Consider the following 144,179-nt stretch of genomic DNA (forward strand, 5'->3'; position numbering starts at 1 on the left):
TGTCCTGCAAGAGTTCAAAAGTAAGCATGTTTTGTTGGGTTGTTCCAGTGCCTTGAAAATTGGTAGTGTGGGATGTACTGACTTTGATCAGCCGAGTAAAGGGGACCCCTTCAGAACTTCATGAATTCACACTAACTCAACCACATGCATACCTGGCAAAAGAGAAGAATCAGAGGTTGGATAAGAAGAGGAAGACTAATACACTCACTGGCCTGTGTATAGCTTCCATCTTCATCCTTTCTCATTAATCACATATCACACTGAACAGTATTGTTTACCCAAAAGGATTATCATGCTTTTATGACAGTTTAAAGGATTTTTTTCAGGGGCAATTTTGACTGTGCCTAACTTTTGTCCTACAGATTGACTTTCAAACTTAACTTTCACTTGCTTAGGTTGCAACTCCATTATATTTCATTAATTAAACACACTAATGCTCAGTTCCTTGGGGAATGAATAATTAATTTTGTCAGTATAAAATGAAGCATTTATAATGATGCTGGATAAGTGGAGGTCCTATTTTGTAGTTTGTATCTACATGTGAGAATCTTATGTAAGTTGCTCTGTGCTGTATTTTGGAAGAAATTTTCTATTAGGTAATAATGAGTTGACATTTGCGTGTCTGTCATTGCAGGTACGAAGAAATGGTAAAGGCCAAGAGCCTTCCCATATCCAAGCTCTCCTATTCTGCCAGTCAGTTATACTTGGAGGCTGCAGCAAAGTACCTGAGTGCAAATAAGATCAAGGAGATGATGGTCGTCCTCTCGAAGCTGGACATAGAAGACCAGCTGGTCTTCCTGAAGTCTCGGAAACGGCTAGCAGAAGCTGCAGATCTGCTGAAGAGGGAAGGTCGCAGAGAAGAGGCTGCCTTGCTGATGAAGCAACATGGCTACCTCTTGGAGGCTGCCAGGCTCACTGCCGACAAGGACTTCCAGGCCTCGTGTCTGCTGGAGGCTGCCCGCCTCAATGTGGCCAGTGGTTCAGACATAGAAAATACCAAGGCCATTCTGAGAGAAGCCGTTGATCTCTACCATCAAACCAGTCAGTTGTCTGGGATTGCTGAGGCCTTTTTCCTGCAGGGGGTAATCCTGAAAGACTTTCAGAAGCTCAAGGACGCCTTCTTCAAGTTTCACAAACTCAACCACTCGGCTGGAGTAGTAGAAGCACTCTATGAAGCCACCTATCTGTGTGAGGCCGAGCCTGAGAAGGTCCTGGCCCTGGCTCCAGGGGGCTTGGAAGTCCTCCTCGATCTGGTCAGGGCCCTTAAAAAAGTGACCAACAATGCGGAAAAGGAAATGGTCAAGTCTTGTTTTGAGTTTTTTGGGATTTCTCAGGTGGATGCCGAGTATTGTCAGATGGCTCAGAATGACCCTGGACCCATATTAAAAATAATTTTTGACCTGGATTCAAACTTGAAAGAGAAGAAAACAAAAGACCATTTCTTGATAATGACTGAGCAAGTGAAATTAGCCCTAAAGAAACACCTTCTGAGCAGGCTGTGTCAGGTCACACGGAGCCTGCTTGGGAGGACCTACCCCGGGGTCTGCATGAAGTTTATTGTAGGCTTAAAATGCGAGAATGAAAACTGTGAAGATTTCCACAGGCCTTTGCGGCGTTGTGAGGCCAAGTATTTGGTTCAGTCAAAAATGCAGCTGGTGGCAATCAATGGACTGCTTTTGGAAGCCAAAAAGGTATTCCCTAAAATTTTAGCTCAAGAACTTGAAGAAATCGATTATATTTTATCTACAGATACGTATGGCCTTTGCAAATCCTTTCTGAATGTCCTCTTCCCTAAGCATTTCCATCAGAGAGTGTTGTCAGAAAACATCATGGCATGCAAAGAAATCCTCAAACCAAATTACAAATTCTTCCGATCCTACAAGTTTGCTCTAAAAGAGTACATCCATTTTCTGTTTCAAAACGCAAGTGTACGAAGCCGCCGGGAGTCTACAGACCTGTGGCTGAGCGCCATGCAGGCTTTCCTTCTCTCTTCAAACTACCCGGAGGACTTTGAAAAGCTGCTCCACCAAGAGGAGGACAACTACAACAGGGAGCTCAAAGCTCTAGAGTCTGAAAAAGAGGAAAGGGGCAGGGGACGAGGCAGCAGGATGAAAGGAATAGAAGGGAAATTCGGCATGCTGGCGCCCAACAAGGACGATGAAAGTGCCGAGAAGACCCACCTGTGCTTCATCCGGCTGCTGGAGAATTGCATCGACCAGCTCTATGTGTACAGGAACCCAGAAGACTGCAAGAGGCTCTTTTTCCGTTTCATGAACGTCCTTGTTAAGAGGTGCAAGGAGCCACTCATCCCCAGCATCGGAAACACAGTGGCCCTGTTGGAGTTCCAGTTCATTCACTGCGGGGCGGTCCTGGCCTGCCTCTGGAAGAATACCATCCTCTGCCTCCCCAAGAGCTACATTGCACTCTTACACTACTGGGAGTTCCTGTTCAGCAAGGACAAAGAGCTCGGGGACGTGTTCTCCATCATCCAGGGATACAAACCTAAGGACGTGATAAGAGCCATTCAGAATTTCCGGTACCACCTCTCCTACCTCGTCAAGGTGCTATGCGGTGATGAGAATGAGAACTTCAATGTTCTGCTCGATGCCTTTAGTGACATAGACTATGTAGTCTCTGGTGAGGCAGAGCGGACCCTGGTGCTGTGCTTGGTGATGCTGGTCAATGCCAAGGAGGTTCTGCAGCCAAACTGCAAGACTCTTCTGTACCACCACTTCCAGGAGATCGAGAGGAAGCTGAAGCTGATGAGTGTGGACTGCCCACACCAGGTGCCTGAGAGGCTCCTGAAAGTGGTGAAGCGGGTGTTGATGGCGGTCGATGATAAGTCTGTGGCTGAGGCGCTGCAGGACCTGCTCCTTGAGCGGGATGAAGAGTACTTGATGGACTGCTACTGGCGGTGGGACAGCATGCATACCAAAGGGGTTGTGATCCGTGGCCTCTATCATGAGGAGGTCAAATTAAACCGCCTGCTCTATGTGGACCCCGTGCACTACTTTGCTGAACCACAGTCTGAGTTTGGTCAGAATGAGACGAACGAGCTTGTATCAGAAGACCAAGATCACCTCCTCACTGCCATCCTTTCCAAGAAGCAGTGGAAGGCTTCCATCCAGCGGAAGTTGAGAAGAGTGTGCCTGGTGGTGTCCCTGTGCATCAGCTGGAGAAGGGCGAGTGCCCAGAAGAAGCACTTCAGGGAGGAGACTGGGGAGCCCAGGGCCGGCAACTTCAAAAAGGCCGACGTTGACAGGACCCAGTGTGACCTGTGCGGAGTGAAGTTCACCTGCTGTCCTGAGAACTATTTCGCTCCCGATAAAGCATTTGAGGGAGCACCTTCAGAGGCTGTGGCCCTTTCCAGGGCTGAGCTGGAAGACAAGGAGTATTGGGAGAGGAACAGTGAGTCTTATGAGCAGCATATCCACCTAGAAGGCCATCAGAGGCAGCAAGTGGCTTACCAGAAATACTCTGAATTTTTCCGGGAGAAGGTGGAGCCAGCCATTGAGGAAGGCAAGCTAGTGGTGCAGGACATTGAGCGGAGCGTGTGGATCTCCAGTCACCTGGGCTCCAAAGAGCACAGCCACATGCTGCAGAGGAAGGTCCAGGAGAGCATCGAAAAGGTTTTGGATATGGTGGAGGACCTCTACAGACGCAAGGCCTGGGCTGGAGGTAAGGGGCCCTCAGAAATGGGTTCCAGGGGATGTTAGAACCTGGACTTTGAGAACGCATGTCAGAGTCAAGTCCTTTGAGGGGTTGTCTGACCTGGGTTGATAGAACTTGGCCTTAACAGAAATACAAGTGAGGACTGTGTGTTCTCAAGTTACAGCAAAACGGCATTGTTTGGACCAACCCTCCCCCGATGAAAACTCTGATTGTCTTGGGCCAGGATGGTTTCCCCTGGCACTGCTGACAGAAAAGGGCCTGCTAACTAACTCTGTGGAGAGGCTATAGGGAAAATGTTTAAAATCTTGAGGAAACTCTTTAAGCTTCTGATTCATTCATTCAGTGATCATTTCTTGAGCACCTACTGTGTGCTGAACCCGTGACTAAGATCTAGAGACGCGTAGCTGTTCTCTTCCTTTTAGGAGCGTCCCTCAACCGTACCCACTGTGAGCCTTTAATAATACGAATTCTGTGGTCTTTGAATCACATTTCCTCTAACTTCTTTATTAGCTACTTCTTAGCAACACTGAGTGGAAGTGTGCTGTGTATAAAATTAGTAAAATTACATATTTTAAAATCATTCTACAATTCAGACACTCAAGTTTAAGGTTGAATGACATTTTGAACAAAAGCTTCCGTGAGAGATTTGCTGTTGGCAGTCTCTAGAGACACACAGCAACGGCATCAGGCTGGCGTTTTATTGTAGTTTATGTTTGTGGCAGAAGGTGGCTGTGGGTCCTTACCATGTCGTTCTCCTCAGGAGAGGCACAGACACAGGTTCTTGGGAGGTGGTGGCTTTGGCTCTAGGACTGGGTGTCTGAGTCCCTGCAGGGGCCCCTTCACTCAGAGCCCTTGTTCTTTCGTTCCCATAGCGGAGGAAGTCATGACTCAGCAGGTCGACGTTCTGACCCCGTCAGTCAGAAAGGCGCAGGAGTGGCTGAGGAAAACAGAGCTCCACTTGAAGCAGGAAGGTAAGGAGTCCTTCCTCCCAGGGTATTGTTCTGGGTCTCTAGTTGCTGGTTCTGCTGACTCCCGGGTCAATTTGAAGTGGGGCTGCCTGTGATGTCAATAGTGGCCGCTCACTGTCTTGGAGCATCGCTCCCAGTGAGTCAAATTATTAGCAACGTAGTATCTGAGTCTCCCCATCTGACTGTTAGAGCCGTTAATCTGGGCTCACGTTAGTTGCTTTTTCAAAAACCACTTTGCCACTCATGAGCTATTATCGATGACGTTCAGTCACTATTCATACTCAATACAGTGACTCCTAAGGATAGACAAAGGATTGCAAAACCATCTCTTGATAAATATGTTTGCCTGGATCAACCATTCATGTAAGTCAATGAATATTTATTGAGTGTCTAGTATGAATCAACACTGTTCTGGGCTTGGGGATATGAACTAAACAAATTTGTGGACAAAACAAAATCATTGGGGAAACCTACACGCGTCTGCCTACAGAGGGTTAAAGGCCTGTGCAGAGTGAATCAGGTTTCTCTTCTGAGCTCAGAATTACCTTGCCATGTTCTATATGCTCTGGAAAGTCTTTCCTCTTGCCCATTCTAACTGCTGCCCCCTCTTGACTGGACCTCATTTCTTCTTGCTCCAACTATATCACCTGCCCCAGATTGCCCTCTGGGAGTCCTCCTAATCCAGATGCTACTGGAAAATCCAGACCCCACCGCTGGGGAAAACTTGAAGGGACTTGGCATAAATGTCTATGCCAATAGAAAAAATCTTTAGAATATAGTCCCTGCTGGGACTCTGACTTTTGTGATTGTTTCAAAAGGAAGATAACTGGTATTCCAACTCAAGTCTGTGTTTGAGTTGAGCTTGTGTTTGGTTTCTTTGCCGTTTAAAGGGTCTCTAACATAAGGCCGGAGGAACCAGCCTGTAAAAGAACTTAGTTCCGGAGAAGAGTGTTTGCATTGGCTGTTTCTCAGCCTGGAAAATAATGTCAGGACTCAAAGAAGCATCCTCTCTCTCTGGCACCTGGTGGAAGGCTTTTTTTATATTCTTTAATTGAAAGCAATGATTTCAGAGACATTAGGTTTTACTAGAATGTTGTATTTCTCAATGGAGTGAAAAAGTCATCTTTCTGCACTTTGTTTCTGTCGTTTGCTTTTTCAACAGGTGTTGTCCAGGAAGATGATTATGAAAATGAAGTTGAAGACTTTGGCGAGCTCCGTCCCAGAAGCCGTCAGCGGAAGTGTGGAAAGCGGAGAAAATACTAACGTTCACACAGCTGCTGCCTTCTAAACCTTCAGAACATTCCATCTTGACTTAGAATTATGTGTGCTGAGGCGGAAGAGAAAAAGAATGTTAATTAGCATAAAATAGGAAGGGAGTCCCACAAACCTTTGCTTTTTGTTCCTATTTCTCTTTCAGTGGTGGTTTAGGGTCTTATTGCTCCCTTACCTGCAGGGATCTCTTCAGTGCTTTCCAAGTTCAAGTCTAGCAGTATCAGTTCCCCCTAAATCTTGTTCAGATGGGAGAAGTCATAGATGAAGGGAACCTTGGGACTCCCCACCCCAAGGCCCCGGGTTCTCTGGCTCGTCACCATCGTGACATGAGTCAGTAGAAGGGAAACCCCCCGCCTCAGAGCTGCTGCTAGCCTGGGTCGGGAAAGCCCTCTGTTGAGTCCCTCATCTCCTTTCATGTGGCTGTGACCTCAAGTAGTACAAGAGCTGTGTGTGCCCAGGACCCATGTGGGCCCTACTGCTGGCCACCCCTGACCCAGGCCACACTCTGGTCATCTCTGAGCCTACTTGTAGTATGGTTCCTTCCATTGTATATTTTAGCCTTTTCTCTCTGTGGCAACTTTTCTGCCCTTCTTGCCACCAATTTTCTTGTGACCATTCTCAGCTATCTGTGCAAGTCATAGTTAGATTACCTCAGAATGTAGTCAAGAATTTCCCCAGTGTCTAGCCTCAGGACCTTCCACCAAGAAGGAGAGGCTGGGGAATGTTGCTGGAGGTTCTCAGCCTGCCTCTCCAGGGTGGTCCTAACTCCACCTTGGGTACGGTGCCGACATTCCAAAAGGTGTTTTGTGTGTAGCCCCGTATGTCTAGTTTTCTTGCTTCTCCCTGGCAAGTTTGCCGTCCTAGCTTAGGTTGACATTCTGATGAGCTTCCTCCTGCTGAGCTCACCACGGTGGGACAGTGACCTGCAGAGTTGCAGGTTAGGGACAAGTGGACAGAGGAGGAAGCCAGCCTTACATCGCCAATCCATAGGGATTCGGCTGTGAATCACTGCCCTGTGGCTGGTAGACCCTGAAAGTGGAGGGACTTGGGCCTGTTTGCAGGAGCCCATTGCTCCCCCACCTCCCGGGGCCAGTGGCCATCAGTATGGTCCCATTAGGGAAACTTTCATGCCTCGTGGTTACTCCCCACCCTTTCCCCACCCCTCAGCTCAGCCTGGTGCGGAAGGTCAGGTTCATGTTGGTCCTTCATTGTTGTGTCATCACAACAGAATCAGCTTTCTCCCCATGTTGCCACTGCTTTTGCCGCTCATTGTTTTCTCTTTGTTGTCTTTCTAAATGATTCTATTTCCTTGAAACGTTTATGCTTCTAATTTTTATTAGGTTATGTTTCTAATTTTTATTCCAAGTGTTTTTTACAAACTTGCCAGAAAAAGAAAAAAAAAAACCCCAATCAAATCTTGCTGTATTATCACATTTTTTATAAAGTTGTCATTTCTCTTGCCTAGAGCTGTCCATTTGTTTATTTCCAATCTCCACTCTGAGAGTAAAGGGGTCAGTCTTGGAGCTGGTTCTTTCTGGTCATCTGGGTGATGCTGACCACGGTAGAAGTTTGCTGTGCCTTCTGAGATCAAGACATCCAGGGACAGAGAAATATAGCTCAGCCCGGGGACTCGCAGCTGTTTGCAGTGTCTCTTGAGGTCCTGCCTGTGCAAGTTCTTTCCCATTTGGGTGTTCCTGAGCGTGCAGGGTGCGGACTGTAAGGAGATTTGTCAGTGTCGTCTATTGGAACTACTCCCTAACAAGAACGTTGCCCTGGGAGGCAGGAGACCTCGAGTCGAATCCTTGTCCTTCTCCTAATGAGCTGTGTAACCTGGGGTGAGTTAGATCTGTTCAATACTCCCTGAGTGCCTAAATGTTGCACCCCTCTTGGGGAACTCATGATCTGGTGTGGGGGAGAGATGAGAATGTAGAAAAGCAGCAATGATAGAAATATGTATTGCATGGGGTGGTAGCAGCATTTACATAACCCAGCTGGGCCTCAGTTTCTCCCTTTGCGAAATTGACTGGTCTAAGATTTTTTCCTGCCCTTACGCAGAGTGATTCTGTAGGCTGTTGCCGTGGGTTTGAACCTGCTCAGGTCTTCAGTAATCTCAGTGTTTGCTTGTGTTGAGTGAGCAGGACAGCTGAGTCTTAGAAAGCAAAGGATCCTCCAGTCCTGCGTTTTAAGGTCTAGGAGGCTCAGAACTGGGTTAGAGGATTGATCCTGCTACCTTCTATATCAGCAGTGCCTAATAGCATTACCTTGAGAGAACTCCCAAGAATCCATCTCAACTTGTGAGAGTCCTCAGAGTGTGGATGTGGAGGTTGTGGGGAGAAGAATGGAATTTGGCAGCAGAATCCATAATTCCCGTTGATGACCCGAGTCCTGAGGCCCAGGCCAGAAGCAGGGGCTTTGGTGTCCCAGGCCTGGCCTGGAAATCCAAGATGGGCGGATGTGTCAGGGGTCCCCAGGAGCACTCCCAGGTTCAGCAATTCACTAGGAGGGCTCACAGGACTCAGCATACAGCTGTCTTCGTGGCTCTCATTTATCACAGCAAAAGTACACCAAGCACCATCTGCAAAGGGAAAAGACACCTGGGTGAAGTTTGGGGGACACCAGGTGCCGGCTTCCAAGGGTCCTTCCCCAGTGGAGTCACACAGGACACACTTAATTCCCCCAGCAATGAACTGTGACAACATGTGTGAAATGTTGCCAATCAGAGTAGCTCATTAGAGATTCACTGCCCCCTGTTCTTATTGGGGGCTGGTCATGTAGGCATCTGTCAAATACCCAAAGTCTCAGGAGGAAAACAGGAGTTCACCATATACCGTATTGTTTATACAAACAGTTTTGGCACTGTGAGCCACTCTTATAATTTCTGGAAACAGTGGAAACCTTCCTGAAAACCAAGTTCCTAGACAGCAGCCAGGGCCAACCTTGTAAGCAGGCTTTTCAAAAGATAGCAGTCAGGCCTGCTTTGTCAACTCTTTCCTGCATGGGGGCTTCCCCCAAGTTCTGGCTCTGTCCTGATCCTCCTGCTAGCTTGCCTTCTGGGCCCCGCTGTGTATCCAGCTGCTGGATAAGCACATGCATGCGAACTGTCTATCTCCCCAGTCAAGGGAATGAATTTTCAGGGACAGTTCATCTTCTAAAAACCTGTCGTGAAGAATCAGCTATTTTTCTAATTGCCTCAGATATTGATTCCACTTCTTTGCAGCCGGTGTTCACCGTTCAGAATGCTGTTTGGGTCCCTTGAGGCCTGCTGGGGAAAGGAAAGGGGCTGGATGCCTCTGGTGGCTGTTCCCCTCCTCCTCCCTCTAGCACACACGTGCTTTGGCTTGACCATTCTTAGGTTCTTAGCCAAGAGCCCTTATTCTCCTCAAGTTCTCTCTGGGAGCAAGATTCCAGTCTTCCAGTGACTGCAGGAAGGAAGGACACTGATGTGGGAGCCCACACCATCTCCACCTCTGTGCTGGCACCTCAGAACCTTATCAAGTCACTGATGGGGAAACTGAGGTCCTGATGCTGTTTCTTATTCTGGGCTGCAGGGCCAGTCTGGGGCAGGGCTGAGCCCTGGATCTGGGTTTTCTGATGCCAGCCAGCACTCTTTCCACTGAGGACGCAGATGCTGAAGTCAACGGCAAATGCCAGCGATTCTTCTTGGAGCCCGTCACCCCTGCTCATTAACAGTGCGTAGAGTGCACTGACCGGCACTTGGGCATTTATAGAGCTCACCGCCTTCAACTTCTCACTGCTTTTGGCAATAGTGTTCTCCTATAGGAAAGTGGAATGCCTGGCAAGGAAACTAATGTGTGTTCCACTGTCACTCACCCGGGGCAGCCTGGCCTCTGACCCCCAAGGACAGGACAAGGTAGCTGCCCCAAGTCATTGCCTGTGGATAGCACAGCACAGCACAGCAGCTCCCGAAACTGCTGGCTTTACTCTCTCCTTAATGCCCTCACCCTTGACCCTGAATACTGTCGTTCACACACAGGAATCCCATTCTCCACTCCCCTACCTCCGAATCTAGGGCTGGAGATGCTACATTTACCTTTCCCTAGCCAGCCTTCCTCAGTTTCCCCAGAGTGGTCACTTGCAGCTCAAAATGAGCCCCAGGTGTGCTGGGCATCCTGGGCAGCACTGATCACCGCAAGAGCACCTGCACGTGGAGCTCTGTGTAACTTACAGCGTGTGTTACACCTGTTCTCGGCATGGAAAGAGGGATTATTAGCACTTGTAGCTCCTGGCTGTCACCAAGGTCTCCTGCTGGCTAGAGCGCGTCAGCTTTTAACTTCTCTGGTGCCGTGGAGTGGGCTCCTCCACAGGGGCTGATCCTTGCTGCCGGGTAGGCACAGGGCTCATGAGGATGTGAGAGGTATGAGGTCAGCAAATGGACAGGGCTTGTACTCTACCCTCCGGAGCTCACAGAAGGGGCTTTCCAGGCCCGAGTTGGGGATCACTCCTGTGGTCCAGGACAGTGACCAAGGTTATAAACACTCAGTGTTAAAATCCAAACAAAGCGATTTCCAGGTTTTACCCAATACACACTTGAGGTCTTTCATTTTTGTTTTTAAATGTTAATAGAATTGAACGTGAGCGTCCTAGCTTTCCTTCTGGTTTCAGTATGGCTTTGATAATCCTGGGGTTGAATGGTTTAACAGTAGTGCAAAACACACGAATCTCAGTTGTACAAGAAATGTCACATTTTATTTAAATTAATTCAAATCCTATTCTGAGCCCTCTTAGGTGGGAAATTCAACCCAAGTCATTATTGGGGGAGCCTCTGCTTCCTTGGGGTCTCTTAAGTCTTAAGAGGCTTATGTGGTGTGGGTAAAATGAGGGAGTCCCTCTCTCCTTCAGTTCATTGTGGCCATCACTGACACATTTTCTGTCTGAGCTGCCAGCGTGTTGGAGGAGATGAGCAATTTTTCTCCTTTTGAACTGATCTTGGCGATGCTGGGAGCCCTGGGGCATCTGGTCCAGCCTCTGTAGATAAACCATTGAGCCATCACCCCTGAAATTTTCCCACCTCCCCATTGCATTGCCATGAGGGTGAGTTCAGGTCCCTCTTGGTGATGACATCCCCTGACCCCTGCCTCACCCATGGACTGAGGGAGACTAAAGTCCTAGCTACTTCCTTGGGAAAGGGGGTGGAAAAGATGAAAAGAAAATCACAAATTCATAGCTGAATAAAGAGCTGAGAGCTATGGTAGGTAGATCTCAAAGATGGCCACTATCTATTCCTTCCCATCCCTCTATGTGTGTGTTACTCCATCTGTCAAGAGGTGGAGTCTCTTTCCCCACCCTTTATCACTTGGTTTGGCCAACAGAATGCAGCAAAAGTGACACTGTGCTGATTTTGACTCTGGGTCTGGCTTTTTAAAAGCAGCTTCTGCTTTTCTTCAGGGTAACCCAGCTGCCATGTAAAAATTCGACTATCCTGAGACCACCATGCTGGGAAGAAGTCCAAGGTAGCTAGGTGGAGAGGCCTCATGTGGAAGCCACATGAAGGGGCACCCAGGCACCATTCATGTGAGTGAAGCCTTCTTGGACGTTTCAGCCCAGGTGCCCACTGAATGAGGCCAAGCCAGTGACCCTAGCTGATGCCATATGACGCAGAACCACCACCAGCTGATACCTGCCCAAATTCCTGACCCCCAGAATCATGAGAATTAATAAAACACATTGTTTTGAGCTGCTAAGTTTTGGGGTGGTTTGTTATGCAGCAACAGATACCTGAAACAAGGGCCTACTATGTGTCAGGTACTATTAGGTGTGTTCCATCTGTGATCTCTAAGTCTCACAACAACTCTCCAAAGAGAGAGTGACAATTACTAAGTAATACACTATGTGTAAAGTGAGGTGTTTGTTGAGGTCAGTGAGCAGAACCCCCTAAGGGAGCCCATTTTATTACACAATCTGCCTTTGGAAGGAAAGGGCTTCATCCACCTGTTTCCCCAGCCTAGTGGAGATCCTAGTACCCTAATACATAGTACCCCAGTACTTTGAGGGATCCTGGAACCCATCCCTGGAACCAAGCATTTGGCATCTTAGCCACCTCCCCTCCAGACCCTGACATCCAGCTGGCCATACAGGGCTTCACCAGCAGCTGAGACATGGTTGCCAGGGCAACCTGCAGGAGGAGTTACTCTGACCAGGTCACAGGGTTCTCTCCACTCAGCTCCTGGGTGCTGGCTCCCAGCACTCCTGGCTGTCACATAAGGGCAGGCCTTCCCCTAACATTTTTGGGGCCTGGGGTTAGAATACAAAGAGAGACTTCCCCCCCAATCCCTTTGATTCACCCTGCTTCATCCTGCACCATGAAGGGCCTCCCTTGCATGTATATGAACAAGTACATGAACATTCCAGCTACACATTCAAGCTCACCCTTCCTCCCCAAATAGTTACCATTGGCCACCCCCTGGACCCAGCACATCCGTGGGGAACTGGAGCAGGGGGCTCCTGACTACTGGAGTGTGATCTTGAGGGGCCTGTGGCTATGAACTCTTTTGCAGGTTTGGGGCACAATATTTAGCTAAGAACAGCACTGTGCCACCTTCTTGGTCATTTCCCCTCATGCACTTCCTTAGGGGCCTTGCAGGACAGGAAGCCAGCATTCAGAGCTTCTCTGTGATACCATCTTAACCTCCATGTCTAGCATCTCAATCCCTCTCTCTCTCTCATGCACACAGACACGCAGAGAGACACACACACACACCTTTCCTTGGCCTTCTCTAGCAGGCTGATCTGGCATATGGGATGCCTTAAATATGTCCCTAGATTGATACCATGAGTTACCAGAAATCTGTGTCCCTGGGGTCATCTTTAAGTTCACGATACAGAGGATGGGTAAACCAGTGCAGCAGGTAACTGCTCTCCCTTCTGCCATAAATATCTTTCCTAAGCAGTTGAGCCTGGCTTTACCTGATCTTGTTATTCTGAACATGATTTGGAGGTTTTGACTGTAGGACATAAGGCCAAGTGGGCGCCCTGAGGAACCGTCTCCCCACCCAGTGACCACCCCTAACAACACAGAGGTTAAGAGTTCACAGGAAGCCTGCTGTTTAACCTGATAGACCTGCGTTCCTTACCCCAGTGAAGAAACTAGGTCTGCCACCAACAGTAGGCAGCTGATCCTCACTCCCACCCACTGCCCGCTCGCTAAGGGGGAGGGAAAAGCCATCAGCAAGGTACCAGGCGTTCTTTAGGTGGGTTGTTGTTTAGAAACCTGTCTCTGGTGCTGTAGAATTCTAACCCTATTCAGAATTCAATGTTCTCTGCCAAAGACACATCATCTGATCCTCCTCAGTGGTGATGTGACCTGAAGATCTGACGGGAACTTTTGGGGGATGAGTTGCATTGGGGAAACAGTATCCTCACTACAGTGTCTTTGAAGTGAGCTGTAAGACTGAAATTTGGCTTCTTATACTGGCTGTGGGAATTCAGACACATTATTTGAAATCTCTGAGCCCAACTGGGCATTTGTAAAATGGGAATAATGATACGAGCTTGTAGCGTGGCTGTTGCATTATCCTCCCTCTTTTGCTGCCTCCCTTCCATAGACGGATCAAGAATGTGAAAAGATTTCAGGCAGGGTTCTGTTTCCAGGGCAGGGAGGGGTGGTCACGAGCAATGATGAACTCTGGGGACATAGCTGGATCAGCTTTTGGGTGCCCTTTATGGAAGTGGGGACATTTCTAAGAAGGCTTTGTTCCCTGGGACCCAACCGTCTTTTAGAGACTGAGACTATTTTTAACTCAAGTTTTAGTGATGCTGCAGGACAGCTGTTTCACGGAGATACGTAGGCCAGTCTGTGATATTTGGAGTCATCATTTTAAGGTCAGGGAGTGGGATGGGGGAAGAGAACTAGAATAACTTGAGTTTCTGGAGGCATCCATAGAGATCCACATCTACCCTGCAGAACGCCGCAATCCAAATTTACCTTGTGGCCACTCTTGAGTGTCTGCAGGGGCTGAGCGGATGAAGATTCTTTTGTTACACTCCAAGTGGAGTGTCAGTTTCTGCCCTGTTTCTGTCCCCATCGGCCATTACCAAATCGCGATGGAGAAAAGATTGACAAAGACTGTGTTGGTGAGGCTGAGGGAGAAGGGCGCTCTCACATGGTGCAGGGGGGACAAAACCCGAGTGGCCTCTCTGGAGGTCACTTTGAGGTTATCTATTAAAATTAAAAACGGACTCACCTTTGGATCCAGCATTCCCACTTTTTATTATTATTATTATTTTTAATAGTGGTAAAATACACGTAACATACAATTTACCATCGTAACTGTTTTTACTCAGACGGTTCAGTAGTGTAAAGTACTTCACGTTGTTGTGCAACCAATCTCCAGAACTTTTTGATCTACAAAACTGAAACTCTGTACTCATTCGACAGCTCCTCATTTCCCTCCCCCAGCCTGTGGCCAACATCGTTCTGTTTCTGTCTCTACGATTTTGACTACTCTAGGTACCTCACATAAGTGGACTTACACAGTATTTGTCTTTTTGTGACTGGCTAATTTCCCTTAGCATATTGTCTTCAAGGTCCGTCCATGTTGTAGAATGTGTGAGAATGTCATTCCTTTGTAAGGCTGAATAACATTCCATTGCATGTATATTCCGTTGTTTATCAGCTATCCTTTAGTGAATGAGTCCTCCAGGACAGCTCATACAGGCACTGGCCTACTGAACACTCACAACCACCCCGTGAGAGAGAGGTCGTGATTACGTGCATTATACAGCCGGAGAACAAGGCCCTGAGAGCTCTATCTAGCCCTGTCCCTCGGAACTACTCCCTCCAGCCTAGATGGGGATCCTGGTAAGTTTATTTGAACTGTAGAGAGAGAGGGGAAGCTTTCTTGAGAATAAAAATACCATTTTTCCACCTTCTACTCCACCAATTTCCTCCTCCCTTCAGTTTTCCTTCAAGCAGATGTCAGCATGTTTCCAGTTTTCTGGAGTCCTCTGGCTATTTTGACTGCTGACTTCGCAGGTGCTTATTTGGCAGTGGGAAGGAGGTGGGAGCGAGTGTTTCGTGTCGCTGTTCACAAAGCCTGTTTTCCTAAGTGAGAGCTTCAATGACGAACTCAGCATCAGGGTTTCTTTCCCACCATGTCGCTGGGCTTGTCAGCCTAGGAGTGGGACCCCTGGGACAACACAGGGCTCGGCCACATCCAAAGAAGGAAAAGAGTCTCTGACATGGAATGTTCCTGACTTCACAAGGGAGGAAACAGGACAGACCAGATTGGTGACTTTTCAACTTTGCTCGGAGCTTCTGGGTCAGAGCTTGGGGGAAATACTTCATCCCTCCTGGGGCTGTGAGATATGGGAACCGCTGGACGAAAGGCGGAAGATGCAGTCAGTCGTCCTGGACTTTGTATGCCTGTTACCAAACATCTGAGTCCTCAGAACCGACTGCAGGGTTGCTGACCTTGATCATCAATTCTCTTGGCTCATCAGAACTCAGCTCTTGGGGCCGGCCCTGGGGCCAAGTGGTTAAGTTCGCACACTCCGCTTCAGCGGCCCGAGGTTTGCCATTTCAGATCCTGGGCGTGGATCTACACACTGCTCATCAGGCCATGCTGAGGCAGCATCCCACATAGAAGAACTAGAAGGACCTGCAGATAGGATGTACAACTGTGTACTGGGGCTTTGGGGAGGAAAAAAAAAAAAGAGGAAGATTGGCAACAAATGTTAGCTCAGGGCCAATCTTCTTCACCAAAAAAAAAAAAAAAAAAAAACCAAAGAACTCAGCTCTTAAGAACCCAAGTCAGGTTAGAGTTTTTGGGGAGACCTGGGTTTGCAACTGAGGCACATTCTTGGAAAAATTCTAATCTTCCTCCTATCAAGAGCTTTCAAATAAAAATTTTAAAGAAACAGACATCTCATTAGAATAAAAGTAGACTCTGGAGATGCTGGGCTGTCAGGTTGTCTGTGCTGGAGGAGGGGGAATGTGGCCTGAACCCCAAGGGTACAGTTTGTGAGTAGGCAGGGCGCGTGTCCAGAGAACGGTATGGTATCTCTGCATGTATGCATGCATGTGTGAGTGTGTGTGTTGGGGGGCGAACTTGGGCATGGAGGAAGAGGGTGCAAGTGGCTGAATTTCTCATCCCTTCTGTTCCTTCTTTGCATTTAATTCAAAGGAAAAAAAATGCGCAGGCTGCCCAGGGGTGTCCAGCTGGAATTAAGCCACTGCAGTTTAGCGAACTGTAATCCGCAAATATATCTGAGAAGGAGTCTTTGGCAAGGGACAAACACTGTCTACCCTTTTTACAAGAAATTTTAAAAAATAAAGTGAGAGCCTGCAATCCAGAAGGGTCTACAAATCCTTTTCCCCTCCAGTGCTGATGGCAGTAGGTGTGTGGGGGTGGGATTGTGCAGGGAGGGGCAGGGGGAGCTCTGAGCAGAGGGGAGGGGGCTGCCTATTTGGCTTAAGGAGAGGAGAACTAGAAGCCTCTTGACTAGGCCCTCACCCACTAACCATAACCAGGTCTATTAGCTGGCCAGGGCTGCCAATAACAAAGTACTGCAGACTGGGGGGCTTCAACAACTGAAGTGCGTTTCCTCACAATTCTGGAGGCTGGAGGTCCAAGATCAAGGTATCAGCACTTTGGTTTCTCCTGAGGCCTCTCTCCTTGGCTTGCTGATGGCCCTGTTCTCCCCGTGTCTTCACATGGTCTACCCTCCGTGTGTGCCTGTGCCCAAATTTCCTCGTCTTATAAGGACATCAGTCATATTGGATTAGGGCCCACCCTAACAACCTCATTTCAACTTAATTACCTCTTTAAAGGACCTACCTCCAAATACAGGGGGTATCTGCTGTTAGGGAAGTTAGAACTTCAACCTACGAATTTTTGGAGGACTCACACAGCCCATAACACCAGGCAAAGGCCTCAGATTTCTGAGCAAACTTGAGGAAGAGCGAATTTGGTTGAATCAATTAGGATAAGTTGTCAAACCGCAGAGAACAAGCCTGTGGTGGTGAAGTTTCAGCTGAGCAAAGGGGACGAAAGGATTTACGTTATGTGGTTGACTGGCACACTGCAGGTGCCCGCGGGGCTTGGACAACTGGCTGGCTGGGGTGGAGGGCGTAAAGGCTGCTCTCTGAGCTCTATCATCTGCCTCCCTGTTGTCTTTTCTTATCCTACTCTCTGGACGGCTCCATCACTCCTGCAGCCTCAGTTTCCCTAGTGTGTTCGTGACTCCACAATCAAGTCTTCCTGGCCCAATGTGTCTTCCCAGGGCCTGCTGGGCTTCTCTACCCTGATGTCTCGCTGGCACACTAAACACAGCATGCCCCAAACAAAAATGCTCTGCTCCTTGGGCCAGCTTTCCTTCCTGATGTTTCGATTTTCATGAAGGGCCATCATCCCTCAGTCATGAGCCTCAGAAGAAGCTGGTTGCATGACCTCAACGAGATGATGAACTCCCTGAGGGCAGGACTCGGGCTGGTTTACTGCTGCGTCCCCCGTGCGTAGGTGTGCAGCTCTTAGCAGACAGCCAGTAGCTGTCTGGAGACAGAGGGAATGAATCTCTAACCTGTTTTATCCCCATGGCTTATTTCTTATCAAATCACCAAGCGAGAGAGACTGCTCAATTTCATCCAACCTTCTGGCAAACATTTACTGGGCACCTACTATGTGCTTTGACCCCCTTTTATCAACTGAACTTAGCCGGGTTCTAGGGGTACAAGACAGAGTAGGAGATGCTAGAGTGGCCTTGAAGGACACGCTCATACTCACCTTCCCTCCAACGCTTTCCTCTGTCCTGACTCAGGTCTCCGTTTCCTCTCATTTGGACCATGGCACCCACCTCCCAGGGCTGCTCAGCTTTCCCTTCATTTGCGTCTTAGCCATTGCTGTCTGCTTCTTAAAGCCTCACTGATTACATGGTTCTGTTGCTCAGAGGCACCGGGCACCCTAGGCGCCTAGCCTGCGGATCAGGCTCTCCCTAGCCCGCTTGTCCAGCCTGATTTCCCACTTCCCCTCCTTTGCCCCCAAGAAACTGATATCCCAGCCTCCCTTTTCCCAAACTGTCCCCTGAATGTACACTGTACTTTTCAGCTTCTGCACCTTTGCCCAGGGCTAGTTTCTGCCTGGAAGTCCCTTTCCTAACCCAGTTCACCTGTTGAAATCCTTTCCCTCCTTTATTCCTCTGCTCCCAGACCACCACCTCCAGGAAGCCTTCCCTAATCCCCATGTGGAAATGGACTCTGTTTTTGAGGTGGAGACCGATACTCTGCTCCCCAGCATATGATCTACATGCTCATATTGCAGTCCTTTAGAGCAGAAGGTGGAACAGAGCTTTCATGCACGTGCCTGCCTCCTTCTAGTCTGCATGGGCCAATATAGCAGTCCTGGCCACATGTAGTGATTTAAATCAAAATTAGTTAAAATTAAACAGAATTGAAAATTCAGTTTCCCAGTCACACTAGCCACATTTTCCACATTTGGCTAGGGGCTCTGTGTTGGACAGCACAGGTATAGGACATTTCTATTGCCACAGAAAGTTCTGTTGGACAGTGCTGCTCTCTGATCAAGAGCCTCTGGATGCCTGTCCTCGCAGTAAGCACCGGGCTTGGCCCATAGTAGATGCTCAATAAATGTTTGTTGAATTGAATTGGACATATGTTTCAGAGGGAGTAAGAGAACCAGAGGACCACTAAAAAAAAAAGAATCTTTGGTGCCCTTGAACCAGCTTCGCAGTCATCCAGAGTGAACTGACAGCTGCCCCTGAAGGGCAGAAGGACGAGGAGAAAGGAAGGGAAGGCCCAGGAGCTAAGCACCCACTACTTGCCAGACCTCATGTACAGCTCCCAAAATTTGGTGGGGCTGGCGGGATGCGTTTGTGGTGCAGACAATTGCTATTCTAGACACATTTTCCCATCTAGATGAGACACATTTTTGGCTTACAGCTTAACACGGAATCAGGGCCAAGAGTGTGCACTTGAGTGGGTGCTGCTGAGACTGTCAGATGTGTGCACGCTGCTTCCTTTGTTCCTTGTTCCTCTGTGCTACCCTGCCCTCCCCTTGCCAGCCAGACAGGTGGGCTCACCAAGGGGCCAGGCTGCCCTGAGCAGAGCTTCTGAGAGGGGACACGAGGAGATTAGAGGAAATGAGGAGAGGCCCATGCAGAGAGGGAAGAGCCAGGCTCCTGGCCTTTTTCCAGTGTGAATCTGGGGCTGTGTGTCAGTCTTAGCTTCAAAGAGAGGCCCCTCCCATGTGGCAACAGCGAGCTGGTTTCTCTGGGAGACCCAGGCTGCAGGTCCTCCGGCTGTGAGTAGGAGGCTCGGAGCTCTGTCAGGCTCAAATCAAGAAGCGGATCATGTTCCCTGTTAAACTCGGTTGCCTTCCCCATAAATGCACCCAGGAATTAATATCACAAGATGATTTTGACACCTGGGGCTCAATCTATTCCTGGGCAAAGAAGAGTTCCTTCTCCTTCAAGAATGTTCTTGAGTTAGGCAAGCATAGCAGTCATGGGCTCTGTGTGGGGCACTTACTAACTGGCGTTTGAAACCAACTATCTCATGAATATCATTGCACTTAGTCTTCCTGGTAACTTGAAAAGCAGGCAGTGCCCACTTTACAGATGTAGAAACTGAGGTACAAAGAGGTTAAGCGGCGTGCCTGTGCCTGTCCCCCATCGCCTCTCAGTGCCCTGCTCCACACCTCGCTAGCACAGTATAAACATGCCCCCACCATGTCCATGAGAGATTTGCCCCCCTGCCAGCCAAACTGAGCCAGGGCATCCCTCTGGGACCTGACACAACATCAGGTACCACTGACTCCCACAACTCCAGTTAAACCCTTAACCTGTCCTGTCACACCCCAGCATCATCAGCCCTAAGCATCACCCAGCACAGACTCCTCTAAAGAGAGATGACAACCATCAGGCAGGACCTGGAAGCTCCTTGCTGCCTATCCCCATCTCCCAGCTGGGTCTCCACCACAGGCGGGGTGTCGACTGCTTGTTTCTTCTCTCAGGCTCTTTGCAGCCAAGATGAATCATGCCTCTACTCACTGTCTCCCCTAAGAGACACCTCCTACCTCATCTCTCCTGTGCTCCTATTGTCTTCAACTTTTTTTCCCTCATCCCCTGTGGCAGATTGTGTTTTCTAAAAACTGGCACAGTGATGCTTCTAATGCCATGTGCTCTGCCAGCTCTGTGACCCTCCTCATCAAGAGAGAGACTCTATTTTCCCTCCTCCTGAACTGCGGGGTTGGGGGGTGGGGGCACTTTTTTAGGACCTTAAGGAACAGAATATAGCAGAAAGAAAACTGCATTATTTCCAAGGCTAGGTCATAAAAAGTGATATGGCTTCTGCCTGGCTCTCTCTTGGAGAACCCGGCCGCCATGTTATCAGGCAGCCCAAGCAGCCATGAGGGGAGCCCACGTGTTAGGTGTTCCGGCCAACAGCCTCAGCTGAGGTCTCAGCCAACATCAACCACTAGACACATGAGCGCGTAAGCCTTCAGATGATTCTAGCTCCTAGTCCTTGAGCTGCCTCACATAATGCCAAATGGAGTGGAGACAGGCTATGCTCAGTGAGCCCTGTCCAAACTCCAGATCTGTAAGCAAAACAAATGTTGTTTTAAGCCACTATCTTTTGGGGTAGTTCGTTATGCAGCCACAGGAACTGGCACACCCCCAATGGACTTTCAATCACAATAATTAATGATCGTGAATGCATCCCTTTTCTGATTTTTCCCCCCAGGACTCCTGTCTCTGGTTGCTGCTTAGTACATACCATGTAGGATAAAGTCCATAAGACCCAGGGACTGTGACTTTGTATATTATGGTTTATTTAAAAATACTGTCTTGATCTAGTTTTGAGGTCCTGGCTAGAGGCTGGAAAATTCTCCTTCTTGAGCAGTCAATTAAGTTCTCACACCCCTTCTGCCTCTATCAGGCTTTCACATTCAGGGCCACTAAACACCTGCCCTAATGTCCAGGGCCAGGTACCAGACAACCAAGGACAGTTCCTGTGCCACAGAAATTATTCAAACTAGTCAATCCTAGACCTGCTCACCCTGCTTCGTCCATTCCTTCCCTTGGGAACCACAGTCAAGGCTCTTGCCCACAGCTCTTCTTTCTCCTTCTGCCTTGTGCTTCCCTGAGTGGCCATGCATGGTGTGCTGTGTTCTCCCAGGGAACTGTGAGTAACAAAACTGTAATTCTTTCCAGTTTGTCTCTGTTAATCTGTTTCTGATCTCACTATACCTCACCCGAGCATATGTGGTTAAAACACCTTCATTATTAGAGTTCATAGGTCATGAGTCTGGGCTTGGCTATCTTAACTAGGCTTGTGCATGTGTCTGTGGTTCACGTGGGGGTTCTGTTCCAGGCTGGGCTTGGCTAAACAACTTTAGCTAGAATAGATATGCTCCACATGGTTCTCATCCACTTCCTGGGATCAGTGGACTAGCCTAGGCATGTCCTTCTCATGGAGAGAGCAGCAGCACAAGAAGCAAGACAAAATTCAGAGACTCTCTTAAAGCCTAGGCTTGGAACTGACACCCTATGACTTCTGCCTCCTTGTATTGGTCAAAGCAAGTCGCATGGATGTCCGGGGCGGGGGGAATTATGTCCCACCCCACAGTGAGAGACCACTGAAAAAGTTACCTGAGAAAGGCAAAGGGCACAGATACAGGGAGGAGTGAAGAAGTGGGGTCATTAATGCAAATCTGCCATTTGTTTCCAGCAGTGCTGCATCTGGAGAGTTTGTTTTGCTTCTGGTTTGGATTGGTCCTCAAATAACCACCTTTTATCATTTGTCGTTGAACTTAAAACAGTTAATTTGGATAACGTATTTTGAAATTAATTATTTTTGACTGGATTTTTACCTATAAGCACACAAATTATGCACCTAAGGTAAAACATTAAAGCAACACAAAAGTATACTATGACTATTAAGCCTTTCTTCCCCTGACTACTGACTTCCTAGTTTTCCTTCCAACACTATTGTCCTTTCTTTTTTTCACTTAATAACATACATTATGTATATCATACCTAATTATCTATCTCATTTATTTTATAACTACAACTTATATATATGCTACAACTTAACAAGTCTCATGTTGAAGGATATTTAGATTGTTTCCAGTCTTTTCCCATCATGATGATGTAGTTAATATCCTTGTCCATTGATCTCTGCATATATACGAGAACATGACTATACAATAAATTCTTAGAAATGGAACTGGTGGGTTAAAGTGTATGTGCACTGGAGATTTTGCCAAATTGCCATCCATTGATGGTTAATTTATGCTTTCTTTTACAATGTAAGAGAAATGTGTTTTCCTACACTCTTGCCAAAGTGTTATTACACTTTTTGACCTTTGTCAATGGAATAGTTATACCCAGTAATCTGAGTTTTAATATTCACTTCTCATATTAGCGAGTATTCTGACAAGCTTTTTAGACATTCAAAGGCCTTTTCTATTTACTTTTCAGTGAAGCGTCTATTCATATTCTTTGACTTTTTCTGCTGGATTGCTGATGTTTTTCTTATTTATTTGTGGGCACTCTTTATGCAAAGGAGAACTGGCTTCTCACTTATCACGTCTAGCAAATATTTCTTCATAGTTTGCAGTTTAACTTTGTTTAGTTTTAATTTTGCCTTGCAGAGTTTTCTCTATTTTTTCTCAACTCTTAGTTCTATCTTCCATATTCCTTACTATCTTTTTTGCTCCTTCCAAGTTGGCTTATATTTCTGCTTGGTTTATTTTTTCTTTCCAGAGTTTTTATATCTTTTCTCATCTTCTTATATTAACCCCATGTGTCGGCTTTGAGCTCTTGTTTTAAAGGGATGATTGTTTCATTAACTTCTTAGGTCATGGTCAAATGTTTGGTCAAGATTTTCATTTGCTCCATGGCAGCATGCTTCTGATGTAAGTTTTTAATCCTCCAGTTGTTTTCCTCCTCTCTTGTTCCTCATTTTTCTTGCACTTTCTGGTTGCTACTGTCAGAAGAATCAAATGAGGGTGGAGTCAGGGTTGTGTTCCCAGTTAGTAGGTTCAGAATGAGCTGGCTTATGATACAGCGGGGTGTGTGTGTGTGGGTATGTGTGTGTGTCCATGCACATGTGCACGTGTGGCATGTATGCTGAATTTGTTATGGTGATAGAAACCGGTAGCTGCATAGATGCTCATAATTCAGTCTCTCCCGTATCCAACCTTGTATATAGAGTTCTTCCTGAAAGACTAAGTGTCTCTGTGTGTCTTGTCTTCATATTCAGCCTATTTCCCATGCTACCCTGTGGTGCCACATGGGACCCAGGTTATCTCCTATAGCTGTTTCACAGCTGATCCCACTATCCAGACCCAGAGTGTTGATTCTGAGAGCTGTGCCACCTACCTTAGAGCTCCGTGTTTTGCAGAATTTGTCTGGGAGAGCAGTAGCAGGTGTTCCTGCTCAGTGTCTTGCCAGGGCTAAGAAAAATATAACTTCCTTTATTCCCTTATTGTAACTTAATTATCAGTACAAGCCCCTATCCCCCCAGCCTAGTATGAAAAGTCAACTTTAGCTTTTTTCTTTTTTACATTTTCCTGAGGCTGTGTGAAGGTTTGGACTTCTGCCTATATGGATCCACAAGCAACACTGAGTCCTAGAACTTATTTGAACAGAATAGTCCTGAGAATAGGTTGGGGCTTAAGAGCAAGTGAAAATCATGTATGAAACAATGCATTTTTCTGAGGTCTTCTGAATCTGTATTTTTGTATCCTGGAGCCTGTAAGTTGTTTCTCAGTATCCATTTCCCCTTCTTTTACAGAAATAGAATCCCTGATGTTTAGCTCGTTACATGGATACCAGGAATAAAGTGTTATATTTTATGCCCCCCTTTTGGCTAAGGGTAGCCTAAGTGGTTAAGTTCTGGTCAGAACTGGCTGGAAACAGGATTAGTGAGTTTAACTTGGATGTACTTTAGAGAGAGTATAACATTTTCCTTCTTTTCCTCCTTCCTACTGCCTGGAATATGGACATGATAACTAGAGACAGGGGGCCATCTTGGATCACAAAATGGCATTGGAAGTGTGGGACACGTACAGCAGAGTTGTAGATACCAGGAAACTGGATACCTGCTGAGGAATGTCATGCCAGTTCTGGATCACCCACTTCTGAAATTTCATGTAAGAGAGAAATAAATTTCTGTCTAGCTTATTTAAATGTCCTTTTGGGTTATATGACATTCACAGCTGAAGTTACTCTTATTTATTATACTGGATTCAAACTTTCGGCCTTTGTCAGTCTCTTTCACAGACCTTTCTGTGAAGGGTAAAGTGTTATGTACCAGGGAATGGAATGCGGAAATTTGATGTCTTTATTTCTTCTAAGCTTATCAAAAATGCAAGCAAGGCCTTGTTCTCTTGGAGATATAGGGTTTTCTTTGGATTGGAAAAGGTTTTATTTTCAAATGGCAAACCGGGCCCTAAATTCAAATGCCTATAGGAGCTGTATCGGTAAAGTCAATGAGGCTGGCTCGGTGGGGATTGTGGTGAATGGAAGAGCATGTGACCCTTCTAAGGACAACAACCACCACCAACCTTCAGCAGACTGTTGCCAAGTACTAACCAGAGTGGCCAGCTTGGTTGATCAAAAGAAACCACAACTCCAGATTTGTAAGTGAAATCTCCAAATTATAAAATCTTGGCACTACTTGAAATACATTCAATGTACAATACAAAGAAAAGCTGTGAGAGGGCTGAATCTGGCCCAATGTCCTAGGTTCATGGGGGAAACAGAGGGAAAAGCAAGAAGGGGGAGAGGAAGGGAACTGACTGGCTTAAGTGGGGAGGGATGATAACAGGATCTTCTAGTGATGGGATGTATTCCCTTCTCACAGAGCCATCTGGGAGGTGGCTGGACCTCTGTTGTCTTAGTTGGAAGGTAGAGAATGGATGCTATGGACTCATTTATTTATTGTCAACACATATTTATTAGAATTGGAAATCACTATGTGCCAGGCATGTGCAAGATAATAAATGTGACTATAATGGACAAAGGAATAGTTTATATTCTGATGAGTAGGATAAATGATAACTAAGTGAATAGAAAATGAGCAAAACAATTTTAGTGTGGTATGTACTGTGAAGAAAAATGAAGCAAGGTGATATGATAAAGATTATTTAGAGTGGGACTTCTGCTTCTGATCAAGATGGAGTAACAGGGACCAGATTTACCTTCTTGCTTTAAAAACAACAAAAATAACAGCATACACACACACACACACATATACACAAAATGACACTATAGTATTCAAGACTCTGAACATCAGGAGAGTTATCCTTAAGAGATAGAAAATAATGGAGTGAGCCCTATGATTGCCACAGTTTACTGCCTGGAGGAAGTGCTCAGCCCATGATGCAGGGAGGGGGAGCCTAGGCAGAGGTGGGTAGTCTCCCTGAGTTGAGATGGAGCTGGGAGTCTGGGAAGCCAAAGTGGCTAGAAGATTCTCAGGACACAGTACCAGAGAGGGGTGAGTTGCAGACAGAGAACTCCAGAGGGTACCCTTCAAGGGTTCAGCTGAGTGCGGTGTGTGAGGAAACTACCAGAGGCTGGAGAAAGAACCATTCAAAAAGATTAGAGAGAACAATCTTTCTCTCTAAAGAGAAAGGCTTGGAATAGTGCCTGTTCTCAAAAACCAGAGAGAAATACCTCATAATTCATAAGGTGTCCTAAGATTACTAAGAAAGGCCTGCCTCACTAACAAGAAAAACTAACCTTAGACTAGATGAATCTTCAGTATCACCTAACAAAGCTTAAAAGCAAGACATGAAAGGACAAACTTTTTCCCAGTGACTTAACTGTGTCCCAGAACAACGTTCAAGAATATTTGTAAGAATAGAAAATATCCAACAAGTTAAATTCATAATGTTTAGCATCCAATAAAAAACTATCAAGAAGGCAGAGAAGAAGGAAAATACAATCCATAATGAGGAGGAAAATCAATTAATGGAAACTGACCTAGGAATGACACAGATGACAGAGGTAAGCAGACAAGAACATTAAAACGGTGACTATGACTGTAATTCATATGTTCAAGAAATTGGAGGAAAGATGGAATATATTAAGTAGAAACATAGAAGATATAAAAAAAGATCTGAATCGAACTTTTAGAAATGAAAACTACATGTGCAAGATGAAAAATACACCAGATAGGATTAATAGCAGATTAGACATTGTAGAAGAAAAAATTAGTGAACTTGAAGGTGTAACTATAGAAACCATCCAAAATCAAATGCATAGAGGAAAACAAGAATACCAAAAAGCAAAGAATGGAGTACCAGTGAGATGTGGGACAACTTCAAGTAGTCAAATGTAACTATGTTTGGAGTCTTTGAAGGGAGGAAGGAAGCAAAAAAAAAAAAAAAAAAAATTGAAGAAAAACTGAAAAATTTCCAAAGTAGATGAAAATGATAAACCCACAAATCCAAGAAGCTGAACAAACCCCAAGCACACACACACACCAAAAAATCCCCCAAACCAAACCAAAAATGAACTACACAAAATACACACAAAGAAAACTACACCAAGTCACATTATAATGAAATTTCTTAATATCAGCAATAAAGAGAAAATCTTAAATGTAGCCAGAGGAAAAAAGACACATTGTGAACGGAGGAACAAAGATAAGAATAACAGCATATTTCTTGTTGGAAATAATGCAAGCTAGAAGACAAGTGTAACAACATCTCAAAAGTCCTGAAAGAAAAAATATCAACCTAGAATTCTACATGCAGCCAAAATATCTCTCAAAACTGTGGTGAGGATGTCAGCAAAAATGGTGGAGTAGAGAACTTCAAATTCTATCCCTCCATAAAAACAACAAAAATGGGTGAAATCTGTGAGAATCAACTTTTTTGAAACTCTGGGATTAACCAAAGGCTTGCAGTAACTCAGAGACTGCTTATTCAAGAAAAAATGGCTGATTCTCAGTAGCAATAGTGAACTTTGTGGTGGGTTTTACTCACCCTAGTGCTATTCCTCACTTCCCCTTTCAGTAGTACCCATGAAAATAGTAGTCCACATTCTTGGTACCAGAGAGAGCAAATGGACCTCAATCAGAAAGAATTGTAATTAAGTGTTTGTTCTGACTTGTATGGTGGTTCCCTGGAAGACTGGCTCAAAAAACTTGTTTTTATTTTGCCTAATTGGGACCTGGCCCAGTGATAAAGCTGCTTCCTGAGAAGCATTTGTTGAAAGCCTTTACAGGCTAAGAGACTAATGTCTTAGTTGCTGCTGCCTAAGGTAATAGATAACAGTTGTAGCAAACACCAGACTAGCCTTAGAGCTTGAGAGGAAAGGCTGGGGAATGAGATATCTGTAAGGATTGTGAAAAGTTGTGACATATTTCTGGAAAGATAGAAGTCCACATGCATGCCCAGGGCTGTGCGCCTCATCTTGGGAAAGACTCGAGGGAGCCCTAAGCAGTCACCTTCTCCTGATCTTGAGGCTCTGAAGATGCAGGAAGTGAAGGCTAAGGTAGAGTTGTGAAGTGTATGGCTGAGTGTTGGACACATACCTTGACAACACACACACAGAGCTCCTCAGTGAAGACTGGAAAATTTTTTGGTTCTAGACATTCAAGGAAATCTCTGTCCAATCAGTAGATGACAACTAAACTATTAGAACAGAGAATTCAGGCCACACAAATAATGCAGACGATAGAATTAATTCAGAAAAGTCACTAAACAAACAACAACTGCAATATGCAGCAGCAGCAAAAATACTGGGGAGGGGAGAGAATCAGATTTTCAGAGTTGCCAGATTATAATATTAAAAATATACAGTTTTATTATAAGACATGAAAAGAAACAAAGTTTAGTTCATTCATAGGAAAAAAGAAATTAATAGAACTTTTCCCTAAGGAAACCTAGACATTGGAATTACCAGGACAAAGAATTTAAATCAACTGTCTTAAATATGCTCAAAGAGCTGAAGGAAACCAAGGACAAAAATTTGAAGAAGACCAGGAGAACAATGTCTCATGACACAGAGAACATTGATAAAAAGATAGAAATTATAAAAAGGAAATGAATAGAAATTTTAGAGTTGAAAGGTTCAACTGAAAATGAAAAATCACACATAGACACATTGTAATCAAACTGTCAAAAGCCAAAAGCCAAAGAGAGTATCTTGAAAGCAGCAAGAGAGAAGCAGCTCATCACATACAAGGGATCCTCAATAAGATTAAGAGCTGAATTCTCATTGGAAACTGTGGATTGATTATCAGTAGGAAAACAGTCTCTGCATATTACTGCTTGCGCATTCCTCTACTGAGGCTGAAGAAATGTACCTGAGATGCTAGTGGTTGGGGTGTGTCAGAATTGAAAAAGGGGTGAGATGGGCATCCCTCCTGCTCAGTACAGGTCTCCACACCTCAGAGTAATGGGGCCATCCAGGGAGAGCCCCTGCTGCTAGGCGCCTCTTAGACTGTTGCCAGATGTATGGTGGATCCAGGGAGCCCAGGGAAGACTCAAGAGCCAATCAGCTTAAAGGAAGGGTGTAAACAAGAAAGACACAGAATGATGTCTCTAGCCAAGATTTCTTAGTCTAGTGCTAAGCATTGTTGCTATTGACAGTGTTACCATTGAACAGACGTTTCAGTCTTGTTTTCTTCTGTGGACCAAGAGTTAGGACTGCTGACTCTGCCCCCTCACAAATGATTCCTTTCCCCTCTCCTCTTCAAGGACCTATTGAGAGACACCATCTAGGCATCAAGATGCTCTGGCTGAGAGCTTAAGAAAGCTCAGCTTTGCTTACCTGGGTTCCAAGCATTCTTCCAGGTTTGCCTGTGGCATGGCTAGGTTGCTTGGCAACAGGGCTCAAAAGACAACAATCTGCTGAAATGACAGAGGGATCCACCCCCACTCCAAAGTACTTATCTTCTTCCCCTGGAGGATGAGGACTGCCGTCTTCAGTTAACACGAACATGCTGGGTCAGAACTGCTGGGCAATTGAGAGGCTCCTCCTTCCTAGCCCCTCAGCCACTTTCTGTCACAGTTTTCTGCTTTATTCGCCTTATTGTATTTACCACAATTAGATGTTATCTTGTTTATTTGTTTTTTATTTATTGTCTGTCTTCTCCCTTCAGAACTTAAAATCCTCGAGAGTCAGTATTTTGTCTATTTTATTCACTTCTACATCTTCAGCACCTAGTGCAGTGCCTGTCCATAGAGCCCCAATCAATATTTCTTGAATGAATGAGGGAATAAATGACACAAGGATAAGGCGCCTGTGCTCTATATTGGAGGTGCAGAGTGGGGTGATGGGCCTCCTGGAGGCTGCCTAGATGCCCCTCTGTCCTTCCCCAAGTGTGGGGAGAGGCTGAGTTGGCAAGGCTTCAAAGTGAGAACCCCTATAAACGAAAAGGAGAAGGAGGTAGAGGATGGGGAGTGCACGTCAGGTCATTCAGGGGGTCCGGATTGGCCAGAGTGTGATGACCAGTAGGCACTAGGATCACAACTGTGGCAGTTGACATTCACAGCAAATAGTATCGTGTTGCTCTTCATCAAGCTTATGTTTCTAAAATTCCTGGTCATACTTGGTCCCCTCATGCTTCAACTAGTTACCTTCCACTGGAATAGATTGTGCACAGACCCTGGGAACATACACACGTCTCTACATTCTTCCTGAGTGAGGTTCCATAGAGAATTTAGGGCCTATGTTTGGCTTGCTGACCGTCCAAGCCCACTGGAGTAGAACCCTCTAGATAAGTCTGAAGGTGTTTAAGGCAGCAGCTTTCTATCAGACCTGGGCGTGGTCCTAAATTTTAACATAAGGTTTCTCTTAACCTCAACTAAGTGCTACGTAGTGTTGCAGTTGTACCACAGTTAATGTGTCTGCAAGACTGTTCTTCAACATGGCCTTGCAGGCAGGCGGCCACTCACATTCCTCACACTTGGGAGAAAAAGGAGGATCATCTTTCCTCCAATCCACAGGGACTCAGTTTCTTTTACAGGCTCTGCTTCTCTGAGGGGCTGTGGTAAATACTGCTTGACCATTCCTACCAGGGTAAATTGCTTCTAGGCTGGCCCCAGGTGGTCCAGCCCAATGTTGCTCCTAACAGGCAAACTTGGAAGGCATTGTTGCTGTAGAAAAAATGATTCAGTCTTATCTTCTTCCATGGACCAAGAGTTAGGACTCTGCCCCTTCATGCAAAATGAGGCCAAGGTCTCGTAACTTGGTCCGTAAGACTGCACTAGGCATGCTCCAAACAGAGTGAGGCAATTTCAAAAGTAGGCAGGACATCTCAAAATCTTGAGTTTACGCTGATTCATGCACAATTACTTCCCGGATTCATTAAGCTCTAACCTGCTACTTTAACACAAAAGTTTATCACTTTATATTACTGGTCTCTTTCTCAAATGTCTTTTTAGCTCTTTCACATTCCATGTACCAGGTGTTCATAACCACTATCTCATCATAGAACCCCCCCAAATGTCCCACCTCTGTGGGAGCAACATTTAGGGGAATCCATGATCACAGAACAAGTGGGTCTGTAAAAACCCGCTGAGATGCACACGTTTGGGAACTGCCTTGTTAGTTGTCACAGCAACTGTTTATGAGACGATGCAGATAAATCCCCAGAGCTTCTTGTATGCATTGCTTTGACACTTTTGGAAGATAGTTTTTGGCATCCCAGCCATGCCCCGCTCCATGGGACAGGGAAAGAAGAGTGAATTAGCTTTACTGAGAGTTCATGCCTGGAGAGACATCTCTCGTTGCTCTGCTTAAATCCTTGCTAATTCAGTGACGATTCCAGGAGGCGCTTAGATTTTAGCACTATCCCTTGGGTCAGATAAAATATAAAATGTTTTAATACATAGTTGTGAACACTTCAAACCACCTTCTTTTCTGGCCTTTTGCTCAGTTTCTGCTTGGATCTTCCTTCCTTTGGGAAGACTACACCATACCCAAAGTCTAGGTTTGAGCACTTATTGTATGCACCCACCAAATAAGCTGTTGTTGCCTTTTTACCTGTCTGTATCCCTCTAGCCTGATGACCTTTGTAGATCAGGGATCAGGCCTACTTTGGTCACTTTTGTAACCCCAGTGCATAACATCGACACAGAATATATTCAAACAGTGTGAATATTTATTTTTGAATGAATTAATAGAATCCATCCAGACATCCGTTTTAGCCTAATCACTGAACACAGAGGTGACTTCTGAGATCAGGTCTTGTTTCTCTTTCATCCACTTTGTAAATCAGCATGCTGAATTTTTTTTTTTCCTGAGGAAAATTTGCCCTGAGCTAACATGCATTGCCAATCTTCCTCTTTTTTTGCTTGAGCAAGATCAGCCCTGAGCTAATATCTGTGCCCATCCTCCTCTATTATATATGTGGATTGCTACCACAGCGTGGCTTGGCGAGTGGTATATGTCTGCACCTCGGATCTGAACCTGTGAACCCAGGTTGCCAAAGCAGAGCACGTGGAACTTTAACCACTCAGTCATGGGCTGGCCCCCTGAGATTCTTTTCCTAGCCTCCCTCACTGTGGTTTTAACACCTTTTATTTTGAACAACCTCAAGCTTATAGAAAAGTTGCAACAGCCACAAAGAGCTTCTTTTCCTGAACCATTTGAGAGTGAGTTGCTGACATACTGCCCCATCACCTTTCAAATACTTCAGTATTTACCGCAAATGAAGACATTTTCCTACATGACCACAACACAGCCATCAAAATCAGAAAATTAAATTGATACGCTACTGCTATCTAATCCTCAGATCTCATTTAAATCACCAAATGTCACAATATTGTCCCAAAGAATTCAGTTCATAATCATGGCTTTTATTTATCAGGCCTTTTAGTCTGCTTCAATCTGGAAAGATCCTTAGTCTTTTCTTGACCTTCTGAAGTTGATACTTTTGAAGATTATAAGCCAGAGACTTTGTAGAATATCCTTCAATTTGGGTTTATCTGAGTCACCTCGAGATTAGACTCAGGTTAAGCATCTCTGACAGGAACATCATAGAAGTGATGTTCTCACCTTCCTATTGCATCCTCTGAAGTGGCACACGATTTTGATTTGTGCCATTACTGGTGATATAAAGTTGGACCATTTGATTAAAGTATTGTCTGCCAAGTTTTCTCCACTGTAAAGTTACTCTTTTTCCCTTTGTAATTAATAAATATTTTATACGGATATACTTTGAAGTTATGTAAAATTCTATTCCTCATCAAAATTTCAATTAAATTAGCTCATTAATTAATATTGGTACGGATTCATGGGTTTCTACTTTATTTAATGGATTATAATCCATTAATATTATTATTTATTTTGGTGTTCTAATTGTCCCAGATGTGGCCAGTAGAAGTCCCTTCAAACTGCCTTCTGTGTTCTTTAGACAAGCTCCCATGATTTGAGTATTTCGTTACTCTCTGATATAACAACATCGTCCTGGCTCATCTTGTATTTTCCCTACACCAGCCAAGGAATCAATCATTTCTTCAAGAAGCTATAGTTCCCTTAGTGGAGAATGGTATGTAGAAACCAAGATGTAGGTGCTATGCGTGCTCATTGCTATTATTGGGTCATTGCTTCTCCCAGGCTCTTTCAGTGAACAGAACTAGAGAATATGCATATGTCTGTGTGTTTGGGGGTGTTGGGGAGAGAGTATACATAGGTTACATCTATATTTCTATAAGTTAAAACCTTAAGTTAACACTGATATCTCCAATTACACTCTATCATCACAGGTTTCATTTGAGTTTTTTCTCCTTCTCCAACAGTAAGAAATCTGATGCTTATTCTCCTCAGTATGCTTATTTATTTGGTCAATCTCCCTGTATGTAATGAACCTCCTGCTGCCACGGACCCCTTTGGATTGCCCAGCTGCACCCTGAAATCCTGCATTGAACTATCCCCAATGCGATTGGTCTCTTCTCCCAGCTCTGACTGCCTGAACTGGGTTACCCCTTCCTGCACCCCTGATCCTCCTTCCCCATGCAGACACGCCCTTCATTCTGCTCAGGCTCCAGTGCCCCCATGCCAGGTTGCCCTCCACATCCACGTGGACTTCCTCTTCACCTGGCTAGGGCTCCATTACCTCTTTCTGGGTCAGTGTGCCTCCCCCACATGTAACCCTTATCTTGCTTGGCTTCACCTAATGGCTTCTGGATTTAATCATCCAGGGAGGGAAGTGAAGGGATTAGAAATGAAATAAAAGATGAAGAAGAAACTCTCATTTAACTTTAAAACTGTTTAAACATTAAAATTATTTTTAATTTTTGAAAAAGTAATACATGCACAGGATAAAAACTTTAAAATATTGCTTTCTCACTGCCTCTTTCATGATCACTCTGTGGTAATTATTTTCTATTTTTTATATTTCATGATGCTTTGACATCTTGGGGGCCTTGCTGACCCAGGAAGAAACTGCCCCTTCCAGGCAGAACTAGCTAATTCCTAGAGACAGCAAACAACTTGCCTGGAGCACACCCTTCATATGCAAACCAACCAATCCAAAGCCCATATCCCCAGCACCTCTGTTATCGAACTCTCACACACCAAGCTCAGGCCAGGTATCAGATAACTAAAGACTTCCCCTATAGCTCAGAGCCCACTGAATCACTCAAACTGTCCAATCCTCAGCTTGCTGAAACGTGCCTACCCGCCCTTACTCTCTCCTTCTGAGAAACGACCACAAAGGCTCTGGGCCATGCTTTCTCCTCTGTTCCTTCTGCCTCCTGACCGACCCTGGTGCTTCCCCATGTGGCTCTGCATATTGTGGTGTGCCTCCTTCTCTCGGGAGCTGTAACAAAATTTCCTTCAGCGACATTGATCCCTCTGTGTTGTTATCCAGTCATGTCTATAAATCAAATCCTGAGTACAATCCAAACGCACCTTTCTTCAACTTTCTATAAAACATGGCTTACTTCTCATTCATTCTGTGTTTTGTTTTGCTGTATTGCCCTAAAGTGTAAAAATAGGGCATCAAACAAAGGGAAATTCACCATCTCACCCTGAATTTCATTAAGTGATGCATTCACGACAAAAGTTTAACTTTTTGGTTTAATAATTGCTTATCAAAGTTAATAAAACCATTGATGTAGTTTTAAACAACTCTTTCTTCATAATAATAATGTAATTATCTAATATAATAAAATCTAAAATATATTAATAAATTTTATATTATATTAATAGTACAATATATAGTTAAATTAAAAAGGCTAATTTCATACAGTATATATTTTTATTACAGAGAATTATGATGCAATGATCAATTAAGTCTTTCTAGGATAAAAAGAATAAAATTCTGTGGGAACATGCAATAGAAATATAAGTTCAATAGTTCAAGGAGAAAAAGAAATGATATAATTTCCAATTGTTAACAAACAGCTTGTTCATACGTTTAAAAAATGCTGATGATGGGTCTCAAATTGCCTTGATATTTATATCTTTTTTTGTATTTCAAAAGAGGAATATGACAATTTTCTTGTAAAAGTTAACATTTCTAATGCACTAGAAATTACTTTTGTTAAAATAAACTCATATTGAAAAGTTTTAGATGACATAAAAATGTGTGAGGATGTATATAGTTTTTTGAAATTATTTTAAGGGTATATGTGCAGAAAAGTTTGAAGGAAAGATGGAAACTGGTGCTTTTCCACTCAAAAATCAAATAAGCAGGAGAGAGAATCTGATTGGTCAAGCATGAGTCGTTTGCCCTCTTCTATGGTCATAGAGGCAAGGCCTGATGATTGGCAGTTCATAAGAAGTGTAGGGGAGGAGGACATTTCCTCTCCCCAAATGTGGGTTCGTTTGGCTGGAGAACGAATTAAATTCACATGAGACAGAATAGCCAGAGAAAATTAAACAAAGCTTTATGAGGAACCATGGCCCGGGGCCTTTCTTCCCCAGGGAAGAAAGGGCACCGAAGAAGTGGGGTGCACAGAGTGGTTATATACCCCCAAACAGGGTGTTTCACATGTGATTGAAATGTCCCTCCCACAATAGTCACAAGATTGCCCTGTCGGCACAGTGCTTGATGGACACAGCAGGTAGTGGTCTGCTGTCTCAGAGGGCATAGCTGGAGGCAAGTCAATTGTCTGGAGCTGGGTGGTCACAGGTGAGCTCAGCAATCAGTTCCTAGCCTAAAGAAAGATGCTTAATCCTTAAGGAAATGGCAATGTTGGGAGGGGGAGGGAAGTCAGTTACAGGAGGTTACCAGAGAAGCACAATAAAATGCAGATTTAAGTCCTTGCCTTTGGTACTGATTAAGAGTTTCTAGAGAGAATGTCATCTCCTTTCTTCTTCCTGGTACAGAGAGGGAGGCACATTTTACAGATAGAGATTTACCTTACAAATGTAAATGTGTCCTAACAAAGGGCAAGTTCCATTCCTCCTTCCCTGTCCCAGTTTATCAAAAGCAATCAGCCTCAAATAATCCTGATGCCAAAGAGACATATCTTGGGGTGGCCAATTTCAGGTCCCCACAGAAGCAACAAGAGTGGAGAAAGGTGGGCTTCCCCAAAGGGACCCACAGCTGAAATAGCTGCTGAGGACTATGGAAATGTTGACACAAATAATCCATAACCAACCTATAAATCAGAATGGGGTCAGTTTATTATGAGCCAGAGTGAGGATTATAACCTGGGAAGGCCTTAGAAGGTATTCCAGAGAAGCATGGGTTTCAGTACAGTCTTAAACACATCCAGGATACATTTTCATCAAAATTTCAAAGAGGTATTCAGTTGCAAATCAGCGGGTCAACATGACCCTGATGTCAGGAAAATAGAGCTGTTACCAATAGGGCGTGCGTAGGAGGGGAAGTATGCATTCTTATCTAAAGAGAGTGCATTCTTTACTTCAATAGTTAAGCAGATGTACAATGTATGTTTGATAGGCTATAAGTCACGTTTTTTAGTTCAAGCTGAATCGGTTTTGAACTGGAGTAGTTACCCCATATACCTCAGATAGTAGCATTGTCTTTGCCATTTTTTCATTCAAGTACTCCCAAGGGTTGACTGCAACCACTACCACCACACAGCAGATCCCTCAAAACAAGATCTCAGCTCTTAGCAATGAACAGCTACTGCCCACTGGACTCTCTACCTAGGTGGCTTACAGCCACTTCAGACTTAACACCTACAAATTCCTTAATTCCTGCCCCCAAATGGCCTTCTTTCCTCCTCCAGACTCAGATGTGGTTGCTGGAATCACCATCCACCCAGGCTGAAAGCTCGGATCTTACTGCACTTCTTCCTTCTGAGAACTGTGACGACCAGCATCCACACAGCTTAGCTATCAGGACTGAGAGCTGAGACCACTTGTTCATTCTTACCTAGAAGTTACAGCTGTGAACTGGTAAATAACTTCATTGTTTGCTTCAGGGAATTCCTATAACCTAATTTGTTCAGTTTGCTCATTTAAGCAAGTAGCTCCCTTCTCAGGAAAATATATTGCTCACCTGGCAAACACTCACTTATCGCGCAACTGTTTACTTATCAAGATTTACTTTAAGATCCTCATCATGCTGTGTCCACTGAGGGGTAGCAGAATATGCCAGCCCAGAGTATGCCACATTGGCATAAGGATTATTTTGAACTTAAGGCAACTGAGTGACAGCAAACACAAGAAAAGCTCTCCACCTTCCTCCTATTTGCCTAAAATCAGGACCTAAATTTGTAAAGGTGTGCCCCATGCCCTGTTTACCAGAAAGGACAGAAGTTAGTCACTGGAGACAACTCTAGACCCTTAACAGCCCAGAGAGGCCACCAAAGGAATCTACATAACAAACCTTACTGACTAGCCCTTATATACCATTACTTTCCCTATATATTTGCCTTCCCACAATTTGCTGCCCTGAAAGCTCAAAATCTTTCTCCTATGTCCTGCCACTTCTCTAAAACTTTATTATTCTTTTTTAAAGATGCTATATAAACCCAAGTTCTAACCACACCTTTGAGCTACTCATCGCTGAGTGCTCCCGTGTGTGATGCACATGTTAATAAACCTCTGTTTATTTTTCTTTCGTTAATTTGTCTTTTGTCAGTCTAATTTACAGGACCCAGGAGAGAAGCTGCAATGGGTTGAGGAGAAGGATTTTTTCTTTTCTTTCCTATACCACCAATCCTAAACTATAAAGGGTTGGGGAAATAGATTAAAAACAAAATCTTCTGACCCAAAAATCCTCTCTGCAAAGGTAATAGAGAAAGAAAACACTTTTATTATTGGACAGACAGAATGTGATTGAATAAACCAGAGTAGGACACACATCGCAGGCAATCTGCTAAAAATTGCAAAGAGAAAGAAACTCACCCCTTTTTACAGTTAAGCAGATACAACTCATTACATACATGTTTTCAAGGTAAACGATAACTAGTCCTCAAGGAAGGAGACTTGACAGCACCTTTGGTTACACATGGTTATCCTAACTAGCATGGTAATTGGGAGATTCCTTGTGATGGATTTTTTGCAGGAGAACCAAACTTCTCAAATCTTTATGACAGGAGATTGTTTTGCAAATTGGAGCAAGGTCCCATGGAATTTAGGCTCTTACTCTCCCACAGGAATAGGGAGCTAGGGGGCTATCTCCCTTATGTTTGCGTTTCAGAAAGATGGCTCTCAGGCCCTTGAGAAAACATTCCTGATTTGTGAGTTTGGCAAGAGGCTTATTCAGCCATTATAAAAATATACAGACGTTTGAAAAGGACAGAGAAAGACATTCTGAAAGAAAAAAAGGTGGTGGGGAGCGGTCTATTCCTTTATTTTCAACAAGGAGAATTAAGCCTCCTTTAAAAAATTTGTATTTGCCCTGGCAAATGTTACATACTTTTCTCAATCTTAATTAGCTCCCCACCTTGAAGACCTGTCTTAAACTACTTGATCCCAGACCCAAACCCCTGACAAATAAATGGCAAATAACGGGACATATTGGAGTATATGAGGAAGCCATTTGGTATAAACCTAATGAGGCCTGACTTTGTTTTCCCAAAAGGGCCTGACATGGCCATTGGGCATGCATTATATATCTGCTTTAAGCATTTGCTATGTCCCAAAGACAAGAACGAATGGTCTTAAGATAAAGGTGCAACTGCCCCCACATTGGCATTTCCTTAAGAATAGGCATCTTTCCCTAGGCTAGGGACTGATTGCTGTGCTTACCTGTGACCACCCAGCTCAACACAACAGACCTGCCACCCTGCTGTGTCCACTGGGACCACAGACCTACTACCTGCTGTGTCCATCAATTGCTGTGCCGAGAGAGCAGTCTCATGACTATTGTAAAAGGGACATTTCAATCATGTGAAACATGCTCTTTGAAGGTATATAACCACTCTGTTCAGCCCACTTCTTTGGTGACCTTCCTTCTGTGGGGAAGGAAGGCCCTGGGCCATGGTCCTCACATTTTGGCTCAAAATAAACTCATCCAAATTTTCACTTAGGGATTGGTTAGGGATTATTTTCATCAAAATTTCTTGGTGTAGTTGCAGCAGGATTTCAGAGAAACCCACTGGAGGCCATCTGGAATCTACACTGAATGGGCATTTGATACCAATAGAGGCCCATTGAGCCCCCGCAGATCACTACATTCTTCAGGTAACCCTGGTGAGTTCTCCTGAAACCTGGACCTCCTTATTTTAAGTTGACAGTCCAAGAGTTTATATGAACTGGTTAAGGTCTTAAGACTAGGTGTCTTAAGGGGGTACTGGTACACACCCTAGGTAAGAGGAATCTAGGGGGAGTTCCTAGGAAAGGGACATCGAGGGAGGATTTCCCAGGCCAGGTGAGCCTAGAGGGAACTTTGGAGTGAATGGGGCAGGCTGACCTTTTAATTTGGCTTTAAATTGGAAAGAATTGTGTTTACAAAGTCTGAACAAACTGCTTGATAGAGAAATGAGGGACTGAACATGTTCAGCCCCAAAGAAAAGGGACACTTCTCCCTCTGGCCTTTTCCAGCCAAAAGGCATCCTTAGGTGACTGAGGACCTCAGCAGGAGTGTCAGAGGATCAATCCTCACAACATGTAGTGGTCCCATGGGGAACTCCACTCTCACTCATGGTAATTAATCACCAGCGCAATGGGCTGGTCACCTGGGCACTCTGAGCCTCCATAGCAGTTTTAGACTGCCAGAGGGAGAAACTGAGGCACATAAAAGAGCATTTACGACCTTTCTCTAGGGAGTAACGCTCACTAGGAGAACATTTTCTGACCCATTACACTGTCCTTAGAAGTTGTTCAGACTTTATAGCAAAACAAAAACTAAAAGAAAAGCAGGAAATTGAGCTTCTACAAAAACCTGATCAGTTCCCAAATGGGCAGGCTCTCCTCTGAACTCTGGTTGGCTTCATGCTGTGACTGCAATTGCTTAACAGAGGTGGATATTCCCAAGCCAGATTCCTAAGGCTGAAAGAAAGAAAGAAAAAACTGGGAAAACAAGTTTTTGCCCACGTGGTCTGCTCCCTGTCTCTGTCTTCTTTTTGTCCTTTGTCATAAGACATAGGCATCTCTATAAGCCTGATGTCTGGGAATATGCGCATAGGTGGAAGCTGTTGCTAGGGGCATCTTGGAAACCAAAAAGGCCACAAATTTGGTGGGTGCGAGTCGAGTAGTTAAAAGCCATTAGTGATGCGGGGTCGGTGAGCCGAGGAGTCGAAAGAAAGATTTCTTAGACTCTCAAGATCTGGCAGTAGTGCTCTTTTATTTAGACAATAGTGTGGAATAGCATGGGGACAGGACCCATGGGCAGTCAGAGCTTCTGCTGCCGCCCCCGCTGGCATGGGGACAGGGCCCATGGGCAGGCAGAGCAGCTGCTGCTGCCCCCGCTGGCATGGGGACAGGACCCATGGGCAGGCAGAGCTGGTGCGTGGGGACAGGACCCACGGGCGGTCAGAGCTCCTGCTGCTGCCCTGAGTTGAGGGTTAGGGCTAATTTTATAAGGCATGGGTACGTGACTTATTTATACTGGAGAAAAGAAAAGATGATGTAAAAAGTCATTAAATGATTTCAGTGCAGATGGGGTCTGGTTATTGTGCGGTCATATAACTTTAGATACGAATCTGGCCATATAGATCGGCATGTAGGTGAGGATGCCCTGGGCTTCTCTCCCTGGGGCGGTCCTAATTCATACCATAAAAAAAGTCCACTGGGTCGTATAGTTTGGCATGTAGGCCAGGTCACCTTGGGCTTCTCTAGCTGGGGCAGCCTTAATCCACATCAATTAGGACACTCCCCACCTCAAGAAGTCTCCTGTGGAAGGATGAGTTGGTCACAGAATGGGGTAGATGACACAGGTCCCCCCCCAATTTGAAGAAAATGTCTGTGCAATGATGAGGTACTCTGTAAAACACACACAATCCCCAACCCCACAGCTCCTCCCTCTTGTATATTATTCTGGCTTGAAGAGACCTAAGGCTTTGCTAAAGCTGTTAATGTGCATATTAGACGAGGTTTTTCTTTTTGTCTTGTTTGTAGATTGAGAGCTTGGCTTTGTGACCTTTCTGGTCTCTGCCATTGAAGGATTCATGTACCAGCATGCATCTTGGCAGCCAGTTGCGTAGACTGGGGGAACATTCTCTTTGGCTGTGTCAGGTCTCAGGGGAGTTAGTCATAAAGGGTCTTAATTGTTCTGTTGTTCATGTGTATGTCCATATATGTATGTTACAAATGTGTGATATTTTTACCTCCCAATGGTATGTTTTCTAAAGAGCTCTACTCAATTGCCTTAAAGTTGAGTGCTTACAAAAATTTTTCTAAATGCAACTAACCCAAACGTCTTTCAAGTTAACGTGAGATGAAGAAATTTTTGGTAAATGAGAGCTTGTTTAAGTTTGTTGGTTTGATTAAAACAGGCATGCCTTCAAAGCTATCAGCATTGGATATGATGCAGACATGCAGTCTTTATTCTACGTTTATTGATCAGATAAGTTGATGTTATCTCTTACAAAATGGCTTAACAAAAATAATAACTTAAAATGATGGCTAATTTTGTCTAATGTCTCATGAAGTCTTATAGGCAATCTAAATGATTATTGGGAACAAGTAACTAAATAGAAGTGAAAAAGCTGACTGTTGGGTGAACTTTTAACAGTAAGTATGTGTTATGGTGTATGTACTTAAAATGGCTTCCAAAATCTCTTTGGTAACTTAACTTTGAAGTTTTGCTAGGTTAATTTAAATGATAAAGATTCATTAAATATCTAGATCATCTCTAAATAAGACAGAGTGTTGGATGTTAATTGCTAAATATAAGTTTATCTGTTTTTGGCTTTTTCTTACAAAAAAACTAAAAGGTGTTTAGGTCTGTTCGTAAACATGTCTTATGTTTTATGAAAAGATTGTACTATAAAGTAATGTGTTTCTAGAAATTATAAAAGGTGTTTATAAATTTGCCAAGCTACAAAATGCTGAAGAAAGTTTATAATTGCTTCTTAATTTTCACTAAAAATTAAGAGTTCTAAAGGTTAAAAATTCTAATATGTGATTAAAGCTACTAGAAACTAATAAGGAAACACATTTGTATTCAAGGAAAGTAAGATGTAAGTTTTCAGTGAAGAAGGTATAAAGAATGGAAATATTTTGTTTGGTTGGTTAAGAAAGATAAACTTGTCCTAAAGCACTAGGAGGAAAAAGAAGAAAGGCATGGGGCAAATTCTGAATGTAAAAGGAAGCTATAGAAGGTTTGTAAAAGAGAAATTCTGAAAAGAGTTTTGTACCTGGTCAAGCTGGCTAAGATCAAAATGAATCTAATGAAGTAAAGGGGTTTTAACATGAAAAAGTAAGCTGGTGCAAAATGAAAATTTGGCTTTCTCTCTTACAAGGATAATTTTCTCAAACTCTTAGCCTGCTCTTGATGAAGAAGTTATAAAAGGTTTTTCTTTTGAGTACGTTTACCTAAAAAACAGAAGATCTGTGTTTTGTTAAGATAATTTCTTATGTTCAAAAAGACTGGGGTCTTTCTATTAAGGATTTTGACTGCCTCTGTTGTCACTTTGGTTAAATATTATTATGAGGCATTGTTTTAGTGACCTTTGCTTCACGATGACAAGATCAGCAACCTCTTGATCTTATTGAAATGTCTTAAAATCTTTTGATAATTTTGGCAAGCTCCCAGTAATTCATATCCTAAGTGAAGTCTTTATTTAGACATTCTTTGAGAATTTTCAGAGGCCCCTGGAACTTCTCAAAGAAATTTGTTCTCTCTTCCTTTAAAGGAGGGATACTAAGTAGGCTTGTTTGGTATGCTAAATTGCATGGGAAGCATTGTCAAGTAAATGATGATAAACCTTCTTGGGTTGTATTTTGTAGGTAAATATTATTCACTATTTTAACCCTGCTACCTTGCTTCCACCATCACAAGGGGAGAAGACCACAACTGTGTTCTATTATTTAATTTGGTTTACAGATGGATCTTACTTTAAACCATAAGCAAAGATGCTATCAAGCAAGATATGCTGTCCAGCCTCAAGAATGCCTGCTACTTTCTATTAACTCTGCTAACCCAGTAAAAGATTTCCTTCTCAATACTTTTGAAAACTTTCTCCCACAGTGACTGATATAGCCTCTACTCATGCTGTATTCCCAAAGTATAAGCTAGAGAAACTGTTTCATGAGTCACAAGGCCACTTTCCCCTTCCTAAGGGACCCTTTGATGTAGGACAATTGGACTTTGTCCAAATGCCACCATCTCAAAGATAAATATATCTTGTAGTGATCTGTATGTTCTCACATTGTGTTGAGGCTTTTCCTTGCACAAGAGCGATGGCTTTAGGTAAATTATTATTGGAAAGGATAGCTTCTGTTTGAGGCATTCCTACTGAGTTACACAGTGACTGGGGGAACTCATTAAATCTATTTGTAATATTTGGTCAATAATGTAGCATTTCCACTGCGCCTACCATCCCTGATCCCCAGGACTGATGGAAAGAACTAATGGAACAACCAAAACTTAATTGGCAAGCTTACAGAAGCATTTACTCTGTCATGGCCAAAAGCTCTTCTCCTAGCATTCCTTAATCTTAGATCTACACTTTTTGTAAACATAGGCTGTCTCCTTTTGAAATAATAATAGAACAGCCTATGCAATTAGATAAAAAAATATGTGAACCAACTTTTCTTAAGGGATACATTACATTGTTTTCAGGGTCTTATTGAGATGGTTAAAAGAAATGAAAGTTTGGTAGCTGATTCTTTCACAGAGAACTCCCAGACCTTAAGAATCATGGACTATAACCTGAAGAATTTGTTTATCAGAAGAGGCAACAAATAAAATACTCTTTTCAGGCTGTTGGAAATGACCACACTAGAATGAGAAGAAGATGACATCTGTCGTAGACAGCTGTCCCAAGACTCCGGACCAGACCTGTATTCTCAACCTCACATCCCCTCAATTAAACCTTTGTTATGCTTAAACTGTATGCCTATTTTATAATGGTGCCATTTAAGCTTTTGGAATACTATCATACTTAAAGAAAGTGATTAATTTGGAACAGACTGGTCGTGAAGGCCAGGCATTTATCGAGTGGCTCCTAATGGAATTCAATGGTTATGTGCAACAAATCTCTGGCCTTGGCTACTGCATGGATGACTAAAATGCTGCACCTTGAGTTTACTTTAAAAGGAGGGAAGGAATCATGCTGAGTTAAAACCTCTTGCCAATCTCCCTCTCTTTAAGGCCAGATGGGCTCATTCAGTGTTCCACTGGTATGGCCACCAAGCAGCTATATTTGTCCCTTCTTTGGAGCTAGAGGATGTCATATCACATGCTCAAGAACCCCTTAACAATAGTCAAGGAGGAATAGCCTTATTAAATATGGAAATGTCTTTAATGAGAAAGGTAAAAACAGAATGGCCTTAGATATTCTTACTACATCCCAAAGGTGTACACATGCAATCATTCAGACTGAATGCTGTGCTTTTATATGTGATGAATTTTCCAATGTGTCATCTCTGCTAAAGCTCATGAAAAAATAGATGAATGCCTTAAGTGATCCTATATCCAGTTTGATTTGTTTGGTTGGCTCCCTTCCAGTGTTGGTTCCCTTTTTCGATCTGGATTGCAATTCCTATTTCTATTACTTCTTGGAATTCTTCTACTAGTCATAATATTCAAACTAATTGTTGTTTTCTGTACTAAGTGTTGTAAGACTGTCATACAAACTAGAGTAATGGTTGCTTGGTGACTCGAGATGGTCGGTTGATCTTATAACCCTGGACAAATTTCCTTTCCTGATAAGGCTATGCCTAAGAACTCATTTCAGACTAATGTTGTCAAACACGTTAAATTCTTATCATTGTTATCATACTTGTTCTATAATTGTGAACAATGTAAATGTGGAGTGTCATAGAAAAGCACATATACAATGTTTATGTAACAATCTAAAGTTAATTGAAAATCATATAACCTATGAAATGCTTCCTCTGTTAACATATATACCTCTATGCTTGTCCACTATCTCCCCCCAACATGGACAAATGGGAATAAGTGAGATAAAAGCCTGGTACTGGGCAACATGATGGACCCAGTGCAGGCAGCAACCACCCTGGCACCAAGGGACAATATTTTGGTCATCAATGCTTTCTATCGAAAGATTATAGATCAAAAGGGCAAAATGACAAATAAATGGCAAGCAATAGGATATATTGGAGTATATGAGGAAGCCATTTGGTATAAACCTAATTCGGCCTGACTTTGTTGTTCCAAAAGGGCCTGACATGGCTGTTGAGCATGCATTGTATATCTGCTTTAAGAATCGCTGTGTCTCAAAGAAAGAACAAATGGCCTTAAGATAAAGGTGCCACTGCCCCTACATTGGCATTTCCTTAAGGATAGGCATCTTTCCCTAGGCTAGGGACTGATTGCTGTGCTTACCTGTGACCACCCAGCTCAACACAACAGACCTGCCACCCTGCTGTGTCCACCAAGACAGCAGACCTACTACCTACTGTGTCCATCAATCGCAGTGCCAACAGAGCAGTCTTCTGACTATTGTAAAAGGGACATTTCAATCATGTGAAACATGCTCTTTGAGGGTATATAACCACACTGTGCAGCCCACTTCTTTGGTGCCCTTCCTTCCATGGGGAAGGAAGGCCCTGGGCTATGGTCCTCACATTTTTGCTCAAAATAAACTCACCCAAATTTTCATTTATAAATTGGTTATGGATTATTTGTGTAAACATCCCATAAAGTTTTGCCCCACATCTCCTGCTGAGACACTACTCAGAATATGTCAAGCTGGCAGTCTCCCTTATTGTAGTAAGTTTAGTTACTGTGGTTTTATTATCTTGTCAGGTTATTCTTGTGGTCTTTTTGGAAAGTCAGCATTGACACTTGCATTCTATAGTCAGTCATCAATTCTTTTGGGTCTCTCTTCAAAGTGTCTCCAATGTGTCTCTTCCTAGTTCCAAGTGATGCCAGCCCTGATATCAGTTCCCCTACATTAAACCCACCATATATGTTGTTAAAACCAAAGCTCTCTTTCTCTGCTTATGCCCTGGCTCACTGGCTCCAGGATCCACTATCCATCAGGGAGACAAACAGCCAAGGTTGCCCACCTGCAAATTCCCTTATCATCCTCCTCTCTGTAAGCACCCTCCCAAGGCTGAACACGGGCTGATGCGAAAGTGCCCAAGACCACAGGCTCCCTCCAACGCCTACAAACAGAAACATTCCTTGCAACTTTTAAAACCCCTCACCTCCCACCTTTGGGGAGACGAGACAAAATAAGACGAATTTGATGGCTCGCTCTTGTCTCCCAGCTGATATCACCTCGAATAAAAACCATTTCCTTGCCATAAGCCTGGTGTTCCAGTTTTTATTTGGCCCCTCTTGTGTGGTGGATTGGGAACCTATGTTTGTAGGTGATAACACACCACTTGGGTCTGACCCCTTGGCCCTCACCTGGCACATGCTGTCTCTATTCTTTCTAATCTAACCTCTCCTTTATATGACTATGAAGGGAATTTTTCTGAAATAAGTCTTAGGTCTGTCTATCAGCCCTCTGGATTCTCAGCACAGACCAAAATACTTGTAACAGGCTTATTTTTTTGTCATCTCTCACCTTCTTGCTCACCCTTCCATCCACACCACGTCCTCCCATTTCTCTGTATGTGGTTGTCCTTCAGTCTTAAAGGCCATCACCTCTGCAACTGTTGAAATATTATCCTAAAGATTATTGCTAAAGAAAAAATTATTTTGACACTTGTTAAAATGGTAAGGAAGACTTTATTCAAGACAATTCAATAGGGGTACTGCAAGAGGGGAGAGAGCTCAGGCTCAACTAGGAATATAATGTTGGGGAAGTGGGAGAATGCCCCCCTCCTTTTCCTTAAGGTTCTTATGGCTTGTCAAATAATTAAAAAGGCAAGTTAGCAGGAGACAATCGAACAAAGTTTAATAACACATATACATGGAAGAAACCCAGGAAAACCTGAGTAACTCAGCCATCTGACGGAGGCTGTCTGTTTAAATATCTTCAGCTACAGACAAGGAGGATGTTGGTGGTAGTGATTTGGGACTTCAGAGGGGAAGAAGACAATTTATTTGGAGATGGAACGCAAATGTTTGTTAAACAGGTTTTGCTGGGAAAAAAATGGATTTGTTGGTGTCTTTTTATCACACCTATTTTACATTAAACTATAGCTATCATATGGTATGAGCTCCTTCCTGGAAAGGTCCTTCTATGTTAAATTCTTTTAGTCAGTTTTGGGGAGGAAGGTCAAATGTTCTTCCTGAGTCTTCTGAGCCTTTATTGTCTTCAGCTCAAAATAATCTGCATACCAGAGTGGTGCATCTTGGGTCGGCCTACCCTGACCCCCATGAATAACAAGGACAAGTGGGGATTTATAGCCAATGAGTGGAATGAGGGGTGAGTGGATGGAAAATTACTAAGAGGAGACATGAAGAGTAGGGGAATTCTTGCTAAACTGACTTAATGGGATTTATGCTGAAGGCAAGTCAAGGACTCATACAACGTCAAATGTAGGGGTGAGGAACTTTATCAGATATCAAGGGTGGTCTGACATCGAGGTAGGAGGATTCTTACTGACCTGACTTTGCAGGATTCTTGTTATGACTGGGCTAGGCAGGCCGAGTATAGGATGAGGCTCATTGTCAAGGCCTAGTCAGAAAGAGGGCTCAGAGGAGCCTGACTAAAGTTTGGTTAAGAAAAGAGTCTTTGTCATTATATAACACAAACAAGGTGAAAAAGATAGTGCAGATGCCACCATTGCAGACACGGCTAATCAATGACGGCACTTTGCCTCCGGAGTCCAGACATGATTTCAGAGTCCTTCTCTGTGGCATTACATATTAATCAGTGTTTCAAATAAATTGAACCTATTTGCTAAGAGCATGGACTCTGAGACAAAACTGCCTGAGTTCGAATTCACACTCCACCACTAACTAGCTATGTGAATTTAGGCAATTTAGGCAATTTGGCCTCTCTGGGCTTCTGGTTCCTCATTTGTAAAATGGGGATGGTACTAGTAGCTACTTCCTAGGGTTCTTGTGAGGATTAACTGAGTTACTATATGTAAGGTACATAGAATACTGCCTGGATGATGACGATGATGATGGTGATGATGATGATGAGATTAGAGAGGAAGAAACTGAGACCAAGCTATTGGCAGAGCCTGGCCTGGCTGAGTCAGGTCTCTCTCCCATGTCTCCGCTTTCTCAACCTGTCTTGTTAGCAAGGTCTGCTGGGCAGAGCCCAGGCAATGAGAGAGAAGTGGTCCCCACGCTGGGGGAAATCACAGCTGAGGACAGTTAACATGGTCAGGGACTACTATATAGGCCTAAACACAGTGAAATACAATCATTAAACCATGTCAGGAAGAGACACCAAGAAAGGATCCTGCTGTTTCCTCAGCCTCAGTCTCTTTCTCTTCCAGGAACCACCTTTTCAGATTGAAGTCTCCTGATCCAGTGTAGTTATTTGCCATTTAATAATAAAACGGCATCCCTGTTTCCTCATTCTCTGGTCCCGTGGACTCCCCAGAACCTGTGTTAGTCTCCTGACATCTGGGTATGCAGGCCTGCCCTGCCCCTTGGCTGCTCAGGGTCTGCCTATTGCTCCTCTGCTGGTACCAGAGGCATCCATAGCATGAGGTGTGAGTCTTAGCCAGCATGGCACTGAGTTTCCCGCAAGGGAGAAGCAGAATCCCAGCCTGATCCAGCAGGACCCCTCTATAAACAATGTAGGAGATGTAGGGAAGCTCGCTGTAAGACTCTCAGGTTTTAATTTGGAAACTATTGTCTGGTTCTGTGTGGGAGCCATCTCCTTCCTCTTTGCTGGTGGCTCCCTGGGTCCCCTGGGTGGGAGTGGGGTGGTGGCATTTGCTCTTTTCTTTCTTTTATCTCTGCTCTTTTAGGAGTGGTTAGTGTGGAAAGCTAAATATATGGTGAAAACTCATGGAGGATGAGAAGTATTTAGTAAGATTTGCTGTGTAGATTCAAGTTGGTGCCTTCTCTATTGATAAGAGTTGGTGATTAAGAATTTAAGACTCATACTGCTCTTCCTGGTAGGGGAGAGGGAGTTATCTACAAATAGAAATTTCTATTTTCTTTGCAAAGAGGAATTGATGCCCTGCCTTTAGGCAGACAGGGAGAGGGTAGAGAGCCTTCTTTGTGTCTGTCCTGTCTCAATTGCCTCAGCTCAAAATACTCCTTGTGCCAAAGTGCCATATTTTAGGGTGGCATATTCTGATTCCCTTCAAGGGTATTTTATTTCCTACAAGATTATCTAATTGGTTTTTGCTTATGTAAAGAAATGGGATGATCTGTTTTAACCATATCACACAGAGAAGTGAGCATATCATAAGAGGACAACTCAATGAATTTCCACAAACCCAGCATGTCCACATAACCAGCAACCAGATCAAGAATCAGAACATGACCAGCGCCCCAGAAGCTTCCCTATGCCTCTTTCTAGTCACAACTCCTGCAGCGATAACTACTACTACTCTCACTTCTCACTTCCTGTATTAGTTTTGCCTATTTTTATGCTTAATATAAATGGAATCAGATACTGCATACTCTTCTGTATGTGGCTTCTTTTGCTTAATATTGTGTTTGTGAGATTCATACATATTGTTGCTTGTGGTTGTAAATCACTCATTTTCATTGATGTATAGTACTTCATCATGTGACTATATCACCATCTATTTAATCCATTCTATCATTGATGGGTGTTTGGGTAGTTTGTAGGCTGTGGGCTATTATGAATAGTGCTGCTTACAGACATTTTTGTACATATCTTTTGGTGAACATACACCTATTTCTGTTGGGTATACACCTAGGAGTAGAAGAGCTACATCCTAGGGTTTGCATATGGCCATTAAAAAGTTATTTTATTGGGGTCATATTGACTTACAACATCATGTAAATTTTCAGTATATATCACTATATTTCAGTTTCTGTATAGGCTGCATCGTGTTCACCACCAACAGCCCAGTTTTCATCTGTCACCATACATATATACTCTTTTACCCCTTTCACTCTGTCCCTACCCTCTTCTCCTCTGGTGATCACCAATCTACTCTTCTTATCTATGTGTGTGTTTGTTTATCTTCCATATATGAGTGAAATAATATGGTATTTGTCTTTTTCAGTCTGACTTATTTTGCTCAGCATGACACCCTCGAGATTCATCCACGTTGTCACAAATGCCGTGATTTTTGTCTTCTCTGATGGCTGAGTAGCATTCCATTGTATGTATATATATACCACATCATCTTTATCCATTCATCCATTGATGGGCACTTGGGTTGCTTCCATGTTTTTGCTATTGTGAATGACACTGCTATGAACATAGGAGTGCATGTATCTTTTTGAATTATTGATTTCGTATTCTTTGGATAAATACCCAGTGGTGGGATAGCTGGATCATATGGTATTTCTATTTTTAATTTTTTGAGAAGTCTCCATACTGTTTTCCATCATGGCTGCACTAGTTTGCATTCCCACCAGCAGTGTGTGAGGGTTCCCTTTTCTCCACATCCTCTCCAACACTTATTTCTTGTCTTGTTAAATATAGCCATTTGTGATGGGTGTGAAGTTATAGCTCATTGTAGCTTTGATTTGTATTTCCCTAATAATTAGTGACGTTGAACATCTTTTCATGTGCCTGTTGGTGCATATGGCCATTTTTAGTAAATACAAAGCCAAAATTGTTGAATTGTTATTGATTTTTTCAGTTTTTAAAAATTACGGTAAAATGCACATTACATAAAATTCAGCATCTCAACCATCTTAAGTATACAGTTCAGTGATATTTCTGCTCTTCCTCCTGCGTGATAACATTGACTTCAGATCCTTTCAGAGTGGAAGAGGGGAAGAGAGGATAGAGAGGTACTGAGGCTATTGTAAGATGTCTTTGCAGCTCTGGATGTGGCAGGCATAAGATGCTGACTCCTTTTATTGTAGGATGCTTTTGGGATAAAGCCCCCATCCCTGGGTGAACTTGCAGTTCTCTATATCTGGGTGATGGCTTCTTCATTATAACTGTCAACTCTTGGTTTCTCAAGGTCAGCTAAGACAAAGAAAGTCAATCCTCTAGCACAATGTTAGAGTCTCAGGAAGTATCCTCAGCCTCTCCAGTGCTACATTCCATTTGTCCTTCCAGAGTGGCTTCCTAGATAATACCTAAGGCAACCCACAGACTGGTTCTTTCTTGCAAATTTACCAAACCCAGCTCATAGGAAATACTTTCAAATTCTTTGCTCAGACAAACTTTGGGAGTGTGAGATATTTCCACTATGGTATAGTCTCTCCTTCATCCACTTCATCCAGCCTATCGCTTGCCCTCTCAATTTCCCCCACGAGAATCAGATAAGGGCCCACTGTATCTCCCTAACTGTAGGGTAGTCAGCTTTGTGAAGTTCCTCTTTCTTGTCTCAAAGCTAAGTGAAATGTACCACTCACCTTCACCTCCAGGAGTGAGGTGTGAGTCTCAAGACCACTCTCTTTTAAGACATACTCCTCAATCATACTGTTTATCAATTGACAGGTGAGGAATTCCAAGGTGCATGTAATGCATTTGGGGATATCTACTTTGAAAGTCCTGCAGGATGCTCTGTTCTTCAATTCAATTTGATATCTAATATTTATAACCTTCGGATCTCATTCTCAACTGCCATTTTAACAATATGTCATATAATATAACTTCCATTAATCCTAAAAGCAAACTTGCAATGAAGGTATTGTCATCTCCACTTGATGAAGAGACCGAGGCTAGGAGGCTAGGAGCTTAAATGATTTTTCCCAAGACTACTCAGCCTGTGAGTACCAGCGGTAGGACACAAGCCTAGGTCTGTCTGACTCCAAATTCTGCATCCATTCTGTAATACCACATAAACAAATGTTTCAGGCTGGATTCTCTGCAAGCAGATGCCGAGACAGAATGTGGGGTTCAAGATGCTTATTAGAGATCAAAATCTGTGAAGGGAAGGGGGAGGAAGCAAGATTGGGCAGAAAGAGAAGTCAAACTGCCATAGAAGAAAGGTCCTGGAATCTACAAAATATGAACCTAAGCTTCCTCAAACAAAGGGCATGTTTTTGCTGCATTCTGAAAGGTGAGTAGGAGTTAGACAGATGGGGGCAGAGTAGACGTGTGAGCATGTTCTAGGCCAGGGGTTGGCAAAGTTTCTCTGGAAAGGGCCAGATAGTAAATATTTTCAATTTTGTGGGTCATACAGTCTCTGCTGCTATTGTCCCACCAAAGCAACTATAGACAATATATATGTGAATGGGTGTGGCTGCATTCCAATAAAACTTTATTTACAAAAACAAGTGGCAGGCAGGATTAGCCTGTGGGCTGGCTATGGTTTGCCAACTGTTATTCTAGCCCAAGGGAAGAGCAGGTGCAAAGCCACTGAGGTGGGAAGGAATGAGATACAATCAAGGAACTGATTCAAGGCCGGTGTGGCCGGAGTTAGTCAGCAAGGGGGTGAATGGTTCAAAAGAAGGAAGAAGAGGTGGGCAGGTGTTGGATGACTTATGTTCCTGTAGCCCATGTTAAGGATTTGGCATTGTCTCTTAATGGGAAGTCATTGAGTAATTTAAATAATTTTTATTTAACTATAAACACGTATGGAAAAGTGCACAAAAGTACACAGCTTGCTGAATTTTTCACCAACTGAATATCCATATAATCAGCACCTAGCTCAGAAAACAGAATGTTGCCAGAAACCAACAACTCCCCTTGCACTCACCTCCACTCCTCACCCCTCCTTCCAAGAGTAAGCAGTGTCTTGACTTTCAATGGTATATATTCATTTGCCTGCTTTTGTACATTATATAAAATGGAATTATACAATATGTACTTTTGTATCTGGCTTCTTTCACTCAAAATAATGTCTATGAGATTTACCTGTTATTGTTGTAGTTGTAGACTGTTCATTCTCATTGCATGAATATACCAAAATTGGTTTATCCATTCTAATGTGGATGAGCATTTGGAAAGTTTCTAGCTCTTGGCTGTTATAAATTGTGCTGTGTGGAACATTTGTGAACATGTCTAGATAAATATGTATACCTGCTGGATATATATACTTAATGGTATAATTTCAGGGTCACAGGAGGGTGGATGTTCAGCTTTAGAAGATACTGTACAATTATTTTTCAAAGTGATGACATCGTTTTACATTCTCACCAGCCATGTATGAAGGTATGAAGAGTTCCTGTACTTGGTATTTTGCATCTTTTTAATTTTAGCTATTCTGATTGTTTTGTAGTGGTATCTCACTGTGTTTTTAATTTGCATTTTCCTAATGAGTAAACAGGGGATCATCTTTTCAAATGTTTATTGGCCATTGGAGACTTTTATGCAAAAGCATGACACAATCATATGTGCATTGTAAGAAATCCTCTCCGGCTTCCAATGTGGAATAGGTGGGAGAAGAGCAAGAATCTAAGCAGGGATATGAATTAGGAGAGCAGGGCCGTGGTCTAGGCAGGATGTGATGAGAGCTTCGTCTAGGGTGGTGGTAGCTGAGATGTAGATGCATCTGAGAGCCACTTTGGAGGTAAAACTGACAGACTCAGCGACAGATTTGATGGAGGGGCTGAGAGAGGGAGGTATAAAAATGGCAACTATAAGATTTCTGGTGAACCCACCATCCCTTTCTATTCTGTATTTAGGTTGCTATCATTACATATTTTTTCTTTAAGATTTTTTGTTATTGTTACTTTCCAAAGACTAAGGAAGAAAATTTTAATTGGAAAAAAGAAACACCTCTAATACAGTAATTGAATACGACCTTTTTATTATTCATCTTTATTTGACTTTTCTTTCTTATTCTCTAGGGTTTCTAAATTTTTAAGTTTCAGATGACTCAGAAATGAAACAATGCGAGGACTTAGATAAATATTACGCTGATGATGAGAGAATTCTCAGAAGCATGGAGACCTCTAGAGACTGCTGGTCTGGCTGGTGGGGTGAAGAGATTTTTATGACCTGCTCTTTCTGTGACTTATCTTCATATAGATTGGGGCAAGGATGTGATTCCTATGGGAGTCCAAAGGATCATGCAGGATCTTAAGTGCACCCACATAAGAAAGCCCTACCCCAAAGCTGGCAGGGCTGAGAGAGCTTCCTGAGGTCTGAGGAGGAGTGTGGGAAAATGTGGCAAACTAGAGAGGAGGGCAGCAGCCTGATTCCTGGCAAAAGCTCAAATAGGCTATGGCCTTGAGTGGCCATCACTTTCTTTCATGTTTTTTGTTTCTTTAGAAAAGCCAAAAATTATTGTTTTCTTCCAAGGTATAAAGTGTGATCTTAACCAGAACAACAACCCCTATTCTTGGCTTGCAACAAAGGAAGTGTGCACCTAAGTGACCTTGGGCCTCCATCCCAAGACCAGCATGGCAGACATCAACCATCACTCACGGTGTTCTTATCCACAGTGTCCATGTTGAAATGGAGGATGTGGCATGGCAGCCCATCTATGAATTCTTTCCTTGAGTCCTTTTCTTGGGGGAAATGCCTTCTTCCCCTGACCTGACTACCTGGAGCAATCCAGCCTAATGGGCCTTATTAGGCTTTTGCAGCCTGAGCAGAAAGAAAGAGCCTTGGGAGTCTCATTAGCTGTTCCCTGGAATGTCCCCGAGTCACGCTGAATGTTCCGTGATTTAGGTCTCACAGGAGTTGTTGGTGACTATTAACAGAGCAGCATTATTTTTATGTCTCTGGAACACATCTTTTTCCATTGAGCTGATTTCTTGTGGGCAATTCCCATGACACACTGACATCTGTCTCTAATGACCTTAATGCAGGACTTTTCGATGACAATTGGGAATTTTACAATGAGCTCCCACACTTGCACCCTTGGGTTTCTCTCAGAATTTCCTGTTTGATCCAGATGTTCTCCTCTAACAATTTCTCAAATATAAAAAGAGCAAAATTTCATCTGATGGCATTTTTTTGGAATCTAATTGGTCTCCTCTGGCTGAGGGCGTAAGTTGTTTCTCTTGAAGCCTCAAATTCCCACTCAGTTTCTCATAGGTGTTGTGATTCTAGGCAAGAGGGAAGGAAGATGAGGGTGGGATACCAAGAAGTATGAGGAATGATGGTCCTGATTACAAGTTCTTGATAATCAAGAAATTTCAAAGACACAGAACACGGACTTCAAAGTTAGATAAAGCTGGACTGGAATGTCTGAACGATGTTAGATAAGTTACTTAGACATTGTATAAAATGGAATTAATAGTATCTATTTCATATCTAACTTATGGTTTTTCAAGATCCAAAACCCCTAGCATACGTCTAACAGAGGAAGAATTCAGTAAATGTTAGTTTCTTTCACTTTCCGTCTCTACGATTATTTCCCTAGGACAGAGTCTCAGAGAGGAAATTACTGAGAAAAAGAATGTCAGTGTTTTTTACAGAATCTCAAAGCTAATTCTTTTCAAAAATCATACCACTCTAAAAGCAGTGCTCCTAAGTGTTCATCTCACCAGCATTGAGTACTATGGGCAAGAAGATGTTTGGCCTGCAGTTGTATTGCTTTATTCTCACCGCATTATATTGCTTTGATAGCAACTGCAGTGAAACATTTCCTCATATCTTTTTGACACTCCTTCAACTTTTGGGTTACCTTGCCTCCTGTATACTGGGACACCTTGCCCTCTGGATGCAGGACTTACATAATACTTCACCTTCCATAAACTCTCATTTCAAAATTTTATGTTATCACAACAGTCTTATTGTTCTCATCATGTAACTTTAACGTGAGTGTGTTACAAATTTGAATATATAAAATGAATCTTTACCAAGAAAATTCTGCTGTTGTTGGTCTTGCACGTTAAAGTTTCATGTAAGATTTCAGCTGAAAAAAGGATTCTGCTAAAAAAAAGTTTGAAATGGCTGTCATATCTACCATGGTGAGACATTAAAAAATACAACTCTCAGTAATTAGTAGATTGACTAGTAAAAAAAACACTAAGGATATATAAAATTTGAAAACATAATTAACAAGAATATCTAAATGACATATATAGACTATTGTGCCCAAGAGTTGTCGAAGTCCCCTTCTTTTTATGGAAATATGGAATGTGTAATAAAAGTGTCCACATGCGAGGCCATAAAGGCTTCCTCAGCAATTTTCAAAGGATTGGTATTATGGCTATGTACAATTAAGTTAGAAATTAATGACAAAGAAGTAACTAGAAAAATCATATGTTCAGAAATTTTTTTAAAAAATTCTCATTTTTAAACAACTCCTGTATCAAAAAGAAAATCATAACGGAAATTAGAAAATATTTAGAATGGAACAAAACTTGTGAGTAGTACTTAGAAGACAATGTATAGCCTTAAAATGCTTATCTTAGAAAGAAGAAAGTCTCCAAATTAATGAACTAAGCATTTAACTTTATAAGACAGGAAAGGAAAGACAGGATAAAACCGAAAAGCAGAAGCGAGCAGAGAAAAAACACTAGCACAGAAATTTGTGAAATGTAAAACAAGCATATAATAGATATTGATCAAGCCAAAAGTCTTTTTAATGAACAAAATATGCAAAAAGAGAGAAGGCTCAAATAAATAATATTCAAAATGAAAAGAATAACACAATGACAGTGCTGCAGAAATCGAGAGGATATTATGAATCAATTTATACAAATTTTAAAATTTAGATTAAGGGGTGAATTTTTAGAGAAACACAACTTATGAAAACCAACTCTAGAAGAAACAGAGAATCTAAAAGGTCCTATCATTATATAATAAATTGAATCAAGCATTGGCAATCTTTCCACAAAAAAAAAATACTAGACGCAGCTGACTTTACAGGCAAATTTTATGAAACAGAAAAAGAACAGCCAACTCCAATCTTGCATCTACTGCTACAGACAATATAAGAAGATGGAACGCTTCTGCTCATTTTAAGAGGCAGGCTAGCATAACTTTGCTATCCAACTCCTACAAGGAGAGGATGAAGTAAGGTAAATTATAGATCAATCTTGCTCATAAACAGCAATGCAAACATCCTAAAGAAAATACTATCAAGCCAAATTCAGCAATGTATGAAAATAATTAATATACTATTGGATTACTCTAAGAATACAAGATTGCCTTAATTCTAGAAAATCAACTATATAAGATAAACTATGGTTAATTAACATATTATCTTTAAAAAAAGCCATATGATTGCTCCAGAAGACACAGAAAAAAAATTTACTAAAATTCAACATATCTTTATTACGAAAAACTTAGCAAACTAGGAATAGACAGGAATTTCTTTAACCTAATAAATGCCATCAATTAAAACTACAACAAATATCATACTTAATGATATAATACGAAAAACATTCCCTTTAAGGCCAGGAATGAGTAGAGTAACTTTGTAGCTTATCATCAAAACCAGGACACTTTGCTTTTTAATAAAACTATTGGGTTTATTTGGATTTCACTAGTCTTTCTGCCAATCTCCTTTTCCTGTTTCAGGATCCAATTCACAAACCCATGTTGCATTTAATTGTCCTGTCTCCTTGGTTTGCTCCTCTAATCTGTAACAGTTCCTCAGTCTTTCCTCGTCTTTCAAGACCTCGACACTTTTGAAGAGCACTGGTCAGGTACCTTGCAAAATATCCCTCAGTTTGGGTTCTCTGATGCTTTCTCCTGGTTAGAGAGAGGCCACGGATTTATTGGAAGAAAAATCACAGGGGTGATGTTCAGGGTAACTTTGTAGTTCCTCTCTTCAAGAGCTGAACTCTATATCTTCTCTCTCGAATCTGAGCTGGGCTTGTGACTTGTTGTGGACAGTAGAATGTGACAGAAATGATGTTATGCTAATTCTGAGCCTAGGTCTCAAAAAGTCTTACACCCTTCTGCTTGTTCCCTTGTACATTGCCCAGGCCTATCTGTATCTGTACAGGCCTGAGCTAACCTGTTGAAAGATTAGAGACTACGTGGATCAGATACAATCCACGCCAGCCAAGGCCACCCTAGACCAGATAGTCCCCAGCCAACCTATCAGCTGACTGCAGGTGTACGGATGAGCCTATCCAAGACAAGAGGAACTGCCCATCTGAGCCCAGCCTAAATCATTAAATCATAAAACAAGTTACGTAGTTGTGATTTTAAGTCACTAAGTGTTGGGTTTGTTTATTGCACAGCAAAAACTACTACACTCTCTTCCCAGCCTGTAACAGTGTGGGCTAGTAAATGAACATAGACTTTGGTGTCAGACAGACTCGGGTTCAGATCCTGCCTTTGTTGCTTATTAACTGTGTGGTCTTAGAGAGTTTTCTCATCTGATTCATTTTTTTTTTTTTTTAGAAACTTGTTTATTTTCCGTCAACCTTATTTCCATTTTCCGAGTTTGTGGAAGAACAGCTTAAGACCACTCAGTGGTTGTTCCTACCCACTCAGTGGCCTGAGCAGTGGGAGCTGCAGACCAGTCTTCAGTGGCAGGCTGAACACTCCAGTCTTCAGTAGGGAACTGCTGAATAGGCACAGAGGGCACCTGCACGCCTTCAGACCAGTCTGCAACCTCAGGTTGAGTAGCAGTGAACTCAGGAGCAGGAGCAGTCCATTCACCCTGAAATTCCTCCTTGGTCACAGCCTTTTCAGCAGCAGCCTGCTCTTCCTTTTCAATCTCTTCAGGATCTCTGTAGAAGTAGAGATCAGGCATGACCTCCCATGGGTGTTCACGGGAGATGGTACCCCGCATGCGCAGAACTTCCCGGGCAAGCATCCACCACATCAGACCCACAGAGTGAGCTCCCTTATTGTTGCATGGGATGGCGATGTCCACATAGCGCAGGGGAGAGTCTGTGTTACACAGAGCAATGGTAGGCAGGTTAACATAGGACGCCTCTGTGAGAGGCTGGTGGTCAGCCCTGGGATCAGTTACCACCAGAAGTCTCGGTTCCCGGAAGGCTGCCTGGATCTGGTTAGTGAACGCTCCAGGAGTGAAGCGGCCAGCAATAGGAGTGGCTCCAGTGGCAGCAGCAAACTTCAGCACAGCTTGCTGGCCAGTATTCCTGGAGGATATGACACTGACGTCAGCTGGGTTTTCAATGGCAACAATGGCACGAGCTGCCAGCAGCAGCTTCTCCCAGGTTCTCTTCAAATTTATGATGTAGATGCCATCACTTTTCCTTTTGTAGATGTACTGTTCCATCTGGAAGTCAAGGTTGGTGCCACCTAAGTGGGTTCCTGCTGCAAGGAATTTGAGGACATCCTCCTCCTTCATTTGCAGGACGTCAAGGGCTCCGGACATTGTGAAAGCTTCCCTTTTAAGTTACGACGGGAACCCAGAACAACGCCGTATGGACCCCTTGCCGGGCAGCGCGGAAAGGCTCATCTGATTCATTTTTGAAATGGGCATACAATTTCCACACACAGGTTGTCACGAGGAGTAAATAAGACCTTTTATATAAAGCTAGCAACACAGAGCTTAATATATTATAGTTGCTGTATAACTGAGGTTCTGTCTAAGAACCAAGGTGATACCTTCTTAAAGTTCAAGGTGTAGGAGGTGCCATCTTTCTGGGAAGCAAGTCTTCTGTCACTGATTGTGTGTGATTTGCTTTCATTTTTCAGAGAAAACATTCTTTAAGCCATATCTTGACCGTTTTCATTGCCAGTAATTGCCATTTGCACTCTTCAACTTTTGTTTACCTGAAGACTAGGATAAATAGTGTCTGTTCCTGCAAGATATTTGATTGATGATAACCTTGTTGTTCTGCACTAGAGATCTCCAGCGATCTAAGACAGAAAACTCTGCAGACATGAAGGAGTAAAAAGAATCCCACCGATTCCTTTAAACAAAAGTTATCATGCTGCCAAGTGCTGTGGAATTACATAATTATCAGTTTTGCTTTGTTAGATAATTGTGCTTTTAAAACGCTTTCCTGAAAATAGCTTTAAAAATACTTTCTCTGAAATTTAGGGATAATTTGAGGGGGTTTTGTCCGATTTTCTTGTTGCTAGAATGCTGCAAGAAACGACATTATTAAAAGTCAACCAGAGCAAAGTTAGGACATTTTTTTTCATCTTTATTCTCCTCTCTGACACAGAAGAGGCTGTTTCATTTCGCTGGGTCTCATGTTTTCCACCCACTCTCAGTGTAAGTGGGATGGTCTAGAGATTCATGGAACACTTGCAAAATTCTTGAAATTTCAAACCAGGAAGTTTCTATGCAAGTGAAAAGGACAAAGACCACATACAAAAGACAATGGTTATCCAGACCCAGCCATGACTGTCCTGTTTTCATGTTGCAAAAATCGCTATGCTGCAGTTGTTGTTTTAACAAAAATTCTATTAACTTTGGAAAATTACTCTGTTTTTTCATTTAGACCACTCATAAGGTTTTAGATCACATATTTACCAACTTCAGGTTCAAAAAATCATCACAAGTTTCAAATATTGCAAAGCATGACATTAAAAAGTTAAGACTCCTAACAATAGCTTCAGATCATCTAGGAGAATATTTTTTCCACTAGGGTATCCATATCTGCCAGCTTGAACAGCAGGCCAGGCTCACTCTCTCTAGCTGTTTCCTTTTCTAACTCCTCATTTCTCCTAAGTCACAATTGTGGGCACTCAGGATACCAGCAGGTGTTTGATAGCTCTCTTAGTTGGTTTGGATATTGGAATTGCACTATCACCCAGAAATTATGGAGCAATTTCTTACTGAAGACTACCCTCAAAGTCTGTGAGGTCGACGGTTACATGGCACTCCGAGCCCAGGAGGGTGTATGTTTGAGCTTGGAAGAGCACACGACTTGCATTCCTGTTCTGCACTTGGATGACCTGGCCCAGGAAAGAATTTCTTCAGGGTTTGGTGCAGTATTTGAATGTGGCTTTTAAACAATAATATGATATTCTTTCTCTGATTGATAAAGAAAATGAAGTGTTGGGAAGAAATCCTACTCAGTGATGGAGTCATTTGTACCACAGCTGAACCTCCTTATGAAATCTGATACTTTATCTTTGATATTTACAATTGTGATATATTAACCTTGAGGTTATGAGTTCAGCCTCTCTGAGATACTGAATATGTCACTGACATTTGCCACTTGGAATTATAGAAGAGGTCTTTTTTTATATTATCAGTGACATCACAAAACTATTTTTACAGTCTCATCTCCATAATTTAATGTAAGCATACTTCTTGACTGCAATCATACTTTAAGGTGGGAAGAGCAGAGTTGTTCTTGTTGCCCGTTTCTTCTCACAGCATGCTGAGCAGGCAAATACTAAGTGGCTGTGGTTTGATCATGACCATGATGTTTACAGCTTCCAGGACCAGAGGGCATGCTGTTGACCACTGACTAGTCTCAGTCAAAGCTGTGTATGGGTTGTCTTGCAGGAGCAGGCCCTTAACTGTATAGGAATATTCTTTTTCGTTTGACATGTGGCTGATGCTCCCTCAGCCCTGACCTCAACACTGGTTTTCCAGTTTAACACAGCTCCTCAAACAATCTCTTCTCCCGGAGCATGAAAGTCATTGAACACTTCTCCCTCATATACATGCCATGCATATGTCAAGAGTTGGATATTTTGCAGTGCTTTGTCCAAATCTAAGCTGAAGTCACTTCTATCATGTACACACACATAATACAGATTGCTCTTTCCTATTGTATCCAATTTTTCAACATAGTGACTGTGTATGACTCATAATAGTCTGGTGAGTTCCATATCAACAGGACATTAGAATTACGTCCGGTGTTGTGGTTAATAGAAATTCAAAAGTAATCTAGAGAAAAGAAACTGAATTGGTATGAGAAATTGCTTCAGATTTCACGAGCCAGGCAACTTCTCTGACATCGTATCAACAATCTATGTACCATGCATGGACTTCAGGCTTACAGTCTAATTAGTCAGTATTACATCTTTTAGAGAAATAAAGTTATGGAACTGTCTTTCATAAGGGTGTGCTTACTCAGTTTTCTTTGTTGTATCATGGATTGAGGGGTTTCTGGGGTGGAGGGTCAGGTCACATCAATCTTATTTAAATGTATCTCACCCTGGTGTCAGTCACTCTTCATTGTTTTTGATGATCTTTGTGTCCTTGGTGCCTGGCATAGTGACTAAACATAGTAGACACCCCTGAAGTGCTCGATAATTATTTATTGGTTGAACAAGTGGATAAATCAATCAGGTAGCAAGGTACGGTGGAAGGAGCATGGGCACTGGACTCAGACAGACCTGGATTCCAATTTTGCCTCCACAACTTATGAGGCTGTTGTGTGACTTTGGGTGAGTTTCCTAACTCTCCAATTCTCAGCTTTCTCAAAGTGTTTAAAAACAGGAGACAGCCTCAGAAAGACAGCCAGAATGACCCTCTCTCATAACGTTATGAGGTTTTAAAGAGGTGACCCTTTGTGGAAGCTCCTGATAGATAGTTCAGAAATGTTCATATCTCCTTTTGTATTGGACTTCTCTGCTTGGTAGAGATTTGGAGAATTTTGGAGGGGGTGGGGGTAAATCTACTGAGTGAGTTGGACACTGAAAGTGTTAGATTACACTAGAACGACATTCTTGAACCTGAGAATGAGGAGCTTTATTTTTTCCCACAAAAATTCTCATCATTATTAAACATATAAATAAGTAGATTTTGGTGGCTTACTCTTCTCCATTTCATCCAAAGACGGAACACAGAGATGTGCTGACACTACAGCAGGGCTCTACAAACTTTTTCTCTGAAGGACTAGGTAATAAACATTTTTGGAATATACCATCTCCATTACAACTATTCAAAAGCAGTGTAGACAACATGTAAATGAATAGGTGTGGCTGTTTTCCAATAAAACTTTATTTACACAAGATGGCAGTGGGCCAGATTTGGCTGTGAGGTCCATGTAGTTTGCAGACTCCTGCTCTAGAGCAGCACTGCTTCAGCTAACTGTAAGAAACGGGAGAGATCTGTCCACTTTCTCTCTGTTTATCTTTGGGGACAGCACCCATATCTAAGGTGACCTTATATCTTTGCTTGACATTGAGATAAACACGAAGAATTTCTCTAAAGGCCAACTGAATCACTGATAAATTTATTTTAAGTTTTTAAATAAGAGAATTTGAGCCCTTAATTTAGAAATCTCTTTGTATCATTTTCAGTTTCAGTATGTCCCATACATAGGCATGAAAATACATATACATTTTACAAATGTGCTTATGCACATGTACGTCTTTAACTTTGTGTGCTTACATGTCTTATTCTGGAATCTTAGGACTGGATATTATTTACTTATTATCTCTTCGTTTTTGAGGGCAAATTTGGCAATTCAATAGAGATTACACATATTTTTGTTCTGTAGTCTAGCTTTTTCAGACTTAAGCCCAGCTCAGTTTTGTAGCTATTATATCTAATTATAGGCAGTGTTCTGAGAAATGCTGATCAAGTTTTAAAAGTAACATAGTATCTCATGATACTTTAAATCTTGCCCTGAATCTACTATTATACTGTAAGGACTTGAGACTGTTTTGGACTTTCCTTTTATTACTATTCCACATTTGAAAATTGATTAGTAGTTTTGCAAATGAGTTTGTTTTTATTGCTATAATACAGAAACAATTATGTGCAGCTTGCTTTTATGGCACTGAGTGCCATATTCTCGGGCATCAGGAGGGCCCAGATGGCAACTTTAGCAGACATTGGAAACAAACTGATTCGCTTAAAAGCAGGAGCTTGTATCCAGGAAAGGTAGCAATGCATTTTAGATATATTCCTTAAATCATGTCTACACACAGCTGACACACAGTTCTCTGACTAGAGTGAGAAGAAAGATTATATGCGTCAGTGACATCCATGGGTAATCCCGTAGTCTATCTTAGGCAGCAGTTTTGACTTCTTTTTCCTTTTTGAAACCTTCCACTAGTGTGGACTTGGATGAAACATCATGAGTCTTTCCAACCAGACTGAGGCATTTGGGGTGACTTTAAGGTAGATAAGAGTCACCAGCTGAATGAAAGTTGCCACTGACTGGGTCAGTTGTCAGCATTGGGGAGGGATCAGATCAGCCATAATGCAATCATTTCCAACACCCTACTTTCCTATCTTTCTGCTGGTAGGGAGGGCAGAGTAGTTAGGGCTTGAATCAAGGCTTGCCAGTTGCTTACCGTGAGGAGGTGATGCTTGAGTGAGGGCTGCACAGGGGCAGATGAAAGGTGAAAGCAGTGCAGGGAAAGAGATGGTGGCCAAGACAAAGCAAGGAATTTGCACTAGCTGGAGCCCACAGTATCCATGGGGGAATGACAGGAGATGAGGATGGACAGGTAGACAGGACTAGAGGTTGAAGGGTCTTGAAGGGCATTCTAAGGGGTTTAGATTTTAACTCTCAGGAGACATAGAGCCATTGGCAGATTTTAAATGGAGAAATGACATAACCACTCGATCAATATTGAGAAATATTTCTTTGACTCTAGTAAGGCTGATGATCTGGGAGTAAGGATGAAAAGGATGCAGCAGCGTAATGGAGGAGATGCTTGGGATGTTCTAGCTGGGATGTGGGATGTAACGAGAGTTTGAATAAGGCAATGGCAGGGAGGCAGAGAGGAGGAAGAGGAGAGAGCAGAGGATTTGGTGACTGGACGCAGGATTCACATTAATCCCTGAGTTTATGGCTTGGACAACTGAATCAAATAAGACCAAGAATCCAGTAGGAGAGACAGATTTTGGGGGAAAGATGATGAGTTTTGTTTTGGATATGTCATAAGAGGTGCCTGAGTGATCTGTGAGGAGTTGTCTGGTAGGCAACTGAGTTGGATCTTGAGAGAGATGAGATGAAATTGTTCTCAAGTCAAAACGAAGGATTGGATAAGATAACGCAGGGAGAATCTACCAAAGATAAGAATAAAGCTCCGAGAAATAGCAATTTAAGGAATCATTGGAGGAAGAGAGACCCACAACGCAGTAAAAATGTTTGCTTTAAGGTGCGGTAGAACCGAAAGCAACCAGTGCTTTAGAAGTCAGGAGAGGGGAGAGTTTCCAGTGAAACGAAATAAAACAAGGACTGAATTGTGCTCACTGAGTCTGGCAGGTCAGAGGTCGTTAGGAGTGCAGTGAAAGCAGCAACGCGGCAAGAGAAAAAGCAAGTCAGACTGCAGCAGATCTGAGCAGCTCAGCAGAAGAGAGGGAGCGTAGATGGGAAATGCGAAGGGATCTCTCGAGAAGTTTACCTGGGGAGGTTAAGAAGGGAGATGGTGACAGCTGGGGGCGAGGAGGCACCTAGAAATGTTCTATCAATGTGACGGGAAGAAATGTAAAGTGTCACTGAGGAAAACACTGCAGATTTGTTGGAATAGTGATCTATGTAAGACTGAACTTTTCTCCTTTCTCCAGATCTCAACCTGGAGTCATCTGGGGTAATGCTGTGAAGTAGGGAAAGTTCTCTTGGAAGCTCCATCACCCGTTTATCTAGGTCTCCCTGCAAGCTTCTCCTGAAAACACAATGGTGTCCCACCCAGGCTTGATCTCCTGGAAATGTTTCTACCTCCGTCCTCAACAAAGCCTACCTGGTGTCCTGAATATGTCAGTCAATTTCCCTGCCACATGTATTTCCCCCTCCTGGCTTAAAACATCCTCTGAACAGCCTCAGAGAGGCAATCATCCCATCCTCTAGCTTCCACTTCCATCCTACTTCTTCTAGCCTCTTTCCCATGGAGTCATGACTGTTGGGACCAGGGCTGGACACCTCCCCCAAAGAAGCCAATCCAGTGATTGGCCAGCAGTTTAAGCAGCCTGGTCAGAATAAATAACTGGGCCACGTATATTCTGTCTTTGGAGAAACTGGATTCTGAGATGTAGCAATTGTGGAGGACCTTTGAGAGTAAGGTCATGATGTGGTGGCCAATCTCCTTTTGGATGTCTGTGATATTTCTTCAGATGGCCTTAAAAGATCTTGTGCTCCTCGTCAATTAACCTGAGCTGCCTGAGTGAATTTTGCTCACTTGCAACCCAAATGGCTCTGACACCTAGCCTAGACCACCAGGGCTATTACTCCCTTTTCTTCAGCTATGCTAAAAGAGTTGCTAGTTAAGTGGCTCACTATAAGCATGAGGTTCCCTTTCTTCTAATTTACGTTTAAATTATTGCAAATGTCTGTATTTAATGTTTTTCTTAATATGAAAACAAAGTGTTTTCTTTTTTGAGTGAATTGATACAAATCATCATTTAGAAGCTAACAAGAGGCTCTGATTATAGTAGGTTAAACATATGAGGATTTACTCCCTCTTAAAGGAAAGTGTGGTGTGGTAGCTCCACGTTGTCATAAGGGACTCAGGCTTCTTCTGTTTTTCTGCTCTGCAATCCTGAGGGCTTGGCTTCACCCAAGATGGCTGTTGGAGCTCCAGCCATCATCAATCTCCATGTTAGCTAGCTTTTGCTACAATAATGCTGAGAAACAAACCAAGCCCAAACTCAGTAGCTTACACAAATGGGCATTTATTTATCTCACTCATATGTCTGCAGGTCTGCTGGGGTAGCTCTGCTTCAGGCTGCAGGTGGCTGAATTCTAGCTGTCGTTTGAAGTTTAGGTCTGCTGCATGTTTCTCCACATTTTCCTTGGACCAGCAGCTACCTGGGCTGTTGGCAGAAGGGCAAAGCAAACCACAGGACTACATTCCAAGTCTCTGTTCACATTATCTCCAATAACATCCATCCCATTGGCCAAAGTAAAATGGCCAAGTCTAAAATCAAGGTCAGGGAAGTACACTCCATAAAGAGTGGATTGTCTAATTCTATTAAGGGATGGAGCGAAGAGTTGAAAGCAATAATCCAACCTACCACAAACCTGAAATCCAAGAAGAAAGGAGGGGGTTGAGAGGCACAAAGGAATGTACCTATTAACCACATCAGCATTTTTAAAGAGCCGGTCTGACACTCCCACACAACACCAATTCTATTTCATTAGCCAGAAACTTTTCATATGGCCATTCCTGGCTGCAAGGGAGGCTAGGAAACATATTCTTTATTCCAAGTTGCAGTGTGCTCAGCTAAAAATTGGTATCTGTTACCAGGTCAGAAAGAGAGAAGAGGTATGGAGTAGGCAACTAGCAATTTCTTCCACAGTGTTCAACAGGATGTGTAGGTTTATCCCTCACTGTTGTGGGGGAATCTGATAACTTGAGTTAAGGTGTTCATTATACTTGTTTAATGTGTACATCTAATTAACATATAAATGATGATTATCCAGCCAGTAATTAAACACCACTGGACTGCTGCTTTTGCAAGAAAGAAAATATAAGTCATATGATTTCTCCTCAGCAAAGGTTAAACCTTTTACTAGAACTCAATTTACTTAAGTTTTATTTACTCTTAAAATATAAATGATAGGGCCAGAAGAGTGGTTGTTAAGGCTTTTAAAAAGAAAGTATTTAAGTAGCTGAGGGGCACTTACCTCCAAGAGAAATTTCCAAATAATCTCTTCCTTCAGGCTTTTGCTCAAATGTCACCTTGTCAATGAGGTCTTTCCTGACTCTCCAACTTAAAATGACAACATTCCTCATTCCCCTTTCCTGGCCTCATTTTCCTCCTTACCATTCATCACCATACTTGATTATTTCATTATCTGTCTCCCCACCCCTCTAGAAGGTGAGCGACTTGGAGGCAGGTCATTTTTCATTTTGTTCACTGTGGGTGAACTGGATTGCTGAAAATGGTCCCTGATGATCACTTTGGATGGTCTGGTCATCAAACCAGCTAGAAGCAGAAGCTCTTTTTCACACAGTGGTTTCATGAGGCTGCAGCAGCCATTTTGTGACCCTGAGACAACAAGTCCGAGAAGAGAAGGCAATATGTTGAAGGTGGCCAAGTGGAAGCCTGGAAAGAGACTGGGTCCTAAGGTCATCCCTGAGAAGCCCAAGCAACAGGGAACTGCCTTCTTCTAGACTTGTTATGTGTGAGAAAGAGAAAGACAGGCCCTGACATCTGGGAGCTGGCTTGGTACTATCAGCTCAGCCCTGGTGTTCTGTCGAACATGAACAATTTCACAGAACACCAACCCTGGATACTACATGACCTGATGGATCAAGGCAAAATCAAGACCACTGCTGTAATCCTATCAGTGGCCATGTGGAGAGGTGGGCATGGTTTTTCCTAGCATTCCTCATTCTCCCAGGAGGGTCCTGGGAACAAGTACTTGAGGATATGGGCCCCCAGGGCTGGGGACTGTGACTGCAGACCTGGGTGATCTGTGTGTTGTGCTCCGAAGGGGTATAACAATGCAAGGGGCATTGGTCAGCTTTTACAGAGTACCAGGAAGACACGAGGCTGGAGGGATGTCTTGCAGCCTGTATCTCTGAGGCCACAAGTGTGGACCAGGGTGTGAGCAGGTCTTTGAATCTGGGGGGCAACAAGGATGTAGGGCGGCTGTGGGCCCTAAAGTCCTTGTATGAGAGTAGTGGGAAGCGGGCAAGAGGATGGGAGTGGTGCGGGATGTCCTGAACTGCCGGCACGGGCAGCTGCTGGGGGTTCCTGGGACGCCTTTGGTCGGCCACCAACAGAGAACGGGGGTGAGGCTCACTTTCAAAGCCGAGCAGCCCGGCTCCACAGGGGCGCGGGGCGGGGAGGGAGCGCAGAAAGGCTGGAGCTAGCGGGGCGGAGAGAGGCGGGGCTGCTGAGGGGTCCCCAGAGGCCACCTTCGGGCGCTCACTGGCTAAGTAGAGGGTGCGGGCGCAAGTTCGAAGCCCTGCCCCGCCCGGCCTCCAGGGTCCCGCGCGGCGCGCACGGCGGGGCGGGGCGGGGCGGGCGCGGGGAGGGAGGTGCGGCGGGCGCGCGGTTGCTAAGCCCAGCGCCCCCGGAGACGTTCCCGGTGGCTGTCGCCGGGCGCGGCGCGGCGCGGGGAGGGCAGCGGCGGGGAAAGAGGAGAGAAGGCGGGCGCGGGCTCGTCGCCGCTCGCGTTGCGCCCCGCCTGTCCGTGCCTCTCGGCCGTCGAGTCGCGGCCCCGCTCTGCACCGCCGCGCCTCGCTCGCCCCGAGCCCGCCGCCGCGCCATGCCTGCCGCCGCGCCCACCCCGCGCCCGCCACCGCCCCCGGCCCGGCCCGGCCCCGGCTGCCCTGCTCGGCCTGCCCCGGGTAAGTGCCGTGCGCTCCCGCGGACCGGTCGGCGACGCCGCCTGGCTGGCGTGGGAGCTCTTCTGTCGCCTTGCCTGGAGACCCCGCTCCTTGCAGGAGGGAGCAGCAGTGCCAGTCCCGCGGGGGTCCCCGAAGCGTGCCGTGTGTGTGTGTGTGTGTGTGTGTGTGTGTGTGTGTCCACACCGCTGAAACTCGCTTACTGGAGATAACGCTATCCGGAGCTGGTTTCCTCTCCCTCTCCAGCCAGAGGGACCTTCCTGGGAAACGCGTGGGCATTTTGCAAGGTGCAGAAGAGGGAAGGCGCCAGGGAGGGAGCTGACATTTATTGAGCATCTCAACGTGCCAGGTGCTTTACCAGAGTTGACCTCCTCCTCTTCAAAACCTGTCAGGAAGGTGGAATTATCCCCATTTCTCAGATGAGAAAACGGAGGTGCCCAGAAGTCTTGACTTGCTCAAGGTCGCGTGGCTTGATAACGGTGGAGTTGGGATTTGAACCCAGGCCTCCAGACTCTCTGACCTAGCTAAAGGAAGGGAAACTCTCCTTAGAACTAGATAAAGAAACACACAGAAGCACTAAAGACCCTTAGGAAAAAGGCTAGAGGCAAAGGATTTGAGAATTAACGGAAACAAACCATGAGTTTGTGAAATATCCCATCAATTAATTTCAAATATAGGACCGCATTTACACTGCCTTGCACGTCTGGCTCTGGGGGCGAGGTGTTGTGAGGTAGAGAGAAGACTGCACCAGTGCTGGGCAGAGGCGTCTGGGGACACCTTTTCAGAGTATCCGCCTGCTGGGAGTCGGGGGTGAGGAGAAGTTGTGGAGGGAACTCAGTTGTTATTCATCCCCAACAGTTAGTCATCACTCCAACTCACCCTCTCCCTGTTGATTCCTACATCCCTTCCTTTCCTTGGTGTATTGTCCAAGATGACAGCTATCAAATTGAAGCTGGGCCCTACCTTTGGGGTTGCTTTTCATGAAGCATCTTGGCATGAGGTGGTCCTGTGCTTTGGTGGTTGTGTTAGGAGCTGTGAAGTTAGTCCATGTCCATGCTTATAAAAGAGATCTGTTGGGCTAGTGTTGAGCCAACAATCACCATGAGGGAGGCATCTAGAGCAGTAGCCAGGCATTGTGCTCATCCTTAAGGGGCAAGGTAGCAAGAAGTGGGGGCCCCAGGAGGAGGAAAAGGAAAGGGATATTGGGTTTTCTGGGCAGTCCAACTTCAGAAAAGAATTTCAGTTTAGTATTTGGATTGCTTTGGGTGGTGCCATAAGGTGCTTCACTGGAGAAGGAACAGAGGCAGAAAACAATTTCTGAAAGATGCTTTGTAACTCATTCCATTTAGGTCTGAGAGGTCTCTGAGCCATGTTGCTTGATGATGAGCTAAACGAAGTGAGGAGGGAAAGAAGCCCTGCATGAGAACCCCGTGAGGCTCAGAATACTGGAGTTGGAGTCTTCCTGTTATCATGGCCAGGCTTTGGGCAAGACTAGGAGAAAGAAATACTGGTCTTTGGACCGTCCCAGGTGCTTCAGGTCTACGCTCTATCCTCTCCGAGTCCTTTGCCATTTTTGTGCACATTGGTGCCCTGAGCTCTTTCATTCCCAACTGCCAGCCCCTTCTCTTTGTTGGAGGATGACACAAGGGCTTCTGGAATCTGCTTGGTCTATAGGAACCAAGAGCAAGGAGTGCCTGGGAATTGACATCTCCCCCAGCGGCAGCCCCTAACCAATCACTGTAGGTGCTGGAGGATAAATAGTCCAGTCCCCTTGCCCTTGATTGAGACACTTAGAGATCCACTGTGGAGTTGTGTCAGGTTGACCTCTGTGAGTCTTTCTGGGCTTGCTTCTCTTTCTTGTCTCTCTTCTTTGCCCCCCTACCAGCTTTTCCTAGGAATACTTCCTAATAAAACACTTTCATAGGAATTCTTATTCGGGATCTGATTCTTGGGAACCCAACCAAAAACATGGACCCTCTCACTCTCAATGTATTTTTCCTCCCGTGATATCTGAGTAAGACTGTATCATAGTAATGGGTAGCCTGTGCTAGCCTGTAGGGTGCCTTTGTATGAATTTGCACAAGATGCCTCCTTCTGGGAGGATGGAGTCCTGTGCCCAGGCATGGGATTCAGTGCCCATTAGTCTCCTCATCTGGGTGCCTTTGGCAATGCCCAACAGATGGGGTGGCGTGGTGCTTGTGCCTGGTGCTCAGAGAAGCAAAACAAAATGGAGAGTTCCTTAGTTATCCCAGGATCTTATTTCTTGGCTCCTCTCATACCTCTTTTTCCCAGTTCAAGGGAAATTTGCCTCCTATGTTTTCCTAAATATTTGAATATTTTAGGCAGATGTTTTACTTTTCTCTGGACGAGCTGGTTAAATGTCTTGGCTTCTTTCTACAGCCAATAAAGGGAAGGGAAAGGCTGTTTTGGCCAGTGGAGCCACAGTACCCCAGACTGCAGGCGGTGGTGGTCAGGGAGGGTGGGCAGGTCTCCACCAGCCTGCTGTTCCAAGGGGCCTCTGCCTTGTGGCGTCATTGTGTAGGGGCTCAGATGGGCTGCTTTAGGCAGAGGCTCTTGCCTGTGGAGGTTTCCTTTCCTTGAGTCCCAGGGGCCTGTTGTATCTATTATCCAGAGTTTCCGCACTTTTTCCTTTGGTGACCTCCTGTTAGTGTCTAAATTTGGCCCATCTCTTGGTAAAGCAGAACCCCTTTTGAAGATGCATATGTGGGAGAGTTGTTTGAAAAGGATGTTTTTGTTAAATGCCTGGTAATGATGTCAGAAGAGGGAAATACAGGGAGAGTGGAAGAGTGGGAAGAAGACATCTGTACTGGGAACTGGGGAGTTGAGTTCCAACCCCAGAGGTCCGGGGCTTCCCGGTGACCTGGGGCAAGTCACTGAACTTCTCTGGGAACCTCAGTGTCTTCATCTTTCTTTTCTTAATAATTGCCCAGCCGACTTCAGAGGGTTGTTTGATGATCAAAGGGCACATATTTTCATTGACTCATCAAACAGTTATTGAGCAAGCCTATAAAATCCTTACCCAGGGAGAACTGGCTGTCTCTTGGGGACAGTGGTGTATGTGGAGGCACTGTGGTGTGCGTAGTAAGTGATGGAACAGAGAGGAGCACTAGTTCAGCAGCTGTATGAAGGGACAGGGGAGTCTCCTGAGCGGCTTGGGCTGGTCTTGAAGGCAAAGTGTTCACAGAACTTCGCAAATGGCAGGGTGCTGTGTAGTGTGTCGTTATGGGGGTTAGAGCTCTTGATCCATCAGAACTGCCTTTAAATCCTGGCTCTGACACTTCAAAGCTGTGTGATCCTGGGAAAGGTACCCAACCACTCTGAGCCTCAGTTTCCTCATTGGTAAAATGAACATGAACGAATTGTTCTGAGGATTAAGTGATGTAAAGCACTCAGCTGATATTATTACAAATAGAATATATTGTTATTAAAGTTACCTTTTAGGCTAGAATTCTGTTTGGGTGTCTTGGGCCAGTGCTTCTCAAATATTATTGGGCATATGAGTCATCTGGGGGATCTTGTTAAAATGCAGTTTCTGATTCAGGAGGTCTTGGGTGGAGCCTGACATTCTGCTCTGCTCGCTAGCTCTGAAGTTCTGTAGGTGTTGCTCGTTTGGGGACCACACTGTGAGTATAAGGCCCTGGGCCACTCCTCCCAAGGTAAAGTCTGAGTCCTTTGTGGGGGCTGAAGAACACTGTGTTTGAGATGACGGGGAGGGTTTGGACCTCCTAAGCAGGTCTGACCTGGAGCTGGGGCAGAGAGAGCTGGGACTTGCTGCTTCCTAAAGAAGGTGATGGACAGAATGCAGCTTCCTTCCTGTGGCTTAGGACCAGACCCCTAGAGGAAGCTCTTCCTTCCCAAATGGCCAAATTCTGCCTACTTCTCCTGCATGCTGGCCTTGAGGATGGAAAGATGAATAAGCCACTGACCCTACCACAGTGTTGTTGGGGGCGGGGTAGAGGCAGGCATGTAAACATGTGATTATTACATGGTGAGATAAGCATTCTGTAGAGTTCATGGGTAATGGAGATGGTAGTAAGAGGGTTGAGAAATGGAGGAAAACTTCCTGGCAATAATTATGTCTGAACTGGGTTTTGGAGGATGAGTCACAGTGGTGGGGTAGGGGAGGAGGGCAGAACAATATGGGGAATGGCATTCTAGGATTAAGGAACAGCTTGTGTAGAGGTAGGGTGCCTTTATTCAGGTCACTGTACTAAGAGTCATTTGGAGGATGGATTGTGATGGGAAGTTGATCAGGGAGACAGAGCTTGGTTCTTGAACATGTATTAGTCAGGATAGGGCCCATTCTGCTGTAGTAACAAATTAACTTCATCATCTTAGTAGCTTAACCCAACAAAGGTTACTTTTCACTCATACTCTGTGTCCCTCACTTGTCAGTGGAGGGCCAAGTTGACAGAGCTTTCCTCATCTTACAGCCACACCATTTGGAAAACGTGGCCTATGTAGTCACCAGTGCAGGAGGAGATCATGGGAGATCATGCTCTCCGCCTCTTCCATGCTTCAGTCTGGAACTGATGAGTTGCTGCTTATGCCACAGCCCATTGGCCAGGACTCATTGTGAGGGGGCTGGGAAATGTTGGGCGGTGTGGATAGAAAGTCCAGAGAACATCACTGTCTTTCCCACATATGCCTTGTTATAGAGCTTATGCCTCATTCTTTAAGGCCAGAGGTTCTCAAATGGAGTATTATGTGAATTTCTATAAAGGAAAAGAAATCTTGTAGATCCTAGTGATAGCTGAAGTTATTTTTATTATAATGCAATTCAAATATATAGCAACATTAAATAGGTCTAAACTCTCTATTTAGAGCTTTCATGTAACCATAAAACCAAAACGAATTATATAAATAAAATATCAACACATCTACAAATCGAGTAAATTCAGATTAATTTCATGAATTTAATGTGATGGATGAAGTTATTTTTGCTAAAACTAAACCACTGTTTCTGGTTCTGTGAATTTGTTCTGATGAATTTGGTATGCTATGTGCCATGCCACGTGGATTGTGTGATGGCTCAATTCTCTCATCAGTTTCCTCTCTCTATATTAAGTCTCATTAGCCCGTGACAGTTAAAATAACATTTCTTGTTGCCTACTACATCATAAATGCAAGAATTCATATAGTGAAATGATGTGTCAGCACATGGTCATAACATGGTTGTTCAGATGATCCAGAATATGTTTCCATTGTTTTTCTACTGATAATCTTAAAAAAGATAATCATGAAAATGAAAGTGCAAAGTTAAACAAAAAATAATGTTAGAGAACTCATGAAGCCCCTCAAATATGTCCAAGGATCCCCCAGAATTGGAGAAACAGGTGGAAAACCACTGGAGTGTTTACTGAAGTGGAGAGAGATGATCAACTGAATGGTTTAGAGACTTCACTTTGAACAGGTGTGTGGGTAGGTGAAGGGTAGGGAGGAAGGCTAGAAGCAGATGCTTCAGGTCAGATGTGATGACCGTGGGCACCAAGGCAGTAAGCAGTTAAGGGAATGGAGAGAAGGTGTCATATTGAAAGACATTTAGGAGGTGGAATCCATAGGAATTGGAGATTGACTGGATGTGAGAGGTGAGGGAAGGGAAGAGGAGTCAGGGATGACTGAGCAGTTGATGGTGCCACTGACCAGGGTGAGGACCACACGTGTCCATGAAAAGAACAGAAGAGCTCAAGGCTAGAGCTGTGCTCAGCCATATTCATCATCCCTTCTTTCCTAACTGACTTAAACTTTCCTGAACTGATTTCCGAAGAACTGCTGCATCTTGTGGGGTCTATTTTTCCTCTCCAGGACATTTAATTAGTGCTCATTTGGGTGATAGGAGTTGCTTTGTTAGCCTTTCTATTGTGCCTGCTGCTTCTGACCCATTGGAGAGGGTTCTGGCAACATTTTGCCTAATTGAGTACATACTCTTTTGTCTTCTGCATGTTTGAAGAAAGTGAAAAAAAATTGAGAAAATTGTGCATGGTTCTGAGATAGAAGCTGTCATACCATAAAATGAGATAGTTATCTGCCTTCAGTTTTTAAGAACATCACCAATCAACTTTCCACTCTGTTTTTTGCACAGAGATACTCAAAATTCTCCGAGGAGAGATCACATGTGGTGCAGGTTAAATGATCTCTAGGTAATTATATAACAAGGAATATGGAAACTCTGTCCTTTGGGGAAGTGGAGGGTAGAGAACATGAGGCCACCCAAATAGACAAGCGAATAAAAATGTCACAAACTAAAAACAAATCCCTGTGGTTGCTAGAGTGAAATCTTGTGTTAATTAATGTTTTTGGCATTAAATAATTTAAAATGTAATTTGGTGTTTCCTCTTTGTATGAATTATTTACCCAATACACCAACTGATGGGAGCAACATGAGCAAGCTGCCAGAAGTGGCTTTCACTCTGCTTATTTCCACTCATGACAAACTTCTACTTGTCTCTTGGCCTTGATTCAGGCATCATCTTCATGGCAGAGCCTCCAAGGTCGTCCATGGAGATGTGTAGCTTCCCCCACTGTGACTTTTTGGAATTTGTAATAAATGGTCTGTAGGCAAGTGGTTACCTGTCACCCCCAGAGACCACATGCTACTTGAGGACAGGGACTGTGTGTTGTCATCTTGGAACCCCCTCTAACTAGCAGAGCGTTTTTCCTAACAGCCATCTCCATACCCATGAGCTAGAAGGGCACCCTTTAAGAAGCATCTTCTGGCCTCAGGCTGGTTGGTGGAGCAGATCTCCCAGCAACAACCTGGTTTGAGGACTACCTCTTCCAGGAATGAGTTGGATGAAACTGCTTGTTCAATTTAGTTCAGATGCTGTGTTGGTTTCAGATTGGCTGCAACCAGAATCCTCTAGAACTTGGGTCTCTATATCTGTGGCAGAGACAGCTGGTGCTCCCCAGATGTCCACATGCTCCGCTTCTGTAGCAGATGCTGTCGGTCCCTGTCGATAGTCCCTGTTCTGATGTTTCCTCCACAATCCACTGTAACCCTGTTTGAGGGCACTCTTTGGCTGCAGAGGCATGGTTGGCCCATTCTTGGAGAAAGCCAGAAGTGCTGAGGAGTTAATGTCCCTAGGAGCAGCTCTCAACCTTCTTAATGGAGGGGAATGGGTGGATAAATATCACAGTTTCCTTGCCTCTCTGGTGAGACAATCCTCAGGCATGTTCCACCTATTCTTCCCAGAGGTCCCCAGCAGAGCTGAGCCCAGGTTGCCCACAGTAGTAACCTGCTTATTCATGCCGCTGTTGTGTCTCATTTTTTCACTCTCCTCCAGTGCTTCCCAGGATCACCTCCCAACTAAACTCAAATCCTTACCCCAAACTCTGCTTTTGGGAGAGTCCAGTCCAAGACACAAGACCCTTTTGGGTTGACTGGGGCCCCTGGACTGTGGGTAGAAGTAGGATGTGTGACTCCTTATACAAGGCAGGTAAGAGCCAGAGCGCTGCCATCGCTTCTCTCTCTAGCTACTGTGTCAAACAGGGAGGATCTGAGATGGAGGAAGGCGGCTGACTCCACCTTGGAATTCATATGAGCAGGAAACTTTCATTCTGGTAGCCACTGAGCTTTTGGGCATTTATTGGTTGAGGCACATCCCTACGTGACACGGAGCATCAGCACTGTCCCCTTGGGGTGCCAACGCTTAAGTCAGCCCTTCCTCCATTTCCCCATTCTGTACTGATCTGTAAGAACTCAGGATCTTTTACCTATGATCTTCTTGAATGCTTCTAATTTCCAAAGTCCGTCCCTCTTCAGTGGTTTGATTAATATTAAAGTACAATTTCTCTATATTTTTCTATAGCTTTTAATTCACCTGAAATTTATTTTAGTATATCCTTGTGAAATAAAAATCCAAATTCATTTTATTTCCACGTTATTAACCAATTGTTTCAATACTGAATAAAAATTATTCTTACCTTCCCCATTAGTTCGTAATGATCTTTTATTATGCATTAAATTCTTATGTGAAGTAGGATATATTTGTGGGCTATAGTTTTATTTTTCCTTAAATTCAGCTATTCTTGTGTAAGTACCAAGACATTGTAATTGTGGCTCTGTGATATATTTTATTGTCTTCATTACTTGTCTCCCTCCTGTCCTCTCTCAAAAATTGCATTAGTGCTTAAATTGCCTCAAACCTACAAATTACAATGGTGAAGAACTGATGTGTTTAGCTTATTAGGTCTTCACATTCTGGAAGGGACAGTCATTTAAATGGATCTTCTATTTCTTCTCTCACTTTTGTAGTTTTCCTTATGTCGATCCTATACATTTCTTGCTAAAGTTATTCTTAGGAATTCTATATATGTTGACATTATGATGTTATTACTTTTAAAATTATATTTCCTAACTGGTTATTGCTGTTATATAGAAAGCTTTTATACATATGTATTTATATATTTAGTATAAATATGACATACATAATTAAAAATTTTGGCCTTATTGCTCGCCACTTTCTAATTATATTTTGAAGTAAAAACATGTAAAGCTATTTCATGAGGTTCCATTTGCTCTAATTTCTTTTCCAGGTAGCTCAGAATAAACAAATAGATACACTGTAGAAGTGAAATAAATTTCAGGAGGAAAGGAGGGCGATAGAGAGAGAAAATGTGTACAAAGGAGTTGGGTATGTGGTAGGTAGGAATCAGAGGATGCCACCCCCACAGTCCATGCGCAGAGTTACAGATCCTGTGAAAACAAACAGCTTGGGTTCATTGTGTGTTTTCTCTTTGAGACATAATCTTCCATGAATTTAAAACTTGCTTGTAGATGTCTCTGACTGGTCCTAGACATGACCAGCTTCAACCTCATAGTCTTCCCTTAGATGACTGACAGTTGTTAGTAAGAGAACGTTTATATGTTGAGTGTGGATAATAAAAGATGATGTTAGAGGATGCCGGCTCTACAGCGATGCCAAAGACAGGCCTGGCAAGTCAGACTGGTTAATATAAAACAAAATAAAAGGATACTACATCCCTGGTTAGGGTCTCACCTTGTGTTCGAGTTAAGAAAACCAAAATCTTTGGACATATTAATTTGAAAAGAGAAAAGAAACAGAAAGAAACCAAGTGCACTAGATAGAAGCTCTTTTTTGTTTTTGGAACTTAGAGCCACCTGATGCCCATGGATTGCAGGCCTCCCTAGTCATCTTTGAGGACGCTCCTGAGCACGAGGTTATGGGGATGCTGTGTGCTGGCTATTAGAACCTTTTGTTATGTTCTTTTTAATGCTATTACTATTCATTTAGAATTCCAAGGAATTGGTCATTTTCTACAAGAATGGCATAACTGAAGATGCTTTACGGGTTTTGAAAATGGTATTTTCCAAAGATGTAGTATGAAAGAAAAACAGGAGTCCACACTCACATTAAGGAGAAATAGGGAATAAATGAAAAATCCCAGAACCAGTTGCAAGATCCCTGTGGTTTCCATGTTCTCAGGAACATTTGTTAGTTATTTATTTTTTTCCAGTTGCTTTGTCTATATTACAAAGCAAAGACAGCAGTGGTTGCCTGATTCTCTTTGTGTTTAGTTGTGCTTTCTTCATCAAGAGTACAAAGTAGGGGTCTTTGTTAAGCTGTTTCCTTATAAAGAGGAGTGTTAATGTTGGGTGAGGAGACAGACTGGATCTCTAGCGTGTTCTGGACAGTCTTGCCCCTAGCGTGTTTGCATGGCCATAAACACAATGTGTGGGCTTTTAAGTAGTCTTAAGTAAGGATGTTAACAAAGGAAAAAACATACATAACGGATTTTTATTCTACTGGGAGGAGGGAGTGGGGTTTTAAATATCTGCCCATCTCAGGGGAAAAAAAGGGAAGTTTTCTATTTTCCATGCTGCCTTGAAACTGTCAAAAATTCTCAGCAGTTTCTGGCTAGCTAGCTGTCTCCATCTGGAGGCTGGCATTGTGTTTTTTTAACCTACAATTAACTACCATCCGCTAAAAATTCAACCAGTAATAGTCATATCCTTTCATAGCTTTTTAAGGAACTTTTTCTTACATTTTCTTACCGTTCTTTTCTTACCCTTGAGAATATCAGTTTTCAGTGTCAAAGTTCCAAAATTAGATCTAGGGGAATCTGATGATCGCTGTGAACTATTCTTTCGTTCACTCACATATATGCATCGAGTGTCTACTCTATGCCACTGTGGTAGGCACAGTAATTTAATTAACTTAAATTGAAAATAAGCGCATAGAGCTAGTGGCCATCACATTAGACATTGCAGAGCTAGAGGGCTGGGGACACAGAGGTTAAAGCATCAAGTAAATATTGTAACACCAAGAGTGGTAAGTGCTCTGAAGAAAGAAGCAGGACTGCCGAGTGATGGGTATGGAGTGGTTTGAGAGTCTTCAGAGAAGGCCTCTTGGAAAAGTGATGTTAGATCCATTGCGCACCTGGACAAAGGGAGGAAGGATGTGAGAGAAATAGTTTGAAGACACTCCAGGCACCTCTGGGTAATTAACTGCCTGTTGTTTTTAATGCAACATGAGAGAAGGAATGCCTTCTACTTAGGAATTTTTAAAAAATGCCACAAAACAGCACTCATTCCTATTTTAAAATTTAAAGGCCTTTCATAGTTTTGGGCGACGGTGTGGGTCTAGGTCCTGGAAGCAGAACTCAAGGTGGGGATTCTTGGGCATGTGATTATTGAGGAGAGCTCTCAGGAGAAGGGAGTTAGAGCAGCAAGATGAGCCAGGGACATAGCTAAGCAAGGATGTGGTCTCAGCTGGAGACGGGCCTCAGCCTGAGCCCACAGGTGCTCTGTAGCATGCATTGCTCCACAGAGCTGGTCCCACCTTGGGGTAAGGGGCAAGTCTTTTGTACCCTTCCTTGTCCCCATCAGTCAGTCGTTGATTATGGGCTGTCCTGTGAAGGTGGGGTTGGGTGTGTAACCTCCTGAGTGGAGTGGCTCTAGGCAGCGAGAGTCATTCCTGGGACAATTGAGCAGTGGTGGACCTTTAACAGCCGACATTCAAAAGAGCTGGTGGATGGGGGCCATTGCCTGGTAAAGGGCATCTGGGCGGCCACTTACAGCATCCACGACTGTGCTGGCCCTGTAGAACGTTGATGACTAAGTAGCTTTAGATAGATTTGGGGGCAGAAACAGATGAAAAACCATGAGTATATGGTTACTTTGATCACCCAGCACATTCTGATGATTATGAACTCAACGGATGGGCTATTTTCATTAACACTACTATGGATTTATTGGGTTCTTTCATACAACACCTATTTATTGTCAGCCTACCACATGCCTGGCATTAGGTCTGTGTATTTGGAATCTTGCTAAGCAAGACCCATTTATTTAGTAGACTCCATCTCTGTAAGTTATATATTTTTGGCAAATGCCAAGAGATAGCATCGTGAGGGATCCCAAAGAAGCTTAACCATAACTGCTGGAGAAGCCAGAAGCTGCCAATGTTTACCTCAACAAGGCAGTAGCCTTTGTTAAAACATTTGTGTATGATGCTCTCAAACGGCCAAATGCAGCAGTTGGGCTGTTTCCGGAACCATGTAAGTTTCTGCCCACCGAGGCTGGCTTCTCAGCGGAGGAGCCTGCTTGCCTTGGTACCACTGTTGTCAATCTGATTTAACCACGATGTGACATACTGAGTGCTACCATTTGCAGGCAACCTTATGCCCGTCATCTTGTTACAGTCTTTTTGGCCATCCTGGGAAGCCATGCTCGTGGTAGTCATGCAGGCTCCCATGGCAGTGAGGACCACCAGGCACTTTGCCAGCAGAGATGTAGGTGAGGCCCCTCTTGGCTCTGGCATTCACGGTGGGTACTGGGGCCACGGCTGGAGCTCTGTGGTGCCTGTTGGATCTCAGTTGCAGTCAGGGTCTTGGCACCATGACTTCCCTACTTTTGAATTAGAGGAAAACCAAACCCAGTTTGAATTCCCTGAAGGAAGAAAAGTTTGCACCTTAATCTGCTTTACCCCAACATCTCTCTTCTTTGTTTGGAATCTTAATACACTTCAGGGAGTTTTTTAGATCATCCTGTCTAGGGCCATGTCAGGGAAAAGCTCACTTGTTTATTGCCAGCTGCAGGAAGACTGTGAATTTATTTTGCCCAGTTGGGATGCTGGCTGGCTTAACAATTAGGGCAGAGCTAAACTAGGCTGCTTTGCTTAGGTATTGATGCCCATTGATGAGTCTGAGTCTTGCTCTGTTTCCTGTGGATGATCCCATGAGTTTTGCTTTATTCCATGGTTACAAGTGACACCCCTAAACCTGTCCTAGCCATTGTTCAAAAAGATTCAGGATCTGTGCAGGGATTGTTTCAGTTCTTACTAACTAGCTGTGTGGCCTTGAGCTAATTGCTTACCTTCTATGGCCTACAGCTCTATCTAAAAATTGAGTGTGCTAGGCTACTGGCCCTCTCATTTCTAACGTGCAACGATTTTCACCCACACAGCTTTTGCATCCAACACACGACTCCTCCATAGGATCCTTCTTTGCATCCTTCTTCCATTGGATCCATGGCATTACTTTTGTTTACAAAGGATGCATCTTTCAGCATAAGCAGTTTGTGAGGATTTTTACCAGTAAATCTAATCAATCATGTAAAATGATCATGTCTTGAATATTTATGGAAAGTTCTTCCCGAGTTTGGTGTACCTAAACCTCAGATAAATGGCACAGTGGAGCTATTTAGATTATTTATTTTTTCTTGAGTGAACTTTGGTAATATGTTTCTTTCATGGAATTCATCCCTTTCATTTAAGTTGTCTTATTTATTGGCATAAGGTATTCATAATATTCCCGTATTATTATTGTACATAAATAGCCCTGTGTTTTCAAATGTGTCATCTCTCCTGAATGTGAATGAAAGCTATACATTTTTTGGAAACATTTCCTCTTGAATTGTTTTACTTGCTTGCTATTTAATTATATGTTGTTCATGGAGGTTGTCTTATCAAGAAGTCAAAATTGTTTGAAAACTGCTTTCTAAAGAATCCACAGGCTCCCTGCCTCCTCTGTCCTGTGTAATAACGGATGGTGGAGGTGTCCGCCTGCCCCTCAGATGAGCATCTGATAAATGAGGGGTGAGAGTCATCAGGGCCAGGCTCTGACAGATGGTTCAAATATTCCAAGTGTCTTTACATTGATCTAAGATCCGTTCAAACCAAAGCAGGAAGAATTAGAAATAAAATAGATGTGCTCAGTCCCTCTAGAAAAAAAAGATGGAAGAGTTTGCTTTCAGAATGATTTTTGCAGCTTCACCCATAGGGATGGAAGGTGGTGAGGCTCTGGCTAGCCCAGTGTTTAAATGTTGTGATGACACAGGCCGATGGAGACTGATGGGCCGGTGAAGGCCTCGGGGTGCCATAACCAGAAAGAAAGAGGAAAATGTGAAGCCTTGCAGGCATCGAGTCAGCTGGAGACTGCTCCCAAGGTGGAGTGTACTTTGTGTTCCCCTTTCAAATGAACACACCCACAGCGCCTCCCTAAGCAGCACCCAGAAAAGCAAAACGCAGCCCAGATCAAGGTTATTGTGATCTTCCAGCTACAACAGACAACTGGGATTAGAAATCCAGGTCGTAGGAAACAAAAGCCTGCCTGGGAGCTGTGCCCTCTTGGAATTTTACTGAGTCCGTGGTGACACCCCAGGGATGAGGTCGCCGGTGAGTCGGGGAGCGTTGGGAGGAAACATGACACCCAGGGATGAGACTGAAAGATAAGCTATCCCCAGGAGAAGCTTTGGTCAAAACAAACCGGCATCAGATGTTGCAAAGGAAGACAACGGGAGGGACAGAATGGCATCTGGAGAGGCTCCCCAAACAGTGGCACACAGAGCCGCCGGCAAAAAGAGGAGCATAAAGTCTTCGCGTGACAAACTAGTCAGAAAGCGGGAGGAGGATTCATCCGGAGGAAGAGCAGTGGGAGAGAAACTCTTATTGTGGTTGCTGGGACGTCCGAGGCCTCACCAGCCTGGTAGCAAATGAGGCCGTTGATATTAATGCCCACTTTGGAGTCCCAGCGGCCCCACCTGCTCACACAGGACAGGGTTTTGAAACCCAGCTCCTTCAGCATCCATCCTTAATCCTGTGCTCCAAGGACCAGATGGGCTGGCGCAGATGCCATCCTTCCACTCTTTTGTCATTACCTCCTATGCTTGTTATCTTCTCCCAGGTGTCCACCAGTGTCTTGCACAAAACACTGCTGCCTTCCCATGGCCCCCACCGGTTCCTGCCCATTTGCCAACTGGTGCAAAGAGATCCCAGAGACATAATCCCAGCACTGGGCCAGAGCTGACCCTGGATCCCAGTTTGGAGTGAGCTGGGTCATACTTGCAGGGTTAACCAAGTGGCTGTGTCCCATGATGATCTCTCCCACCGTGGTCTGGATGTTCTGGTTCACTGACCACTTGGGTGAAGCAAGAGGTATTCTATAGCAGTGCTTCACAGCCTTTCATGTGCATCAGACCACCCGGGGATCCTGCTAAAATACAGAATCTGATTTGGTGGGTCTGGGGTGGAGGGTGAAATTCTCCATTTCTAATAAAAAGATGCTGCTGGTCCACTGTGGGTGGTCAAATTCTAGATCACTCCCTCCCCGACTTCTATCTATCATACTTGAGAAAATCCTTTGGTGAGGAAATCATGACTGGACTTTTTGCACTGGTGATGTCATGTTTTGATTACTTATTCACATTATGAAAATCAAGATGCGGTTTGTTATAAGACCACCCTAAGGAATTGGTTTAGGGGCCACTTTGAAATTGCTTATAGTACACCAGCACGCCCAGAAGGATACTCCGGAACGTCCCTCTGTATCTTTGCTTCTCCAAGTGTGGTCCCTGGGCCAGCGGCATTGGCATCACCTGGGACCTTGTTAGAAATACAGAATCTCCAGCCCCCCCCCCCCCGAGACCTTGTGTGACTGAATTAGGACCTGCACTTTACTGTGGTCCCCGGATGGTGTGTGTGCACAGTAACATTTGACAAGCCCTGTCTGGAGAACACAGTACATCAGAAACGGGAGACGCCAGTTTAGCCACTTTTGCAGGATGCCCAGATGAGGCACATCAGTGACAGTGGGGAAAAGTTCCTACCTTGGGCGTGGGCCCTTTCTGTTGTGCTGTGTCCTGGGACGTCTGGGGAGAGAGGAAGATGCTTTCCGGCTCACAGGGAGCCTGAGGGTTCTTGCTCCATGTGACAAAATACAACTATAGCAGAGAAGGAAATGGGAACCGTGATGTGATGACGAGATGGGTAGCATAGGCGGGACTAGATCAGCGTGAGTGCGAAAATCACGGGAGGGAGACGGGAATGGTTGAGTGGATCAGGATGAGCATCAAAAGCAAGGAAAGACGTGTAAGCTTGGTCACTTTAAAATACTCTTGTAAACAATGGAGGCAGTCCATAAAACTCATCGTAACTCCAGAGTAGCTGGGACAGTAAACTTCATCTTTATTTTTTCATTTTTTTGTGAGGAAGATTGGCCCTGAGCTAACATCTGTAGCCAGTCTTCCTCTTTTTGCTTGAGGAAGATTGTCCCTGAGCTAACACCTGTGCCAGTCTTCCTCTATTTTGTATGTGGGACACTGCCATAGCATGGCTTGATAAGCAGTGTGTAGGTCCATGGCCCATGAACCAGGGACCCTGGGCCGCCGAAGTGGAGGGCGTGGACCTAACCACTATGCACTGGGCTGGCCGCGTAAACTTCATCTTTAAATCAGTGAGTAGCTTAGGAAAAAAGTATCAGACATCCATTAGGTGGGCTCTAACAAGGACTGGCGAATAGTCCTCACTCAGAGACCACACAGGGAGCTTGTGCCAATATGCTGGGGGCACTCTGGGAACTTGGCATGACTGGTCAGCAGATAAAAGACAACCCAGAACAGGGCCCTTCTGAGATGAGAGCAGGAGAAAGTCTTTTTACTTCCTCTGTTTCTGAGGTCTTGGTTAGTGTCCTGTTGGTAATAAAGAAGATTAGGTAGAGATGACGTTAATTGGACATAGGAGTGTCAGCAACAATGACAGCCAATAGTATGGCAGTTTTATTTTATTACCTTACCTTTATTAATTTCTCCAGCTTTGATCAATACGGATGTTGGTCAGGCTTCTGACTTATTATGAAACAGTAGCATTTTTGAAGCTTAGCGAGAGGCTGCATTCCAAGTTTTTATTCGTTTAGAAAACCCTCCTTGGGATGTTTGCATAATCAAATCTAAGTTCGCAAATGTTTCTCCTGCCTCATATCTGCACATGAGCAAATTGAATCTGTTCCCAAACAGCCCCTGGAAAACGCCCAGGACGAATGATTACTCAGTGAAAAAAAACATGATTCCAGCCAGCCCTCCTCCGTCTCCCACAGAAGACGAGACGTGAATGGCCTCTCAGCACCGCCTGCTGAGGCCACAGTGATCAACCTGGGAAATCACCAAGAGGAATAAAGTTGATAAAAGGGGAAGTATTTTAACGGGAGCTTCCCTGCCAGGAAGGGGGTTTGCATGCCATTAGATGCGTTGACTTTTATTTTCCAGTCATTTTTTATTATCGTTGTATTGCATATTTCCAGATGTTTTAAAACCCCAGTTTCCATTTCCTTTAGTACTCATAATTTGTAAATGCTTAAAGAGTGATGATGTATTACCTACGTCCTATAGCATTTGGGTGTGATTCTCCCATTTCTTTTTCTAGAGTGTTATTACAGCTTTTTAGGAGCCAAGGTAACAATTCCAAAGTTTGTGCTGACCTCAGACATAGTTTTTCTTTGTGTTGTTATTAGACATATGGGTTAGGATTAAAAAATGACTAGGAAGAGGTGCACTCTCTTTGTTCTGATTAAAAAAGACAAATAAAAGATTAATTTCAGCAATATATTTTTTATTGCTTTTTTTCTTGATCCTAAATTTGCTGATTAGCAGCCTAAACAAAGTAATACTAAATGATTAGAAAGGAAACTGGGTTGATGTGACTTCCAGTCATTTTGAAGGCCTTTTCAGTAGAATGAAGTGTCACTCTGACCCTTGTGGAATCAGGTTACGTTAATTCATCTGAATTGTGGCAGCAGATAGAAGACACGATTGCCAGGAGCCAAACCCATTAGAGGCGACGACAGTAAGAGGCCTGTGACTTACCAAGTTTATTGGCTCACACCAAGAGTCCTAGGATCAGTGAGTAGGGAGCTTGTTTCTCTCCCCAGAAGAGCTGTAGGCTTAGATTTGCTGGAGTGTTTATTTCCCTGTCCCTACTGGTTTTCTATTTCAATTGCTACATGAATGACACAGTCACCCCGCTGAGTCACATTTAGCATTGCATTCTCTTTGCCCTTGAGATGTACGTACATGGGTTTGGGGAAATCCAAGGTTACAAGCCTCTTTTCTTTTGGAGAGGGAAGAAAATAAGCCCAGTTTGAGTGCCCACTCTCTGCTAAGCAGCGTGCTGGGCATCCTCAGCATGAGTGAGGTATCCCGTTTGGCGGATGTGGAAACTGAGGCTCAGAGAGATTATGTTACCTTCCCAAGGTCACACAGCTAATAAGAGCCTGGTGGAACCAGGATTTCAGTTAGGTCTTCTGACGCTGTATTCAGTGTTCCTGGAACTATTCTAAAAGGAAGCTTTCACAGACTCTGAAGAAATGTACTGCTTCCCCCACCCATATAGTCGCTCTTTATAAATGCGGCTGCGGCAAATTTCCTTGTGGCAAATGGACGTCTGGGATCATGTTTTGTTTCACCTTGTTTATTTAATCTGTTTAGGAGGTCTGTTGTGTGATGTCTTCCAGAGCTGAAAGCAGTTACACTCCATTATTTACAAGGGGAGCTGGAGGACTGAGGCTGGGTACACGTGTTTGATGTTAGCGCTGGGAATTAGTTTCCCAAATCTGGAGTGCCTGCTCTATGTAATAGGGCTGAGAAGGGGAATTTGCATAATCCACGGTCTCTGCCTTTGGGGAGCTTAAATTGAGAGGGAGAAGATTTACACCTGTGAAGATGAAGCAACAATTAGCTGAGATTGGCAACAGTTAGCAGGAGGGGAGACCCGGTGTTCTGCAGCCAAGTGCTGGTATTGGGTCTCAAGCATTCAGGCTAAATGTTGCTTGAATGAATGAACAGAGCTCCAGAGGAGGGAGCTGACTGTGAGCTTGTGAGGTCAGGGAAGGTTTGGTGGAGGCTGTGGGTCTTAGGTCTTACAAGATGGTGAGGCTGGGATGGGTGGGAGGAGTGAGGGTGGAGTAGGGTTGGGATGGATGGGGGCCGCTGGATTCTGGAGGGCCTTACATATCAAGTTGAGGAGTCTGGGTTTGGCATCCTACAGGATGGTAATACGGAGCCACTGTAGGTTTTGGAGCAGAGGAGTGGCTCAGAGAAAGCAGTGCTTGTCCTGCTGTATGCGTGGGGTTAGATTGGTGCAGGGGAGAAACCCTATAAACATTTGTATTGGTGGCGTATGAGGCAAAGCAGCAGTACTGTCAAGTCGAGGCTAGTTTAATTTATGTTGCTGTAGGAAGTGAACAGAAAGGGTGCTACAAGAGCATCTTTTCCCTGTCCCTTCCTGGGAAGCTGCTGGCTTGGTGGCTGAGGCCTGGGAATTAGGATGTTCAGTCTTTACTGTTGCCACATTCATAACTATTTACTGTCGATGTAGGGACAGAGTAGGACTTATTATCCTAGATCATATTAGCCTGAGCCGTATGGAATTTCCATTTTTTGGTAATGGGTAGAACTACTGGCAATTTCATGTGGTTCCATTAAATCGATTTTGTAAGTTGTTGGAGATGAGTGGACACGGGCTGGCCTTTGTTTTCTGGTCAGGGTGACTGGGGTAAGTACTGCAGTAATGCTGCTTATAGATCGCCTGAAAGTGCTGTTGTCCCTGGGAGATGAGACTATTCCTGGAGACAGGGCCCAGGCCCGCGGGATGTGCTCTGCTCTCCCTATGTTTGCTCCCCCTGCCTATGGACCGGGCATTCAGAGTGTCCTGATTTTTTCTCTTCCCTTTAAAGAAGAAAACCCTTGCTCTGGACTAAGAATTTTAAAGGAGGAAGGTGGGCTTGTGGAAGAGAAGATAAAAATGTTTGCATCTGGAGGTTGTGTTTTCCTGGCGCTCCCTGGTAGCCTGATGCAGACAGAATGAGAAGTGCCATTTCTGTAGCTCCCAGGTATGTTCGGGAGGAGTGGGACTGAGTTCTCACTCTTGCCGCAGACTGCAGAGGTTTTCACTGCGTGAAGTATCTTGGTAGTGGACTGAGTATGCCTGCTGGTGGTGCCACAGAGGCTGAGCTGCGTGTCTTCACATCCTTTGTGTCCGTGCCCTGGGATGGAGGCCACTGTTGGGGAGCCTCTCCTGGGTTCAGGGATGGAGTGCTCCCAGATTGCTCCCACCAGGAGGACAGGAGGACAACTACCAGGATTCAGGACTGGTTCTGGGATAGGGTCTGCTGAAACTGGCTGCGCACAGCCGTCCCAGAGAGCACGCCACCTCCCTTCCTCACCCTGACTCTGGGTACCACAGGGCCAAGTCATCTGTCACCACACCCAAGCTCCACAATTTCACTGTTTGGGACCTTGAGACCACTGGTCCCATCGTGACTTGCCTCTCTGTCATCCTACGTCACCACTCAACATGTGAGCCCCACCAGTGTCGCTCCTGTTCCCTGAATACTGTTGTATGCCTCCCTGACATCCCATATTGGATCTTTCTCTGGGACCCTCCTGACCCCCCTTCCATGCGAAACTCTCCCATCCCTAATGTATTTACCAAATGCTCCCTTGTCCTCCTGGTTCTCCCCTGAAAATCCCCGTCCCCTCCCTGCCCTGGAATAGAGAGTTCTTTTCCATTGACTTAGCCTGAAACCTGTGTATCGAGGGTCCTACTCTGTGGGAAGCACCATCAGGAAAACAAATGACATATGCTTCTGAAGGCCACCTTCCTTGCACCCTGCCTCAATTTTTCCAGTGAGGGAACACAGTCTGCTATTACTGCTGCTGATCTCTCTCTCTCTCTCAGCATCAACTCTCTCAGACAAAAATGGAGGCAGATTAGAGAGATTATGAGAAGAAAAGGAATAACAGATGTCCATAAATAAACAGTTTAACTGTAAGTGTGATTGTTAAGCTCATCAGTTTCTGGCAGGTGGGAAGATCAGTACCAGCCACTACTTGTCATCTAATCTGACACCTGTGTCTAGATGGAAATCATCTCAGAACAGATTGTATGCTATAATTAAAAAACAAAAAACATTCTGTGTAAATATGCTAGGCCACATTGCCCATCCTGGAGTTTCTGCCACCATTCAAATGCACTTAAAAATAATTAGTTTGAGTGTTTTTTTAAAGGAAGCATAAACAGTAGATTCCTACATGTAGGATATGACATATGGATCCTGGGGGGGTAACTTTAATAATTTGCAGACCACGCTCATGGTTTAACCGAGTTACATATTCTGTCATTTTCCTGTTTCCTTTACTGACCTGGACAGAAATAAAAACGGAACCACTTTTGTCTCAACTACTTTATTCCGGCTGAGTACAGCTGATTAGGAAATACAGTCTTGTTTTATTCATTTATTCAGTTTATCAGGAAATATAATGAGAACGAGCATATTCTCATTATTAAAGCTCTAAATGTTAATATGACCTTGCTTTCTTTCTTTCCTTTTTGTTGAATAATGAGAGGAAAAACCACTTGGAGGAGAAAGTTTCTATACCTAGACTGAAATCTCCTTCAGCTTTCTTTTTTTTTTTTATGACCCCCAGTGCAAGAGAATCTCAGAGCTTTAAGAAATGTCCACCATAGCATGTTGGTCCAGGAGTTCTTATGATGCCAGGTGACACTGTGTACAGTCGAATTCTACTTTATCAAGATATTACATTACTACCAAATGAAGTCTAATACAAAAGAGATATTAAGATCATAAGGATAGTATTAATAACTGGCGATTACTCTACCCTTACTGTGTGTCAAGCACTCCTTTAAGTGAATTTGTAATCATTTTCTCATTTACTCTTCACAAAAACCCTGGGAGGAAGGTGTTAATCATTCCTACTTCAGAGATGAACAAATTGAAACATGAGTAATTTGCCCAAGTTCACACAAATAGTCAGTAGCCATGCCAGGATTCAAATCCAGATCTGTCTCAGACTCTGTGATCATGACCTCTTCACAGATTGCCTCCCCTGGAGTGAGTTGGAAGTCAAGCTGAGAAAACTATTCTTGGCAATGAGGTGGGTTCTTTAAAGTTCCAGAATGTTCTGACCTTTCCTTGGTGTTTCCTGAGCAGCAAAGCTTGGACCTTTTATCTCAGTTGTAGATTCTTGAAGGTCACTTCACTTTGGGGTAGCTGGAGTTGTGTTCCCAGGGTCAGACCTTGCCTAGAGAGGGCTCCCGAGGTGTGGCCCATCTTGGGGGTTCCTGGCAGGCCTAGAGGAGCCACCTTGGGCCCAGTCTGACTCTGTTCTGCACTCCTGGTCTCTCATAGAGGAGACTAGGGATTAGCCCTCAAGTGTAAAGGCTCCATCGTCTCAAGCAGATCCTCAAAGATCACACTTAGTAATCTCCAGTAAAGTTCCGGTGATGGCCAAACGGCTCTTTGAACCCATCTTGTCTAATACTGTGTTGTCATTTTCCTCTTGCAGGACATCGAGGCCTATGTGACCATTCTCTAAAATATTTAAGCTCGAGAATCACGGAGCGGAAGCTGCAGGGCACGTGGCTGCCTGCTGGCCGAGGGAGTCTGGAGAAACCATTCCTGGGACCTCACAGCTCCGTCGCGCCTGTGTTCAGCCCTCAGAGTGGCCTTCACTCTGTCCATGCTGAGAACAGCCCGCTGAAGCCCAGGGTTGTGACCGTGGTGAAGCTGGGCGGGCACCCCCTCCGGAAGATCACCCTGCTCCTCAACAGACGCTCAGTGCAGACCTTCGAGCAGCTCTTGGCAGACGTCTCAGAGGCGCTGGGCTTTCCAAGATGGAAGAGTGATCGCGTGAGGAAACTGTTTAACCTTAAGGGCAGGGAGATCAAGAGCGTCTCTGATTTCTTCAGGGAAGGCGATGCTTTCATAGCCATGGGCAAAGAACCGCTGACACTGAAGAACATTCAGGTGGCTTTAGAGGAACTGTACCCCAATAAAGCCCGGACCTTGACATTGACCCAGCACAGCCGGGTCCCTTCTCCAAGGCTGAAAAGCAGGCTTTATAGCAAGGCTCTGAAGGAAGGTCACTGCTGTGGGGAGACCGAGACCGCCAAGAACTGCAGTGAGGCTGCTGGGTCCAAGGCAGCCATCAGACTCCAGGGGAAGACCCCCGGGGAGCCAGTGCTGGAGGACAGGGCAAGGGCCCAGAAGAAGTGGGTGAGGGGGAAACGGGAGCCTGAACCAGACAGCAAGCCGCCCAGGGAAGCCACTCTAGAGAGGCATGCCAGTGGAGAGAAGCACCTGGGGGTGGAGGTCGAAAAGACCTCCGGTGAAATTATCAGATGTGAGAAGTGCAAGAGAGAGAGGGAGCTCCAGCAGAGCCTGCAGAGGGAGAGGCTCTCCCTGGGCACCAGTGAGCTGGACGTGGGGAAGTGCCAAAGGTACGACGTGGAGAAGCTGGTGAGGACGAGAAGCTGCAGGAGGTCCCCCGAGGCAAACCCTCCAGGTGGGGAGGAAGGGTGGAAGGGCGACAGCCACAGGAGCAGTCCCGGGAACCCCACTCAGGAGCTGAGGAGACCCAGCAAAAACACGGACAAGAAAGAGGACAGAGAGTCTGAAGGTCAGGAAGGTCATCCTCAAGCAGCAGCCAAGGCTAAGAAGGGTCTCATGGAAGTTCAGCCCATCAGAGAGGAGGGGCTGAGGGATGTGAAGAAGGACACTAGGAATATTTGCAGGACCAAGCATGGTGGCTGGCTCCTGTGGGAGCGCCAGGCCAACCCCGAGAAGCTCCCCAGGACCCGAGGGGAAGAGCAGGAACCAGAGAAGGAAAAAAAGCCATGTGTGTCAGAAGGGAGAAAGATGGTTCCCAGAGATGACCAACCTGCAAGGGTAGAAAAGGAGCCCAAGACGAGGCTGGAGGAAAAGAAGCAAGAGCGGCCCAGCGGCCGGAAGCGGCGGCCCCCGGGCATCATCACGGCCAACGTGGAGAAGCATTATGAGATGGGCCGGGTCATTGGGGACGGGAACTTTGCCGTGGTGAAGGAGTGCAGGCACCGCGAGACCAGGCAGACTTACGCCATGAAGATCATCGACAAGTCCAAACTCAAGGGTAAGGAGGACATGGTTGACAGTGAGATCTTAATTATCCAGAGCCTCTCTCATCCCAACATAGTGAAATTGCATGAAGTGTACGAAACGGAAACGGAAATCTACCTGATCATGGAGTATGTACAGGGAGGGGACCTTTTTGATGCCATCATAGAAAGTGTGAAGTTCCCAGAGCGTGACGCTGCCCTCATGCTCATGGACTTGTGTAAGGCGCTCGTCCACATGCATGACAAGAGCATTGTCCACCGGGACCTCAAGCCAGAAAACCTGCTGGTAAGCCCCGATTTTGCTGCTGTGGGAGAGGGTGTTTATAAAATAGAGGATACAATATTAATTGCCTCTGACTCTTGCTCTTACACGCTAGAATATTACCTTTATGGTATTTTAACATACTCGTTCCAGTATTTAAAACTTACTTCATAAGTCGCTGAGATAAATTGGTTTTTATTAAATTATTGAAAGAGAAGCCTTCCAATTTAATAAAATGGAAAATGTTTCCTCATCACTGGGAGAAAAATGCTTTCGCCTTGATGATGACCAGGTGGAGTTTTGTGGCATTTGCGCATCCTCTGGACTAGGTACCAGGGGTGTCTATTGGTAGCAGCTTCCCCGTAGGCTTTGTGTCCCCTCTCCCACTGAAACCACCTGGCCCTTTCGAAGATAACATCTTGTCAAGGGAATTCAAAGGCTCAGCACTGCACGGGCCCATGTGTGGGGTGGATAAGAGGCTGGCTCTGGAGTCAGATAACCTGAGTTTGGATCCATGCTCTTATAGTTGCTTGCTCTGTGATAAGTCCTTCACCTCTCTGGACCTTAGGTTCCTCATTTATAAATAGAAATAGTAATATTACTGATCTTGGGAGGTTGAGTGAGGATTGAGCACAGGAAAGAGAAGAACTGCTGCTAACCACGGGGAGCTGGCCTGGCACTCACAGCTCAGCTGTGGCGTTCTCCTGTTGAACATAATTCACCGAACACCAGCATCCGATAAGGCCGCTCTCTGACTGTGTTGGTCAAGACAAAAGCAAGACCCCTTTATAATCATGTCCAAATGCAGATGAAACCAAGATTGTCCAAACCACAACTCTGGCCACATATCCCCCTTCTGGCTACTGTGAAGGACTGCCTCACTTCATTCTTCCCACCTTCTAGATGAGAATCACTAAGATACCCAATCATAGAATTACCCTCACTTCCTGATAGTATCCAATTTGGAGCAAAATCCTGCTTTCCTGAACCACCCTCCCCCCCCCCCCAATCACCTAACACAGCCCAAATCTTATAATAATTTCACTGGACACCCCTTACTTAGATGTCTGGAACCCAGTGGGGTGCGTTCTCCCTTGTTGCAGGGAGTCAGTAAACCTACTGTGTTCCTGAACTATAAGTATGTTCCCGGTGGTCTTTGTTAGGATGGCATACTTCACCCCGTCACCCTCTGGCACCTTTATCCCGCTTTCCTCTTCACAGCCCCAATCCCCACCTGGTACATTCCATATTTATTCTTCTGATTTATTTCTTCTCTTACTGGAATGAAAGTTCTGTGACAGCAGGAACTTTGTTTTATTCAGCCTGTACCCCAAAACCTACACCAGTTCTGTCACATGGTGGGCATTCTTTAAATATTAATTGGATGAATGAATGAATACAGACCGTAGCATGCTGCCTGGGAAATGGCATGCATTCCATCAGTGGCAGCTACCATCATTATTACTACATTAGAAACAACTCTGATATTAAAGTGGGTAGCACAAGTCAGCATCCAAAGCCAGATTGCTCCAGATGAAGTGATAGTGAATGGAGACAACGATCTCCATGAGCCACCCCCCTCCCATATTTATTTATTTATTTGGCAGGGATTTAGCCTGTTTCCTTTAATTTCCATGGCTGTAGACCTGGCCTGGAAACATTATCCCAGTGCGTGCACCTCTCTGTAAACTGCTCCAGGAGGTAAAAGGAAACACTGAGTCAAGCTAATTATTTGACGAAATGTCTATGTTGACCCCTAAGTCAAGCAACCTTGTTTTTTCCCCAAATTCATAGAATTTCAGAAGCAATCTGGTTGCCTGAGTGGTCTGAATTACCGTCAAATCATTCTTCCTTTGAAACATTTCATTTTTGCATTAGCTGAGTGTTCCCATCCTTTCTTCACTTGCTTTTTTTTGTTAGTGAGGAAGATTGGCTCTGAGCTAAGATCTGTTGCCAATCTTCCTTTTCTTGCTTGAGGAATATTGTTGCTGAGCTAACATCTGTGCCAATCTTCCTCTATTTTGCATGTGGGATGCTGCCACAGCATGGTTTGATGAGTGGTGTGGAGGTCCGCGCCTGGGATCTGAACCCACAAATCCCAGGCTACCAAAGAGGAGCACGTGAACTTAACCACTATGCCACCAGGCCGGCCCATTCACTCACTTTTTGATTGTTTCCATCTTTTGGGTCTGAGCGCCACGTGTGGTGCCCTGTGCACTGTTTATTATGACCACTTTGGAACTGCAAGAGAGCAGTGTTCTTCAGTGACCCTCTGATGTTGTCACTGAACTGTCAGCAGGAGAGATTCTGATTAGAGGCCTGGGTGGGTCCCCTGAGCTGAACATTTTGGGCATGTGCCTAATCAAGCCTTAGAACAGGTGTACCCGTTCTCGAGGATGTGGAATGAGATCATTTACTGTGTAGGATTGTTTTCTTTTGGGAACAGTCATCTGAGCTTGCATTTTCTCAACGAGGTTCTGGAACCAGTCTGTCGAGCTGGCCCATCTCTTGGGCAATAGAGACTCTCTCTTGTGTTAAGGGACTTATTTGTCGGCAAATTTTAAAGTGGAGAAGGTCAGCACTGGTTAGATTGCAGGAAGTTTGCTTCAGGAAGCAGAAAAACTGCCAGGAATGCATTTAGAACGGACAAGCTAACTGCCTCTGCGAAGTCATCTGGCAGCTCGTCACGGAGTTAAATATCAGGACACGTGTATTTAGTGCCCTTAAGGGCAGTGAAGTGTGTTTGTGTGTTGTGTGTCTCTGTTCTGAGAGAGAGGGACGCAAAACTGCAGAGTAGCTATAATTTTCTATCTAAATACATGAGTTGTGTATTGGTGTTGATTGTAACTGATATTTAGACCTTTTCCTCTTTTCTGATATTGAAGAAAGCCCACTTTAAAGAAAATAAAAATCTTTTTTCGTGGCGGTATGAGTCCTTCAGAAACTGTGAAAAGCTACATATTTGAGCCATCTTTTGTGTAAAAGGTTAATATCTTTTCTCTCTTGTGATAATTTGTCAGCTTGCATTTATCAAAATGAACACGATCTGTCACCTTGATAAACCATGTTTGTCCTTTTTCTGGGAGAGTAAAGTGCAACACGTTGTGATGTCAGAAGTCTGAATGCTATCTAATGTCAGTGCTTTTTGGTTTTCCAGACGGAGATCTAGATAGTGTTGGACTTGACAATGGTCTCATTGTCTGCGTTTAGAAAGGTGTCATCTTTACACTTGCTGTTATGATAATTATATGGCAAACTCAGTTGATCTTCTAAGATTTCTTATTAGTAAATATCACGATGGTGACTGCTGTCCATCAGTTAATTTGCTTCGCTTGTCTTTAATGTAGTGTTTTACACTTGTGTTGAGCTTTGTTTTATCAAAGTAATTGTTTCTTCCTCCTTCAGTGGATGGCTACTGTCTTAAGACCTGTCTTTGTGAAGCTAGGAAAGTGATTATGTTAGAACTAACTTTTGATTACATGGCTGATTCTAACTATTGCTGCTTTTAGAGACTTTCTGAATGTGCTAGGAGTATGTAATGAATATAGCAAGCGTATCATGTTGTTTTAATCAAAAGAAATATTTATATCTGATAACTGGGCCCTAGAGTAAAACTGTAGGCCTCTATTACTGAGTTTATCTGTTTCTACTGATCACATTTCCTGATAAGATGTTAGTGCTCCTCTCCCCTTCGGGTTATTTAGACTCCTGAGATCTTGCAAAAGAACTTTTAATTATGAGAATTTCCAGCTTGCAGAAATATCAGTGCGATTGTTCCTTGTGCCAGTGTGTGCTCCCTTGGTGGGGTTGGACAATGTGCTGTGTGGTGGGGACTGGGCCCTGGGATGAGGGGAGGAAGCAAACAGGAGCCAGAGAGGTGCTGATGATCAGACCAGCCCACACAGCATGGGAAGTGGAAAAGGCCAGGTTATTTACGGCCAACGGCTTGGGTGTTACATACAGAAAAGAAAGCTGAGTGAGTGGGGTGGGGAAGAGACTGAAGAGATATCAGACACGAGCAAGGTCATTTGAGAAAATCTGTCCCAGAATAAGAGGAAGAGAAGGGACAGGTTCCCACTCTGGCAACAGGGCTGAAAGGAAGGAGATGGGTGGGCAGGTGCTATAGCTCTGGAGGGCTTGGAGCAGAGACCCTTGGAATCTAGGAGGAATGGTGGCGGGGGGTTGTGGGGACAGCCTGGTTAAGGACAAAGGTTGTACCCTCTTTCTGGCCTCTCTTTGGCTCTAGGAAGGAAGATATATCTCTAGGTATTTAACTGCTGAATGTGACTAGGACAGGGCAGTGACTGATGTCCCCAAGGATGACAAGGAGAATCTAGAAGGATAAAAAATGGCCAAATATACTCCTTGCCCATTCTCCGTCTCAAATAAACCTGTCTTATCATTTTGTTCATCTTAATTCCCTAAGTTCTTTTTCCACTTCTACTTTGATATATAAGAAGGGCTCAACGATTATTGCTGTGTTAGTCGGTGGTTCTGTAATGCAAACTTCTCCCTGATCAGCACGACTTCTCTTCTAGAACAGCTCCAATTTTAATCTCCTTTCCCTTTAGCTTCTAAGACAGAGGTATCTATATCCTCCCGTTAATGGTCTGAGTATTCATGAATGCATTTTTATACCAATTCCCTTAATTAAAAAATTGATAACAATTATGAAGCATATCTCGTTAACGTATACCTAATAAAATCAAGAAATGTGCCTTTTAGCAGTAACATGAAATCCCTAAAGAAGAAGTACAGTGATACAGGCCTTTAAGTCATTGGTCAATATTAAGCAAGTCAGTGAGAAGACACGTTTATAAGAGATAGAACTCATCTCGAGAATCTCAGGGTGAATTCTGTCAGGAAACATCCCAGTTATGACTTTAAGTTTGTATCAGTGAGAGTCGCCCTCAGTGTCCATTTCAGCAGTTTCCAGGAAAATAAAAAGTATACGTAGAGTCAGTGAACCCACATATTGTCCAGGGTTTGACCACATTGCCAGAAGTTTCAGGAAATTTCTCAAAGTCTTCAGAATTCCAGATACTGGGTCATCTTGATAACTGGGGTTTTCTTTCTTCTGCTAGTTCGTTTTGAAACAGTCACCTAAAAGGGTAGATGTTTGATAATTACTGCAGACAATAAATTATCAACAACAAGGGCAACTATAAAGTATGCTTCACACTTATTGAAGTTATTGAGTATCTTCTAAACTTGTGACTCCATTCCCCCAAGGGGTCCTAAAGTTCAGGTCATTTAGTAAATAACAACAATCTCCCTTATCCTCTTCCTTAATACCTGTATTCCTGTGTGTTGTCAGTTCTCTAAGAGAGTGATTTCTTGTGAGCCATTTGAGGGTCTAAGATTAAGTTTCTTAAAACTCTGTATTTTCAAAATGCCCTTAATCTGAGGAAGCAATTTAGTAAATCTCTTCAACAAGTTTCGAAGGTCTAAGGTCTAGTTGTCTTATTGTAATAACATGAACCCCCCTGGCTCTGTTTCAGCTTCTTTCAGATGTCCTGTATATTAGGGGTCATGTAAGGTGTGGAGAGGAAGGATGGAAAGAAGGAAGGAAGGAGAGGGAGAGGTCGAAACAGAGATAGAGAAAGAGAGAGAGAGAAAGAGGAAACTTAGCCTTGGTCCTGGCTTCTTTCACTCTCTCATGCATTAAACCGTGCCACGTTGATTGCAATATTCTGACGGAGCCTTTCTGATGAAGGACTCAGCAGAATTAGACATTCTATGTGGACACGGATATACTGTTAATCCCTCTCTAACCTTTAATTTCTAATGTACCATTTTTGGCAAGGACGCTCCAGTTTTTCATATAGAGACGAAACTCTTAAAATCCCTTTTAGTCAGTTGGATAGAATGTGTAGAGTCAGGTTAAAGAATTATTTGTCTAAGGATCTCAGTGAGCTGTACCCCCAGGCATTTGGCCCATGGTGCCTGCTTGAAATGGTAAATTTCCCCTCCAGGGAGCGCCTCTGATGTTTTGACCTTCTCAGATCTCACAGCACCACTGGAGGCCCATGAGGAGTTAACGGTGACCACAACAATGATAATTCTGTTTGTAATAATATGCTTTGGCTTTACTGGGTAGGACCTTAACCTTGGAAATTTTGACAAATTACATGCATGGCCATATAATTATCAGCTTGGTGCTCTATGTAGGTTCATTATTTATCCCAGGAGGGAGTTGGAAGCAGGAACATAAAGATATGTGCCTACCAATATACTGCCTGCCTCTACATCCAAGGGAGTGGAATGAATTGTAGGGGCTGAGGAGAGGATAAGGAGAGGGAGGGAGCACCCTTACTGGCTCTCCTTGTTACAGCTGAACTACCTTCCAGCTGCCATAGGATTACCTGAGTAAGGGTGGTGAAAATCAGCACTTCTCAAACTTTCAAGCGAATAGGAATCACCCGGGATCTTGATAAAATGCAGATACTAATTTTGTATGCCTGGGGAGGGGCCTGAGATGCTGCATTCCCATAAGGTCTCAGATGATGCCGATGGTCTGCAGAGCACACTTTGAGGAGCAAGAGCTCAGACAATAAAGACATCTAGTCATCTCACATAACCAGAAGCCTGGAGACACGCAATTCCAGGGATGGTTAACAGAGCAGGACAAAGATGTCAAGGCAGTTTTTGCCATTTCTCTCATGACCCCCAAATGTCTACCACACCACGTATCACATTGTCACACTCACATAGAATGCAGGGAAAGCACTGGGCGGCTCTTGGTCGAGGTCTCCCTTTTTAAACTGCAGGAAAGTCTTGCTCAGATGCTGCTCGGCGGACTTCCTGTTCTCCCTCATTGGCTGGCATGGGTCACGTGGCCTCTCTCGGAGAGGAGGATTGGTTGCCGTGATGGATGGCAGCCCAGTCACGATGGCCGCCTGGGCGGGGCCCGCCTTGCGGGATGGGAATTGCCCAAGAGCGGTGTGGAATCTGGGTGTGTGGGCAAGGAAGGCACTCACGGGAAGGCACCTGCAGCGACTGTCCTACGCCTCACAGTGACTCTGAGAACCGCCTGTGCTGGAGACGGGGCGCCAACACTGCGTGGGCTTCTCCTCTGAGACTATGCAGACTTGTGTGTCTCAAAGGGCGGCTACACGGATAGGGAGGCGATACGGGCTGATGTTTGGGCCCTCTTGACCTGTTTATCTTTGGGTGCCAGGCAGTAAGAGTAGATGCTTTATATGTTTGTTTGAGTTTCAGATGGCCCTGTGGTTCGGAAGGTTCTTCGGCCAATGCATTTTTCTGCCCTGTGGCTTACGTGTTGGCCTGTATTTTAGGCTCACCTTGGCCCCTCAAGGTACAGTGGGTGGAGCATGGGAAACTTTCAAAAGATACGTTTTCCTAGCATTTTTGAGATGTTCATTTTCGTTTTTTCTTGGGAACTCTGTCCAGGAGCCATGCCTTTTGTTCCCCTCCCCTTAGGGAAAGTTTGGGGACAGAAGTAGAAACTGCCTGCCAGCTATTTCTTGAGGTCCCTGAAGACAGTGGACCTCCTGGTGTGGGAGGGGAAGTGGAGACTGCCCACGTGGCGCCCTGTCTGGGTCCCTTCAGCCTCAGCGTGGGGCTGGCTCAGGGCCCAGCAGAGGTTCTGCTCAGGCGTTGGGCCATTTCTGGGGTGGCCTGCCACCTCTGTCCCCACTCCTCTCCCCATCCCCAGTGTGGAGTCATGGGGATACTTCGGAGCCCTCTTTCAGGGCTTTTAGGGACTACTGGTGTAGGGTAAATCTGGGAGGTGACAGCCTTCAGTAAACTGTAGACAAGAAGGGCCTGCTAGCCCCTTGTTTCCAAACTCCTCAAACCTCGTGGGCAATTCTTCTGGATCTCTTGGGGGCCCCCAACCTCATAGAAAGACCTGTTGGGGCTATGGGACAAAGTGTCTCTCAGATGCTTTCCCTTCCTCTTGGCCTGCTTTTGTTTCCCCTGCTCTGGGGGGAGAAGTGAACCTGTTATTTTGCATGCGGATGCCCCAGTCCTCCTGCCCTGATCTATGGCTGGTCTCCTTTGCTGTGGCTGCCTCTGTGATAGCCATGACCTTTGAGCTTGGCTCCCCTCCCACATGGGTGGGGCCTGGGGCCTGGGTGGGGAACAAGCAGACTCCCCTCCCTGATACCTCGATTCTGTCCTGCCTTACCAAATCTTGCTTATTCAAAGGGCTCTGCCAAGAATGACCTTGTGGTTCCAGCCACTCCCCTCCCCTAGTTTATCTATTTTTCAAGTTTGAATTTTATGTGTCAGTTTGTCTATTACAGGCAAATCAAGCCCCACCCACCGTCAGTAGTTGGGGGCAGGTGAAAGCTGTTTAGCTTTTAGGTCCTTAGGTGTGGTTACGTAGTGGTATGTTTCTTGTATTAGCTAAAAGTTTAGTTTTAACAAATGTCAGTGACTCAAGGTGGTGAAGGAGGGGATCAAAGACTGTAAAGTTCATTTCCTCTTAGTTAAAGAATTCAGAGGAGCTGAACTGCGCTGGTGATAGGGGCATGGTGCTCACTGCTGGGCCAGCATCACTCCAGGCCCCTTACTCGTGCTGCCTGCTGTATACACCCTGTGTAGTAGGTACACTCACTCCACTCTGCAGGGGAGGAAACCAAGGCACAGGGAGGCTGAGTAACTTGCTCAGAGTCACACAGCAAATAAGGAGAAGAGGAATTTGAACCCGGGATACATCCATGCTTTGGGCACTCTGCTAGGCTGGTGCTCAGCAGCCCATCTTAACTTTTTATTTGCTGTCCCTGAATGTGAACACTGAGATGAAAGGCATGCTTTCTTGCTGCAGGTTTCAAATCCCAGTAGATCTTAGGGTAACTGTCAGTTAGGTCTGCTGGGGCAGTCTAGAGACCTCTCCCTTAGTTTGTAGGTGATGAAACAGGCTCAGCAAAAGTCAAGTTTGAGGCCCTCTGGCTTGTTCGCTGTAAGCAGAGCTAAAACAAAGGTCCAGGTAATTTCAATCCTAGTTCTGAATTCTTTTGCAAAATACGTGTTGATGGTTCAGTTACTGACTTTGGATTAAATGATGTATTTCCTGAGCAAGTTTGACGCTGACTGTGGACTTGGGTCCTTTGAGGGTGGGGGAGCTGCATGGGTGCCAGTATCTGGGAGACTGAGAAGCTAGTGGGGAGGAACATACTCTGTGTTTCCATACGAATAAATAGAGACGTGTGGAAATCTCTTTTTAGGCCAAGCATTTATTTGGAAATATCCTGTTAGTTACCTTAATCGTCTCTTTTACTAGTGGGTGATTATTTTCGCCTGAACCTGAGGATTACGGCCTTATTTCTCTTGTTCTACACTAGGATTCTCCACATCAGCGCTGCTGGCATCTGGGCAGGAGGAGTCCTTTCTCAGGGGTGTCCTGTGCACTAGAGGATGCTCAGCAGTCTCCTGGCTTCTGCCGTAGATGCTGGCAGCACCCCCGGTGGTGATAACCAAAAATGTCTCCAGACATTGCCAGATATCCGAGGGTGGTGGCGGGGGAGGAGGATTGTCCCTGGTGGAGAACCACTGCCTACACTTTGATGTGCTGTGACATGGCTCCCACCCCGTTAGAGCACACACTTCGTTAGAGTACCATTAACTTCATTGGCATGTCATTTCGACATGTTGATTACTAATCTCTGTGCTTTACGTTTTCCTAGATTCTCACATTAACCCTGTGAGCAAGGCCTCATTATTTCCATGTGCACACGAGGATTCTGAACTGAGGGAATTGCCAGAGGTCCCCCAGCTGGGTGTGTCTGACCTTAGAGCCCGTGTTGTAGTTGCTGGGTTGTGCTGTCTTTCTAAGCTCAGCGTCTGGTTCAGCTGTGGCCAGCCCAGCTGATGAAGGAGTGCATGTTGAACTGTAGATGTTTCCTGGGTCTGATTCGGTAGCCTCCTGTAGAGCAGCCCACTTCACATCATCACCTAGTCGTCTCATGGGACGAGCATCTCAAGCTCAAGATGCCGGAAACTGATTGCCCTGGAAGCTGCCTTTCTCCCAGATCTCCCCAACCCAGAGAACGGCTCCATCATCCCAGAAACAAAATGTAACATCTCCCAGCTTAAAACAAAGCGAAACAAAACCCTTGTTTTCTCCACATCCCCCTTCAGCTATTACCCATCTTTTTATGATGTCCTTCACACACACACGCACACTTTGGAAGAAGTGTCTGTACCCACCATTTGCAGTTTCCCATTCTATGCTGAACTCCAGTCAGGCTCTCAACCCCTTAACTGCGGTGAAACCATCCTTCTCCGTTGGAACCATGGGGCCACCGCTGACCCAGCTGCTTGGGTCAGAAACCTCAGTCACTCTTGAGTCCTTTCTTTCTCATCCACCACATTCAGTCTGTTCTCATGTTTTGTCTTTACCCTTCTGCCCACCTCCACTGCACTGCCCAAGACCAAGCCACCGCCATGTCTTGCTGGGACTATGGCAGTGGCCTCCTCACTGGTCCTCCCTCTTCCTTTAAAGGCCATACTCCTCACAGAAGCCTGAATGATATTCTCCAAAAGAAAACCAGACTCCGTAACTCCTCTGCTCAGAGCTGTCATTGGCTTCCTGTTATACTCAAATAAAGGCCAAGTTCATTTCCATGGCCTAGAAGGTCCTGCATGATGTGGCGTCTTGCTTCCTCTCAAAGCTCCTCTCCAACCACTCACCCCCCTACTCACTCCACTCCTTGCTGTTCCTACATGGGGTCAAACATGCCCCTGGGCCTTTGCACTTGCTATTTTCTCCACCTGAAAAACTCATTCCTCAGATATTAATACAGTGCACCCCTGACTTTTTTCAAATGTCACCTCCTCAGTGAGTCCTTCCTTAACTACCCTTTAAAAATACCAGCCCCTGCCACTGTCTATCCCAGCACTGTCCAACAGAACTTTCTGCAATGATGGAAATGTCCTACATCTGCACTGCCCAGTAGGTAGCCATTAGCTATGTGAGCATTTGAGATGTACCTTGGGTGTCTGAGGAAGAAGTTTAAATTTTATTTAAAAATAAAAGCCACGTGTGGCTGGTGGAGACTGTACTACACAACACATCCTTTGTCCCTCTTTTGCTTTTTTATAACACTTATCACTATCTGTCATTACATATTCATGTGAATATTACTGAATAATAAAAAGAAGGCTTCATAAGAGCAAGGAGTTTATCTACTTCATTCACTGCTCTATTCCTGGTACCAGACCAGTGCCTGACACATGGTAGGCATCTAACTAATATTTGTTGAATGCATATGAGATGTTAATTTGGTAGAAAAACACTGGCATGATATGTAGACACCAAAAACATGTGATAGGCCTGTCATGTGACAGATTCCCAGGGAAAACTTTGTCCCCACTGATTTTTTTTCAGTCACTCTTTGTATTAGGATATCTTTTGCTGTTGAAATATAAATTGAGTTTAGGCATTGGCATTTCAAGGTGAATTGGTTTCTAAGATCATTTCAGTCTTCACAGCCAGTTGAAAATGGAAACTTGGAGGGAAAAGGCAGGAGGAACCATAAAGGATCAAGTACGTAGTTGACAAATAGTGGTTGACAAAGAGAAATAAGCCTTGCCCACATCTTAATTTTCCTTAGGGTGGCTGCTTGCTCTTTGGTCTGTGTTCTGCTGCCATCCTCTGGTCAGAGCTGAAAATTGCAAGGTCACGTTTAAATTGTACCACTGAAGGAGACAAAGAGGCTGTTGATTGTTCAGAAAAATAAAGATTCCTCTGGAAGCTTTGAGACCATCCAGATGTTATCTGGATGCTTATTTAGATAATATAGATTGCCTGGATTCAAAGCAGGGCGCTTTGGTGTAGCTGGAAAAGGGGATGACGGATGCAGATGGATCAACAGTCATTACAGTGCTGTGTAAATTAATCTGAAACACCCTTCAGTTAGAGGGCAACTGAAAACAGAGCCCCAGAAGGAATGTGACCCAGAGCAGTGAGTTTAGTTAGACCAGAAGATAGACGAATGGAGATGTGGGTGAGGCAGGGTCAGATATGTGCCCTGGGGCTATGGGAGGACCCTCAACCAGACCCAACCAAAGAAGGGGTAGGGGAGGGAAAAACCCTTTTTCCTCCACCCTCCTAGGTTCTGTGACTAGGGACTTGGAAATTAAACTGACAAAAAACAGATTAACAAGAGAAAAACAAACAGTTTATTTACGTGTGCAGTGTGCATACATATGGGAGAAACAGTGATGAGTAATTCAAGGAGGTGGTTAGAACTTGGGGCTTCTATAGCATCTTAACGAAGAGCACCAAATTTTCAGAGAGACAACAAGACAAAGGAAGGAGTGTAGGCTTTTAGGGGCAGCAGACTGTGGAGGGTCAATGCGTGGCGGGAACCAGTGGAAGAGAAGGGTTGTTTAGTGCGGTTTGTTATGTGGATTCCTCTCTCTGATCTCTGGGCTGGTCAGAGTCTCTGGTGACTTAGTTCTGTCCTTCCTGGTACAGGGAGGGCACCTTCGTCAGGGGAAAGTTTATGTCCTGCTTTTAGGCAGAGAGGGGAAGGTCAGAGCATGCTTCCTGCATCTGCTGTTTCTCAAATACCTTTGGCTCAAAATAATCAATATGTCAAAGTGGCATAACTTGGGGTGGCATGTTCTGACCCCTCACAAAGGCTTTCTGAGGAAAGGACATTGAAGGGGGATGTTTACTGGGGTCTTTGGCTTCCTTGATGGCCACCGAGTGCCCCGGCAGGTGAGGTCCTGAGGCCCACCGCTCTGATCAAATCACGCCTGGTGTGTGGTGGTCATTTCTGGACGCTCTTTGTTAAAAGAGGCATCAGTGAAGTGAGGATCATCCAGAACTTTGCTGTGCACAGGAGTCACCTTGAAGTCTTGGAGACATGCAGGTTCAGTGGCGCTGGGGCGGCCCGAGATCTTCAACCAGCTCCCAAGTGTCACGATGCTGCTGGTTCAGGCACTGCACTTAGCATAGGAGGGAGCCAGAAAGGGTGACTGGTCAGGACACCACGTCCTATAAGAATCAGCTGGAGGATCCTCAGTGGTGAACTTAGAGGAGCCAGAAGTGGTGGGGCATGATGGTACTTGTTTCCCATGTTTAGGAGGGGTGTGTCCTTATTCAGTGTCACCCCAGAGGGCAGATTTGGAAAACAGGGGTGGGGGTGGAGTTCTGAATCAACACCGAGGTGAATCTCCATACAAGCTAGGATGGTATCCTGCATAAAGTTGTGAAATCTTTTCCATTTTGAGATCTTAATCAGGGGTGAACAATAGTCTTGTGGAAGGATGTTTTAGACAACTTCCCGGTTTGGGTGGAGAATTTGATGGTTCCAGAAGTCTCACAGATTCTAGGAGGAAGAATTTTTCCAGAAAGATATCACTCATTTGATTTCGAGGATTAAGATATGAGCTGTTCTGAATCCAAAAATGGGAGGTGCCTGTTGAAAAAAAAAACAAACCAAAACAACACTCCCCCAGTCAGTACATGACCTCAAACGCAACGAGCTGCTTATGTAGGTGCAATAAATGAGAAATCTCAAGTCACTGAAGGAGGTCACATAACTCCTGATGGCAGAAGCTGGAGACAGAAGAATTAAAAACACTGAGCAGTCTGGAGCCACTTTCTGGAAGGAACAAACTCCACAGATCTTAACCACCCCCCAGGTTCTTCTCCTGCTGGCGTGGGTGCTCCCGCAGTGATCCTGAGACTCAGAAAAGCTAACTGTGAAGAGACAAGAAGCGTAAGGTGTTTTAGAAAGGCCATAAAATAATTTAAAAAACAGATTTGGTATGTGAAAATGGACCCATCAGCACATGGACATTTCACATACTAAATTCCAAAATAAAAGACTGAGTTTTCAAGCGTTGAATCTGCTATTACCTCCATGGAGCCAGGTTTTGGAATTGGGACGTTTCTCTGAGGAAGGGAATGCTTGTTGTTTCTCATAGGAATACATATTTTATTTTGGTCTATTAAATCAGCCAAATGCTTTTAATGCTGATCGCTTGGTTGGGAATATTTACAAATATTTGTGAGGGACATGTCTTTTTCAGCAATTACCCAGCCAATGTGATTAATGTAGATGATCCATCTGGAAACTCTAGGCACTACACTATTTGTTGTCTTTCCCTTCCAAACTAGATTTTCTAGTCTAAATTATTCTAATAATTACTTCCCTTGTCTCCTTTCGGGCTATGTCTGTCTCAATACGCAGACCAACGCAGAATCGCAGTCGTTCTACATCTCTGCCTTTCCATTTGGTTGGGTTAATTATGGAGACATTGATTAGATTGCCTGGCAGTGACTCCGGCTCGGTAATTAAGACACATTCTGCTTACAGAGATGTAAGCTCACTGACAGGATCCAAAGGAAGTTTGGAGAGCTTTTTTTTTTTTTTTTTTTTTTAAGATTTTATTTTTTCCTTTTTCTCCCCAAAGCCCCCCAGTACATAGTTGTGTATTCTTCGTTGTGGGTTCTTCTAGTTGTGGCATGTGGGACGCTGCCTCAGCGTGGTCTGATGAGCAGTGCCATGTCCACACCCAGGATTCGAACTAACGAAACACTGGGCCGCCTGCAGCGGAGCGTGCGAACTTAACCACTCGGCCACGGGGCCAGCCCCTGGAGAACTTTTTTTAAAAAATCTATTTTATTGAGGTCGCATTGGTTTATAACATTATGTAAGTTTCGGGTGCTCATCATTATATTTCGACTTCTTTATATATTTTCGATGTATCGACTGCATCATGTTCACCACCAAAAGTCTAATTGTCATCTGTCACCATACATATGTGCCCCCTTACCCCTTTCACCCTCCCCCATCCCCTTCCCTTCTGGTAACCACCAATCTGTTTTCTGTATCTATATGTTTGTTTGTTGATCTTCTATATATGAGTGAAGTCATATAGTAATTGTCTTTCTCCATCTGACTTATTTTGCTTACCATAGTACCCTCAAGGTCCATCCATGTTGTCACAAATGGTACAATTTCACCTTTTTTATGGCTGAGTAGTATTCCACTGTGTGTGTGTGTGTGTGTGTGTGTGTGTGTGTGTGTGTGTAACACATCTTTATCCATTCATCCACTGATGGACACTTAGGTTGCTTCCAAGTCTTGGCTATTGTGAATAATGCTGTAGTGAACATAGGGGTGCATATATCTTTTTGAATCAGTGTTTTCATGTTTTTTGGATATATCCTAGCAGTGGAATTTCTGGATCATATAGTATTTCTATTTTTAATTTTTTGAGAAATACCCTACTGTTTTCCATAGTGGCAGCACCAGTATACATTCCCACCAGCTGTGTATGAGGGTTCAGAGAACTCGTATGGGGAGACCAGGGAGTGGCTGCCTGCCTTCCATTTTCTGGTGTTGCTGTGTTCATGGCTGTGATTGGGCACAGGGAAGACCAGAGTCCTCCCCACTGCCCTTCTGCCCCCCAAGCACTGGTAGGAACTTTGGGAACCTTTGTCCCCATTCCAATAGAGATGTGAGGACATGTGCCTCCAGACCAGTTGATAATTTCTCCTATAGCTCTGGTGGCCCCAGCAAGTCTCTTCTTGGCTGGTACCATCCAGGCTCATCCCAGTTAGTCTTATCATAGAGCTGTAATTAACTGCTCAGTTCGCCTATGGCCTGAGCCTTCAGCTACTATGATGAGATGCGGGGCAGGTAAGAGTTGGGGAGGGGGTGGGAGCTTTGACAGAAGGGGATGGACCAGGGCCATGCCTGATCCAGGGGCCTGGATGAAGAGATCCTAAAAGGGGAGCCAGAAGATATCAGGGCTGACTTCCTGTACTTCTCATTTTCCCTGAAGTCTGTCCTGCTCTTCAGAGGTGAACCGTTATGGTGGCTAAAGTAATATGGTTTACTTAACAAACCCTTCTGTCGTGCTTCTTGGGTGCCGGGCACTGTCTATAACACCTTACAAATATTAATTCATTGAATCCTCATCATAGTCCTGTAAGATCATTCACATTCCCATTTTCCAGACTGAAATGGAGGCACAGGGAGGGCAAGTGACTTGACCAGGACGTAGTAAATGGTGGGCTGGAGTTTGAACGCTGATGGTTGGCTTTTAGAGTCTGTGCTTGTAACTGTTACATGATGCTGAACCTTCCAGCAAAGGGTTATTTCTGTTGGAGGAGATGAGGAGGCCTATCCAGAGGTCCCCAAGAGAACCACAGGCAAGTGGACCAGAGGCCAACCTCTTCCAGGAGCTCAGCCCTGAATTTTACTATGTTGTTACAAAAAGGGCTTTTGCCATAAATCCATCAGGCAGTACAGGGTCCAGAAGGGGGTCCCTCCAGGGGGAGGGGTGGCTGTGTCTCTGCCTTTCTGCTGGGTGGCCAAGATCCCCAGAACACTGACTGGCTGTCTGGGTTTCAAGATAAAGATATCAATAGTGACCATTGTGTTTTTTTTTGTTTTCTGTCTTTTTTTAAGTGGAAAATAAAAATTTTATTGAGACTGTACCTTGAAAAAAACCAAAAATATAAATTTATTTAATCTTATAGTTAACAAAATTTATGTTTTAATTAAAACTGTGCATTAATTTCTCCCCCCCAGCTTTATTGAGGTATAATTGATAAATAAAATTGTAATATATTTAAGTGTAAAACATGATGATTTGCTATATGTGTATGCTGTGAAAGGATTTCCACAATCAAGTTAATTCACAATCCATCGCCTCATATAGTTACCTTTTTTTTGTGAGAATGCTTAAGATCTGCTTTCTTAGCAAATTTAAAGCATGCAATACAGAATTATTAACTAGTCACCATGCTGTCCATTAGATCCCCAGACCTTATTCATCTTATAACTGAAAGTTGGTACCCTCTGACGAATATCTCCCCATGTCCCCCAGCCCCTGGCAGCTACCTTTCTACTTTTTGTTTCTATGAATTCAACTTTTTTTTTTTTTCGATTCCACTGTTCTCTCTGCCCTCTTATGGATAAATTCCTCTCTGGGCCTGAGATACTTGACACCCCCAAGCTTTGTCCTTTATATTAGGAAGAAAGGGGCCAGGCAGGATGTGACAACAGGTCTTGAGTGGGCTGCACCTTTCCCAAGAGGCACATGACACTGAGGGAGGAAACGATGCCACACTTGCAGAGTCTTTTGTTCAAAGCTCCTTTCTTACAGATTGTGCTGGCTACTTTCTGTGACCGAAAGAGGTCAGAGTGATGGTTGGGTGGCAAGGCTGCTAAAAGGGCTCAGAACACCTTCCTGGTGTGGAGCCAGCATCTTCTGCGTGTACACACACCAGCTGCAAGCTGCGGCTGCCTGGGATAGCACAGAGCAGGGCCAGCTCAGGCCCAGAGCTGCTTCAGCCAGAGTCAGAAGCAGGCAGGTATCGCCCAGGTGTGCATAGCTGCCTGCATCCTGGGAATGAGGGGCTGTGAGAACCCTTTGGCTTGTGCCTTTATTTCTTGGTGTCCTGAAACGTCTGTCAAGGTGAGACTCTTATGTGGGAGTCAGCTGCTCTGAGTCTTCACATTCTCTGATGTTTGGAGGCCAAACCTCCTGTTGGGTTGCCCTTCTATCTTACTCGTTTGGGTACCAACGAGTACTGAAGAAGGTTGGAATTTTGATTTGTGCCTGATTATGTAACCTTTCCCCAAAGTAAAAACCCGCCTCCATAGCACCAATGCATCTTTTGCTTGCTGCAACATATGCTAGGTTTGCCCCCCATTGGTTCTTTGTTTGTTTCCATTTTTTATGTGCAATATAACATATCTTTAGTTTTATTTCTTGCATGGTGGTCTAAATACTTGCTAAGGTCACATCTCGAGATTCGTTTCTTTTCGGTTAAGACCCACCTTTTCCTACCAGTCATCATCTAGCATGCAGACACCTTGAGGGTGGAGGAGGACAGGAAAGATTGACATGGCAGTGGGAATTGGTTTGCCAGAGATCACAAAGCCGGTTACCTGCACATGTTTGAAGGAGTGAGACTCAGGCGGGATATGTTTTGGTGAGGACAAAAGAGAGCAGTCAATTCGCTGTATTCATTTCAGAGTGAGGGTAGCTGTCTTTTCTCTGTTTTAAAAAATGACTAATTCTACTGTGCTCTAAAACCTGGTGGAAGTTGGGGGGTCTAAAGGAAGAATCAGAGATAATTTATTTCACCTTTATGCAAAAAAGTTAACAGAACCCAGTTTATCAGTTTCAATATGTAGGAATAAATTTAAGTTCAGTGGCATTAATTTTTTGTATTATGTGCAAACTAGGATGACCACTTCATTCCGGTTTGCCAGAGACTGTCCTTGTTTTAAAAATGAAAGTCCTACATCCTTGGAGCCCCCTCAGTCCCAGGCAATCTGGGACGATTGTTCACTTTAGGGCTAACATTTTGCTGGGCAGATTATACACATTGAATGGAACTCCTGACAATCCTGTTTGCTGGAGATTCTCTCTTCTCCTCCTCTTCCTCCTCCTACTCCTCCCCCGCCTCTGCCTCCTCCTCCCCTTCCTCCTCCTCCTCCTTGCTGTTAGGTGAGTAGAAATTTGTCTAAGACACTCAGCCACGAGACTGGGAATTGGAATGAAAGACTCCTGGTCTGTTTGGTTCTTAACTCCCGCCATCCCCCAAATTAGGGTTTGTATTTAACATTCCTCCACTGCTTGTTTGTCTACTTCTTCACTCTAATTCCTAGTTCTTTTTCCTTTCTTTTTTCCCTCTGCCCAGACTTTACGTTACCCACAGGCATTTACTAGTCTTCACTAAAGCTAGTCTGTGCTCAAAGTATCATTGATCTTTGTTCTGACTCAATGCTGCCCAAGAGAACTTTCTGTGATGATGGAAATGTTCTCTATTTGTACTGTCCATTATGGTAGCCATTAGCCACCAATGGCTATTGAGCACTTGAAGTGTGGCTAGTGCATCTGAGAAACTGAAGTTTTAATTTAATTAAATTTAAATAGCCAACTGCGGCAATATGGTGCTACCACATTGGACAGCACAGTAAATCCTCACTCGTTGGTTCTGTAGTTTAAAATGTGAGCAGCTGTCACTGAGATCACGTTGAGTTTGTCCATGTTGGGCTAAACGATGTCTATTGTTTGCTTATCCTGACTTTGCATGTTTTTTGTCTCAGTTTTCCTTCTTTGTTCTCACCACAATTTGGGCGGTTTGGGGGATTTTGGTTTCTTACAGGTTCAGCGAAATGAGGACAAATCTACCACCTTGAAACTGGCTGATTTTGGCCTTGCAAAGCACGTGGTGAGACCTATATTTACTGTGTGTGGGACTCCAACTTATGTAGCTCCTGAAATTCTTTCTGAGAAAGGTAAGTATTACGCGGTGCTCTGTGGGACTCTAGCTCACTTACTAACAAGTGTTTTATTTTCAATATTTAATATTTAATATTTTTTAGTATGGAGCAGTCAAAAATCTCAGAGAGTTGGCACTAAGCTTGCACTTGGATTTTAAGGGAAATATTTGAAGCAAGCTTCCTTGACCAAAGTATGAGAACTTCTCCCTCATCAGGGCTGTCCTTTTTACAGAGAAGGGATTGGGGCGGGGAGGTGTGTGTTTGTGTGTGTGTATTGGCAGGACAGTGAGATGAAAGATGATAGAGAATTGGGAAGGAACTTAAGCAAGCAATGCTATTTGTGCCACTGACCCAAGGCTACCTCTAATGGGAGAGAATGGAAGCAGTTGTGATAGTTGGCTTAAAAATTCCTCCACCAACCACGCATTTTAAGGAAAACGGGGTCCCATTTCAAACCCCATGAATAATATTTATTACCTGTTTCTATATTGTATAAGGATGCAATGAACTGTTTTAGTGACCCACTCTGTAAAGTATATAAAAAGGAAATCACTATTATTATTATATGGCTCCAAATATATGAATGACTGTTTAGCCTCTGTGGCGCTCTAGGAGAAATCAGTTTAGGAACTCTATGTTGTATGGGAAGGCTCTGTATGGGTATAGGGTTGGTGGTAGGGGGAAGGGAGGGATAGTTTTCCACCAGTGGATGCATCAGGGAAGCTAAGATGAGGAGACTAGAATGTGCGTGGGGTTGGGTGGTAGAGACGTTGAGACTAGCCTCAGTGTTGCAGAGGGCAGTTTAGTTGGTTGAGTAGGTTGAGCCTGGATTACTCACAATTGGGAAGGCTGAGCAGAGGAAATTGGACTCAGTGTGGCCAGCATAGGAGCCATGGTAATGCGGTGACAGTGGGAGAGGAAAATACTGAGCAACCATGGACATTTTAATGGAGGCATAATGAACTGGATAGGAGGAGAGGGAAAGGAAATAGTCCAGATGAACACTTAGGGAAACCGCCACATTGATGGTAGTGCCAACTGAAATAGGGTGTTGGGAGGGAAAGCTCTTTCAGGAGATGGGGATGGGGTGAGTGAAATTTTGAACACACTGACTCTGTAGAGATATCAGGATGGACACATGGACTGTCTGGTTGGCAAGCAAGTGAAGTCCTGGGCTGGTCGTGTGGCTTTGAGACTACTGAACTCAGAGTTGGCAGCCAAAGCTGGCGAGATAATGAACTCCTTAGTGATGCCAACAAGGGCAGCCAAGGACAGATTCTTGAGGAAAGCCAAGAGTTGGGGGATGAGACAAGGAAGCAGAGGACAGGGCAGCTGGAGGCAGGAAGAGGATGAGGAAAGTACAGTGTCATAGAGGCCGAGGGGCAGATTTCAAGAAGAGGGGAGGCCCAGCAGAACCAGACCCTCCTGAGAGTGGAAGGCGGGTGAGAACTGAGAAAAGGCCATTAAAGTTGGTTAGAAAGAGGTCTTTGGTGATTATTCCCCTAATATTTTCCTGCTGATTTGTGTCTTGACAACATTGCTCTGGGGCATAATAACAAATATCTGACTTCCAAATTAAAGCTGCCAAATGTTTTCCTTTTCTAAAGATAAAAAGTGAGAAAGTGTTTGAAAACATATATACTCCTGTTATAAACTTTTGGGAGGATGATTGGGCAATATGTATCAAAAATCTTTACTGTATTTACTTTGTGCATTTCATTTCTAGGAAGCTATTTGAAGAATATAATCAGAGATGTGCACGGATATTTAATATGTAAGGATGTTCATCACAGAATTACTTACAGTTGTAAAATATTAGAAGAACCTTCAGTTACAACAGAAGATTCATTATATGAAGGGAATACTAACAGCTATTAGCAATCATAATTTTGGATGGGCCCCGGGGCCGAGTGGTTAAGTTGGCGTGCTCTGCTTTGGTGGCTTAGGGTTTCACCGGTTCAGATCCTAGGTGTGGACATGGCACCGCTCATTGAGCCATGTTGAGGCAGTGTCCCACATGGCACAACCCGAAGGGCCTGCAACCAGAATATACAACTATGTACTGGGGGACTTTGGGGAGAAGAATTAACTCAGTTGCCAATCTTCAAAAAAAAACATTAAAAAATCGTATTTTTGAAGAATATTTTTTTATATTCATCATGGGAAATTCCTGTATAGGAAATGCTGTGATATAATGTTAAGTGAATGAGATGGGGTATAAAATATGTACTATGAGATCTTAATTTTGTTAAAGAAAGTATAAATGTGTGTGTGTTTGCATGTTCATGGGGAGTATAGCTACTAATATCAATCCTTTTATAATCATAGAAAAGACCCAGTAAATAATATATTTAAAGTGAGAGAAAGCATTGAATGAATAGGAAGTTGAGGCTGCTGGTGTAGACCGGGGTTCTCAGCCTATCTCTGGCGAAGGGCCAGGTTTTAAAATTTCTGATACTGTGTGGATCCATATGAAGTCCTGCTGCACGTGACAACATCACAGCTCATGCCACATGCGACTGATCATGTGTGTCCGACAACCCCTGAGCTGATCTATACCCTGTCCCATGAGATGTGTCCGTTGATCATGTAATTGGATGTCATGGCCGTGTCAAATTGCTATAAGAGTTTCCAAATGTTTGCTCTCAATTTCTGTGCTTATTTTATCACAGGCCAGTAATAAAGGATCACAAATTGGCACTGGTCCGAGGACCAAACTTTGAGTAACACTGGTGTAGACCCCAGGTTTGTAGGAGTTGGCAGCAAGGCCACCCATGTGTTTGGCAGGGGCTCTTGCTTACTGAGAGCTGAGCTCCTCTGTGACCTGGAGCTCTGATTCTCCAACATGTATCTCGTCACATTTGATCCAGCCTGGTCTCAGCTTCACTTGTGTCCCTGCCTCTATTGCACAGGTTACGGGCTGGAGGTGGACATGTGGGCCGCGGGTGTGATCCTCTACATCCTGCTGTGTGGCTTTCCCCCCTTCCGCAGCCCGGAGAGGGACCAGGACGAGCTCTTTAACATCATCCAGCTGGGCCACTTCGAGTTCCTGGCCCCTTACTGGGACAATATCTCTGACGGTGAGATTTGGGACTTCCTCCGGCAGGAGAGGAGGGATGAAGAGCTGGGGCCCTTCCTGGGTTCTGACTGCAATGCAAGTTTTAGGTCAGATGTGTCAGAAGACAGAGGGCCCTACTGTGTGCGTGGCAAGGAGCTGGGCTGTAGACATGTTGGGCTTCATCCTGTGTTTCCTTCTGGCTTTGTGTAGATTTATGTAGCACTCCGAAAACATGACTTACTTTGAGACTTAATGAAAGAGTCTAACCACCAGTTGCAGTCAGCAAACATTTTTCCTTAAGGCAGTTAAGGAACCTCAGAACTGAAAAATATCAGAAACATGTGACACTCATTTGGAAAGATCAAAGGCATCTTATAGAAGTGTTTATGAACACACTGGATGTGCTTATTTTATTCATATAAGCAATCAGGGGTCCTGTGGGGCATGCCTGGAGCACAAGGGCTCTGGACAGTGATGGGGGAGGGTCTCAGTTATTTTTAGAGGAGCAGAAGCATGTGTGGGCCTCCTCCTGTTTGGTCCTTTATTTATTTATTTATTTTTTTTGAGGAAGATTACTGCCAATCCTCCTATTTTTGCTGAGGAAGCCTGGCCCTGAGCTAACATCTGTGCCCATCTTCCTCTACTTTATATGTGGGACGCCTGCCACAGCATGGCTTGTCAAGCGGTGCCATGTCCACACCTGGGATCCGAACCGGCGAACCCCGGGCCACCAAGAAGCGGAACGTGCACACTTAACCGCTGCACCACCGGGTTGGCCCCTGTTTGGTCCTTTAAATGGAATCTTTCCCCTCGTTTCCGCTGATTTGTCTGTTCTACCCACTGCCCTTGTAAATTGGGAACTGGATAATTGGGGGTTTTGAGTCTTGGAGTCTTTAGCTTAAAAAGTAGACTAGGAGTGGTAACTATTTTTTCCCCAATTTCTCTTAAACATGTCATCTAAGATTAGTTATTGAACTGCCCTCATCCCTAGCTTCTGTCTCCTCACTTGGGGTTGGAGGTTGAGGGAAGGGAAAAGCTTCATTTTATTCCCCTTAAATGAGATATGTGGAGGGGTGGCTTACTGCTGATAGGGTGAAGGTCTTGAGCTGATCAAGGCAATGGCAACTTGGGAATTGAAGGACTAAAGATAATTTTAGAACGTTCTGTGCAGCACTGTCCTTAGACTTGGGAATGGGTGGCCCCTGCCCTGGGTCCCATGCCTTAGGGGGCCCTGCTCTGGTTATACTCCTCCCCACAGAGTGAGGAGACTGTGAGGCCAAGGAACCGTGCCCTGCCCCAGAGCCCAGGTCTCCCAGTCTAGATCACTTATTTGGGACCCTAGAATTCCCTGCTCAAATGGATCAGGCCCACTTCCAAGACTGGTGAGACTTCTCTTCCCAGCCTCTCCCCACAATGCCATAGGGTGGCCAAGGAGTGGCTGTCTTGGGGGGTGGGTAGAGAGAACTTGGACATGTTGGTGGGGTGTCCAGTTGTCCACACATGTACATGTGAGTCTGAGAATTCCCACTTTAAACCTGGCCTTCTACCCCCTGAGTCCTTTGAGGACCTTGAAGGAGTGATGCTTGTGGGGGCAGGCTCCAGGGCACTTTGTGGGCAGAATTTGCCCAGCCTGAACTAGGTGGGGTAGGAGAAATCCTGTGGCTTCCATGCTCATTTGGTGGCTGGACAGTGGGGTAGAGGAGAGGGTGATTGGTGGTTGAGCAGCTGACCTTGAGCAAGAGTCATCCATCCCCCAATAAAGGCAAAGAAAAGTGGGTGATTTCTTTCCTGTGCATTCTTGACTTATGGGAAGAGGGGGCTCAGAGAGCCAGCCTGGGAGAGCCAGCGTCCATGGAGAAATCTTTTCTCCTTGCCACCTGCCACCTGGCCCACCAGTTGTCACCACCTCTCTTTAGAATCATGGCCTTGGGTGGAAAATGAAATTCATTTTGAATTTGCACCATTGACTACTTAGATTTCTTTCACATTTTTCAATTTTGTCAATATGGAGGCATATTTATCAACTTAGGAAGGAAGATTGAATATATTTTATTTAACAACTTGATAGTTTGACTTACAAATTTAAAATATATAATATATAGACATATGGTACGTGGCCTCCATTTGTTCTCTTGCACTGGGTGCCGTGTGTGTTAGTGGTGGGCCTGCCCTGTGACTCTGGAGAAATGAAGAAACATCCTCTGGAGCTGTGCTCTCCAACACAATAGCCCCTAGCTGTCCATGGCTATTTAAATTTAAGTGTAAATTAATTAAAAGTAAATACAGTGAGAATTCAGTTCCTCCGTTTCACTAGCCATGTTTCAAATGCTCAGTAGTCCCAAGTGGGTACTGCCGATAGGGAAGGTTTCCATCATTGCAGAAAGTTCTGGTGGACAGCACTGCTCTACTGTAGCCTTGGTGCTGATGTGGATGTTTGTGTTATTTCGTGCATGGGGAAGAAAAAGTCAGGGCCACCTGTGTTCATCTCCTTTCCCTCTTTCTGTCTCTCCAACAGCTGCCAAAGATCTGGTGAGCCGATTGCTGGTGGTAGACCCCAAAAAGCGCTACACAGCCCACCAGGTTCTTCAGCACCCCTGGATTGAAACTGTTGGAAAGGCCAGCACGGCAAACCTACAGAAGGAGGTGGCCCCCAGCAGCGAGGGCCACTTCCGGAGCCAGCACAAGCGGGCTGCAGAGCAGGCTTCATAGTCACCTCCTTGGGGACCTGTTCAGCCCCCCGTTCTGCTCAAGGACAGAGAAAAGGAGAGAAGTCTAGGAGAAAAACAAGGAAAAGGACTTCTTCACATAATTGGAAAATCAGGGGAAGGAGAGGCGCTCAGTATATTTTAAAGCATATTGAAAAAATAAACGAGTCTTAAATGTTGTAACATATTTTTAGATTTGTATATTTGAAGCCTTTAATACATTTTTCTGGAGGGGGGGAGGACTTGTTATCAGCGAGGGATTTTTAGTAATAATGATGTGTTTTGTTTCTCCTTGTAACCAAGTTCATGGTCTACGACATGAGTGGTGCTTACCAGGGTCTAAACTCCCCCTGTGAGATTAATAAGGTGAATCGTGGTCTTTCTGCATTAATAAAATGTGCTCTGAATGACTGAAGTGGGTCATTTTCTGATTATTTCTGATTGCTGGTGATGAAGCGAGGGAATTATGGTTTCCGCGTGCCTCCTGAAGCCGCCATGACTGCATGTAAGTGTTGTGATGGACACTTGATTAACTGGCACCATCTGCTTATTTAGGATGTGCTGGTCTTGATCTCTAGCGTTCAGTCTTACTGAAAATCAGATTTGGCGCAGTCTGAAAAATGGAAAGGAGAAATCGTTGATTCATTGTTGTCCCATTTTTACTGCTTTCAGCTGATTATCCCTGAGCCTGAGTCACTTCCATATGAAGTTAGGCAGTCAGGCTGTGACTGTGTGAACATTTTCAGAGCACAAGGGAGCCATTGAGTGCATTCACGTGTCAGAAATGCAGTAAGTGGCTTACGCTCAGGCATGAAGGCGCTCTGAGAGTTCAGGCACATTCCCACCTGCAGGGCAGACACGTGGGGGCCTCAGGAGGCCTGTTCACTGATTATCTCAGTCCAGATTTCTGTACTGAGATGATGATTTTTGCAGATGACTCTGGGAGTATGCATGAGCTGAAAGCAAGACATAATCCTGATATTTCCCAAATTGACCTTTCTGGGTTATATGTAACCTGGTCAATAAGACACAGAGTCACAAAGTCAAAAGTGTGGGCTTCTGACCACCCCCCTCCCTTCCCTAACAGTGTTAGGGGCCTCTGGGTGGAGGCAAGTATCAGTCAGGAAAACATGAGAGCATGAGAGAGTTTGGTAGAAGGAATTGCTGAAAGAGATGTTGGGGAATGCAACAGCACAGAGGAGGTGCTGAAGGTATTTAGATAGTAACTGCAGGAAGTGGCTTCCTATCCTAGGTGGGGAACCAAGGGAAGAGGATGGGTGATTAGAGCCCACAAGCTTGCAGGAGAAACGTCTTGTAGTGGATGCTAAGTGTGCCACCCGGATCCCCCTTCCAGACTCACAGGAATAAGCTGCCAGGATGCTGCTGGCTGACAGCCCTCCATGGTCGCCATCTACAGGAATTGCCCTTAGCTGGGAAGAATCGCCTCACCCAGGATCACACCCACTTCCTAGGATGGGCTACATCCGATAACTGGTTCATGTAGAGTGGGAAGGCTTGGTCCCTTTGTCCCCAGTGGGGACAATGCTGAAGGGCTAGCCCTGGGTTGAGACTGCATCACAGCCCAACTTCTCCGTCACCCAGTCCTGCTTCTTTCCCTTCTCTTCCAGAGGTGATGATTCTGGGACCACTCCTCAATAAACCTTCTGCGTGCTAATCTCAGTCTCAGAGTTGGCTCCCCAGAGAACAGAGCCTGTGACTCTCCAGACACTTGAAACTGCTGCAAAGAGATACCAGCTGGTGCTTTAACCTCAGGGGCTCTGAGGAGGGGCTCTGGGGAGCTGGGACCCAGACACCCAAGGAGAGGGTGCTGCCCAGCAGGTAATACAATGAGACTCCTTGGAAAGAGTCTTGGAAGCTGGAATCAAATGCTGTTGGAACATCTTTTGATAAAGTCACCAAAGGCACAAGATCCAAAATGGAATTTCCAGTCCTCTTGTTAGCATAGTTTGATTCTATTGACCACTCTCTCTTTTTGAGTCATTTCTCCTGTTGACGTCTGGGATACCACATTTTTCTGGTTTTCCTTGTGCAATGCTGGCTAATCCTTGGGGTCTCCTGTATAGGTTCGGTCTTCTTCCAGTTGCTAAAAGTTGTAGTTCCATTATTAGTCACTAGGGAATACAAATTAAAACCACAATGAAATAACACTATCCACTTATTAGAATGGCTAAAATTTAATGGCCACAATGAAAAGACTGACCATACCAAGTATTGGCAGGGACTGAGTAACTGGAACTCTTGTACGTTGCTGGTGGGGATGTAAAATGGTACTCCCCCTTTGGAGTACAATTTGGCAGTTCCTTTAAAAGTTAAACATATACCTACCATATGACCCAGCCATTCCGCTTCTAGGTATTTACAAGAGAAAATGAAGCATATATCCACACAAAGACTTGTGCATAAATATTCATAGGTGCTTTATTTGTAGCCCAAAAGTGTAAACAATCTCAATGTCTATAAACTGGTGAATGTATAAAAAATTGTGGTACATCCATTCAATGAATAATATTCAGCAATAAAAAGGAATGAACTCTTGATACATGTAATAACATGGACAAAACTAAAAATAATTAGACTGAATGAAAGAAGACCAAAAAAGATTACATTCCATATGATTCCATTTATGTACAATTCTAGAAAATGCAAACTAATTGATAGTGTCAGAAAGCAAATCGGGGGTTACTTGGGGAGAGGAGGGAGGGAGGGATTACAAAGGAACACAAGGTAACTTTGGAGGTGATGGATATGTTCATTATCTTGAATGTAATAATGAATCCATGGGTGTATATATGTCAAAACTCATCAAATTGTATACTTTTAATTGTGTATAATTAGTTGTGTGTCAATTATACTTCAATAAAGCCATTAAAAATATAGTTGCTGTTCCTTCAAGATCAGTCCCAGAGCCTCTTCTTTTACTCTATACTCTCCCTCGGCAGTTTCACCTACACTCACTATCTATTTGCAGATGATCCTCTTCCTCCTTCCTCCCATTTACATCTCCAGTTCAGGCTTCTTCTCGGAGCTCAGACCATCTGTCCAACTGGCCATACGACATATGTGACACATCCATATGTAAGCATCAAAAGTTCCTTCAGGGTGGGGGCTGGCTCCGTGGCCCAGTGGTTAAGTTCACGTGCTCTGCTGCAGGCAACCCAGTGTTTTGTTGGTTCGAATCCTGGGTGTGGACATGGCACTGCTCATCAAACCATGCTGAGTCAGTGTCCCACATGCCACAACTAGAAGGACCCACAACGAAGAATATACAACTATGTACTGGGGGGCTTTGGGGAGAAAATGGAAAAAAATTAAATCTTTAAAAAAAGAAGTTCCTTCAGGGTGGAATGTGCAATCATCACCCCCAAACCTGGCCCTCCTCCATTGCTGTCCATCTCACGGAATGGTTCTGCTGAGCAAGTTCAAAACACAGGCAGCATCCTTGATACCTCTGTCCCCCACCTCATATCCAGTCTGTCCCCATTGGTTCACTTTCTCAGTGTTGGAACCCGATGCAGAATGGCACCATCTCTTTAGTTCACAGCCTCTGCTCTGCTTCTGATCCTGCATGGCTGGGTCCCAAATGCCTGTGGATGAGTGATTCCGAACACACTGCTTTCTGCAACAGAGGTGTTTATCTAGAGGCTCCATTAACTCCCTCCCAGTTCTGCCTTGTGAGAGTTGAAAGGTTTTTTTAAATTAGAGGCCAGTGCTGTGGGGCCTTGGGCATCTCAGACAACCCACTCACCTGCAGTTGGTTGGGAGTTGATGGTAAGTCTGGAGGTGGCTTAAGAGCCATGATTGGTCCTACCAGGGGGGATGCCTCCAGCACAGAAGCTCCAGGGGTGATTGTCAAGTGACTTGTGCTCTTTCCTCAGGGTTTAGCTCCAGCTCCTCTGTTTCTGATAATTTCTCCCCCTGAAGATTCGTAACATTGGTGTGGTGGATGCTGTGGTTGCCTCGTAGAGTCCTGCTCCAGGACTGAAGCACCTGCTCTCCTGGACTTGCTCTTAGCTGAGATGAGTCTCCATACACACATTCATGTCCCTCTGGGCATCTCACATCCAGTGTCTGGTCAATGTGAGTTACAAAGGTCCGGCCTCCTTTCTTCAACTTGGGCAGCTCTGCAGAGCCATCCCATATCTCTCTGTGAGACCAAACAAGGCCTTTGCTTCAACTATAACACAGTTAACTTCTTCTCCCCAGTCCTGCGTAATTTACACCTCCTTCCTGAACAGACGTCAATACTGAGAACAGTCCCAGTCAACTTCCTACACACAGATCTTGCTCTCAGAATCTGCTTCCCAGGGAGACCAACTTGTGAATTTGTCACATCCAGTTAATGTGAGCAGGAGGCAGCTAGACCCGGGGAACTTCTCCAGCTCCTCTTCCCTGGACCCCTCCATGCCCAGAATGGACCCCTTAATGCTTGGCTCTCCAGACTCAGGCTAATCCTAGGGGGCCAGGTCACAGAATTGCTCTGGCTCCAGGGTTCCTGAGTGAGTGGACCCTAGTGACATTGGGGATGCTGTGGTGGTGTCATGTAATCCAGCAAACTCAGAAAGGGGTTGCAGAATTGATTGTGGTTTCCTTTACTTGCAAAGGGAGATTAGAACTAGTTCTAGTGTGTCAGTAAGACTTTCAAGGCCTGTGTGAGTAACTAGGCTCCATCCTCGAGCTGTGCTGGGGAGTGGAGGGGAGCTCAAGCAGGCACTGCTGGATGCTTCTGGTCTGGGGACAAGGAAGCTAAGCCCGCCTGGGGCAGTTCTGGAGTCATGGTGTTCCCCAAGCAGACCCTGAGACAAGGACTTGAGTGGATAGTTTCTTTGGGAGGCAGTCCCAGGAAATGCGGTGGGAGAGTGGGGATGTGAGTCCAGGAAGGGAGGAAAGCCAAGAAATGGTGCATTCATGCACGAGGACCACTCAGGCGACTGAGGCTCGCTCCCATTCAGAGCCCTCTAAGACACTGTGTAGAGTACACCTCAGAATCATCCCACTTCTCGGCAGGAAAGCTGGGGCTTTATCCATGAACTCCTCCCCTTCGTTGGTGGAGGGATTTTCCTGGTGTGTTAACTCCCTGTCGCTCTGGCCTGTTTTGCTCTAAAGCTTCTGCAGCTAGGGGATGGCTTGAGGAAGAGAGAGAGTCAGAGGAAGCCGTGGGCACCTGTAGCAGCTATTGCAGGTAGCCACTGGGGTGGCTGACAGGATGCTGTGGGGTGCTACACGTGGGTAACCTAGAGTCAGGACCTCTAGGATTTGAAGAAAACCAGCGCGGTGTTGGCGAGAGGTTGGGAAAAGCAGGAGCTGTTATACGTGGGTTACTTGCACGGGACTGAGATTTCCCTTCAAGACTTCAGAGTCATGGGGGCAGGGCAGGGGCATTGTAAAGACAACAAAAAACTGCATCAAAGTAGCTCTGGAGAGATTTTATGGTTCTTGTGAATTACAGCGAGGGTGGTGGAGTTGCAATGAGCGTGGTGGAGTTACAATGGGGGTTGTGGAGTTACAACGAGGGTTGTGGAGTTACAACGAGGGTTGTGGAGTTACAATGGGGGTTGTGGCATTTGCAGCTTGCCCCTGGATGCTGTTATGTTCTTCTCTGACTGGGATTGTTGCTCACTGGGGTTGGCAGTCTATTTCCACAGGCATGCGGATTCGGAGGCACATGAGATCCCTGGAGGAGACCTGTTTTGGTGACAGCTTGTAAATGGCCCGGAGAGACTGGGCCCTTAGGCTTCTGCCTGCGTGCTTTCGGAGATTGATTTGGAGAACATAGAAAAATGATGGCTTCTATCTCTTCCAACCTAGCCAGGCAGAGGGGCTTTACTCATTGTGATGGGGAATTAAAGGCAGGTGCCATCATTGACACCTTAGGACTGATAGAGCTCAGCCTATTATAAAGGGACAGGTAGGTAGGAGGGGGCTGGCAGGGTACTTTTCTGGAGAAAGACAGGTTCTTGGCAAATTGAACCAGTCACAGGAACTGACAGGAGAGGATTCCGCCATCTCAGCAAAGCATCAAAATATGAGGACCCTCCCCATTCTAAAAGTGTTTAGAGTGGGGCGCCATTAGCATTTAGGAGTGAAGGAGGAGTCTTGGACTTAATTCATACTCTGGAGTTAACAGACTTTTGCATTTTCTTCTCTTTTTGTCTTGGTCTTCTTTCCCTGCTGACTTGCCCTTGGATAGGATTTCTACTCCAGGTCTTCTGTGTTAGTTACCTCTTGATGCACAACAACCAAACTTAATTGTTTAGAAACGATAACATGTTATTATTTCTCATGAACCTGTGGATTGGGATTGTGGGCTGGGCTCAGCTGGGCAGTCCTGGTACAGGCGGTGCTTTGTTGTTCTTGGCTGGAATAGGTGGGATGCCTGGGGTCTCACTCTGCGTGGCTGCTCATGCTCCAGCAGGCTAGCTTGGGCTTGATAACAGGGTGGTGGAAGGGGTCCCAGCATGAGATTGGTAGCTGCATGTTTCCTTGAGACTTAGTCCTGGAGTTTGCATAACATGGCTTCCACCACGTTGTCGGCTGACCCAGTTCACACACCCAGCTCAGATTCAAGGAGTCGGGCAACAGCCTCCACCTCTCCATGGGAGGAGCTTGATGGGAGAATTTGTGGCCATTTTGGCATTCTACCACATCTTCCTTGCTTGGATCAACCATCCTCCTTACTAACCTACTCGCCAAACCTGAATCTCCATCTCTTAACACTCATGGTGGAGGAGCAGAAACTGTGCCAGGTTCCTTCCTCAGTCATCAGGAAAAAATTGTTCATGCATTCAGCTCTTTACTCAGCAAATATGATTGAGTGCTTGGCATGACTCAGGCCCTGGACTAGGTCCCGAGAACACAATGATGGATATGACTTAGCATCTGCTGTCAAGGGGCTCCATCTTGTGGGAGAGACAGGCTTGAAGCTGATAATTTAATGCAATGCATTAAACGGCATAAAGGCGATGTGCATTGAGTTTCATGTATATTATAATTGATAGTGGTCATTTAGGAGCACACATGCAGAGCCAGGCCCTGTGACAGGTCCTTGATATTTTCTCAGCTAATCCCTAGACAACCTCATGATATAGGCATTACTATCCCCTCCCAGCATCCCTTAATGCTGAATGATGCATGAATGACCATAGCCAGAGTGAATTTTTAAAACAAAAGTTTGATCATATCACCTCAGTTGAAAATGACTTCCTGTTGCATTTAGAACACAACAGAATTCCTCAACATGGCCTACAGAAGCTGAATGAGCTGGCCCTCCCTACCTCACGGCTGCCCTCATCTCCCGAACCCTCTCCCCAGGGCTAGCTCTGCCGTCGTCACACAAACACATCTGTGACTTCTCTAGCACAGTCCACTCCTTCTTTGAGGGCCTTTGTACTGGCTGTTTCCTTTCTCTGGAATGATTTTCCTCCAGCTCTTGGAGGTCTCAGCTCAAATGCTGCCTCCTCCAAGAAGCTGCCTCCCTGAGGTGCTGTCCCAGCCCTTCTGTTCAATTTCCTTCAGTGAACTTCTCAGCATTTGAAACGTTCCTGCTTATTTTGCTTGTCTACTTGTCTGCGCCTACCCAAACCCATGAAATATAAACTCCAGTGGGGAAGGCGCCTTCTCGGTCTTGGATCATCCATGTCTAGAAGAGTGCCTGGAAAATTTTAGGCTCGTAATAAATACTTGTTGCATGAATGAAGAAATCCCTGATTTACCAATGAAGACACTGAGGGCCCAGGCCACACAGGTAGTCAATGGCAGAGCTGGGATCTGAAGCCATAATTACCAAAGGCTACAGCTCTTCCCTCCATGCCATCTTGCCCAGGGAACCTGGAAAAGCACACCTCTCCTCTTTTCTGAACCTTGACCCCACGTCTTATGACCTTGCCTTTGGTCCCAGCGTGGGATCACCATGACCATCCCGTTACGGCATATACTAATAGCTGAGTTGTTATAAGACAAACACTCCATAGCTGTGTTCCTCCATTCTAAGATGGAAATTTTTTCATATTTTAGCATTTCTTCAATTGGAGTGCATTTTACAATTGATGAGTACTCAATTAGTTTCCTTTTCCCCTTGAAAGATCTTCTTGAACCTAGGTTATATCTTACAGTAATGGTGTCCTAGAATCTGGAAATAAATTGCAGTGAAAACTCTGTAATTGTTTCCTAGAAAGCAGTGGTACTAGGAATAAAGACTGGAAATTTCTCTCTTTCCCTTGGGTTGTATTCTTTCTGTTTTACACAGATACTGTACAGAATAGGATCAGATATTTATTTTGTTTTTAATGGTATATCATTTTTCTCCTTGTCTATCTTCCTGATAGAATCTGGGAATTGAATAACATAAGAACATAAAGATATCTCTAGATTTGTTTTGACAAGTCTCATATCACTGAATATACTTGGAGAAGAAAATGTGACCTTAAGAAAAATTGCATTGAGAAATCCAGCTGCTATTGCAAAACCCGTGAAGCACAGAGAAAATGATGCTTCGTCTATTGTGGTACCTGTGTAATTTATGTCAACGAAAGCCGATAACTTCATCATGATCTGGAAGTTTATTCCACTTGAGAGCTCTTGGGCTCTTTCCTGATCTGATAGAAGGAAGCACATTGTATAAATTCTCAGTTCCAACTTCCCAAAAGAACTTTGGTGGGAGGTGGGGGTACGGGAAGGCAGACGGCTCTCAGATTGCCCTCATTTCACATCAACCATCACCAAAGCCTCCCAGGCATTTGACAGGGAGAGAAGATTTACACAGAGCATCACAGAGGTAACTCTGGAAACAGAAAATGTGATTTTAATAAGCATTCCTCCTAAATAGTTTTAAATAGGATGTCATTTTAAATTGACTTGTTGAAATTGATGTTTCTCCAATAAACGTAGATTTACCCAGTTATTTTTTTTAAATCCAATCTTAATGCAAGTCACTTAATTCACCTTTTGACTTCAGTTTTCCTAACTGGGCACAGCAGGTATTAACGTTAGTCTGAAATTACAGGGGTGCAACAAGTATTGCATAATTTTATTTTCTGTCAATTGAATTACGTTTTGACTGTGTCCTCCATCCTGCTGGCTGGTGGGCAGTGATCTCAGCCACCTGCTCCCCGGTGGACCACAGTTCTGGGGTCTTGTGAAGTGCCAAGTCATGGGGAGCATCCTTTAGCGATTAGTTCCCATGGGGTTACTGCTGACACCCACTGTTCCAGCCCACTTCTCTGCTGCTCCCTTGCCTCTAAGGCTTGGGAATCCTTTGTACAACTTTCCATAGGCCTACCTCCATGGTCACACTGATGATTCTGCTTTGGAGGCCTCTTGCTGGGTCTCCAGTTGGATCCCGGGGGCTCCCAGAGCCTATAGAATTCTCTCTATTTCCCTAAGCCAGGAAGAAGCTCTTTGGTTTGGAGGAGAACCCTGCGCAGAAGTAGAGGGTTGGGCTCTATCTCAAAGGCTCATTCCAGCTCTCACGTCTGTGCTTCTAACACCACGGAGAGGACGAGACTGTAGCTCATGGATAGATGTGCAAAAAGGAAGATACTTGTTCCCTCATCCACCTCAGTCATCAGCAGCAGTTAAAATGGCTTTCAGCTCAGATTCTTGATTATGAAGACACGGCCAATTGACAAGGCCTCACTAGCTGGAAAAATCACAACAGAAATGATAGTGGCTCATGACCTGCTGGACGTCTCTTAGTTTCTTTTCCCTCATTTCTTTGAGGTTCAACTGCTTGCTTTCTGGCGGTAGCCCTGGGCTGCCCTGCACTTTTGTACTCATTAAAAAACAAAACCAAAAACACTTTTTCAAGAATAGCCTTCATTCCCCAAAATGCAATCAGATAAGTCTGCATCTATTTTTATAAATGGCCCAACTTTGCCAATGGCGCCAACACAGCACTCTTATTAAAGAGGGGGAGCGGAATCTTCAATTTGGAGAGTGACTCTTTTTACTGCATTTCTTTCTTTAAACCTGCCCTCAGGGGTAAAAATCAACACCAGGGAAACAATATAAGGTTGTGACAAGTCAGCAGAGCTGTTCTCCTGCCTGGAATCAGAAGGGCGCTGGGCCTTTGTACCTGCGAGGCAGCGGCTTTCAAGCTGTCTGGCGTGGCTTTTTCAGCCTTCATAAAAATGTTCAAGGGCTGACAATGTTTTTTTCTGCTTTGCCTAGTCCCTTGAAAATAATAGAAGCACCACGGGACAGTTTGTCCCACATTTGCCTCTTCCATGTGTTTTCTTTTGCAAGCTTTCCAACACAGGCTTCCCTTCCAAGGGCTCTGAGTGCCTGGACGTTGTTTCCACTCATTTTGTTTTCCCAGGTTGTGTTTCCATTGCTGCTTCACACCCCTCTCAGACAGAACAGAGCCAGCAGTGGCATCTCCTCCACACCTGCCTCCCCTTACCTCTGCTTTGTTCCTTCCTTCTTGAGGCACTTTTCTCAATACCTGTATCCATATAAGCTGCATCTTCATCAGGCATCATGACGCTGCAAGGAAGAGTGACAGCACACACTACTCAGGTAGAGAGGGGGCTTATTGCAAGGGCATGGGGGCTCTCACGGAACAGGTCTCATGGGAACCAGAGGTCACCTGCACTGATTCTCCAGCCTGGTTATCCCTGTGAGGCCCAGTGGGCCCTCAGCTAGGTCTTGAACTGGGCATCCCCTCCTTTTCTTCCCCTGCACACCAACTTGCTTCACACCAGCTCCTGGTTCTTGCTCTCTCACGTTTATGGGTATCATGGTGCCCACGCTGGCTCCTGATTCTCCATTACCTTGTATCCTATCTCCACAGAGCTTAATGGCTCCATTTCTCAGGGATCCACTTCCAAACTCCTGGGAGAGAAACTTTGATTGGCTCAGCTTGGGTCAGGTGTCCACTTCTAGCCCAATCAACTGTGTCTGATGGTGGCTGCCCCTTTCAGAGGAGAATAGGTTGAGGGTAGATCTTTTAAGAAGAGGAGGGTATGGGCCGGGCAGGAAACGATTGGCATCTCTAGTCTCATCCCTATGCGTCACTTTCTGCTTGCTGTCCATTGCTCTGGGGTACGCCCCTGGTAAACTTCCCTTTCAAAGAAACATGATCCTCTTCTGATGGTTGGACTCTGTTTTGGGTTCTGATGTTAATATATTGCTTAGAGAGACCTTCCCCACATCAAGATTAAATGTTAAAACATTTTCATATGCATACCTTTATTTAACATTTGAACAGTAGCTATTTCATCCATCCAGAATTTATTTTGGTTCAAGGAGTTAGGGAGGGAATTCAGTTTTGTTTTTATTCCCAGTTGCCCTGGCACAGATTTTTTTACTTACTCATTTTTTTTTTTCACTTTAAAGAATACCTTATTTATTATATGCTAAATTTTCTTATGCATTAAGTCTGTGTCTAAATTATATTCTGTTTCAGTAGCCTGTTAACCCACGTCCCAGAACTACCAGATTTAAATTACTGTGGGCTGCTTCTTTTAAACTGTAGAGTCCTTTTGTACATCCTGGGACTATTCTGATGGCTCATCCTCATCGACCAGACTGGCCTCGTTTGTGTAATATTGGACACTGGGGCAGAGCCAGTGAGAGTCAGCAGAGGTCTTCCTCTCCACAGAGGGAGGCGCCTTACCATGGGAGCACCTCCTTGACGTTGAGCATTTCCCCTCCATGCCCACTTCAGCAGCCCAAAGCTGCCAGGATCAGGGTCCCCTCATCAACCAGCCCAGCTGCCCAGGGCAGGAGCCATTCTCAGTAGGGCCCACACACCATGCAGCTCACTTCCCACATGCACCGTGTACGGGTGAGCTCTGAGGAGAAGTGAGGCTGCCCTGAGGAGAGCCTCATTCCAGCGGGCCGTGGCAGCAGGTTGAGGGGCCATTCCTGGAGGATTTGGCTTTTGGCTGACTGCAACATCAGCCACCCTATCTCTAGCCACTTTGGCTCAGAGCTAGGATGAAAGCCAGGTTCCTGTGATCCTGTCATGTCATCTCCTTCTGAGAAGTTTGTGTAGCCAATGGTGAAAGGGCTGGCACTTCTTCTAGCATCCCTTTTGTCTGCAATCTTTCAATTTATAAGTTTTAGGCATGTGGTTGCTCCCCTTCTGGTTTCCTGTTATGATTTAGAATTTTGCACCTAATTTCATTTAGTTAATGGAAATTTCAGAAATAGGAGAAGAGAATAAAATTCATAGACTTAATTACGACTTGCATTGGAGGTTCTATAATTTTTTAAGAGAGTAATGGGAACAATCCCTTTCTTTAAAGGCAGTGTTTCTACAATGTGGGTCTGTTATAGATTGTATGATTTGTCCACAGCTCGACCTGCCCTCTTTGCCCTCGTCCCACTTTCTCTCAACCTCTGTGGGACAAATATACCTCCTTACTCCATTGATGTTGACTATGTGACTTGCTTTGGCCAATAGAATGTGAGCAAATATGATGTAAGCAGAGGCTTTAAACGGGTTTTCCTGTTTTTTTTGGCCACTTTGCTGCTGCCATCTGCCACAAAAAGAGTAGACCCCGGTTCAAAGATGAGAGACACATGGAGCAGACCTGCACCTGGTCTGCAGACCAAAGCAGAGCAGCCTGAACTGACCTGCACACCTGTGGATGAGGAAAGCAAATGGTTGTTATTGTAAGCCACTGAAATTTTGGGGTTGTTTGTTATGCAGCACACCGCTATTGCAGCCCAAACTTGACTGATACTGAGTCATATATGGACCTCTTTTAGAGGAAGGAGATTCTAGCAAACCCTCTGTGTTGATATAATTTATTCATTTAACAAATAACACTGCGTGTGTGTGTATAAGCAAGAGAGATGGAAATAGGAAGACCAGATAGAAGTAGATCATTTTATATAGTGTAACAAATAATTCGAATAATACTAGGTATCCATTTCTTATCTTTATAATTCATACTCAGCCATAAAAGCAAAGCCAAATTACAAGTTAACTTTGAAGAAAGCGACATCAATAATCCACATTAACTCAGTGGGATGGATAGTGTTTGGCTCCCACTAAATTGTCTCTTGCACTGCTAATATGGTCTTTACTGTTCTGTCTCAGCTTGTTTTGAGTGGTGTGCCCCTGCTATTGTGAGCCCTGTGATGATTTAGTCCTCACAGCTCTTTCCTACAATCCCTATGGAGCGCGCAGCTGAGTCCTTTGACTTTAACTTAGAACAAATGCTTCCCTAAGGGGTTAGTCGACCTCTGTTCTGCTTCATTAACAATTAAAACAGTAGCACCTGACAAAACCTCCCAGCGCTAACCTAACAAATGCAAAATAAAGGCGTGGAAACTGGTTTGAAGATTTTCCTTTCCTTTCTCAGTCAGATGATCTGGCATATGTTTGTGTCAACTTTTCTAGGCTATCATAAAAATGAAAACATGCAACCAGCTTACGAATCTTGGAGAGAACTTCAGATCCTCAGCTTACTCATCCAGTTTGAGACCCACTGCACTGATGTTGCTGAAGAGAACGGGAGACTGAGGCTTTTCACAGTCTGGGCAGCAGGTGGTGCTCTTGACATTTGGAATCACACTGGGGCTGCTGTGCTGGGAGTGTTTGGCTGCTTTGGATACAATTTGCTAGTGTTGCATTGCAGTGGGTTTCTTGTTTTAAAATCTTTTGAAAACACCCTCTCTGCAATGACCTTATCTGGACCGAGTCAGCCAAGTTTAGCCCAATGTAGGGCAGGCAGGTGAGGGAGCTGTGGGATGGTCCTTGGGCTACGTTGTATTTTTTGCAGGCTGTGAAAGCAGCCCTGGCCCCAGCCTCGCAGCTGACGGTTTGCTGGGAGACTTTTGTACCCTCCCTGGACATAGGCAGTCCGTTTCTCCAAGCTGGTCTGCTCCAGAGCCCCACACCTGCAGGCTTGTGGGTTAATTCTGGCGCCACAGCAGGAGTGTGAGTCGCTTCTGCTTTGGTCCTTGACCAGTCTAAGGGATCTCCAAAAGTACAATGATGGTGATTTTACTCTAAGCAACATGGAAACCCAGCATGCATTTCTCTTCAATGGTGTCGTGATCATAAGACATTTTATTTTCAATTTGCTGTGTGGCCTCGGCCACTCTAAGTCATGGTTTTCCATTCAGAAACTTAGAATATCTTCCTAGGGATGGGCACTCCAAGGATGCCTCACGGATATGATTTATAATGAAAGTTGCCCTGAGGGCTTCAGGATGGATCAAAGACAGACTCAGTCATAAAATTTAAGATGTAGAGATGACCTTGTCCATCTTACTCCTTTTACAGCTGAACACTTAATGCCCAGGGAGAGGAAACAAACTTGCTCAAGGGAGCACGTGGGCGGGTAATAGAGTTTAAATCTTTTCTCTCTCAATCCAGCTTTAACAAAGACCACAATGACTATTTTGCCCCCGGTAGCACCAACTCTAGGCACGCTGCCATGCCAGCACTGTGTCGGGGCTGCTCACCTGGGTCTGTCTTGCTCAGGTAATTTCTAGTGTGGAGAATGATTGACCCCACACTCTAGAATGAGAATAGTAAACACTCATGCATCACTTAATGATGAGGATACATTCTGAGAAATGTGTTCGTTGTTTACACGATTTCATTGTTGTGTGAACATCACAGAGTGTACTTACACAAACCTAGATGATATAGCCTACTACACTCCTAGGCTATATGGTACTAATCTTATGGGACCACCATCATATATGTGGTCTGTTGTTGACCAAGATGTTGTTATGCTGTGCATAACTGTCTTCATTATGTCTTCATTAACCTAATCCAAATCTAGGGTGTCCTAAACTATGGCAGTATAGCTAATAGTATATCACTTTTTACAGATTGAAGTTTTTTCTTTTTTTTTTTTTGTCAGGAAGATTGACCCTGAGCTAGAACCTGTTGCCAATCTTCCTCTTTTTGCTTGAGGAATATTGTCAGTGAGCTAACATCTGTGCCATTCTTGCTCTATTTTGTATGTGGGACACCATCGCAATATGGCTTGATGAGCGGTGTGTAGGTCCACACCCAAGATCCGAACCTGCAAACCCTGGGCTGCTGGAGTGGAGCGTGCGAACTTAACCACTACACTACCTGGCTGGCCCAAGATTGAAGATATTATGGATGAGATATATATTTGTCTATGTTTCCAGGTTTTTGGGATGCCCATAGCAAGTTTTGAGCCCCCTCCTTTTTTTTTTAAGTCGAGGGCTATTTAATGCAATAAAATGCACTGATCTTAAGTGTTCAGTTTGGTCTACAGATCTAAGTCTTAATGGGGATGGAGTAACACAATTTGTATCTGAGGGAAAGAAAGTTGTGCTCTCTTAAGGCCTGTCTGGAAAGGGAGAAAGACTTAGGGAACTCAGAGACCCTGTCAGTTGTCCTGGGCTTCTTAAGAGAAAGAATCCCTGTCTGTGCCTCCCCAGGAGTTCACTGGACCTCCTACAGCTCATGGGAGAAGATGCTCAGGCCAATTTTGTTGAGATCTCAAAAGATAAGGTGGCCACACATGGGAGCTTTGGCTACGAATCCCGTGCTCTGATTTGAGCTTCCAGGTGGCCCTCACTAACCATCTGGGAGTCACCCTTCAGGAACCTCTCAAACACTAGGCCTGTCTGTGTCTACTGTGGGGACTGTGTGTGGCTCTGGGCTTTAAATGCTTGGATTTTAATTCCTTACTTCTGAGACTTTGTCTTCAGTCTCCATTTTATATTTGCTCCCAGGTCCTTCTAACTCCAGGGGCAGGTTTCTGCAAAGTTCGTTCTTGCCAACACATTTGAGGGGGTGTGAATGGGAGGCTTTCATAGGGAAGGAAAACCCTTCCTCTACCTGCTCTGGGTCCTTCTGGCCGGACAACGAATTAAATTCACATGAGACAGAATAACAGGAGAAAATTAAACAAAGCTTTATAACATGTATACATGGGAGAGGCTCAGGCAAACTGAGCTACTCACCAAAATGGCTGAAGCCACCACCTTAAATATCATCTTCAGCTACAGACAAAGGGGGATGTTGGGGGTGGGGGTAGTCAGTTATGGGAGATTACACATGGTAAACAAAGTAAACAAGAGTAAATAAGGTAAGCACAGTAAACAAGAGTAAGGTTATTATGCAGATTTAAGTCCTTGCCTTCCACATTGAGAAGAGTTTCTAGAGATAAGGTCATCCCCCCTTCTTCCTAGTATAGAGAAGGAGACACCTTTACAGATGGAGATTTCCCTTACAAATGTACACGTCTCTTACAAAGGGTAAGTAAATTCTACTTTTCAGAGTTTCTTTCCTGTCTCCAGTTTTTAAAAGTAACCAGCCCAAAATAATCCTTGTGCCAAAGAGACATATCTTGGGGTGGCCAATTCTAGTCCCCCACACTTTACACTGGGATGCACAGTGAGGACCACTGTTCTCATCTTCTAACGCTGAAGCCACATTTTGCTGGATTCACAGGAAATTTCACCTCATGGGGTTACTGTGGGATCTCTCCACTCTGGGTTGTGCGAGGTCCTGAGGTCATTCACAGAGATAAAGCAAAGGGGAGGTCTCCTCAGTCATGAGTCGTGGGTCCACGTTGGTTAATGCTGAGACACACTCACTGTCCCAGCCCAGCAGGTATTCAGATTCAGCTTGGAGCACCAGAATCTATGGTGCGGCCGGGAGCTTTGGGTTGTTGGGTTTAGCCTCCTCAACCCAGTACACTCTTGAGTACGCCCTCTTGTGACTCTCCCCTGTGAAGTGCTGTCCCCATAATTCATGGACCCACAGACATTCCCAACATCACAGATGTGGGACTCACAGGTATTCCCAACTCTTCCCTGCCCTGTCCCCTTTCTGGCATAGGTGCTCCTCACTCCACTCCACCTCTAGGACATCTGGTATTTCCTCATCAGGGAGCCTTACAGAGGGCAGGAGAGTGACAAGCTTCTGACCTCAAGTCACCTCTGCATCCTGCTCTGCAAGAAATACCCCGAGGCAAAGACTTACAAAGGCTGCTTTCATGAAACCCGAGGAGATAAAAATAGCACCTGGCAAAACATAGGTTAATGTCTCAAAAAAAGTATCCTGCCAAATGTGTGCAATATTGCAATGGCCTGTTTGCTTACGATGCTCCACAATTTTCTCTCTTGCTCACTTTCCAGAACGTTCTGATCCCCTTTGTCTGCTGTGATTTCTCTGGCATGATCAGGATTATCCTGGCAGGAGCTTAGTGAGTATTTTTACCTAGAGGTAGTCACTTCCTGTACCCAGTTGAGCTGCGAGAACACATCCTCACACCCCCATTGATCATAGCTGAGGCACGTCTTCAGGGCATTGTTGTCCAGATACCCCACTCTTATTTTCGTGTCTGCAGTAAGATTTTTGAGGCGAGCTGGATATTGTCCCCTCATGGTGTTTTAACACTGAGATGAGCGTTAATTGTAAGGAGAGGTTTGAAAGAGGATTGGAGAAGGCAAAAAAAGGCCTCCAAGTTGTGCCACTGCCCACTGAATAATTTGGCAGTTGTAGATTTTCGTTCTGGGCTGAGGACAGCTCTCAGAGATCCCATTCAGAGGGTCAGGTGACCCTGCAGTCCCAGAGATGGCCGGGTAAGGCCCTCCCTGTCCTCCTTCCCTGCCTGTGCACAGTCATTGAGGGGGAGGCGAGGGCAGGAACAGTCACACACAGTGCTGCGTCCCTCAATGGGCTGGCACCTTCCAACCCTGGTTCTGGCTGATTCAATATCTAATGTACCCCAGCCAAGAAAATCAGTAAATTGCTTGATTTCAAATTGAACTGGGGTTTGGTGGAGTTTTTCCTCATCATGCTCATTACCAGGACCAGAAAAGTCTTGACAATTCAAAGAGTGAGTGAGTGGGAGAAAGAATTAAAGGCAGAGCCAAGCTTTCACTTTTCTGAACCCTTTTGGCTGGGATTTTGCTGGTGTCTTTAGGCTCCGCGGGCTGCCACATCATTGAGGAGCCACCAGATGGCGCCCTCAGCGGCGTAGCATCCGGCCTCCCCCAGGTGAGGCAGCGGTTATCTGGGAATCAGTCCTTGTCTCCAGGGCGCTGTGCTGGGGGCTGAGGGGCGCGCTTGGCTCTGATCAGGGAGTGACCGAGTTTCACCAGGCGCGGCAGGGCCTGGGCCTGCCTCCTGCCTCCTGACCCTGTCCCCGACTGATTTGAGTTGTACTGGCTTCTGATAAATGCTTTCCTCCACAATCTGGGTTTGGTATCTTTCTCATTTTCTGCCCTGCTAGGTTTAGTCTCTCAAAATGGGATATTTCTGTTGGACAAGATAAGGACTGTGTCAAGATGTTTTTGCTCCTGGCAGTGAAAAGCTTCATGGATAGGCTGAAAGGGTGCGGCCCTGCCTGATCCTCATCTAGTCTCCTGGCTTAGCACCACCCCATCCCAGAGGTCAGGATGAGACAGAGTATGGTGGGCCAGGCCCAGGGATGGGCTGGAGTTTCGATGAGGGATGGGGAGTGGGATGAGCTGAGGCTTCCGGACGGTCAGAGGATGGGGTTGTTAATGGGAAAAGGCTGAGATGCAAGTGATGCTGAAGGCTGGGGCGAGGCTGTGGGAGAGGCTTATGCACATGCTTCATAAGGTGTAAAAAGAGTGCTTTTACACTTTGATAAGGTCCATGTTGCTATAGAGTCACACACCTTGTAATGATGTTTTAGTCAACGATGGACTGCATATATGACAGCAGCCCCATAAGATTAGTACCATGCAGCCTAGGTGTGTAGTAGGCTATACCGTCTGTATTTGTGTAACTACGCTCTAGGATGATCGCACAATGATGAAATCACTGAATGACACATTTCCCGGTCATTAAGTGATGCATGACTGTAGATGTTATAAAAGACTGGAAAAAAAAAAAATGTCCTGACGGTAAGAAGAGTCTTGGCAAATTGCTGTTTTGAAATGTCTTGATTCATCCATTGGGTGTCTCCAGCCACGGGGAGCATCTCTTCTAGGATTAACTGGGACACAAGCTGAGCAGCATCTGCCAGAACAGAATCTCTGGTGGACAGTGGGCTGGGGGCATGGAGCCAGCTAGGGGGCTGTGGCCACACTTGAGAGTGTAAAGCAGCCTGGCTTCATTTCTGCCCAAATCTCTGTCTGTGAGAAAGAGAAAGTTCATTAGGGTTTGAATGTCAGTCCTGGGGACAACTAATTCTCTCTCTCTCTCTCTCCGGCTAACAGCCCTCATTCCTGGCTCAGGGAAGCATTTAATGCTTAGGGCTGCTTTGCCCGAGCTTGCCTGGAACTGGCTGTCATGAAGAGGAGATAAGATCTCAGACTGAAATGTTCAAATGGTACAATTTTTTTTTTTCTAATAACAGAGCTGCGGACAGTTGTGCAGCCTATACCATTTTAACCTTTTAAAATAGTTAAAGGTCAGCCAACATTTTAAAAGCAGAGAACTAAATTGTGTTAATTTTGCCCAAGACACACTATTGGTTATGGCTTCAGAGACGTGAGTTTTCGTATATTAAAGAAGACTGATTTGTTATAAAAGAAATTCTCTTTATGTGATGAAAATCTGTTTTTATGCCTGCACACTGCAAAACCTTAGGAATATTTAGGTTTGGAAGATGCGTATGTCTGTGTGTGTAAGAGAGTCTAAAGTTTTGGGACTTACAATGTTTACTTTTCTAAAGCAGTTTGCTTGCCAACTTCCCAGGATTGGCTGAAAGTTTCTCAGAACCTTCTAGAATGCTCCTAACTTCTAGGAAAGAAGTAATATTTCTTTTAGAAGGTTAGGGAATGTTAGGCCAGGTCAAATACGTAGGAGGAATGCACGCATATTATCTTACTGAGAGTCATGCCTTTTCCACAATTGTTCCCAGCACTGTCCTGCCCTTCCTTCCAGGAGAAGAAGAGAGAAATACTCCCTACCTTAACTTCACGGGTGCCCATGATTGTCCATGAATTGACTAGCCTCCTGGAAAAAATTCCCTGAATTGTTTTGGCAAAGAAGTATGGTGAATGTATCAGTCAGCCGTTACTATGTAACCAGCAAGCACAAAAAAATCTCAGTGGCATACAACAAAGAGCATTTATTTGGCTCATGCATCTGCAGGTTAGCTATATGACTCTGTTGATCTCAGCTAGTTTATGCATCATGAGTTGGCTGGAGGTTGACTGATCTAAGTGGGGCATGGCTGAGTGGTTCTGCTTTGACTGCAGTGTCTGGGGAAGCTCTGCTTCTAGTCTGTGGGTCTCTTAGGCAGAGTGTCTCATCCTTCCTGGACCAGCAGCCTACCCAGGGCATGTCTTTGTCATGGCAATGGCAGAAGTACATGAGGGAAGGCCCCACTGCAAAAGCCAGCTTTGTGTCACATCTGCTAAGATCCCATTGGCCAAAGCAAGTTTTATGGCTGATCCCAAAGTTGAGGCGTGGGGAAATACACTCACTCTTGCATACACGGGGAACTGCAAAGTCAGATGGGAAAGGGTGTGGATATAGGGAAGGGTAAGAATTTGGCCCCCAAAGTGTAATCTACCACAGTGTGTATGAAATATCACTGGCTCTGCATTACTGTTAGCCTGCCACTCAAGTCTAAAGAGATTCTTTCCTTTACCTTACTCTGCAACTTCTTGTAGCCCTTCCCTCTCTACCACCCCGACAGGTACATCTTAAACAGGCCCACCTTTGGCTGGGTAGCCCTCTTGAGGTTTTTTTTTGGTGAGGAAGATTGGCCCTGTGCTAACATCTGTTGCCAATCTTCCTCTTTTTGCTTGAGGAAGATTGTCCCTGAGCTAACACCTGCGCCCATCTTCCTCTATTTTGTATGTGGGACACCACCACAGCATGGCTTGATGAGCTGTGTGTGGGTCTACGCCTGTGATCTGAACTGGTGAACCTGGGCTGCCGAAGAGCAGTATGCAAACTTAACCACTACGCCACTAGGCCTGCCCTCCTCTCGAGTTTTTGTTGCCTAGGGTCCTCCCTTACTTCATGGTGGAATGCAGATTCTGCTTCCTACCAGCAGCTCCACTCTGTGCAGACCTCCCCTTCTGAACTTATATTATCGCTCACCTTTCTTGGCTGCTGATCTGGCCTTGGAGCCTTGGAGGGAGGCAGAGATCTACTGCCCCTCTGAATCCCCAACATCCAACCCACATGGTGCCCAGCACGCAGTTTGTGTGCTCAGTATATTTTTTTTGGCCAGGAGCTGGGAGTGAAAAAGGAGGGAGAAAGGAAAGTTAGTCTTCCAAAAGCTGACAGGAACCAGAACTTCTGCCTCATTCAGCTGTCAGGATTCCCAATCCCCTCCATTCTCACAGTGGAGTTAGGACACAGCTGAGACAGAGCAAGTCATTGGATCATTTCAAGTCCTCTCGTCACCCTGGAGACCTCAGATCCATCAGTCTTATTTCAATAGCTGATTCTCAGCCTCACGGATCTTCCTCCACTAGTTCACTTAGGGTTGATTGGCTCATATTAACTGGGTAATAAAATATGTATTTCTGAGTTGTGAAACCATCTTCTCAGAGTGTTGCTCCTGTCCTGTGGGTCTTAGTTCAGGAGCTTGTCCATGTTGCGCCTTCTCCCCGAATGCCATTACATTCCTAGAAGTCAAGGTCCATTCCAACTCGACCTCTGCCTGAGGGCTTCCTGAGGGGCAAGAGGTCTCAAGGGAAATCCTGGCTCAGGAATGCTTTGGGAAAATTTCTTCATGGTTTTGACTCTTCGATTCTCCATCTATAAAATGAATCGGCTTTTTAAAAGATTAAATGAGATAATGTGAAAAGTGTTTAAGGTGGGCATCACACATACTGAACTGGAAAAGGACAACACCCTCTATTATGGAAAATTTCAGACCGACAGAATTTCACTGAAAAGGACACACTTGCATGTACCCAGGACCTGGCTTTAACAATTAGCAACAAGATTTTGCCAATCTTGTTTGATTTGTCCTCCCACTTTTTGTTTTGTTGGAAATTTTAAATCAAATCCCAAACATCATATCATTTCACATTAAATACTCGTAGCAGCTTATTGATGTGTTCCTCTGTCCTTTATCTTTTCCATCCTGTGGGCTCCTAAAACCCTGTTGTTTCTGCTCGGTATGTTTAGCACCTAATCATGTAGCTTTGCCATGCTTTTCCTTTGTTTCCCAAGGGAAATTGCAAAGAAAGGATAAAGTAGTTTGTTTTGTCTTGCCTCTATGTTCAGCTGTGTACCTATCATGATAATAATCATGGAGGCACAAGACACTGGGTTTGAACAAATAAGTACTAAAGGCGGGTAGGTGCCACCGCAGGTGCCTCTGGTGCATGGTGAGGATCAAACAGCTGAATTTGTACTTGGAGAGTAACAAGATTAATTGTGAATTATCCCAGCAGGGTTGGGCTGTTTATCAGCTCACTTAGCCCTCAGTTGTTGGTTGATAAATGAGGTAGCTGTACAATGTAAGAGAGAAACTGAATCCCAGTATGAAAGGAGCCCCATCCCATAGGTAAGGGGACATGACTCACTCAGGGTAACAAGCTGATAGAGGTCAGGCTGGTCTAAGGGCCCGAATCTCCAAAATTCTGCCTTTTATTCTTGGTTTGCTTCTGTGCTCTGTGGCATTTGGGCATTCTCGGAGGAGCCTCCGAGCTGACTGAGGTCGTGGGTTAAGTCCCAAGTAGGGGAGGCTCTGGGCCTTGTCTCTGCTCTGTGTTCCCCGTAGGATTTCCTCTGAAGAAAAAAGGGTTTCATGATTAACAGGAGTTTGCAAATCCCTGCTCCAGGGGATTCTGCATATTCCTCAAGACGGCCTGTAGTAGCAGATAATCCCCAGATCCCATTCTGCAATTTGATAAAGTGAGAAGTGGGACTTAACACGTTCTCTTTTGTTTACAGTGTCACAGAAACACATCCAGAAGAGATGAGAAGAAATGTGTCTCTGGCAGGAAAATTTTAGCAATGCCATTTTTCAACAGTGAGAGAACGGCTCTGCGGCCCAGTTCAACATTTCTGACCTGTCTGAGTCTCAGTTTCCGCCTCTGTAAAATGCGGATTATCACTAGTAGTGCACTGTGATGCGCCACACCCCGTTGGACCACCTGGTGTCTGCACATCTCTGGTGGACGGTTCCATAGACCATCAGCGTCCCACAGTAAGCACATTTGAGAGCACACTCAACATGTCCCTCTGCTTTCCTCTTCCTGGGATTCCTCAAAGCTGTGGGAGTTTGCTCAGCCCCATGCAGGCACAATCCAAAAATGCAGAGGAGTTAATCCCCAGGAACGGCTCTCAAGTATAGGAGAACGGGAGTCCCCCATCACTTCTCTAGTCTCTCCGTCTTCTGGTGGTACAATTCCGAGATGCATTCTATGCAATTCTGCGGTGTCCGTAGTGGGATTGAATTCCACTTGCCCACAATGGCAATTAACTCATTAGCACACCTTTTACTAGTGTCCATGTCCATTAGCCGAAGGCCGCAGGACCTTACCTAAGTCAAAGTGAGGTTGGTTGGTTTGCTGCAACAGAGAGAACGCATACAGTGGGCAACTTTAAGCGAGTGTTAAGGATGTGGACTTGTGCTGGGTAATTTTGAAGAGGATTGTAGGAAGTGAATTTTTTTCTGAATTCAGTGCTGAATTGGGTGCTGAGGAAATTTGATGACTGGTTATTTTAATAATTTTTATCTAAGAGGCAGGACTAACAAAGTGGAGCTTGAGTGTTTGATAAAGAAATGGCACTCACTTGTGTTAGAAAGAAGGGGGCATTTGATTATCTTTGTGGTTTCACAGTGTCCTTACCTTTGTGCTCAGTCATGATTATGGAGTGGTCTTTCTTGTTCTATTGTAAGTGGCTTTGTCTGCTTATTTTTGATATTCTGTGGAAGTTTTTTGTTGTCAGTTACCAGTTGCCAGCGTTCAAGTCCTCCTGCCCCACCTGTACTGGTTTTCTTCCCTTTCCTGTCTCTCCTCGTGCCCTCACTTCTTCCTGGGAATCACCTCTCTAATAAACTGCCTGCACCCAAGTCTCAGGCATTGCCCTCCTGAGAACCAGAAGTAACCTACAATCTTATTAGTAACTGGACTTCTTGGGTTCCTGGAATATCTTTAAAATCCAGAGGCAGGTCTGGCTCCTAGAATTTTAAGGTTTTTTTTAAAAAGAAATACCACAACTGTTACATAAATAACTGGACACAGTTATTTTCTCCCTACCTCAGAAATATTCACTCATGAATGAAGCACACCTACATTAAAAAACAAGACAAAACGTAGCCACGGGAACGTTTCACAGTCCTTCCCAATTCTCTGCCACCCGCTAGGAGTATTATCAGGAAGGAGTCCTCTGGCACTGCGACCTTCATCCTGCATCGAGGGGTGTTTAGCCAGGAGCTCCCTCCCGCTGTTTCCCACGGAGTTCTTAGTATCTTGTGACGCTCGGTTGAAGCTGTATGCTCAGTGTTGGGCCATTCTGTGCGTCCAGTGTGTGTAGATCAGCCGCACAGTCCCAGTCACAACATAGCCTATTCCCACACTGGGAGAAAGGCCAGGTGCACTCCAAAGCAAGGAAGGGCAGGTGCTCATGGGTGGGACTATTGTTACAATTCTTTACAATTAATAGACTTTATTTGGGGGCAGGCCCCATGGAGTAGTGTTTAAGTTTGGCACACTCTGCTTTGGTGGCCCGGGTTCATGGGTTCGGATCCCGGGCATGGACCTATACCACTCATCAGCCATGCTGTGGCAGCAGCCCACATACAAAATAGAGGAAGATTGGCACAGATGTTAGCTCAGGGTGAATCTTCCTCAAGCAAAAAGAGGAAGATTGGTAACAGATGTTAGCACAGGGCAAATCTTCGTCAACAATGACAAAAAAAATTGACTTTATGTTTTTAGTACAGTTCTGGATTTACAGAATAATTGAGCAGATAGTTCCAAATACCCATGCTTCAACACCCCTCCTCCCCAATCCTAAGAATAGAGTTTCCCTATTATTATTATTTTTTTGGTGAGGAAGCTTTGCTCTGAGCTAACATCTGTTGCTAATCTTCCTCTCTTTTTTTTTGCTTGAGGAAGATTAGCCCTAAGCTAACATCTGTGCGAATTTTCCTCTATTTTGTATGTGGGTCACTGCCACAGCATGGCTGATGAGCAGTGTAGGTCCACAGCCAGGATCTGAACCTGCGAACCCAGGATGCCGAAGAGGAGCATACCAGACTTAACCACTATGCCATGGGGCTGGCCCCAGTGTCCCTATTATTAATAGCTTGTATTAGTGTGGGACAGCTGTTACAATCAATGAACCAATCTTGATACATTACTATTAACCATAATCCATAGTTTACGTTGTTGTATAGTATGCATTAACTATAATCCATAGTTTACATCTTTGTTTTGTGCAGATCTATGGGTTTTGACAAATGCACAAAGACATATACCCACCGTTGCAGTTTCATACAGAATGATTTCATCACCCTAAACATCTCCTGTGCTTCACCTATTCATGTCTCCTCCTTCTCTCCCCCTTCCTCAAATCCCCTGCTCTGATTTGACAAATGGATTAGGAAAGGCAGAATAATAGTCTGTGACTCTGGAATGTTGATTAGAGCAGCTTTGCCTCTTGACTTCTGTTTCATCAGGAAGGCCAGAAGGGCTCCCTCTATCCATAGCTGTCCTGAAGGGTTATATGAAGAGTCATCCTAAGTGAGACACAGTGGGCCAAGTGCCCAGCGTGTGCTAGGAGGCTGCCTGCAGGTTCTCCCTCTTCCCTTGGCCTCCGCTGTGGGTTAGCCAAGGTTTGGCACTGGAGAGAAGGGTGAGGCAGGCCTGGAAACCCAGGTATTGTATTTTCTCGTGCTAACTCTTTTCTCTGCCTGCATCCTGTGGGGATAAACAACAGGCTTCCCAGGCCCCAGGCATGGGAGAGGTCTGATGGGAAATTTAATTTTCTTTTTGAGTTTAAGCAAGTCAGAGGCCAAGACTTTCATTAATCACCACGAGAACCCTCTGCTGCCCAATAGCTTGTGAACGTCACCTGTCCTGTACTCTCTTCTTGGGGCCAGCCATTCAGAACAACCCATATTAACCCCTCATCATTGGTTCTGACCCACCGTGACACCACCTTCTAAAGGCTGGCTCCCTCCAGCAAGGCTCCCCCACCCCTGCCACCCTCCTTCTCCTCTGAGTTCGAATACTTTTTCCTTGATGCAGCTCAGTCCTCTGTGGCAGGATTTCACAACACGATTTCTGTTTAGCATGAGCTTTCATCATGCAGATTGGGAATGGTATGATAGCTTCATTAGGAAGCTCTGTTTGCAAGGTGGGGAGAGATATTGGTTCCAGCAGGGAGCTTCCCCATGAACATGGGAAAAAAGGTGTTGCTCGCAGCTCAAACACCTTGCTGGAGTGCCTCTGTATTCAGTTCATCCTAACCATGGTCTAACCATATTGGTCAGGGCCCCACAGGAAATGGATGGTGCATGTAAATTAATTTAGGAGAGTTTTAATGAGGAGGTGTTTGCAAAGGTATAGATAGGGTGAAAGGCACCAGCAAGGAATGGTGAGGCAATGTGGGACCAAAATCAGTGAGAATCCATCACCTCCCATGATGGTCAAGCAGTGGGAATGGTAATGGGGACTCTGCAGGAGCTGTAGCTGTCAGAGAGGCCTTCCCCGCGAGGAGCTGTGACCTTGGGTGGAAAAACGCAGACGCTGTCAAAGTGTTGTCTAGCAGGGAATAAACATGTCTCCCTGCCCTTCGGTTGCCCTCCATTTGCCAAATCCGACAAGCAGCCAGAGGACAAAAGAGCCTGGGTGATGAATTCCACAAAAGTCAGCCTTCTGGGGCCCAGGGCAAGGCAGGGAAGTGTGGACAAGAGCTGGAGAGTAGCCAGCAAGCAGAGAAGACCCAGCACAGGTGGATTACCACTGGGATAAAGGTGATAAGAATGGATGAGCAGACCAGGGCTAATAAACTTGCTGATGGTGAAAGGGACACATACACACAGGTCTTGTGTAACAACCACGTGAAATAAAATTCTACATGTGCTTGATGATACTTGATTTTGCAACTATAGGATAAACTATAAAGGAAGGCTTTTATTCACATATCTACAGGAAAAATGACTCATGAATCTAAAATTCTTGAAGTCCTGCTTCTTCACCACCTGCACCCCTATTGCCACTGAAATAATAATACATTTTTTTTATTGTGGTAAAAAACACATAACATAAATTTACCCTTTTAACAATTTTTAAGTGTACAGTACACAGTATTGTTAACTATATGCACATTGATGTACAATAGACCTCTTGAACTTTTCATCTTTCATGATCAAACTCTATACCCATGGAATGACAACTCCCTGTTTCCCCCTGCCCTCAGCCTCTGGCAACCACCATTCTACTTTCTCTTTCTGTGAATT

General features: G+C 44.7%; 3 protein-coding genes across 7 annotated transcripts in view; 2 read left to right on the forward strand and 1 right to left on the reverse strand.

The window, feature by feature from the left end:
• TRANK1 (tetratricopeptide repeat and ankyrin repeat containing 1) overlaps positions 1-7,376 on the forward strand; it is a 98,702-nt gene extending 91,326 nt beyond the window's left edge. For all 4 annotated transcript variants that reach the window (XM_046672409.1, XM_046672424.1, XM_046672432.1 and 1 more), the window contains exons 22-24: positions 635-3,678; positions 4,545-4,643; positions 5,803-7,376. In XM_046672409.1, coding sequence (XP_046528365.1) covers positions 635-3,678; positions 4,545-4,643; positions 5,803-5,903 — 3,244 coding nt within the window. In that variant the 3' untranslated portion in view covers positions 5,904-7,376. The remainder of the gene's footprint in view (positions 1-634; positions 3,679-4,544; positions 4,644-5,802) is intronic.
• A 50,304-nt stretch (positions 7,377-57,680) lies between these two features.
• LOC124245970 (40S ribosomal protein SA-like) lies at positions 57,681-58,657 on the reverse strand. Its single transcript, XM_046673820.1, has one exon. The coding sequence runs from the start codon at positions 58,581-58,583 to the stop codon at positions 57,696-57,698; it is 888 nt and encodes a 295-aa protein (XP_046529776.1). The 5' UTR covers positions 58,584-58,657; the 3' UTR covers positions 57,681-57,695.
• Positions 58,658-67,978: 9,321 nt separating this feature from the next.
• Positions 67,979-117,255, forward strand: DCLK3 (doublecortin like kinase 3). Of its 2 annotated transcripts, XM_046683722.1 has the most exons (6): positions 69,582-69,905; positions 89,997-91,870; positions 110,964-111,096; positions 112,808-112,855; positions 113,994-114,161; positions 116,655-117,255. In XM_046683722.1, exons 1-6 carry the CDS (start codon positions 69,848-69,850, stop codon positions 116,846-116,848), a joined length of 2,475 nt encoding a protein of 824 aa, XP_046539678.1. In that variant the 5' UTR covers positions 69,582-69,847; the 3' UTR covers positions 116,849-117,255. The 2 variants fall into 2 exon arrangements, with proteins under 2 accessions (XP_046539687.1, XP_046539678.1); XM_046683731.1 differs by lacking the exons at positions 69,582-69,905; positions 112,808-112,855 and adding an exon at positions 67,979-68,380.
• Positions 117,256-144,179: the final 26,924 nt, after the last annotated feature.

This window comes from Equus quagga, chromosome 1 (assembly GCF_021613505.1).
Source record: "Equus quagga isolate Etosha38 chromosome 1, UCLA_HA_Equagga_1.0, whole genome shotgun sequence".
NCBI classification, from domain to species: Eukaryota; Metazoa; Chordata; class Mammalia; order Perissodactyla; family Equidae; genus Equus; species Equus quagga.

Excerpts from the sequence above, each read along its gene's own strand:
- LOC124245970 (XM_046673820.1), bottom strand. The coding sequence starts at position 58,583 with ATGTCCGGAGCCCTTGACGTCCTGCAAATGAAGGAGGAGGATGTCCTC.
- DCLK3 (XM_046683722.1), top strand. The coding sequence starts at position 69,848 with ATGGCCAGGCTTTGGGCAAGACTAGGAGAAAGAAATACTGGTCTTTGG. Across the intron at positions 91,871-110,963 it reads TCAAGCCAGAAAACCTGCTG|GTTCAGCGAAATGAGGACAA; the intron begins GTAAGCCCCGAT and ends GGTTTCTTACAG. Across the intron at positions 112,856-113,993 it reads TGTGCACGGATATTTAATAT|GTTACGGGCTGGAGGTGGAC; the intron begins GTAAGGATGTTC and ends TCTATTGCACAG.